Raw genomic sequence first — 144,179 nt, 5'->3', positions numbered from 1 at the left:
TTTAAGGTGTTGAAAAATCAAATTCTACTTTTAATGGCATTTTCCTCATTCCTTTGGTGCTCTGCATTGGCGATCTCAGAGGATGTGCTGATGTTGCCTGTTGGGGAAGCCAGTGCTGGTGTTGGTACTCAGGCAAAGAGAAGATAGGAAAGAAGACAGGCTCAGAATGGGATGGTAGCCTGTCTGCACAGGCTCTGCCTTTGGCCCTGAGAACAGCTAAGGAAGGACGAATGAGAAAGATGAGGCGTGAGCTGCTCTCTCATGGAGAAAACAAGGACAAGAGACAGTACTTGTAGGCTCTCATCTCCAGCTGCTCTTCATTCAGGAACCCTCAGCAACTCTTTGGGAAAATACAGAGAGGTATCACATGATGAGTGACGAGTCATACATGTTCTAACACTCAGGTCCCTATTACTGACCAATGATGACGATGCCAAAAGAAGCAGTCATTTTTCTCAAAACAGAGGTGCCTGCATTCCTGCATTCTTGGGTGTAAAGCAACTTTTATGTGATTTTTCTGGCTTAGGTGTGTTTTATGACTTCTCCCCTCACTCTGAAAATACTAATAAACATTTAAAACACCGGACAGAGAAAGGCCTGTGAATGTGCAGGGATGTGCGGGGGGAAGGACTCCAGAATGCAGCCCTTGTCATTCCATTGGCTCTGCGGTGCTTTCAGCACATGGGCAGCACCACAGGGCACGAGATCCTTACAAGGGAAAGATCTAGAAAAGCATTTCTTACTTTTTTGTTGTTAATCCTCATCCAAGGATATTTTTCCCATTGATTTTTAGAGAGAATAGAAGGGAGGGGGAGAGACAGAGAAAGAAACATTGATGTGAAAGAGACACATTGATGGGTTGCCTCCAGCACACGCCTCGACCAGGGCCAGCACATGGGCAGGACCACGGGATATGAGAGTGTAGGCAGGTACCTAGGATCGAGCCTGCAACCTAGGTACATACTCTTGACTGGAATCAAACCCGGGACCCTTCAGTCCACAGGCCAACACTTTATCCACTGAGCCAAACTGGCTAGGGCTATTTTTATCTATTAAACAGTTTTTATCAGGGTGCTAATAAATGCTTTGGAAAAGGGAAATTCTGCTGATAATCTAGGAAAGTACTGGGTAAAACAAATGTGTTTCTTTTTAAATTGGAGAATACTTTTATTTCTAATTTCTATTATTTTAATATTTAATATGCCCTTTATTAATTTCTCTCATCCCCCACCCACACCTCTGGCAACCTCCAATCTGTTCTCTGTGGGTTTTTTTGTTGTTGTTTGAAAATTTCACACGTAAGAGAGATCATATGGTATTTGTTTTATTCTGACTGACTTATTTCACTTAGTATAACATCCATGTTGTTGAAAATGATAAAATTTTATTCTTTTTATGACTGAATAATATTCCATTGTGTGTGTGAATATATATATATTTATATTAGAGGCCTGGTGCATGAAATTCATGCATGGGTTGGGTGGTCCTTCAGCCCAGTCTGCACCCTTTTGCAATCAGGGACCCCTCAGGGAATATCCGTCTGCCAGTTTAGGGATCGGACCTAAACCAGCAGTTGGACATCCCTCTCGCAATCTGGGACTGCTGGCTCCTAACCACTCGCCTGCTTGCCTTCCTCATCGCCCCTAACTACTCTGCCTGCCTTCCTCATCACCCCTAACCACTCTACCTGCCTGCCTGATTGCCCCTAACCACTCTGCCTGACTGCTTCATTGCCCTTAACCACTCTGCCTGCCTGCCTGATTGCCCCTAACCACTCTGCCTGCCTGCTTCATTGCCCTTAACCACTCTGCCTGCCTGCCTCATCACCTTTACCCCTCTGCCTGCCTGCCTGACTGCCCCTATCTGCTTGCCTGCCTGCCTCATCGCTCCTAACCACTCTGCCTGCCTGCCTGATTGCCCCTAACCACTCTGCCTGCCTGCTTCATTGCCCTTAACCACTCTGCCTGCCTGCCTCATCACCCTAACCCCTCTGCCTGCCTGCCTGATTGTCCCTAACCACTTGCCTGTCTGCCTGATCACCCCTAACTGCTTGCTTGCCTGCCTGATCACTCCTTATTGCCTCTGCCTTGGCCCCCGCTACCACAGCTTTGTCTGGAAGGACGTCCGGAAGGTTGTTTGGCTGTCTGGTCTAATTAGCATATTACACTTTTATTATTATAGACTAGTGGCCTGGTGCATGAAATTTGTGCATTGGTGGGGGGTGTTCCTCAGCCTGGCCTGCACCCTCTCCAATCTGAGACCCCCTTGAAGGATGTCCTACTGCCGGTTTACAGGGATTGGGCCTAAACCGGCAGTTGGACATCCCTCTCGCAATCCGGGACTGCTGGCTCCTAACCGCTCAGCTGCCTGCCTGCCTGCCTGCCTGCCTGATTGCCCATAACCACTCTGTCTGCCTGCCTGCTCACCACCAACTTCCCCCCACCAACAGCCTGCTTGCCCCCAAATCCCCTCCACCAGCCTAATCACCCCCAACTGCCCCCTGTGCCAGTGTGCTCGCCTCCAACTGCCCCCCCTGTCAACCTGCTCACCCCAACTGCCCTCCCTGCTGGCCTGCTCGCCCCCTCCCCTTCCCACTGGCCTGTTCGCCCCCAACTGCCCCCTTGCTGGCCTGCTCACTCCAAACTGCCCCCCTCCCCCGCTGTCCTGATCACCTCCAACTGATCCCCACTGACGGCCTGCTCGTCCCCAACTGGCCCCCCTGCTGGTCTGCTTACCCCCAACGGCCCTGCCCCCACCAGCCTGATCACCCACAACTACCATCCCATCCTGGCCTGATCACCCACAACTGCCCTCCCCTCTTGGCCTCTAACCATCTCTACCTCGGCCCCACCACCAGGGCTTTGTCCAGAAGAATGTCCAGAAGGTCTCCTGGAAGGTCTCCCAGTCTAATTAGCATATTATCCTTTTATTAGTATAGATAGATGCCTGGTGCACAGGTGGGGGCTGGCTGGTTTGCCCTGAAGGTTGTCCCAGATCAGGATGGGGGCCCTGCTGGGGTGCCTGGCCAGCCTGGTGAGGGGCTGAGGGCCGTTTTCAGACTGGCCACACCCCCTTCAGGGTGGGGGGTCCTATTGGGGTGCCTGGCCAGCCTGGGTGAGGGGTGGATGGCTGTTTGCAGGCTGGCCACAGCCCCTTCAGGGTGGGGGTCTCCAATGGGTGCCAGGCCAGCCTGGGTGAGGGGCTGATGGCTGTTTGCAGGCTGGCCACGGCCCCTGGCAACCCAAGCTACCAGCCCCTCTTTTTTTTCTTTTTTTTTCAGCGCCTCCTTGAGCAGAGGCCAGGGCCAGCTGGAAGCAGGTATCTAGGATTTATTTATCTTCTATAATTGAAACTTTGTAGCCTTGAGTGGAGGCCAGGGCCCACCAGGGCAGGAGGGAAACTTGGCTTCCTCCATTGCCGAGGGCAACCCAAGCCTCCTGCTTGCTCTAGCTCCATGGCTGCCACCATCTTGGTTGGGTTAATTTGCATACTCGCTCTGATTGGCTGGTGGGCGTAGCAGAGGTATGGTCAATTTTCATGTTTCTCTTTTATTAGATAGGACTAGAGTCCCAATGCATGAAATTCATGCAAGAGTAGGCCTTTGCAGCTGTGGCAGCTGCCGGCTGCCTCAATCCCTCGCAGCCACGGTGGCTGCAGCCTCAGCTTCATCTGAAAGGTTGTCTGGAAGGACTTCCAGAAGAAAATGGGAATGCATCTAACTTTTTACCTTAATGTTTTTATTTTCTTCAGATGAATACCCAGAATTAAAATTGCTGTATCATATGGTAGTTCTATTCTTAATTTTTTTGAGGACTCTCCATAATGTATTTCATATTATATCAAATTACATTCCCACCAACAGTGCAAAGGGTTTGCTTTTTGCCACATCCTCACCAATGCTTGCTATTTCTTGTTTTGTTTTTTTCAGGCAGCCATTCCAACAGGTGTGAAATGATATTTTCATTGTGGTTTTCATTTACATCTCCCTGATGATTAATGACATTAAGCATCTTTTCATGTACCTGTTGGCCATCTGTATGTCTCCTTTAGAAAAATGTCTATTCAGATCTTCTGCCCATTTTTTAATAGAATTGTTTGGGATTTTTATTGTTATTGAGTTGTATGAGTTTCTTATATATTTTAGATTTATGATTTTCAAATATTTTCTCCTATTCAGTAGGTTGATTTTTTATTTTGTTGTTGATTTCCTTTACTGTGCAGAAACTTCCCTGTTTGATGTAGTCCCATTGGTTTATTTTTGCCTTTGTTGCTTTTGCTTTAGGTGTCTGATTTAAAAAAAAAGTCATTGCCAAGGTCAATGTCAATGAGCTTACTACCATATATTCTTCTAGCAGTTGTATGGCTTAAGGACTTATGTTTAAGTCTTTAATCTACTTTGAGTTAATTTTGGGGTATGGCGGTTCATTTTTATGTAAGATAGTTGTTCAGTTTCATTCTTTTGTATGTGGCTGACCATTTTTCCTAATACCATTTATTGAAGAGACTGTCCTTTCCCCATTGTCTATTCTTAGCTCCTTGACCCTAAATTAATTGACCATGTATGTGTGGTCCTATTTTTCCTGGGTGTTCACATTGAACATGTAAATACTCCTGATTAGATCCACAAATTGAAAGAGAATAAGGGTTTTGATTGGGAAAAAGATTGTGAACTTTGACTGTTTTAGATGAGTCTGGTTAGAGAGAGCCAGCCTGTAGAACCGAGGGATGGGGAGGTTTGGAGAGAATAAGGCCAATCAAGTAGAGAAAAATAAAAAAGAGGAGGCAGGTGGGTTCCATTTTAGAATTATATTGTAATTTTAAAAAAAAATGCATGAGCAATTAGTCCAAGAGGATAGTTTCCTCAGACCAATGAAATAAAAATCTAAGGTGGGATCTAGGTAACAGTTTTTCTCAAAAGCTCTCGAGGTGATTCTATGGTGCAGCCAACATTAGATGCAACATATGGTGCAAGCCCTCTGGGGCTTGTTTGGAATATGCTTGCAATTCAGGTAGCTTCCACAAGGTGCTGGCTGATTTTAGTTTTATACGAAAATGATTAGTTTCACTTCAGGCAACTGAGAGAAAGCAAGATGAAAAACTATGCAAACATGTACTTCCCATTAAAGTCTATTTCTTCATAAAAGTGAAGGCATAAATATTAATTAAACTATAATTCCTACTTTAAAATAGCAAACTTAATAATTTAGAGGATTTTAAATAACTGCCAACAGCTAAATTCAAGTTGAATACTCACCCAATTTTTAATTATGATTATTCACTGCTTACCTTTTCTCTGGTTTCCTGGGAAGACTACCTTGCTCACCTGAACCCTGGGATTAAAGTTCAACTCCTAGTGAGGACTGTGGCTCTTAACCTGAGCCTTAAAGATCTTCTAGACTTTTCGTCTAAGGCTGACATGATGGAGGAAGCAACAGCACAGACTCACCCAGACTCAATCCCTAAAGAAACAAGCTGAAACTGCTTTGTTAAGACCTGTCAAAAGCTCACCCAAACCAACCAAACAGTGAGAGGGAATCCTTCTTGTGACATAAACTCGACAGTTTCTGTGGTGGCCAAGGCAAGAAAAAGAGATGGTCTCTGAAAAGCAATGAGTGTCATGCCAGGGCTCTCCAGACCTCCTGGCCAGGGCTGCATTTTGCTGCCACCAGGCTCTGTCTTTCTCCATCTCTGCATTATTGAGCCACAAAGAAGTAATGGGTAAGCAATGCTCTGCCCTCAGAATGTAGCTCTCAGGGAAGACAGAAAAGACTAGAAGGGTTCTAAAAGATTGTCCCAAACTACATATAATAAATAAAGGATTTATACAAACATGTTCAGGTTAACCATGAGAAAGGTAAAAAGAAATGGCATATGAATCTCAGGGGGTGGGATGGGTAAGAAGAGATTATCCAAAGAACTTATATGCATACTAGAGACCCAGTGCACGAATTCGTGCACAGATGGGGTCCCTCAGCCTGGCCAGTGATCAGGGCCGATCCAGACAATCTCACCCAATCCCAATCGGGGCCGATCGATACCAGCCGGCTGGGGTCGGGACCATGGGAGGTTGGCTAGCTGCAGGAGGTTGGCTGTGGGACCACACTGACTACCAGGGGGCAGCTCCTGTGTTGAGCATCTGGCCCCTGGTGATCAGTGTATGTCATAGCAACTGGTCAACCAGTCGTTCAGTCGACAGTCTTAACGGTCGCTTAACGGTTATGCATATATGCATAACCCATAGACACAGACATTAATGCAGTCAAAGACTAGGGTAGTGTTCCAGGTGGGGGTGGGGGTCCATGGGGTAAAAGGGGACATCTGTAATACTTTCAACAATAAAGATAAATTTAAAAAAAGAAATAGCACAACTACTTAAACACACTACACCAGAAACACTGCTACTACTAATTCATAGTGAAACAGTAAAAGGATTAGTGTCTGCAAAGAAGCAGATGAAGCCCTAACTGGTTTGGCCCAGTGGATAGACCATTGGCCTGTGGACTGAAGGTTCCCAGGTTCGATCCCAGTCAAGGGTATGTACCTTGGTTGTGGGCACATCCCTAGTAGGAGGTGTGCAGGAGGCAGCTGATTGATGTTTCTCTCTCATTGATGTTTCTAACTCTTTATCCCTCTCCCTTCCTCTCTGTTAGAAAAAAATCAATAAAATATATTTTTAAAAAAAGAAGCAGATGAAGAACCCAGGCTGGAAGAAGATACAACTGAAGGAACAGTGGCAGATTTCCTACAGGTGCTTTGTGCCATGAAACAGTTTAAAAAGAATACTAAGTTTTAATAAGAGTACTAAAGCAAAAATCATAAAAGCCTTTACATTTTGTGTTGTTGCTCATAATAATGATCCTACAATATAAGTAATATTTTGTTACATTTTGCCCATCTTAAGGGTCTAAAAAATTGGTGACATCTTTTCTAGGAGAGAACTTTCTTTCACGTGACCTTCCCTCTTCAAATTCAAACATACTCTCTTAGAATCAATAATAGTTTACAGACTGACTCCTAGAGTATATATCAAAGCCCACTAATACCTTTTGAAAATTAGAAGTTGCCTTCTGTATCCAACACATTATCTCACCGTCATTTATTTTAATCAAACATTATATAAGCTATTCATTAAACCATGATGGTTTCTGAAGTTATTTTGTTTTTGTCTCTTCTCTCTAAACTTTTCAAAGCACAGAAGAGAGACATAATAATTATTAACCATAATGCCTCAGTGGTTTAAAAGAAGTGCAGGTTGGGCCACTTTAGAGATTGCTGGATTATGTTTTCAGTCTAAAATACAAGTGAACTAAGAAGAGATAGAGAAAGATAACACTTTGTCAATATAGAGAAAATTTCTGTTCTTATCTCTGGACTTGGAGGCCTTTGAAGGAAGGGCAGTTACTCAATCTAGAAAATATCACAGTCAACTCTTGCTCACCAGCACAATAGAGGAAAGAAGACAGTCCAAAAATAATTCCCTTATGCTCTGAGTTACACATCACGATCTGGTGGCCACAACCAATCAGTCAACAGACATTTATTTAGTGCCTGTGGTGTGAGAGCCACGCCAAACCCGGGAGCCAGTTTGACATTGTAGTCTGCTCGGGTAACAGCGGTAGGTGTCTGTGTGCCATTCAGGCCATGGGGAAGAAGACCGAGGAGGGCACGGAACAGTGGAACAAACCAGACTGGAATTAAAAGTCAGCCACACGTAAACAGGAGAATTCTCTCCTGCAGAACTGAGAGTTGACTAAATAGATGCAGACCAGGCCAAGCTAGTCAAGACCTGCCCTCACTGTGGGATCTCAGGCTATGCGCATAGACAACTCCGCTCCTCAGCGCTGCAGCCATGTCGCTACTTCTGCTCACCTCACGAGCAGGATCAGATCCTACTGCACTGGCATGACAAGCCAACTGAGGGACAGTCCGAGTTTTCTCCCTCGTTTCTGCCCCTCTCTGCGTTGGACATATGACAGCGGTTCTAAGTGAAATGTTTCCCTGCTTGTGCCTGGCCCGAAGGACCAGGCCCGCATTGCCCCCTCCTGTGGAGGCTGAGGAAGACTAGCTGAGCCTGGAGGAGCCGGCTGGGAGCTCTCCTGGCTCTGCAAGTGCCGTTGCTGTGCCTACAAGCTGCCTGGTAATAGGCCTGCACTTGGGGGAGTCACCCCTGGAGCTCAAGCTCATGCCTGGAGGGGCCTGCACAGCTGGCCTTCATTCTCGGCCTAAATTTGTGGTTTCAGTTCTGGCGACATATTCAAATTTGCTGAGGAGATTTTAAAATATAGCCGTGCCCGGGCCCACTCGAGAGCAAGGAATCCCATTCTCTGGGGCGCAGCCTGGAATGACTATGTTCAGGAGCTCCCTGGGCAGTTCTCGCATGCAGCCAGGGTGCAGAGCTGACTGTTAAGGGCGCTCTTTAAACTCATTAATGTCTTTCCGTCTGTCTTTAAAAAGTGTCCCCCAAATGCCTGTAGAAATTCCTGTTGGAGGCCCACCCCTTGCCAGGAGCCCCAGTCACAGCCCCACCGTGGCGGGGGGAGGAGGGTGGGTGTGGCAGGATGGGGTCTCCTGCCAGTGCAGGTTCTCACTGCAGGTCTTGGTAGCTCTTGGTTGCCTGAAGCCCCTCCCCAAGACGGGAACTAACAGTAGCTGAGTCCCCAGCCTGTCACTGTACCGGTTAATCAATGTGGTCACTCGTCCTCATCACAGTCCGGTGAAGAGTTACCCCGCTGGACATGTGGGAAAACTGGGGCCAGGGAGAGAAGGAACTTGAACTTGCCTTCTCCTATCTTTCACCTCAGTGCCCTGAGCCTGGGTCCCCAAATATTTTCTCAGCTGGAGAGTTTCTTGTACCCCCAGATCTCACAGATCTTGCTCACCATAATCCAGAGAGCCCCACCCTATTTAACTCCCTCATGTCCCCTCTGTCCCTGTCACTCAAATGCACAGACCGATCAGCATCAGCGAGCTGCTGGCCCAGAGGGCACTGTCCCTGGTGCCGGAGACCCGGCCTTCTCCTGGTCAGGGAGAATGAACACTCACCTCAGAGGAGTAGCCACGTCCTACGGTAGTTAACGGGACATAACCGTGGCTGCTCCAAAGCCCAGTGGGTTTCCAGTTAGCCCCCCCACCAGGCAGCAGCCCTGTCTGGGGGTCCGGTACTTCCCACCTGAGACCTGGACTGAAACGCTGCGGAGTTGGGAATCATCACTCATTTCACTGACAAGGGAAATTAAGGGGGACTGTTCCGGGACTCAGAGCTACCTCGTTCTTGCTCTTTGACCCTGATATGTAACCAGAGCCTCAGTTTCTTCCTCTGTAATATGCGAGTTATAATGGCATTTTCCTCACTGAGCTTCTGAGGACTTAATGAGGTAACAGAGGTAGATATTTTGTGCAGTACCTGGCACGCAATGGGCACATAAGAAATGTCGCTGTTGTTCTCTTCACCTGTACCTTTCACCTGTAACCCTTCCCCTCCTGCCCTTCACCTTCACCCAGCCAGTAATATAGCTGTTATTTAAAACCAAACTCAAACACTTCTCCCCTTCCCAGAAGGCATCCTCAGACCAGCTGTGGAGTTGGTTATGCCTCTGTACAATTTCACCCCGAGCCCACCTTCCCCTGCCTTTCCTCGGACCTCGCAGCCCCTGCCTGGATCCTGCCATGGCTTCTCTCTCTCCAGATTCTCAGCCACCCTCTCTTCCATACTCCAGGCTGCTGCAGACACAGTCCTGCAATGCTAATCCGATTGGTGACTCCCCTACTAAAAATCCTTCACCAGCATCTGGCTCTGCGGTGCCTTCAGCATGAAGTCCAAGCTGCCAGCCCACCAGGTTAGTCTCCAGGGAACTGGGTCTTCGCCGAACTACTCAGTTCCCTCCATCCCAGCAGTGGCTGACAAGCTTCTCATCCTTTATGGGCAGCTCTCCCTCTTCTCTGAGTAGCACCTAACTGTCTTCTATGACAGAAGGTCTGCCATGGACCTTCCCAACAACCCAGCTTATTCACTCTGTGAGCCATCTCCAAAGGTCTCCTTTTGAAATTCTTCCCTTACCCGCCCCACCCCAGGCAAACTGACCGCATCCTACTTTGTGCCTTTCAATAGACTTTGAGCACTGTGTCTGAATAATTGTATTACTCACTACACATCTGCAGAGAAACTGCATCTGAATAGTAATAGTAATAATTACGGCTTAGATTTATGGAGTGCTCACCATTCAAGGCACTTAACACTTATTATTAACTCACTTAGTCCTCACTACCCAGGGAAAGAGGTTCTATTACTATCCCATTTTACAGATAAGGAAACCAAGGCACAAAGACATTAAATAATGGTTCCAATATCAAACGATTAGTAAACAGTTTATTCTCAGAGTGCTGGTATATAGAGGTGCTTGGTAAATTTTGTGGAACTGAAATATTTTGGTTGTAGTTGAACTACCCCAAATTCAGTTGGTTTAAGGGCCGAGCTCTCCTGCATTGGTTAAATCCCCTCACCTGAGGGTCATTAGCTTGTATTTGAAGCTGAGGCCACATGGTGTGGGACTCAAGTGAGCGCCGACTGGCAAACATTCCCCTCCAGGTTTGCAGCTAGTTGTTCTGTGAATTCATAGCACACAAATATTTTATGACTGCACTTATTCATCATAACAATATGAATGAGCAACTGAATAAAAGCCGAATCCCTTGTGAAGCCAGAGGAAGAGTGATTAAATTATAATCATCCTGGATTAATTAATCTATAATATTTGCTCTTTATATGAAAGAAGAAAATCAGCCTTCAACATAAAGGTTATGTACTCCTGAGGTCTGTGTCTTAATAAAGGAAAGGCTTGGGGAAAAAACTTGACAAGCCCCCAAGATACGACATGTTGTAAATGTAGACAGAAGGTTATTACTGATATAAAATATATTCAATGTAATTATCAGCCACAACAAATAATCAGAGCAATGATAATGAATAATTAACATTTTTATACTCCTATAGTAATGTGTCTAATAGATAAGTGCACAACACTGAATTAATTTATTGTGCTACAGTGTTTTTAGTAATGAAAATAGCCTAATCAAAACATCTCTCCCACGGTATTACTTAATATTGGCAGAAATTGCCGATAAGGTGTACAGTATTTCTTTGTTTCTGATGTAATTATGGTAGAGATGCTGTGACATATTTAGAAAAAGTTAAGTAGATAAATTGTGGGAAGAATAAATTCCAGGCACATTATTGATCTCAGTTCAGGAGGAAACAAACTTAAGGACATCCCTTTTGGTCCCTGGAACTAAGGGTTAATAAAGATGTTGAGTAATTGTACTGACCTGAGAAGAAAGGTTGTACACAGAGGAGAGGGGATCTTGTGAATCAGATTCGCAAAGGACTTTCATGGGTATCTTTTTATTTCAACTGCTGCTTCCTCAGGTCTAATTTTCCACAAAGCAGGAAAAAGAAAGCTGGCCTTCGTCAGCAATTTCACTGTAGAGCTTAAAGCCACTTCCTCCTCTTTGCCCACATCACTTTGTTCACATATTGGACTGGAATGATCTGTTTCTTACACCTGCCTTTCTTGTCAAGCATAGCAAGGGCCATCTTCTGTTCACCTTTTTATCTTCAGGACATCTCCCAATGCCTGGATACTCAGTGAAATCATTGATGAACAAATGAACTGAAAGTCTACTTCTACTACACTGAAAGTCTACTTCTACTTCTACTACATTGGGCTATATAAATGGTAATGGATCGCACATGGTCCTAATATCAGCTCATAATCTATTACCTAAAGCAAGCATGGTGGCCAAAGATGGCAAGGAGCAGGGATGTGTGAACAATGACTGATTCCACTTTTGTTAAGGATGCCCGTGAAGCACAGGTCAAGATATACAGGAAGCCCTTTTCTGAGTGTGGAGGGAAGTGCTACCAAGTAGGGCATGACAACAGTTAGCTTATGAAAGAGGCCCAACGGTATGTCAGACTTATTCTTGCCATTGTTTCTAAAAGGTTCTCTATAGCAACTTCTTTTCAAACGCTAATGTGCACACCTGCAGGGTTTGTTCAAATGCAGATTCAAACCAGTAGTTCTCAGGTGGATGCTGCATTGCGGATAAGCTCCCAGCTGATGCCAGTTCTGCTGGTCTCAGAGTCACACTTGATGTTACGAAGATCTGTGGGACCTCTTCATGCTCCACTGTCTGTTTAGCAGTTTTAGATATGTTTATATTTGCATAGTATTGGCATAACTGATCTCCTTTTGACATGCTTATCTCAATTTACCATGGATATTGTTGTCTTTCTAAAGAAGCTGTAAAGGTCTCCCTCTACGTTGTTCCTGGTATCAGAATAGTCAAATTGTCTGTATGGTAGCTAAAGAGAAACAAATAGCTTCTTAAGATCTAAGGATGTATGTCAATGCATACCCATGCTGTGACGGTGTCTCATTTTCAAATGTAATGGCATTGCATGGAGTGTGGTCTGTGCCGGCTGCACCATGCCTGCCTCGGTAGGTTGCACATCACCTTCACATTACTATCTCTGCATTCTTTTCACAGCAACAACTGGATTTTTTTTTCAAAGAGGGAGGAGATAAAAAGGATGAAAAGAAAAAGAAATAACTAACTCTAGGTCCTGGCCAGGTAGCTCAGTTGGTTAGAGCGCTGTCCTAATATACCAAAGTTGCAGATTCTTCCCCAGAGCACATATGAGAATCAACCAATGAATGCATAAATAAGTGGAACAACAAATTGATGTTTCTCTCTCTCTCCCTCTCTCTCATTTCAATAAATAAAAACAATTTAAAAAAAAGCAATAGCCAACTCTATCAATACAATAACTACTACTTAGTCAACAATTATTAAAAGCCTGGTCTGTGCTAAGCTTTTCATTCTGAAACTGTGGCAACTGAGGCCCAGGGGACTTAGGAATCTGACCCCACAGTTTGGATAACTTCAGAGACTGTGCCAGACTCAGTGCTTGAGTCATACCTGGTCTGAGGAACTGTAAGACCAGAAAGTACATGACAGATGTGCAGCCTATAAGGGCTCACTCTTTGATAAATGAGATAAACATATTCATGACACGAGAAATCTCTGTGGTTGGTGGAATCACCCCAAATGAGGAGAGGGCCCAAAAAAAAACATAACAGAGAAGGAGGACTTATTGCAAACCACAGTTGCCACCCGGGGCTTTGTGAACATGGTTAGGACCAGATTTGGCTCTAGGAATGGAAGAGATAGTTGTATTTAAGTTAGGCTAGAGGAGGACCTGACAAAGATGGGCTTTAGAAAGCAGAGACTGGAGTGATGTGGCCAGACCAGGAGATTCTGTGTCCCCTAGAAATGTGGTTCCCAGATCTAGATCTGCATCAGACTCACCTTCAGATTGGAGTCAAAATGCCAACCTTCCCTACCTCCAGATTGACAGCATCAGTGTCAGAGTCTCCCCATAAGTCTTTGCAAATATGATTCCAAGCAGCTGCCTGTGTGGGGCTGGGATTGGCCTCTGGGGGCACTCCACCTGCTCAGGAGCCTGTGAAGAAAGGGCAGGAATCCCTCCTCTCAGTGTTCCCAGCCTTAGCAGAGTGGCCCGCATGGAATAAGGGTTCAGTTGCTGGCAAGAGAAATGAACTGACGTGGCCTCCACTTGGCAAGAGAGAGGAGGAGGAGGCTCTGCTTACAGAATCAGCAGGGATAGGCTTTAAAGCACGAAGTCTTTGCTAATTTGGAGGAAATTTGGAAACAGCTTTCCTCAGAATAGACCCCATCTCAAGTTGTGCAGATTGTGGGACTTTTGACCAGTAATGGAAGTGGGCTGCACGAAACCTGGCTGGACCCAAGACCTTCCTCCTGCCATGCCTGGGACTGAGCCGGGGCCTGCAGATGAATTGGAGAGGCAGGCAGGGCCAGGCTTAATGAAGAAAATGCTTTTCTCAGCTCCCATGCCCAAGGCAGCTCCAATCCTCCTCTCAGCACCCATAAGGATTCCTCATAGAATCTCTTTAATTCTTGTTTTCAAATTTCTTGAGGAGTCCAAAGAAATTTGAAGAGACGAACCTCCAGGTTTAGCCACTATTGATTTATTTTGGTTCCAGTTGGCAGATTTTTATATGAAAACAATGAACAAAGGGACTCTCCAGGGCCTGAACTGATTACAGCAGATCCTGTCTCACCTGTGGAACTGGGGAGGGCCCGATTTCCATTGAGCAGCATACCAACAGAGGCAAAAGAAAACTTAAAGCAAATACCTGGATGTTTGGTAGGTAAAATTCTGTCAATTACAGGAGTGAGGCAAGCAAATGATTTTCACTGCTATCATTCAGAATGAAAAACAGTTGGTTGACCTACACTGATTGAAGGAATTATTCACTGATGCTCTGGATTTTACTAGTGTAGACACACAACTTCAGTTATGTCAGTTAAGCGCTGTGTCTGACTATAAGTGACTGGAATCTGAAAAGCAATGACTTAAACAATTTAGGCATACATGCAGCATCTGGAGGTAGGCCATCCCAGGATGCTCAAAAGACCCCCTGATGCCATCAGTGACCAAGACTCCTGTTTTCTGCTCTGCCATCAATTTCCATGTGCTTGTTGCCTCCTGGTGATAAGACGGCTGCTCTACCTTCACCACTGCGTTCATTATCCAGGCAGAAATAATTTGAAAAGGTAAGACGCATAGGGATATGCTCTAGCTAAGTCTAACTCTCTTTTCAAGGAAATTGCCTTGGAGTTCTACCCAACAACTTCAGCTTATATCTCACTGACCTGAACTGTTCCCAGCATCACAGTCAATATACAAATGATTTCCATCAACCTGGAACTTTCCCCTATGCTCATGCCAGTCTATTCCCACCTCTAGCCCTGCCCCAAGTAACCACTCTTTCCTGCATTTTTTGAAGGAGTCAACTTGTCATTCAATTTTGAGAAATGCCAAGTCAGACTTCGGAAGTGGAGGACAGTGACTCTGGAAACTACAGTAAAAGACACATATGGTCCCGGGGATTATGAGTGTTAGCTGCTGGCAGGTGGAGGTTATGAGACCTAATTTGATAAGACACAAGAAAAGGGAGTGGGGGTGGGGAGGAAAAAGGATAAGGACCTTAGAGGCAGGAGAAGGAAAGAGAAGGAAGGAATGCCAATCTCTGATGAGAAGAGATTCTGACAAAGCTACACTGAGGAGATGCTATAGTGAGATTCCTTACAATGGCAATAGCAGTTCCAGATGCATGGGAGAGGAAAGGCTTGCTGAGAAAAGGAACCTCAGTGCAAGCACATGGAAGCTTGAGAGAGTATGAATTCTGCAGGAGTGAGCATAAGAAAGACAGGCAGGGGCCAGTGAGTAAGGATCTGACACACCATGGCAAGCACTGTGGGGGGGGTGTAATGATGGGGAAATCAAATAATCAGATTTGCATGTTATAAAGGAGACCATGGTCGAAAGATGTCAGGGGAGCAAGAATAAGGCAGTTTGAAACTGGTGCAATGATCCAGGTGAGAAGTCACATAGATTGTGATAAGAGATAGAGTGAGCAGGGGAAGGAAAACACTGTGGTAAAGGTAGTAAGGAGGTGGAATAGGCAGGTGATACACACATTAAGCAAGGTCCTATAGCAAAGAAGAAGTGAAGTGGAAACTCAAGCCTGACCATGTGGCCTTGAGCAAGTTACATAATCGTGGGCCTCAATCTTCTCATCTGTAAAATAATAGCACCTGTTGTCAGTAGATGTTTCTCTGTGGGTCTCTTGAGTTTCTGCACATCTTGTGAGCCAGACACTAACTACTCTTTGTTTTGGACTATCTTTTCCAAGATGTTTATATAGCCTTGGATGATAGAGAGCAAAGGGTAGGCATATTTACTGTCCATTATAAAGGATTCCAGTGTCCTAAGCTCAGGGTTTATCTCCTATAACTCACCTCACTGTGTATACAGGTGTCATCTAGTCTTCTGTGTGCTGCTCTGGGAACTGGCACAAATATGCTGATATTCTGGCTACTTCTATTGCTGTGAATAATACATTGTTCTTTGTCACTAAGTCAGGAATCTAGCATCTTCTACCAACATTAAAAAAAATTGGTTGTAGGTTAACATGTTAGCTCACAAGCAGGGTTAAATTTCAGGCCATTCCTACTTCTTAACACTTATATCATAATGGCTGTAGTGATATTAACTGGGTTAGCATTTGTAAAGCCCTTGACCAGTGAGTTATGGTAAGCACTCAGTAAATAACGTCTCTTAACTGAGGCAGCAAGTATAGTGTGACTTCTGAAGCCTGACAGCCCAGGTTCAAACCTGGCTCTGCCACTACTAACAGTAAAAACCTGGGACAGTTTATTAACCTCTGTGTCTGTTTGCTTATCTTTAAACTAAGTGTGATAATAGTAATCATGATAACAGAGTTGTAATGAGGTTTTAATGAGATAATGTACAAACAAGGCTTAGAACAGTGTCTAGCACATAGTGAGCTTTTAATAAAGTGTATCCATTCTTAATTGTTAAGATGATAAACCATCATCCATAAAAATGGAACCATAAATTGACCACATTTCAAGAAACTGCTTATGAATATAAGTTTAAATTCAGCCTTAGGATGATGCTAATGATGGTGATGATAACAGTGAGGGTGATAATGATGATAACTAGGATGATACTGGGAATTTTTATGGGCTTAACCTTATTTGCTATTACCTTTATTTGCTTTATTTCAATCTTCAATGCAATTCTATGTGATGTTATTAATGTTATTGTTGATATTATTATTAATTATTTTACTAACCAAAAAATTTAAGCCACTTGCCTAAAAAAATGGAGTAAATTTAAACCCAAGTATATCTGATTCTGAAATTCTATGAGGAGATAAAATATTATTTCCAAGTACAGCTTACCCCATGTGATCAATGTGGTGGCTTGTTGTCTCATATAAATGGTATTCTAATTTCACCAAAAGAAACTCATAGATAGACCTCTGGGTTAGTCACATGTGAACCACTTACTTTACATTTCACATCACCAACCCCCTCACCTTCCCAGCAACTACAGGCCAGGAGCAGAGATTTCTTAGGAGCTCAAAAGTGAACCATCTCATCTCCATTCCTACAGGAGACAGCTAAAGAGGGTGACTAGACACAAGCCCTCTGTATAAACTAGGGTGCACGTGGCTGCATATAACTGAGAACACTAACTCAAGTGGCTTAAACAGTAAAGAACATGTGTTATCCCATAAGATTAGTTGATTAAGTAACATAGTGATAGCTTCATGGACCTAAGTTTTTACATCAGTCCGTTCTATCATCTTTACCATGTTTATTCCAGTCTTTATCTTCTAATTATCATGAGAAGCCCCCAGTAGATATGTCCCCATAAGCCATCGGCCTGAATTCTTTCTCTTGTTCATACCCACACCCATCAGTAGTGAAGAATATGATCTACATATATAAAAGCCTAATATGCAAAGTGTCCCCTCCAGAGTTCGACTGATGGTGAGTTCGATCACTTGCTATGATATATGCAGACCACCAGGGGGCAGCATGGAATGAAGGATGGCCCCAGCCGGCAGCCGGCAGCCACTAGGGACTCTACCCATGCACGAATTTCATGCACTAAGCCTCTAGTGTTGAATAACTGGCTGAGACCAACCAGCATTCACTTTAGCAGATAGAGTTTACCTCCCCTGAACCACATGACCACATAGACAAACATAAAACAGGGTAGTATTTGGAAGGGATGGATGTTGGTTAAACAGCCAATAATGTTTGCTACAGCTAACTGAAAAAGTGTGCCAGTTCATTAAATTTCTCCAGTTCATATGACAGTGCCTATCTCTCTGCTCAGCATTTTATTGGCACAGCTATCACTTTTCCAGGTAAAGTGATAGAGGAAGAAATGTACCCCCTGTGCTACTTGCCAAGCTGCCCTCCAGAGGTCTGTCAGGTGGAAGCCTACTGAATGCAGAATCGTCCCCTTTCACTAGTGAATCCTTCCAGATACATCCTAATTGTTTTTGGCTTCTAGAGTGAGAATGGATTAGGCTCAAGCAAGGAACACTGCTTTTATACACTTCTGGGGGAACTGAGACTCAGGTACATAGTTATGTAGCTTGCACAATGATAAAAAGTGGTAAATTTGAGATTCAAACCTAAGTATTGGATTGTGTATTCCAATCTCATTCACTACTTGGGGAAAGAAAAAAGAAGTACCAGCAGATCGGGAAAGGGCTTAACATTTTGTTTTCCAACATTGGCTTAATGAGATAGTGTATATAAAGTACCTGGTGCATAGTAGGCAAACAGAAAAAGAAAGTAAAGCCTAGAAGGTTCACTGAGAGGGGAAAAGGCACACAGTAGGCAAAGCTAGAATGAGAGCTTGCCTGGACTGGAGGCCATGAGAGAAAATGATGAATATTTGCTGCTAAGCAACATTGTGCTGTAAACTTTTTTCCTTTGTTAAAATTATGTGCTTGTATATTTAAAAGGGAAATATTTTTAAAAACACTCTAAATAATACATTTTATTTATTTTTTATTTAATTTACTGAGGTGACATTGGTTAATAAAAGTATATAGGTTTCAGGGGTACAATTCTATAATACATCATCTGTAAATTGTATTGTGTATTTACCACCCCAAGTCAAGTTTTCTTCCATCACCATTTATCCTCTCCCTTTGAATATTTTTTTGAAAAGCATTTAGAACTCTGTCTGAAGCAATTAAATATTCCATGTACCCAAGTTTTTCTCCTGTTTACTTCATGGAATAAGTGGAGACCCAGGTTAGCAAAATCTGCATCTTCTTATTAAGCCACCTCATCAGCAGCTGCCTAAGGTGATTTGAACAAAGTGGTTTGGTGTCTTTCCATCAGATTTTCCCCATTTTCCCATGCTGATATCTGTCTGGAAGTATTCCCCAAAGCCTAGAAAAGGAGAAAAGCAAATAATGGACAAAATATTAGACCACTAGGGATTTATTATTTGTTCCAAATGGTTTACATTGTACAAAGTCAATAATAGTTTGAAATCCATAATGAATTCAAAACCATCATTCTGCTTTTGGCCAAGATACACAGTAGTTTGACCTAAGATTTTAATTCTGCATATCCTGCAGAAATGCCTCTATTTGATTTCCATCTTTGAGTAAAATCTGAAGTTATACTAGTGGCTATTAAAGATTTCTCTTTTGTCTGAGACAATAACATTCACTATAATAAAAAGGATTTTTATTATGCTTTACATTTGGGAAGCACTGTTTATCTTCATCCAATGGGAAGAGTCCAGTGATCACTGACATAAATATTATATGCTAGAGGACTGGTGCACGACATTCATGCACTGTGCCCTCTCACAGTCTGGGACCCCGAAGGGGATGTCCACCAGCCAGCTTAGGCCCACTCCTTGGGAGTGGGCCTAAGCTGGCTGGTGGACATCCCCCGAGGGGTCCTAAGCACTGCCGCAGAGGCGAGAGAGGCTCCTGCTACTGCTGCTGCACTTGCCAGCCATGAGCCTGGCTTTTGGCTAGGTGGCATTCCCCCTGTGGGAGTGCACTGACCACCAGGGGGCAGCCCCTGCATTGAGCGTCTGCCCCCTGGTGGTCAGTACGTGTCATAGCTACTGGTTGTTCTGCCATTCGGTTGATTTGCATATTAGCCTTTTATTATATAGGATTGTGTACCTGATGGAAGGCCTGGAGCAGACTTCAAATTCCTGGGATATCAGGAGATCCAAGATGGCTGCCGACAGGATGGCAGGCTGCAAGATAGAGTGTAAATGAGAGAACAAAATGAGTGCATGGACGTGCAAGGAGTGTCTATATTTGTGAGAGAGAAACAGCTATATTCCAAGGGACTGTTGGGGACTGATGGATTGGGCTCTGCTGGCCAGGCAGCATCTACTGCTGCTGAAATCTCTCCTGGAGCAACCAGCTCTGCTGCAGAGACCACGCCATCTTGAAGGGGAGGGTGGCTGTGATCTGAAGCTCAGCCTTACCTTCAACCAGGGCAACCTCAGATACCTCCTGGGGCACTACAACCACAATGCCCAGGGACCAGCTGCCTCAGTTGCGAGCCCGGAAACACCAGGACTCCAGCCTCCCCGACTGGGGCACCTAAAATGTCTGTTCAGGGGAAGACAAAGCAGCACAAATACACGGATGAGCCCAATGCCTTCTCACAGAGCAGATAGAAGGAACAGCTGAATCAAAAAACATCCACCCAGAACTGGTGAATTAAACACAGCTGGTGAGGCAATCCATGGATGGAAAGGTCAGATATTGCCTAGAGAAAGTCAACACAGGAGAGAGAGCTACATAACCAGACACCCAGAGAAGCGTGATCATGGGGAGACAAAGAAACAGCCTGCATACGAAAGAAAAGGAGCAATCACCAGAAAAAAGAAATAAACAAAACAGAGGCAAGAAATATGTCAGAGAAAGAATTCAGAGTAATGGTCATCAGGTCTCTGAAAAGGATGGAAGACAAATTCAACAATATGTGCAAGAACCAAGAGGAAATGAAGAAGAACCAAGAAGAAATGAAAAATGACATGACTGCAATAAAGAACTCAATAGAAAGCAGCAACAGTAGACTAGAAGAAGCAGAGGACTGCATCAGTGAGCTAGAAGACAAGGTAGAAAGAAATACCCAAGCAGAGCAGCATCTAGGAAAAAAAAAAAAAAAACTTAAAAAATAGGAGGAGAGCCTAAGGAAACTTTGGGACAACATGAAATGAAACAACATCTGCATAATAGGGGTGACAGAAGGAGAGGAAACTGAGCAAGGAATAGAAAACCTGTTTGAAGAAATAATGACAGAAAACTTACCTGATATTGGGAAGAAAAACTCACACAAGTCCAAGAAGCTTACAGAGTCCTAAACAAGATGAACCCCAAAAGACTGACACCAAGACACTATAATTAAATTGGCAAACACAATGACAAAGTAAGAATCTTAAAGGCTTCCAGAGAGAGACAGAAAGTTACCTACAAAGGATCCCCCATCAGACTAGTGACTAATTTCTCAACAGAAGCACATCAGGCCAGAAGGGAATGGAATGAAATATACAAAGTCATGCAAAGGAAGGATCTGAAGCCAAGGATACTGTATCCAGCAAGGCTATCAATCAAAATTGAGGGTGAAATCAGGAGCTTCACAGACAAAAAAGGACCATGGGAGTTTAATACCACCTAACCAGCAATGCAATAAATGCTAAATGGTCTGCTGTAAAAAGAAGAAATAGGAAGGGAAGACGGAACACAGGCATAAAGAATAAAAATGACGACAAACAAGTACTTATCAATAATAACTTTAAATGTAAATTGATTAAATACCCCAATCAAAAGACATAGGGCAGCTGAGTGGATAAGAAAACATGACTCATATATCTGCTGTCTATAGGAAACCCACCTCAGAACAAAGGACTCACACAGACTGATGGTGAAGGGTTGGAAAACTGTTTTTCAGGTGAATGGAAATGAAAGAAAAAAAAAGCTGGGGTAGCAATACTTATATCTGACAAATTAGACCTCAAAGTGAAGGCCATAACAAGAGAAAAGGAAGGCCACTTCATAATACTAAAAGGAGCAATTCAACAAGAAGATGTAACTCTGGTAAACATATATGCACCCAATACAGGAGCACCCAAATACATAAAAAATCTTCTGGAGTATATCAAGGGAGAGATTAACAGCAATACAGTCATAGTAGGGGAATTTAATACCCCACTAACACCACTGGACAAAACCTCTAAACAAAAACAAATCAGCAAAGAAACATCAATCCTAAATGACTCACTAGATCAGATGGAATTAATTGACATCTTCAGAACATTTCATTCCTAATTCACAGAATATACATTCTTCTCAAGTGCACATGGGTCATTTTCAAAGATAGACCACATATTGGGACACAGGCAAAGTCTCTTCAAATTCAAGAAGATAGAAATCATATCAAGCATCTTCTCAGATCACAATGGCGTAAAACTAGAAATCAACTACAATAAAAACAATTAAAAAATCAAACACCTAGAGGCTAAATAGCAGGCTATTAAACAATGATTGGGTGACCAAGGAGATCAAAGAAAAAATAAAAAGCATCATGGCAACAAATGACAATGAAAACACAACAATCCAAAATTTATGCGACACAGTGAAACCAGTCCTGAGAGGGAAGTTCATAGCTGCATAGGCCTGTCTCAAAAAACAAGAAAAAATGGTAATAAATTATCTAACTCTATAACTCAAAGAGTTAGAAAGAGAGCAAAAAGAAAAGCCCAGTGTAAGCAGAAGGAAGGAAATAATAAAGATCAGAACAGAGATAAATGACATAGAGACCAAAAAAAAAAAAATCAACAAAACCAAGAGCTGATTCCTTGAAAAGATAAATAAGATTTATGAATGTCTAGCCAGGCTCACCAAGAAGCAAAGAGGGAGGACCCAAATAAAGAAAATCAGAAATGAAAGAGGTGAAGTAACAACTGATCCATCAGACATATAAATAATTATGAAAAAATACTATAAATAACTATATTCCAACAAAATGGACAACCTAGATGAAATAGAAATATTCTTAGAAAAATACAAGCTTCCAAAACTCAACCAAGAAGAATAAAAAAAGCTGAATAGGCCAATAACTACTGAAGAAATTGAAACAGCGATAAAAAAACTTCCAGGAAACAAAAGCCCTCATCCATACGGCTTCACAGGGGAGTTCTACCGAACATTCAAAGAAAAACTAAAACCTATCCTCCTCAGACTATTCCAAAAATCTCAAGAGGAAGGCACACTTCCAAGTTCTTTCCATGAAGCCAGCATTACCCTAATCTCAAAACCAGATAAAGACACCACAAAGAAAGAGAACTACAGGCCAATATTCTTGATGAACATAGATGCTAAAATCCTCAACAAAATTCTAGCAAATCAGATTCAGCAATACATTAGAAAGATCATACACTATGACCAAGTGGGATTTATTCAGGGGATGCAAGGATGGTACAATATCCACAAATCAATAAATGTGATACATCACATAAACAAACTGAGAGACAAAAATCACATAATCATATCAATTGATGCAGAAAAAGCATTTGACAAAATCCAACACCCTTTCTTGATAAAAACTCTCAGCAAAGTGGGAATAGAGGGATCATACCTCAACATAATAAAAGCCCTATATGACAAACCTACAGTCAACATCATACTCAATGGGCAAAAACTAAACTCATTTCCCCTAAGAACAGGAACAGGAACAAAACAAGGATTCCCACTTTCATCACTCCTGTTTGACATAGTACTAGAAGTACTAGCCATAGTGATCAAACAAGAAGAAGAAATAAAAGGCATCCAAATTGGAAAGAAGAAGTAAAACTGTCCTTATTTGCAGATGACATGATATTATACATAGAAAACCCCAAAGACTCCATCAAAAAACTACTATACCTAATAAATGAATTTGACAATATAGCAGGATACAAAATTAACACCCAGAAATCTATGGCCTTTTTATACACCAATAATGAACTCACAGAAAGAGAAATGAAAACAACAATCCCATTTACCATTGCACCAAAAAATTAAGATACCTAGGAATAAACTTAACTAAGGACATAAAAAACCTGTAGTCGGAAAACTATAGGACATTGAAAAAAGAGATAGAGGAAGACATAAACAAATGAAAGAACATACCATGTTCATAGTTTGGTAGAATCAACATCATCAAAATGTCCATAATACCCAAAGCAATCTACAGATTCAATACAATCCCCATTAAAATACCAATGGTATATTTCAAAGATCTAGAACAAACTCTCCAAAAATTCATCTGGAATAAAAAAAGACTCCGAATAGCCACAGCAATTCTGAGAAAGAAGAACAAAGTTGGAGGGATCACATTACCAGATATCAAGTTATATTACCAAGTCACTGTTCTCAAAACTGCCTGATACTGGCACAAGAACAGACATATAGACCAATGGAACAGAACAGAGAACCCAGAAATCGACCCAAGCTATTATGCTCAATTAATATTTGACAAAGAAGGCAAGAGCATACAATGGAGTCAAAACAGTCTCTTTAATAAATGCTGCTGGGAAATTTGGACAGATACATGAAAAAAAAAAAATGAAACTAGATCACCAACTTACACCATACACAAAAACAAACTCAAAATGGTTGAAGGACTTGAATATAAGACTGGAAATCTTTACAGACACAGCTCCTAGGGCAATGGACTACATCAAAATAAAAAGCTTCTGCACAGCAAAAGAAACCATCAACAAAACAACAAAAAGCCCACTGCATGGGAAAACATATTTTCCAATGATATTTCTTATAAGGGTTTAATCTCCAAAATTTACAGAGAACTCACACAACTTAACAAAAATAATATAAACAATCCAATCAAGAAAATGGGCAAAGGATCAAATAGACACTTTTCGAAAAAGTGCATACAGAAGGCCGAGAGACATATGAAAACATGCTCAAAGTCACTAATCGTCCAAGAGATGCAAATCAAAATAGTGAGATACTATCTCACACCTGTCAGAATGGCTCTCCTCAACAAATCAATAAATAACAAGTGCTGGGGAGGATGTGGAGAGAAAGGAGCCCTAGTGCACTGCTGGTGGGAAGGCAGATTGGTGCAGTCACTGTGGAAGACAGTATGGAATTTCCTCAAAAAGTTAAAAATGGAACTCCCATTTGACCCAGTAATTCCACTTCTCAGATTATTTCCCAAGAAACCAGAAACACCAATCAGAAAAGATATATGCACCCCTATGTTCATAGCAGCACAATTTACCATAGCTAAGATTTGGATGAGTGATCAGCAGATGAGTGTATTAGAAAACTGTGCTACATCTACACAATGGAATACTATGCTGCTATAAAAAAGAAGGAACGTTTACCATTTGCAGCAGCATGGATGGAACTGGAGAGCATTATGCTAAGCGAAATAAGGCAGTTGGAGAAAGATAAATATCACATGATCTCACTCATATGTGGGATAATAATGATCAATATAATTTGATGAACAAGAATAGATCCACAGACAAATGGTAGGGGAGGGGAGGGGGCTGGAGAGAAACCAAAGGACTTGTATGCATGCATATTAGCATAACCAATGGACACAGACACAGGGGTGGTGGGGGCTTGCCAGGGGTGGGAATGGCTGGTGGGGTGTGTGTGGAAAGGAGACATATGTAAAACTTTAGGCAATAATAAAAAAATTCCTGGGATATCAGATAGTGACCTTGGTCTCTGCCGTGGGAGTGGAGGTATTCCCAATTAGTAAGTTCTCTCTCAATGCCAAAGTGAATGACACATGAATTTCCTGAGCCACTTAAATTGAATGGCAAAGGTGAGCCCTCCCCAGAAAGTAGTGAATACTAGGAAATCATTCAGGACAAAGAGAAGAATCAATAACATGTAGGTTAGGAATAGAACAGGGAGGGGTGAGGAGGGCAAAGGAAGAGCTTTTCTCTAAGCCCCTCCGTGTGTTGAGAGGCAGCTGGAGTGGAAGGCTTCTTTCCAGCACTTTCCTTCACTCTGGTGTTAGGCTGGACTGAGGCTCAGAGATGAGAATTGACTTTCCTTTGGTAGTTGGGCTGAGTCAGGTTTCCTGAACCCCAGGTAGTTGTTCTCAGCTCTTATCAAAAGTACCTTAATAACTCCTTCTGCTCAGGAAGTCCACACAGATTGCGTGGGTTTTTTTAATAAAGATTCATCACGAAACAGAGAATTTCCAAGTTGTGAGAAACCTCAGTGATATCCAGCCTCTTCATTGAAAAATGGAGATGGAGGGCTATGAAGGATATATGAATTGTTCAGCGTCACCTATTTTCCAGCTTTCTCCCTGTAAGAGTGATATAGAAAGAAAAGAGAGTGTGAGAGAGGGAGGGATGTTATGAGGGAGATAAGGAGTGAAGGAGGTAGGAAGGGAGATGGCATCTTTGCCCCAGTTGTCACCTCTGCTTCCTTCCCAGCTGTGTCTCATCTCCTCACTCAACTCCATCTCTCCTCTCATGATGAAAATCAAAATAGGTGCAGAAAACCTGGGCGCCTTCTCCTTCTTCCACTCCCTCTTATCCCATCCATCCCAGATACCAAGTGACAAATACCTCCCTACTCTCTTAACTAGCACCCCTTCTTCCACATTCCTCACTTCTCACCTGCATTTCTGTAGCGACCCCCTCGCCATCGACAGTCTTGCCCATCTCCAATCCATTTACCACACTTTTAGAGGGCATATCTAACAACAACACTTTCCAAATAAAAATTATTTATGGCTTAGTTATCTTCAGCATAAAATCCAAACTTGCTGTGTGGTTATGCAAGATACTTCCTGATCTGACTCATGCCTTCTCCAGAGCCACCTCCATCACCCATTCATTTACTCAACACACGTTTATGGAGTGGGTAGTACATGCCAGGCACCAAGTATGTGCATCACTCACACATGTCCTGCCCTCCATCCCTCTGCTTCAGCCATGCAGGATGCCTTCAAGTTCCTCAGAATGCACGTCTTCTCAAACTCTGCTTACCTGCTGCTACTGTTACCTTATTTCTCCCTTTTCACTCCTACTTATACTTCTTTTTGTTTTATTTTATACTTCTAAACTCAGCTTAGTTACATTCTCTCCCAAGAATCATTCTCTGACACCCTATGCTGGATGAGTGACTGATATTTTCTTATAGCTCCCAGAGCTTGTTTGCATCCGGCACTGTGCTGTAAGATTGATAGCCATTCAATAAATAATTGCTTAATGAATGAATATATGAATTAAGTCTTATTCTCCCTTGGTTGATAGTCTTTCTCAGCCTTGTCCAGTGAATTCAACTGCTTGACTATACATTTCCCTATGAAATTTTTCTTAAATTCTGAGATGGTATAGTCTCCATGTCCAGCAAAAGAAAAAGGCTACAGATTTTACTCCAAACCAAAACATGATCTAAATGATCAGAACAGTTATTCTGTGATGATTTTCTAAGTAACCTTGGATAACCATGTTCTCTCCTTGGTTCTTTTTCATCTGCATATGATGGTAAGGAGAACTGAGATTTCCTGTAAAGTCATGCATATGACAATACAGTTAAGTAGTAGCCCTGGCCAATTTGGCTCAGTGGATAGAGAGTCAGCCTGTGGACTCAGAGTTTCCGGGTTCGATTCTGATCAAGGTCACATGCCTGGGTTGCAGGCTTGGTCCCCAGTAGGAGGCATTCAGGAGGCAGCCAATCAATGATTCCCTCTCATCATTGGTGTTTCTATCTCTCTCTTCTTCCTTCCTCTCTGAAATCAATAAAAATGATATAAATTAAAAAAAAATAAGAAGTATATCAGTACTAACTTTTGGAAGTTAACCAGAGAAAACCATCCCAGTAGAACAGATCATGACAAAAACATAAAGCTCAGTGTGTGTATTGGTGTGTGCACATATACACATAAGCCTAGGAATTAAAGTGATATAAAGAAAGTGGTAAACCTTCATCTCTCACATGCCCCAGAAAAAATAAATATTTGTCTTATGGAAATTACTTAACTTTTTTAAAGATTAGTTTCCTCATCTATAAATTAAAAGAATATTCATTTAGCAAACTTTAGGAAAATCAAGAACTTGAACAGAACAATTATACCATATGTATGAATTGCTGTGGTTTTTAAAAAAATTAAATTTGTTCTAAATCTTGCAACAAGAAGACCAAGGTCAAGTTCAGCAAGGGTAAGGATGGATACAAGATCAATATACAAAAATTACCTTTAATTTTATACAATAGCAATTAGCAAACAGAAAAGTAAATTAAGAAAATTCCTTTTTATAATAACATTAAAAAGAAGAAAATACTTAAATTAAGTTTAACAAAGAAGTGTAACACTTATACTCTGAAAACTATAAAACATGGGTGAAAGAGATTGAAAAATACCTAAGTAAATGGAAAGACATCCCATGTTCATGAATCAGAGGACTCAATATGGTTAAAGTGGTCATACTTCCTAAAGTGATCTATAGATTCAAGGCAATATCTATCAAAATTCCAACAGACTCCTAAACATATGTTGGCAAGCTGAACCTAAAATTCATATAAAAATCCAAGGGATCCAGAAGAGCCAAACAGTACTGAAAAGGATATGCATATGAACATATAACTCTCACAGACATGAACACACATACATTTCCACTTATACAGATTCACACAAATATACAAACACATGCTCACATACATACAGTCACATGGACTCACACAGACTCCCACCAGCTCCATGGCCACAGCAACTACCCTGCTTTCTGGTTGAGGCCATAGCCAAGGACTAATATAAATCAGTACAAAAACCATTGTTTTCATTTATTTTACCTTGAGCAGCAGGTAGGGAGTGGAGGAGAAGGGAAGAATGTAAGGTGTGACTTTGAACTTCCTACTCACTGCACATGTGGCACTCTGACCGCACTTCACAGCCTCCAAGCACAGGTCCCAGGAGTGAAAGAAATAATGAAGTCTAGTCAGACATTTCCTGTGTCTATGAAAGGCAACTGCCTCAATGGTGTGATTTCAGGAGCATCAGAGAGGGCTATGCCCACAAATCTCTACCCTGCATCCTAACCACCTATTGCCAAGCATGAAGCTACTACTGGGGCCTCACTTATTGGGCTCAGATAGCTTGAAGACTTTGTGATTCTGATGCTTGACTTCCCAGCATCTGTCCTCAGGAAACAGACCTACTTACACAAGTACAATTCCATCTCCTTGTTTCAGGGAAGGGTGCTGCCATGACTGATGGTCTTTGATATGCAGGAAGAAGTTTTTGTTGGCTTTTGGAAAATTCTTGCTGACTTTTCCTAAGAAAGCTTATGGAATCTTGCTTTCTCTTCTTGAGTATGAACTAGAAACTGTGTATCCCTGATTGCTCCTGGTAGCCACTCTGCATCCACAAGGGAACCAGCTCAGGGTGAAGATGACCTGCAAATGGCAGAGAGGGTGACAGGATGAAGTTCAGCCCTTGCTGAAAGCTTAGACCAATCAGCCCTGGAACCCTCTCTGTTTCTGGACTTCCTCTTATGTGCAGCAATAAACCAGAGGTTAAGGCAGGTTGGATTGAGACTTTTATTCTTGAGGTTGAAAGCATCCTGTTGCAGAGACTTCCAGAAGGTACATATTGCATCCTGGCATGTTCATAGAGAGGTTGGGGGCGATATTCTCCCACTTGCCTATGTATCTGTGAGTGGACATTAATATGTGCATGTGGTTGAGTATGAGGACATATGGGACATTTGAGTTTACTAACTCATTCACACATTCATGAAACAAGCCTGAATTAAGCCCTCACTATACTCAACAAATCTAATGGGAGGGAAAGGTGTAAGTATATGAATATGTGTGTAATCTTTTAGAACACGTGTGCTAATGTGCACACATGCCAGTGGTTTTTGCCAGAGGATTATTGGATTTGTCTGCAATCTGCTCTCTTGGCTGAAGTCGGTGTCTCCATAAAGAGGAGTCCTTATCTCCACATCCTCTCCATGTCTCATCATTAATTCTGCACTAGACGGAGATGACTAAGGGAGAAAGGTCAGTGCCAAGAGAAGTGAAAATGACAGGCTCTGGCATTCATGATCTTTGCAGCAGGAAGCAAGGCCTTGGACCTCAGAGGGGGCGATGGCACGAAACACATCCAACCAAGGTTCATTTCCTATAATTGATTTCTTCTGGCAGGTCTGACCTCCTAATGGTGCCCTGTCTAGGCTGGTATTATTATAATTAGTCTCTAGTCCCTGAGACATCAGCCACGTCCTGGCTTATAGAGACTGGTTGCCTTGGTTTAGAAATTTGTCATAGGTAATTCACAAAGCAAATAATTTACTTTAAAAAACAGTGCTACATTTTGACCTTCCTTTTATAGTTATAAATTCTAGGTCATTTAATATTCATATATTTAATATTGCATGTTGCTAATATGTTATGATATGATCTTACCTATGGATGCAAAAAAAGCATTGGCTTAAATTCTGCTTCCATTTCTACTTTTTAAATGTCCTAGTAAACTTGAGATAGATATTTATTTCTGTAAAATGATAAGTAAAAAGTTGTTCAAATCAACTGGCAATGTTATATTTAATGATTAATCCTAGAGACATTTCTACCAAAATTAGGGAAAGATGAAGGTAACTTATATTAAACACTGTCATTTAACATTGTTCTGAAAATTCTAACCAATGAAATAAAATAAGAAAAAATCAAAAAGAAGCTATATGAGAAATAAAATAAAAGCCAAATTATCATCTTACAGAATCTTGACACATTTTATTTTGACAGTGACCTCAATAATTACATCTGACTTCTGAATAAACTAGATATTTACCAACAAATCTAGAAAGATAAATATTTTTTCCTCTACAATGATTATTTGATCTTATGTATTGCTCCAGGGATGACTTCAACTACATAATGTTGTCCAAAGGTAATGGTACTATTTAAAAATTCAAAGCATCATATTCAGCAAATGTTCTCCAACACTGTATTATTTATAACCCAAAATTCAATATATACCTTAGGGTATAAATTTGCAGATACTATATTTTCTTTGATTTTTAAGATGCAATTTTAAAAATTGCAAGTATTTGAGAAATTCGGGCATGTCTTATAGTCAGTGTATTAGTGTATGCCTTTACCTGAATGACTATTATTTTATAGTCTTAGAATGGAGTCAATATTGCTCAAAATTGGATGTATGCTTGGTGTTTTATTGTGGTTTTCATGGGGCCAGGGTGGGTGTGTGACAACGTCCACAGGAAACATTTTCCAGGTGAGACTCACTGTGGTCCTCTGAGGCAGGAATATGAAAGCCTCGCCCAAGTGTGAGTCTGGGGTGTTGCAGTCAGCACCAAAGGGTTTTGGAGGATGGTGCTGACCCGGCCCATAGGTTCTCCTTCAGCTCTCAGGTAGAGAGAGGGTGCCTGTCCTTTTGAATGCTGGTATTAGTTAAGCTTTGTAATTTTTATAAGAGAGCTTTAATTCAAACTGCCTACTTGATTATCAAGGTGTGTTTCCTCTCATTATATCTGGAAAAGGTTCACTCCAGGTTCTTGCCGGGGAGAACAACCTTGAACTTTCTTTCATCTGAAACTCACCGAGAGCATGGTGATGAGAAATAACTGCCTGCAGTGCACACAGACTCCAATCTTCCAGATCAGTTGTATTTAAATCTGTTTTAACCGTGGCAATGTTTATTCGAGCATAAGAGATGGATACAGTGGATGAAGGAGTAAGAACCTTATCTACACCCTTATTTTCTCTCCCACCCTCCCCAGCTCCCAGGAGAGTCTGAGAAGATGCCAAGAGCAGAGCTTGAAATAGAGCATTCTGGATGTCTGTCATTTGTACTTGGGTCATTCAAAATCACCAGAGATGATTCTCTAGAAAATTGTTTTTATATCTGGGGCTTTGTGTGTAAGCCATGAATTTAAAGAGATATTACCGAAATGTATGTATGCATACACCTATTTACACTCATGCATACACAAACCAGCTGCATAAAAACTTGCAATGGTATATATTATTGGGATGTTGTTGAGAACATTGTTTGCCACCATTAAAGAGGATACTTTAAAAAAATTAACAAGTACTTGTGTATCACTGTGTGCTAGGTACTATTCTAAGGGCTTTTCAAACATGAATTCATTTAAGTCTCATAACAACGCTATGAAATTTGTTCTACAATTATCCACATTTTGTAGATGAGAAAACTGAAGCACAAAGAAGTTATGAAAATTTCCCAAAGTCACAGCTCAAAAGTGGTGGAGCTGGGATTTGAACCCACAGTCCAGTTCTAGCGTCTACTTTCTGACCCAAAAGCTGTCTTCTTTTTATAAACTCAGGGGAGGAATGCTTTTGAATTTCAGTAATAAAAAAAGCCATTGTTCTGAATAGATGGTTTTCTTATGAGTTCCAGACACTGATTGTTCTAACTAGAAGTCATGCCCTCTCTACTGAGCCTGTAGAGAAGCTCAGCAGCATCCAGCCAGCTTTCAAGAGACCCAGCCATCCTTCCTACAAAATGTGAGGCTTCTGCAGGCCTATACTTTTGTTCACTGGAACCAATTTACAACATCCCATTTCTTTCCAAGCTATGGTCATGGTAGGAGGAGCGCCCCTCCACTGCCCAACCCAGAAGCCCCATTTCCCCTTCTTCACCTCTGCAAATCCCTGCCCAGACCAGGCATCAGTAATCTATCCCTCTGCTGACCTGTTACATCCACCCTCTGGTGCTCAGAGGTTAAAGCACTCGTCAGACCCAGAGAGGTCCACACAGGCTCACAGGAGGGACGGAGGAGAGGGAGGTTGGCAGGGCACAGGTGCGGGCACAGGTGCAGGCACAGGGCAGGAGTCGGGCAGGCAGATGTTCTGGCCAGTGGGGAGAATCTGTTAGCAGGCAAGAGCCTGAATCCACCTAGACAGTGACATCGTGGTAGGATCCGGCAGCTGACCCTTGAATTCAGGAGCAAAATGCACAGGTTTACTCCAGGAGGATAAACCAAGGAGGAACTAAGTTTTTCTTACTGAAGTGAGTGCCTTGCCCTGCCCTGTTTTTATCAAAGCATATAAATTGTTCCTCAGTCTAGAAAAGAAAATACTCCCAATGTTTTCTGGGGACTAAAATAGCCTTTAAACCTAAGTGAGATCTGAGGCAGGAACTCAGGCACAGCAACTGTGATATACACAAGTGAAATGAATGGGCCCTGGGCCCATCTGAGAAGACAAGTAGACCCGTCTAAGCAGGGGGTGGGGTTCTTGGAAGACAGGGAAGAGGGAGGGGTCATGATTTTCCTAGGAGTGGGAAAGCTTACCAGGGCATAGAAGACTGGTGCTTTGCCCAGTCACATGGTCCTTATAGCCCTGAGTACTGTCTTGGAAGGTTCTAAAAGCTCAGGGCCACTATGACATTGGGCTTATGTCCTACACTAGTCAAATGCTATCCATATAGGGTGGAGTATAGGCAGGGTTCAAGGAGTGGCCGTGTCTCCCCCTCACCCCCACCCCCAGAGAATGCCTTGATCCCACTTCTCACATGCTGGACCCCTCCTACTGCCCTCTTTCTTTATGTCAGTCTGGGTGGAAATAAAGAAGTTAGTTTAGCCGCTCATATCCTAGCAGAGGGACATGACTGTTGGTCAGAGCTGCATGACCCCTCAGGGGCCCTGAGTCTTGATCAGCTACTGGAACTTCATGTTTCCAAGGTGTGAACATATGAGCCAGGGCCCTAGATGCTGGGCTTAAGATCAGTGTTCTGCGTGCAAACAAGGTGAACAAAATAAGAGGCCCATTAGTGAAAACAAGAGACCAGGCAAAAATCAGAAGGGAAGATAAGTCAAAGAGGTGATAAACCATGAAGCTGAGACATTTGGGACCTTTATTATTTCCCCAGAGCAGTAATTCTCTACTCAGTGGGCATTATAATCCCTGAGGATATTTGTTTTTCAAAATACTATGGTGCCAGAGCCCATTCCAAAAAGAGTCTAATTTTTCAGACTGGGGTGGGGTCTTGGATTTTTTTAAGCACCCCATGTGATTCTAATATACTACTGGAATTGAGAACCACCATGCCAAGTGTTTTAGTGCTATGCCTGGAATTTAAGAAATCCTGATTGGACTGAAAGAGGACTTTGGGGTTTATCTTAAATGTACACAGAATACCATGTTCCTCTCCTTCCTCCCACTTATCCAAGTTGCATTTTTATATTTCTGGGCTTATTTGGCTAGTGTATTTCTTTTCAGCTGGACCACGAGTTCCATAAAGTGGGACATAATCTGTGTATGTGTTGTTGTTTTTTTAATGTTAATATCTCCCCAAAGCCTGAGAACTCAATCAATTGTTGTTAAATGAATAGATGACTGACCAAAGAACATTCAGCAAGTTACACACAATGGGAGAACCCAATGAAGTTGATTATTTTGTGACACTTAAACTCACCTGAATTTCTGGTTCACAAGAACGTTATGAAGAAGAAAGAGATCAACTCAAATAAATAATGATATTTATTGATTTCTCCAGAGCTAATGGGCATGAGGTTTAGATGCCTCGATTCTGTGAGTTAATCTAGGAGCTGCTTGTGGACTTGAGGTGAGCCAAGGGGGGTGGGCAGGCGATGATTCAGAGGGTCACAGTAATCAGGAGTGTGGGGTAGCCACAGGTTGGATGTTCACTTGGGTCTCCAATTGCAGTGTAGCTGCAGATAGAATCTATGCCATATTCAAAAGGATGAAAAAGCACAGGTAGAACCTCAAATCATGAGCCTGCAGATTAAAGGAATTGAGGTCAAGACATTTGAGGGAATTGTTACAATGAGGCATGGGGTCCAAAGCTAGATGGATGACAGATTGCGATGTTGAGTTCAGAATGACAGAAACCAAGCATGAGAAGAAGGGGAGGGTGACAAAGGCCCAGATTTTATAGCAAGCTGGAGCAGGTAGGCAGCTTAATGATCAGGGGATAGGTCTAAAGTATTGGGCAGTAAATCTGGGTAACTGACTGCTAATCATAAGAAGCTCATCAGTTCTCCTAAGGACCCACACAGCCAAGGGTTAAATCAATTCCCAGCAAAATGATGATAAAACTACAGAGTGATTTCATCCTGCATAGACTCCCAAAACATGTGGGCTACCTCAGGATTTGTGTGTAGATTATTTTCTGAATTCCCTTGCCTTGTCTCAATAGCTCTTTCTCCTAACCAGGAAATCCCCAGCTGTCTCCTTGACAATCACTATATATCACATGCCTGATATGGCCATTGTATTATTCTCCTTCAGTTTTCAAATGAAGAACGAGATACCATGTTAAATATTGCATTAGTCAGACTTGCTTCCAATCATGCTGGAGTAGCTAGTACTAGATTAATTCTCTTGCTAAAATCAATTATAAAAACAATATAATTTGGAAAAAAATGCCTAAAGACATGTGAGAGCAATGGGGAAGCCAGGGTTTGAGGGACAAAGATACAGAAGGAAATGGAAGTGCTTTGAGCAGAGTGTTATGGGTTGAATCATGCCCAGCCCCCCAATTCATATGTTGCAGTTCAAACCCACAGTATCTCAGAATGTTGACCTTATTTGGAGATAGGGTCTTTGCAGATATAATTAGCTAAGTTGAGTTCATACTGGAGTAGATTGTATGTCTAATCCAATATGACTGTGTACTTATAAAAAGGGAGAAATTTAGTCACAGGGAGAACACCATGTAAAGATTGAAAATGTGCTCCCACAGCCAAAAAACTACCAGAAGCTGGGAGAGAAACTGAGAACATAGTCTTCCCCAACACCTTCAGGGTGTGCACAGCCCCACCAATATGTTAAGTTCAGACTTCTGGTCTCCAGATCTGTGAGATAATAAGTTTCTCTTTGTTAAGCAACCCAGCTTGTGGAACTTTGTTATAGTAGCCTGAGCAAACTAACACATTGAACTTGACATTTTGTTTACAATTTCCTCTCAAGTCATTTATCAACATATAACTTACATGTTGATAAGCCAAACAGATACTGAAAAACTGAGAACTAAACAGAGATTTTCATAAAGTTATGGCACCAGGGAGACAAAATTCAGAACCAACTGAAGAGGAGGGGCCTTATTAAACAAGCCAGAGTTTCAATTAAGATTCAAGCGTTAGGAGAAAATGGAAATACACTAACATTGACTAGATTGAAGTAATTTGCCTCTAGTCTAACTGAATGCAGGAGAAAATTAAATGTTCACTAGAGAAAGAAAACTTGTCAAGAACCTGTATAGTTTATTGTATACAAACCAACCCAGACACAGACCTACAGGTACTCTGGATAATGTAGATATTAGACAAAGATTTAATAATACCTAAGATTAATATCTTCAAGAAAATAGATGAGGATACTGTAAGTTTCATTGCAGAATTGAAATCTATCTATAAAATATCAAATGACAAACAAAATAATTGAAAAAAAGAATTCAATAGGGTTAACCTTTTGCACTCGGATATAAAGGAATCGAGAAAAAAGCAAGTGAGTGCAAAGGGTTAATATATGAGGGCATGCAAGAGACATAATTAATAAACTGAAAGAACAGATCAAGAGGAAACATCCATACTGAAGCCTATAGAGATTTAAAAAAAACAACCCAGAAAATACATACATTTCTATTAAAGACATACAGAACATGATAAAGAAATCTACCATATATGCAACTGGACTCCCAAAACATGAGTAGTGAGGGATAGAAGTAGTAATTGAAGAGATTCTGAGTAAACATTTTCTAAAATCATTGAAAGACATTAAGCCACACATTCAATGAGCTTTAAGAATACCATTAGGCACATGATGTCAAATTGTTGGAAACCAAAGAAAAAGAGAAAACCTTGAAGGGATCCAGATGAAGATACCAGCATGCTGATACCATATAAATAGGTATACATGCATGGATATACATAGAAATATTTATAGATGTGTGTATATATACATGGATTAGTATGCACACATATATTTTCTTGCTCTGTCAGCTGAGAAAATCTAGAAGCAAAGATACTCTCTTAGCAATGAGCACAACTAGCATCCAAAAATTAGGTTTCTGATAAAATTCTCTAATAAAAGAAGCCAGATGTCATTGGAGAAATGGCTAATTCTAAGGGCTGGGGCAGGGAATATACAAGATGAGACTGGAGCATCTTGGAGGCCAGAAAGTGCTAAAAACAAAAACAAAATAAAACAAAACAACAACAATACCACAACACTCCACTAATTAGAATATGGCAAAGGAACTTAACAGAAGCACAAGAGCCAACTGAAATAGCAGAAGAGCCACCAATGGCCGAAGCTGGAACAATTTAGAAAAAACAACAACAAACACAAACAAACAAAAACCCCAAATATCCAAGATATAAATAAAGAATTGAATAAATAAATAAGGTAGAATAGACAAATCTTTTGTGCACAGGTGTTTCATATAATTTGTGTAAATGCTCCAAGTTCAAAGAGGTGGAGCATCACTCCTCACACCTTCAGTGTGGGCTGCCATTGCCAACTTCCTTCCAAAGAGCAGCATGTAGAAAAGGAGCCACTTTACAGTGGAGAAATCAGACAAACATGACCTCAGCCAGGTGATGAACAATGATTTTATGTTGTTAAAATGCACCCTTAATACGATAGGATAAGAATGGCACTTTACCTTTGGGGTCTTCCTTTTAAGAAACTATAACTCATGTCTAGTCATGACAAAAATGTAGGACAAATCCCAACTAAGAGACATTCTACAAAATATCTGACCAGTACTCCTCCAAACTGAAGGCCATCAAAAAACAAGAAATGCCTGAGAAACTGCCACAGCCAAGAGACATACTTAACGAAATGTAATGTGGCCTCCTGAATGAGATCCTGGAACAGAAAGAGGACATTAGGTAAAAAACAAGGAGATCTGAGTAGCGTATAGAGTTTAGTTAATTAGCAGACTATAGTGTACCGTGCTAAAGCAAAATGTGACCAACAGGGGAAACAAGGCATGGCTATGGAGAAGATTCTATGCTATCAGGGTAACTTTTCTGCATATCGAAGAATATTTTAAAATGAAAAGTTTGTTGTTTTACAGTAATAAAACTTAAAAATGACTTTTGTGTATGAAAGATGAAAGACAGCAGGCAATGAAATCACATTTTTTAAAGTGCTGAAAGAAAGTAACTGCTAACCTAGAATTCTATGTCCAGTAAAAATGTCTTTCAAAAATCAGAAAAAGAGATATTTTATTTGCCCTAACTGGTTTGGCTCAGTGGAGAGAGCATCAGCCTGCAGACTGAAGGGTCCCAGGTTCGATTCTGGTCAAGGGCATGTACCTTGGTTGCGGGCACATCCCCAGTAGGGGGTGTGCAGGAGGCAGCTGACCGATGTTCCTCTCATTGATGTTTCTAACTCTCTCTCCCTCTCCCTTCCTCTCTGTAAAAAAATCAATAAAATATATTAAAAAAAAGAGAGATTTTAGACAAAAAATTTATCACCATTAAAATAAATACTAAAGAAAATTATTTTAAGCAGAAGAAAAATTATCCCAAATGACAGCATGGTAACTTAGAAAAGAATAATGAGCCCAGGAAAGAATAAATATGTAGGTAAATCTAACTTAATATTAACTTTTAAAAACACTCAATAATAATAAATACTGGGTTTTAAATGCACACTGCTGTAGGACATTTGAAGGGAGAGAATAAATGAATTATTTTTAGGTTCTTATACAAGTAGAATGGAGACCTAATTTAAGGTAGATTCTAAAGTCAAGAATTAATGTTTTAAAATCTAGAATAACTTTAAGAAAAAAAATATATATCCAAATTCTAAATTATACAGAGGTGGGCAAAAGTAGGTTTATAGTTATTATACAAATAAATAATATAAAAATTAATAATAATTACACAAGAATTTTAAAATAATAATTATACAAGAATAAACTGTTTTGCATATTCACAACTGTAAACCTACTTTCGCCAACCCTATATACCTATATTTAAAAATATGTATAATATATGTATAAAATATGAGAAAAATAATTAATAAAATATAAAAATATGTCATTAATCTTTAGAAGACAAGAAATGAGGCATAGATGAACAAAGATTAAATGGGATAAATAGAAAACTAGTAGAAGGATGTTATGTTTAAATCTTAATATATTAGTAGTTGTATTAAATGAAAATGGACCAAGCACTCCAATTAAGACAAAGATTATTGTGTCAAATTGAAAAACACAACTATATACTTCATGTAAGATATAAGATTTAAATATAAATTAAAAACATGAAAAGGGTAGATTATAGACCATTAAAGTATATACAATAAAAGCATATACAATTTTCAAAAATAAATAACTGATGGAGCCATATTCATATTGAACAAAGTAGACTTTAATGTAAGAAATATTTGTAGAGACACAGAGGGATATTTCACAATGATTAAAAGGTAAGATCAACTAGGAGAAATACAATTCTAAATCTGGATGCACCTAATTCCATTTCTTCAAAATATATAAAGCTAAAAAATTGTTAGGCTAACAGGAGCAATAGATAAATCCACAATCACAGCTAGGGCTATTAACAGGGCTCCTAAAACTCTCAAAACAAAAGAAGCAAAACATCAATAAGGGTATACTGACTTTAAAATGTAGAATCAACAAATATATCTAAAAAAATATGTTGACTTTCAATTTCTGGCTCCTCATATAAGCAGCTTGGAAGTCAGTCATACTCCATCCTAACTGCAAGTAAAAAGCTGAACAGACTGAAAAATCAGCAATTCTCTCAGATCTGTAAGAGTGGAGATAAAACTGGACAAATAGGTTGCCTCAAGATCGGACAGACAGACATATGAAAACAGGAAGTCAAGACTCACCAGGCAGATACTCACAAGCATAAACCATCACGGGAACCAGTGCCAGGCAGAAAAACCTGAACTGTAATTCACAAATAGCTGGGGGTCAGTGTGGACAACGCCGAGTTAACAACTCCAGGGGAACCATCAGGGAATGGGCACAGTTTTACCTGCTGGAGCTTGACCAGGTTTTCACAGTAAACATCAAAGGAAAGCCCCTGCACCTCTGGCAGGGGTGCGGAGGGGGCGGGGGGCGGGGGGTGGGGAAGGGAGAAAAAGCATAATTTTTTAAATATTCCAGAGCACTCCATTTTTCTTAACTTGACCAGCCTTAGGAGAAACCAGTTAACCAGAGCTTACTCTACAGGGGTATCATCGGAGTTTAACTTGTGGGGGAAGGAAACATTCAGCTCTAGCCTTATAACTGGGAAGAAGGGAAATACCCAATGCCAGCCCAGTCTACCATCCTGTGTAACTACAGGGGAGGAAATACTGAGAAACACTGATTTTGTGGAGAGGCCTGGCTCACCAGGAGAACAAGACTTAATCACAGGACTAGAGTAATGCTTTTCCTTCCGACACACACCACATGTTACTAAAGGCCGGTTTATAGCAGTTCCTTTTACTTAACACGTCATGTCCAGCTATCAAGAAAAAAATGACAAGGCATTCTCAAAAGCAACAAATGCAAATGAAGATACAGAGCAAGCATTTGAACCAATCAAGGCAGGAATGTTGGAATGATCAGACTGGTACTTTAAAACAACTACGACGAAGGGTTCAAATGGATAAAGTAGACAACCGCCAAGAACAGATGGGTAATGTCAGCAGAGATATGGACATCCTAGGAAAAGGAAATGCTAGATAAAACAAAAACAAACAAACAAAAATACCCACAACTGTACTAGAAATGAAGAATGCCTCTGATGGGCTTACTAGTAGACTAGACACGGCTAAGGCAAGAATCTCTGAGCTTGAGGATATATCAATAGAAACTCCAAAACCTGAAAAACAAAAAGAACCAAGTTTGGAAAAATACAAATCAGAATATCTAAAGACTGTGGGACAAATACACAAGGTGTGATATATACGTAATTAGAATAGCAGAAAGAGAAAAAAGAAAGAAAAGGACAGAAGAATTATAAATTGAAACAACAATAACAAAGAATTTATCCAAATTCTTGTCAGACACTAAAACACAGATCCAGGAAGCTTAGAACACCAAGCAGTACAGATACCAACATGTAGAACACTGTACCTACAACTGATGGATAAATATGTTTTTTAAGTATATGTGAAATATTTACCCAAATTCACCGTATGTGGGGCCATAAAGAAAACAGCAACAAATATTGGAGGATTGAAGTCAAACAGAGTATGTTTTCTGACAATATATCTAAACAATAAATGAGGTAAAGGATAACTCAAAACTCCTCCAGATGTTTTTAAATGAAGTAATGTGCTTCTAAGCAAACTGTGGATCAAAAACCAAATCACAATAGTTACTAGAAAACATTTTGAAGTGAGTTAATCAAAATATGACATCAACATTGTGGTATAAAGCTGAATCAGTGTTCAGAGGGAAATTTATAGCCTTGAATACATATATTAACAAAAGAGGATAAAAAGCAATGATCTAAATACACATAACCTTAAGAAACTGTTATATTCCTTAGGTTTAAATAAATAAATAAAGCAAACGAATACACAGAAACTGGAACACAGAAATGAATGAAGAGCAGAAATCAATAAAGTCAAAAGCCAGCATATAATGAGGAACATCAACAAAGCCAAGTTGAAGAGATTAATTTATAAACCCCTAACAAGAGGACCAAAATAAGAGAGAGAAAACCCAACATCAGAAATAAAAAGGAGGAATATCATTAGATTCCACAGATATTAAAAATTATAAGAGGATATTATAAACAACTTTATGCCAATACAATTGAAAATTTAGAGGATAAAATGGACATGTTTTCTGGTAACAATTTTTAAATGGGCACAAGAAAATAAAACCAGGATAATTTAAATAATCCTATACTTATTAAAGAAATTGAATTTGTATATAAAACTTCAGCTAAAAAATTCCAGGCTGAGCTAATTATATGATTAAATTACTCCAAACATTAAAATAATACCAATTTTACACTTCTCTAGACTCATTTTATAAGTCCAACTTAACTCTAATACTAAACCTGAAAAGGATATAAAGTGCATAGAGCCGTAGCCAGTTTAGCTCAGTGGGTAGAGCGTTGGCCTTTGGACTGAAGGGTCCCCGGTTCGATTCCGGCCAAGGGCACATGCTCGGGTTGCGGGCTCGATCCCCAGTGTGGGGCGTGCAGGAGGCAGCCCATCAATGATTTATCTCATCATTGATGTTTCTATCTCTCTTTCCCTCTCCCTACCTCTCTGAAATCAATAAAAATATATTTAAAAATAAAAAAATAAAGTGCATAGAAAGAAATTTACAGACCAGTATCCCTCATGAAAATAGATACAAAAATCCCAAGCCAATTAAACCTAGCTGTATGCCAAAAGGTAATTCATCAAGAATGCAAACTTGATATAAAAATTTAAAAATGAATGTAATTCACTTTACTACAAAAAATAAAGTAAAAATAAAAAAAGGAAAGCACTGGCCGGCTCAGTTGGTTGGAGCATTGTCCTGTGCTGAAAAGTCTCAGTTCCATTCCTGGTCAGGACACATGCCTAGGTTTCACATTCTGTCCCCGAGTTGGGGCACATGCAAAAGACAACCAATCTCAGTCTCTCTCTTTCTCTCTCACTCTCTCTCTCTTCTCTCTTTTTCTCCCTCTTTCTTTCTCTCCCTTCCTCTCTCTAAAAATATCAGTAAATATATCCTCAGTTGAGTATTTAAAAAGAAGAAAAAAGAGTGGTGTCACATCTTAAAAAATTTAAAAAGGAGAAAAATTAAATGATCACCTCAATTGAGGCAGAAAGAGAATTTAATAACATCTAACATCCATTCTTGATTTAAAAAAAGAACTTTCAGCAAAGTAAGAATAGAAGGAAACTTATTAATATACCTAAAAAAAAGCTTATAAACATCTTACATATTATTAAAATAATGAGTTTCCTCTCTGAGAAAAGAAATAATTTAAGGATGTCTGCTATCATCACTTATATTTAGAATTGTACTTGAAGTCCTTATTAGTTCAATAAGTAAGAAAAATAAAATAAACATTAGAAAGGAAGAAATAAAGCTGACCATATTTGCAAATGACATATAAAGCCCAAAAGCATCTACAAATAAATTATTAGAATTCATAAGTGGAATATTTTTGAATACAGAGCCAATAAAAATAAGTTATATTCCTCTATACTAGCAAAAATTATTAGAAAATAAAAATTTAAAAATAAAACCATCTATGTATATAATAAAAGCCTAAGCAACCATTACTACAGAACCAGAACGACCAGTCGCTATGATGCACACTGACCACTGGGGGCAGACGCTCAATGCCAGAGCTGCCTCCTGGTGGTCAGTGTTCTCCCACAGCCAACCTCCCGTGGTCCCTCCCCCGGCCAGCCAACCCCGATCAGCCATGATCAGGACTGGGCCAGACGGCCTTAATTGACCCTGATCGCCAGGCTGAGGGACCCCACCCATGCATGAATTTGTGCAATAGGTCTCTAATTTATAATAACATCAAAACATCAAATACCTAAGAATACATTTAACCAAAATTTTGTAAGACTTCTAGGCAAAAATTACATGACTGAGAGAAATTAAAGACAACGTCGATATATGGAGGAATGTACCATGCTTATGGATTGAAAAACAAGTCGTGGAAATCTGAATAAAATTTCCAGCAAGTTTTTTGTGGACATTGACAACCATTTTTGAAATGTGTAAGGTAAATCAAAAGGTCATGAATAGCAAGACAGAGTAAAACAAAATACAACAGAGTTGAATGACTTATATTGACAGATATCAAAACTTTTAGATAGGAGCAGCAATTAAAATAATGCACAACTGATACAAATACTGACAAGTAAACCAATGGAAGAGAATAGAAAATCCAATATCAGACTCATGCTTATGGTATCATGCATGTCACTTAAATGTTGTAGGGAATAAATAGCCTTTTCAATGTGTGATGCCTAATTAATTGGCTATTCATATGAAAGAAACTGAACTTCACCTCTACAGCACACCACCCACCAGATCAATTCCAGATGGATTGTAGACCTAAATGTTAAAAGCAAAACAATGGCATTTCCAGAAGATCACATAGAAAACTATCTTTATAACTTTGTTTGGGATAGGCAAAGATATCCTAAACTGTACATATAAAGGAAAACAATAAAAGGAAATAGTGATAAATTGGATTTTGTTAAAATTAAAAATACTTTGTTTATCAAAAGATACCATTGCCCTAGCCAGTTTGTCTTAGTGGATAGAGCGTCAGCCCACGGACTGAAGGGTCCTGGTTTCAATTCCAGTCAAGAGCATGTACCTTGGTTGTAGACTCGATCCCAGGGCCTGGTTGGAGTGTATGGAAGGCAACCAATTGGTGTGTCTCTCTCACATCAATGTTTCTTTCTCTCTGTCTCTCCCTTCTACTCTCTCTAAAAATCAATGGAAAAATATTCTTGGGTGAGGATTAACAAAAGCAAACAAAAACAAACAAACAAAAAAGATACATTAAGACAGTGAAAAGGAAACTGTAAAGAAGAAATTTGCAAAACACGTATCTGATAAAGAACTGATAACAAGAACATACACAGAACTATGAATCAGTTATAAAATACAGACAACCCCATTAAAAATGGGTAAAACACTTGAATTGGCACTCTTTTGCAATAACTACTAAAAGCTAATTTTGCATACTCTTGCACCTAGCCATTTCACTTTCTTGCCTAAATTCAGCTGCCAAAATCTTAACCTGGGTCACACACACAAAAAAATAATTTATTAGCTAGTTTCAAATAAGACTAGATACATCAAGTTTATAGTTAGAAGTGACATGGAAGGTATGTTAGAACTCATTAAATAAGAATCAAAATGCTTATGTAAGAAAAAATAGTATTTGTCATATACAACAGGAAAATATCTAAAGGCAAAAATAATTTTGAGATAATGTTTGATCCCAGAACTGAAATTATGTCATGAGTGATGTCATGAGTACTCAGTTACTCTCTCTTGTCTCTGATCACCATATTGGTTTTATTTTCAGGCTCCACATAGTGGCAAATGGTGCCAATAGCTCTAGTTCTAATTCTTCCCAGGGGCAAATCCAGTTAAAAACTGAGCATTTTCTCCCAGGTGCTACATCATAAGCTGAAATATGCACTCGAATTGGAATAATTTGAGTAGTATTTTCAAAAACTAAAATAATAACTGTGATCAGGTTAATAGAATTACACTGGGTCACATACTCATCCCTGAACCATCCTTATGGCTGGAAGAATTGCCAAGTGCTGGTTCCCTCCCTGAAGTTAGGATCCTCACCAGATCTTTATAGACTGAGCTAGTAATGGACAAGGAATTTTGGGGTGTTTTTCTCAGAAGAAAGGGGTACTGGTTGTTGAACAGATTAAAACCACAAACATGTCCCCCAGAGAGCTATGAGACTGACTTTCAGAGAGCAAGGCAACAGACCCAAGGTCTACAGAGTTTATGTCAGAAGCTGGACTTAGAACAGAAAGCTTTACCTAAAACTCAAGAAAATGGCATTCTCCTGAAGGCTGTGAAGATGCAGACAGGCCTTTAGACCTTAATTCTGTCAGGCATTCTTTCCTTCGGTTCTGGCTGGCTCCAAGGCCAAGAAAGGGAGTCACCTCATGCTGGGGGAACAGGTTGCCAGACAGTCTCCTAAGGTATCTGGATGCAATCCCACATGGACTTCATGGGGGAAGGCTGGGGTCTTGTCTAGGATCCAGGAGTCTGGTGGCCTGGCAGGGCCTAGGCGTCCAGGATTGGCAGGAGGTGCCTTTCGCACACTGTCTCTCCATAGCACCATCTGCAGCTGCCTTCTGCATTTGGCCTAAAGACAACATTGCCAATCATGTCAGGGGATTGTTGGGCCTTCTGTAAGCAAGACTTGGGAAAGGCCAAATCTGACACTTGGCTGCTCTCACTGAAGTTAAAAGACTCAGCTTAAGTCAAGAAACATAACAACAACAACAACACAACAACAACAAAGAATACATGATGTGTGAGAGAACATAGACATGAAAGACAGTGACCACAAGGTACATGCCAAGGAAATGGATGAAGGAGGCCCAGAAAGGCTATGTGACCATCAAGTTACCCAGACCTGAAACAGAATCCACTTCCATTACTTTCTAACCGAATGATTTGGGACAAATTTGATAACCTCTCTGAGCCTCTCTCGGATACATGTCAGATAACACTGAACTTATGAGCTGTTAGAAGTGTTGTAGGCAAGAAAAGAATTCAAAGTCCAGACCCAAACTGTAAGAGAACATTTATGTGGTAAATCATAGAGGTAGAGTAATTCCTAGAAGAAACGGGCGTAGGAAACAAGTTATAGAAGTAAAGGAAGGGCCTTGGAGTTTGGGAGTGAGGAAGATAAAGGTAACATGCCTGGGGGCAGAGGGAGAGGAAGGGAAAGGGAAAGGGAAAGGCACTGGTGTGCTCCCTGGAGGGAGAGTGCACACTGGGTCCTTCACCCTAAGGGTTTTAAGGGTGGAAATTTTAGGGGAGGTCCCAGGGAAAGATCTTAATAGAACATTCAGCAGTTTTCCAGGTGTGTCATTTCATGGTTGTGGTTTCTACTGACTGATTGGCGGGCACCAGGGCAGGGGGTCATTATTCCATGCAGCTGGTCCTGTTTCTTATCTGGGCCTAGAGCTGAAATAAAACTGAGGCCTAGATGTTATCTCTAGGGAAGAGAGGTAGGGGGTCCAAACCGCATGACTGGCTATATGCTAGGGGAGGAAAAGTCACCCTGGGGGCAAGGTCCCACCCTACAATTGATTGCCCATTGCTAGGCACTTGGGGCTTTTCCGTGCTGATGACCTTCTGTACCTGACCTATCGTCCTTGCTCTGCTCACATCTATCTAACTGCCTGCAATAGAATGGTGGTAATACTGTCAACAATAAAAATTCAAAATTAAAAAAGAAAAAGAAGGTTGAGCAGAGCAAATAGCACAACGTCTAGAGTATCACTGTAATGATGATCTTCACTGTCATAGCAACTGATGAGCCCCTTATTCAAATGTACTTGGAAGATTGTCTTGGGGTCTTTCTTCATCAAGCAGGTCTATCTATCTTCTCCTCTGTATTATTCCTTTCCCATGTGGTCCAGGCTGAAACTGGTTGCTTCCTTGAATCAAATAACAAATAATTAAATGTAAAAAGCTATTCAAACTTTTAAACAAAAATAGCATTTGCTAATTTTAAGAAAGTTTTTTTTTTCTTTCAATAGTTTCTGGGAGCCCTTGCCTCTAATCATTTAAAATAAAGAAAGGTCTTCTATATTTATAGTCCTCTCTCTAAGTATTCTCTGCCTGATGTTTTTTACGTTCTTATAATAATAGCTTACACTTCTACATATATATTAGCTTATTTAATTTTTACAACAACCCTATGGGGTACATACATGTAATAATTCCCACTTTGCAGATGAAGAAATATGCACAGAGAGTTTAAGTAACTTAGTCACTGTCACATGGCTAGACAATGGCAGATCCAGGCTTTGAATCCCAGCAATGTGGCTCCATAGTCTGTTCCCTTTACCATTATACCACACAACCTTTGATTACTTAGCTTGCTCCATCTGCCAAGAAGAGTAATTAGGTCTGAAAGAACAATGGTTCTGTGACCAAACAGAAGCCGGGGTGACAGGACAAGTTTTGCAGGCACACCAGCAGATGGTGTTAAAAGATGGTGACTTTTGCCCTGGCAGGTTTGGCTCAGTGGTTGGAGCACCGTCCCCATGGACCAAAGGGTCGCAGGTTCAATTCCCAGTTAAGGGCACATGCCTCAGTTGGGGGTTTCCCAGGTCTGGTAGGAACGATGTGGGAGGCAACCAATTGATGTCTTTCTTTCTTTCTGTCTCTCTCTCCCCCGTCACTTCCTTCCCTCTCTTCCATCTCTCTCTCATCCCTCCTTTTCTCTCTCTCTAGAAATCAATGGAAAAAATATCCTCTGTGAGGATTAAAGAAAAGATGGTGCCTTTCCTGGGTGACCTGGGCTGGGAGATAATCATCCACTCCCTGCTGCTGCTTGACTTCTTTCTGTCAAGGTAGGAGATGAGCTCAAATAGAGAGCATCCTTATGCTTTCCTGAGAAAACAATGAAATTTGCTAAAAACATGACTGAAAAAGTTACCACAGCCCTTAGTTATTAAAATGCCAGCCACCAAGCTTCTGAATATCTGAGGTCCACCAGGACCAGCCCCTGCAGGGCCTGCACCATGAGGTTGAGGGATCCCTGAGAAAGGCTGTGTGCTCTGTCCATGGTATCTGCGGGGTGCTGTGACTTTGGGGATAAAAGAGGGAGTGAAGGAGAACCGTCCCACATCCCAAAACACTGGCCCATGGCCTGCAGCAAGGTTAGGAGGCTCTTCACATCCTCTACACAACTGCTTGATCTTGTAGCAAGCCAGTGGCCTAAGCTTGCTTCATATTTTTATGAAAAGTGATCTCCATAAATGTCAATAGGGTACCCAGTATAAGTAACCTCCCTCCCTTTTACAAGTTGATTTGCAGCCTAATTCTGGCACGGTGGCGTAATAGACGGTGGCTCTAGATGACAGCATTTTAAAAGCCCAGGGACAAATCAAGAACAGTTTGTGGGGCAGAAAGTCCTTTCCTGTGCTCTCCCTTGCTCTACACTTGTGCAACCAAGTCACAGCCAAACCATCGTTCTCAACTTTGGCTGTCATGGAATCACGAGGACTTTAAAACATCTCCATGCCTGTGATGCACCCCAGATACTTAAGTTGGAATCTCAGGGGTAGGACCAAGGTATCTGTATTTTTCAAACTTCCCAGGTGATTCCTATGAAATTTGCTAAAAACTCTCCTAGCAAAGGTTGAAACCACTGAGCCAAGCCCTCGCGGGCAATTTGGGGATTTGTGTCTTCTACCTCTGGGAGTCCTGAGTCACTCAGGAAAGTTTTAACATCATGACCAGTTCCTGTGGACTGACAGGCCCTCTCTGTGCTGTGAGAGTGCTCCCCTCTGGGGAGGAGCAGGGGTCCTCTGAGCAGAACCGGAGCAGGATGTGTCTGAGTGTGTCCATGCATGCGCACGTGCTCCTGAGGGATAAGGGTGCAGAGTTCCATGTCAGGGAGGCTTTAGAGTAACCAGGGACCACTAAGCTCTGAGGAATAGTTGGCCTCAAAAGGATTGGTTTTACATGGCTTCCAGGAGGGCTGTGGGCTTGCTGTGAATGTGACAGAGATTATCCCAACCAGGGGAAACACTGCATCTCTCTCTCTCTCTTTCTCTTTCTCTCTTCTCTCTCTCTCTCTCTCTCTCTTTTTCTCTCTCTCTCTCTCTCTCTCTCTCTCTCTCCTTCTCAGCATCCTCATGTCTGAGAGCGCCTTGTCACCAGCAAAGCCAGGGAACCAGGTCATGAGGGTCACCATGGGAACAGGATGAAATCAGGAGGCTCTGGCCCGATGAGGACACACTGAGATCCGTGGTAGGGCTGATATTTTATAGGAGCAATGCCCCACCCACTGGGAACTGAAACCGTGACCAGAGTGTTCACAAGTATTTAAAATGGCACAGGTGCACAGGACAGATGCCTGTGGGGACAGGAAGACACACTCCCCAGGGCTCCAGCTCCATTGCAGCCAGGCTCCATTCCCAGAAGACAAAGCCTTTAAGAACCAACTACAGGGCAATTTTGCCTATTTTTACAAGTCTTAATGTATAGGAGAGGAAACTAATTAACATATGTGTTGGACGCTCCACATGCAGTAAATTATTTAATCCTCAAAATAGCCCAGACACAGGTGGGTATTTTTACTCCAGTTACAAATGATACAACTGGAGATGTTGGAAATTAGGTGAATTTTCCAAAGGGGAGAAAATTTTAGGATTCCTGTTCACCCTTCTTCTTTCTGGCTCCAGAATCTGGTCTTTGCTCCACACCAGGCTGCCCTGGGGTCCATGTTGAGGCTTCTGGTGTAACCAGTGATAGTGTCCACATCACGAACTCCCATTTCTCAAGCACTCTGTGTGGGGGTATTTTGCCTGAATTATCTCAGTTAGTTCTCACCACCACCCCGGTAGTGAGGAGTATTCTACCCATTTCACAGATGGGAACCAGGCTCCGAGAAGTCAGGCAACTCCTTGAGGACACAGCAGATGCAGAGCCAGATTCAGGGCCAGGTCTGTACTCCATTCTCCCTGAGGGACTCAGGAAACTTAAAAACCCAAAGTGCTCAGGGGCTCAGGATAGAATTCCGGACTCCAGTAGGGTGTCAAAGGAGATGCCTTAGGGTGTAAAGGCAGGGCAGTTCCACTGACTCAGACCACAGCACCAGTGGGTGCTTTCTCACTCCATCCCTGATGAAGGGCTGCGGGAACTTCTAAAGTGACTTCGGACCCCAGAGCCTGCTTGGCAAGGCGATGGGCAGTTAAAATGTGAGCAGCGTGACTACATTCCCTTTCTCTGAAACATGTTCATAGCATTGCAGCAGAGTCATTTTGCACTTTTCCTGCAACCCAAATTCATATCGAATTCTTTGTCCTCATCAGGCAAATGCAGACAATCAGTACCTTCCTTCTCTGATAATGACCCCAGAGAGACACCTACTCAAAGGCACTCAAAGATCATAAACACACGGGCAGCCAGGTTGCTGAGATCTGCGGGCAAATGGTGAACAATATTTATTATATATTTCACAAGTTTCTAAATAAAAAAAGACTCTCTTCCTTTAAGGCTCATACACTTTCCCTTTCAGTACCCCTCCCATTTTGTCCTTTCTATTGGGGCATTTCATTTGCAAGAAGTCTCCATCTCCCTTATTTACATGTGAAAAAACGTGGAGCATCATGTGGTGAGGGTTTGGGCAGACACTGAATTTCATTCAATTCTCATTTCCTCTCTGACAGTCACCATTGAATCAATCATGTTCTCCCTGCCCTCTCTCTGACCACCTCAGAGATCCCAAATCGCTTTTCATCTCATGTGTCAATCACCCTCAGACCATGTCCACTTTTCATTACTAACACGCCATCACATGACCTGCTAATCTGTCACTTTCTGACAGCGGTTAGTGTGCCAATTGATTTAATTAGCAATCAATTAGCTTGTTACTATTGGAAGTAATTACCTTTTATAGAGAAAAGAGGCAGCTGGTGAGGGCAATAAAATTGCACTCATAAAACTGCATCTACTTCCCTCTGCACCGCAGAACCACCGCACTCAAGGGCTGGCCAAATTACGGGTGACATGCACATCTTGTGACTAGTCCCTGGGGAGGTATGCCCCCTCCTTATTACGTGTCATTGATATTACCCAGAATTGGTATTTTCAGGGAAAGATTGGGTTAATGTTTTGTGTTCTTGCTCTTATACATACACTTTTCAAAAGGCTTATGTTTGGAGCCAGGAAAAGAACTTGGAAGTACACCTAGAACCTCCCTTTTCCAAAAATGGATTTAGTAATGTCCAGAGAGGCCAAGTGACTGGCCCAAGGTTGCACAGCTAACCATGCTGGAGGCCTAAGGAGAGAGTGTCCTCCTTACTTCCAGCCCCTACCGGGAAAGGGCCTCTTTGCACCATCCCTGTGCCTCTGAAAGTTTGCCTCTGTCTGCCTGGAGGACCCTCCGTGTGGGCAATGGGGAGGTGAGGGAAGAGTGGACACGTACGGAGGGAGCCCCTCACGGTTGTGAAGATAAAAGACACTGATTTTAGAGTCACATTTTGAAAATGTGGAGAGAGAAAACTCTGCCACCCAATGAGATGCATGCAGCATCGGGTGGCACAGAAGAGTCGCAATTTTCAGCACGATTGCCTCTTCTTGTACACACAGACTTCAAATGTACCCGGCCCGCTCCTGACCCAGGGCTGCAGTACATTTCCCCCGTTACACTGTTAGATCAGCCTCCAAACTGCTCCCCAGGCACGCGATGACTCGCTACATTAGCTCGGTAGTGAAGGAGAGGCAGTAATGAGATGACTAAGGAGACCCGGATTCCATTCATCATCCTGTTTGCTCCAATATAAGTGTTCTTTTATCAGCACTATTGGTACTGATGTCATCGCAGGAGGCATAAATCACCTCACCAGTGACAGGGTCCTATTAAGGGTCATGGCCTAAAATCATTATTGACAAATTAAGGATCACACTTGGCCATTTTGTCGACGTGCCCTCAATTGGGGGTACGGCCTGGTTCCTGTATCTGGTCGGAAATTAAATAGTCATTTAGAGTCGTGAACAACCGCTCCGCGAATTCAAAGAGCAGCCACCCCGTCCTCTCCTCAAATGTGAGAAACTCGCAGTTGACTTCAGCAGAAGCAAGGAACTCCTCTGCAGAGTCCTGCATCCTTGTCATCAACCCTGCTCATCCCAGCAGCTGCCGGGACACATCACATGACATTATCAAGCACAGAATGGCACACCCTGGCTCGGAGCAAAGGCAGGGACCGGAGACATGCCAGAGAATCACTGAGGGGCCTCATTTGGAATACTGTCGCCTCTGTCCTTCTCCATCACTGCCTAATGTGACTGCAGAGGACTTTTTTGGAGGGTGGATGACATGTGGGTGAGAGGGAAAGGGGGAAGGGTTCATGCCATCATTTTTCTATAAGTTTGATACCCCTAATTAAAAGACAAGAAAAGTGGCTTTTCCTGCAATATTTGGCAAGATCAACTCCCTTATCTCTTTTAGGGTGAACAACAAAATTGGCTTCCTACTTCAGTACTCCCAACTTCTGAACCATAACTACCATTTGAAGAAGGTTATCTGGGCACAGAAGTAAATGCGACTGCGTGGATCCCTGGGTCATTGGCAGGTTTTTGCACTCCGTGGGTCATTTTGAACAATATGAGACAAAATGATGCTGAGAAATGTTTTCAAATCACATGAATAAACACCTCATCAGGTTGTTGGTTGGAAAGAGTCAATATTGTCAAGATGACAGTTTACACAAAATTAATCTACAAATTCAATGCAATTCTACACCAGTTTTGAATGGTACATGTCTGTGTGTATGTGAACGTCAAAAAAATGGTTCTATAGTTCAGATGGAAGAATAAACAAGTAAAACTATGCAGAAAAATTCTGTAAATAAGTGTAACAGAGGACTCCTTGTTCCAGCAGGTTCTAAAATACATTACCAACCTATAGTAACTAAAACAGTGTGGCAGGAGCACCAGACAGATGAGCAAAACAATGGAAAAGAAATCCAGAAACAAGCACAGATACAAGAATTTCGTACTGAAGATAGTGTTTCAAATAACAGGGAAGAAATTAATTATTTGATAATTAATACTATTAAAAATGACTAATATTTTGGAGACATGATTAAATTCTTAATGCATACATTATAAAAACTTAACTTCCTTAAAAATATGAATGTAAAATATGAAGCCACAAAAGTAATAAAGGAACTTGCAGGGAAAAAATTATAATTTTTGGAGAGGGAAAGCCTTCCTAAATATGAGATAAAAAATGAATCTTTAAAGCAATAAAAGTGAAAGATTTAATTATGTACTAATTATGTGAATATGGTAAAAAATTAATAATAAGCCACAAACTAAGAACACATACAGGGTGGGGCAAAAGTAGGTTTATGATTGGAGTATGTGAAATATGGAGTTTATTCTTGTTATTATTTATTAATTATTATATCATTTTTTATACAAACAATGGTAAACCTACTTTTGCCCACCCTTTACATAAGGCATTTACTTAGTGGAAAGATGCTCCCAGTGTCTTTTTTTTTTTTTAATAAAAAGCTGGTTGCAAGGCATGAAAATACACAGATTTGCATAAAGGGAAAATGTACATATACATAGAATTTAAAACTTTGGTAGACTTTGATCTGAATGTCCAATTTAATTTACTTTAATTTGGATATGGTTATGAGTTTGAGTGTCATATTAAATTTTTTCTCTTTTGGAAAGCAGTGCAAATGATAATTTTATTTATGTAGGCAGATTGTACATGGAAAGAAAATATTAACTAACAATGTAATAAAGAAATGATTTCTTTTGGGGCCTTAAACTACAATTTGTACTGTTTCCTTGTGGAATCATTTGATCAAACTGAAATAAATTCAAAAGATTTAACTGGGCTTGGTCAGCCTGCCCTGCCATCCTAGGTAATCACAGGAACTTTCGATCTTCTGCAAAAGCATAAGCAATACTTATGACTGAAACCTTAGATGGAGTTCATCCATTCCTCCAAGCAATACCTTCACTTATTCCAGTCAACTTCCTGGCCAGGATAGGTTTTTTTTTTTTTATAAGTTTTCTGAACCGAACACATGGAAATAGTAGAGATAAAACCTGCTACTGGGTGCCAGGAGAGGAACGGTGGGGTATCAGGACTCAAGCTTACAGCAAAAATGAACCCAAGGCATGCATGGTCCAAGTGAAAATGCAAGAACTCTGACCATGAGCATCAGCAACTGCTGAATATTTGAGATTGATTCTTCTCACATTCATCCAAGAATCTTCACAAAACATGTACAGAATATTTTGATATAATTTCTTGGATGAATCTTCTGACTCCCTATGATCTCTAATTGAAGAACCCTAGCTCTGTTGGTTAGATGGGTCTGCCATATACATTGGGAAGTAACTCTTCTTTTCAGAGAGGTGGTCTGCCTTGGTGAAGAAATTGCAGGAGTGGGGATTATAGGGGCATTCCAAGGGGCTGAATCTGGTGGTATGGGAGTCTTTTCCAGTAGCTTTCCTTCATAGCTGATTCTAGGGCCCTACATGAAGAAGTACCTCTTGAAGAAGGTAGATGGGATTAGTCAACCAGAGACCACCCAAGCAGGGCAAGAACCCAACACAAATATTGATGACTGGGAAATGAAGTTAGGAAAATAGGAAGCAGGGGAGAAGGAATGGGGGCCAAGATCAAATGGGTACCTGGAGGGCTATGGGTAGGGATTATTGACTTTGGCTAGTTCCCACCCTCCCATGTTGGGTTTTCCCCAACTCCAGCCTCACCCAAGCCCCACCTGAAAAAATCTTTACCTAAATCAACTTCCTTTTTTACCTTGTGTAAGTTCACTTAAAAGTTTTAAACTTTGTATGTTGCTATTAAATGGAAACCAGTCTCATTTACTATAAAGAGATGGTAACTGTAAAAGTTTATACAATAAAAACCAAACATTAGTATTACATTTCCTGCTGGAGGCTCTGAGTTCATTGTCTCTGTTAAAAGGAACATTAGCTTGAGTTTGGGAAGTGAAACCGACCAGCAGAGACTTTGTCCTGGAGCTCATCCAAGGAGAACTGTTGTGGTTTTTGTTTTTTTTTTCATTTTAGAAAATTAATTAATTTACTTTTTAATTGAGGTATCATTAGCATACAACGTATATTAGTTTCAGGTGTACAATATATTGATTTGATATTTGTATATTGAAAAATAATCACCACAATAAGTCTAGTTAACATCTGTCGCCATACATAATTAACATTTTTTTCTTGTGATGAGAACTTTTAAGATCTATGCTCTTAGCAAGTTTCAGGTATACAATAGAGTATTGCTAACTGTAGCCACCACACTGTGCATGACATCCCAGGACTGACTTAGTTTATAACTGGAAGTTTGTACTTTTGACCTCCTTCACCCATTTCATCCACTCCCTGGCCCCTCACCTCTGATAACCACCAATCTGTTCTCTATCTAAAAACTAGGGTTTTTGTCTGCTTGTGTGTATTTTTTTTTCTTAAGATTTAACATATAAGTGAGATCATATGGTATTTGTCTTTCTCTGATATATTTGACTTAGCATAACATTCTTTATCCAAGTCCCTTATCCATTCATCTGCTGATGGACACTTAGATTGTTTCAAAGGGAAATGCTCTTGTTCTCTATGAGTTTCAATGGCTTTTAACTTCTTTCTTGTTCAGCACTTAAAAATAATTAGCCACCCTGACCTCATCAAAATTACCTGTAAACCTCTCATTGCATGTCTTCCTTTCTCAGGACACACTGCCCGGAGGTACAAGGACTGGCGGGCTGCAAAGGCTGGGAGAAGAGTGGCCTGAAACAGAGGGGACAGTGGCACCTGAAGCCTTGATGCTTGACAGCTACAGGGACGACCACTGGTCTGTTCTCCCAGGAAGCAAAGGCATTCAAGGGCAGATGCCAGAGCCAGGCTGTGAGCAAGTATGCTCCTGTTACCCTGTGCAGAGACCTAGCTTCGAGCCTACAGGACAGAGGGTGCCCTTGAGCAGCATGAGCGAACCCCCAGCAAAGGCTTTGAGAAAGGGAGACAGAAGTGTGGGTCCATGGGGAAGATTCGGGAGAGCATGGAAGGGTGGGCTCAGGGCTGTCAAGGTAGCCACTGGTATGGTGAGCTTTCAGGTAGAGCCCTGGCTCAGTGTGGTGGGAGCAGGTGTGCCTGGGGACTCCCATCTCACCTCCTTCTGCTGCACCCCATGTCTCACCTGTCAGGCGCATGGATTACAGGGCAGCAGGGCTTGGAATCACCCCGTCCAAGTCCATCATCTTACAACTGGAAGACTGCAGTCCAGAGCAGACTGTGACCGATTCAACTGCAGAGTGGTCGGCACGTCCCACCTTGCCCCTGGGGACCAGCTCTTGTCTGCCAGCTGTGGGCCCAGCACCTTGTCTATGCTACACAGGCTGCTGGGTGCACACTCATCTCTGACTGCCCCTGGGAACAGTTCTGCCTGGCAACCTCCAGGCGAGAAGACACATGGCGGCATTGACACCCCAGATGGCCACAACCTTGGTTTGGGGGAGCTCTCCTGACAACCCAAAACTTCAGAGAATATTTTCTTTCTTTCTTTCTTTCTTTCTTTCTTTCTTTCTTTCTTTCTTTCTTTCTTTCTTTCTTTATTTCTTTCTTTCTCTTTCTTTATTTATTTCTTTCTTTATTTATTTATTTCTTTTTTTTTTTTTTTAAAGAAATCAAACCTGTTCTTAGAGATATTGAAGACTCACCATGCCCTTCTGAACTTTTTTTTTTTTTCAGTTATATAGTTCCAGTCTCAAACTCTTAGAACTTCCTTCTGGAACAACTGCTGCCTCCAACTCACTGCCTCCTGGGCAGTCATGCTCCCTCACTCATCTGCTCTGAGTGGAGGCAGAGAGCATGGCACAGGCCTCCTCACTCCAGCTGCACCTCAGGTCCCTGTGTCCGCCCATGTCCAGGATGAACTGTGAGGGCTTGACCAGGCCATGGCCACATCCCACCTCCATAAATGGAGAGTATTAGTCTATTGCAATTCCCAAGCCAAGTTCCTTCAGCTCTCAAATCCTGAAAACAGCTGCAGAGCGGAGGAGAAGGAGGAGGAGGGGGGAAGTGGGAGAGAAGAACTTTTCTGGGAAGAACTAAGTGAGAGAGCTCAAATATGAAATGCCCACCATATGGCATGGTGGGGACAATGGGATCTGGGAAAACATGAAGGGGGCATATGGCATGGTGCTCATCTCCCACCACATGCTGCCATATAGCGGCCTCCTCACCTGGCTGCCTAGCTCTGTGTTAGCAGGTACTAGAGGACAAAGAAACAGAAAGAGTCCTTGCCTTGGAGGCTGTCACAGTGCAGCTGGTGTGCCCAATGAGTGACTCTCCCTTTCCTTCTCTGTATCACCCACACCAAGCACCCTGCCTGGGTCATCACGGGCTGAGCCAATAACGAGTGAACGGATGAAGGAACGGATGGGTGGAGAGAGAATGTGTTCAGGAAGTGGAGAAGTCTCTGGGAGCCTTGGTAGCTTCAGAAGGAGCAGGGGTTGGTTGCACTTGTGGGATGAGGTACTCTGCGTGCACCACAATGGCCGTCAGCACAGTCACATGTGTCCTTAGCTGGCAGTTTGCTATGTATCTTTCTCAGCTGTTTCCTGGGCTTCTGCAGGTGTATTTACATACATACTTTCATTTAAGTCATGGATGGTGCCATACACATCACTCTAGAAATTGCTTTCAGATTTAACCGTCTATCATAGGTTTGTTCTGTATTTTTCTTGTTCATGGCTGTGTTGTTCCCAATTGAATCAATACTATACAATGTATTTATTCCCCTATTAATGGGCATTTACAACAGGTCCAGCTTTGTGTCTTTCTTCATTACTTCAAATTTTGCTGTAGGAAACATCTTACAGATGCCAGAGCAGTATCATTTGCACTGCTTTCCATAAAATATTCTCATTATTTTATTTTTATTTCTGTAGAACACATTCTTGTATGAAATACTGCTTTTTCTTAAGGTATGTATATTTAAAATTGTTATAGAGCAAATTTATATGAAAAAATTTATACTTTCAGCAGTAAAATGTGAGAATGCCCATTTCCCCACACTTTCACTAGTATTATGTTGTCAATTAAAATTACATTTTTGACAATTTGGTACATACAAAATGCACCATCATTATTGCCTTAAATTGCATTAAAATGTTATTTCAAATGAGTTAATATTCCTATGCATATTATAGGTTACTATTTTTTTTTCATTAATTCCCTGGTTATTTTCACTTCTACTGAATTATTTGCTGTTGTTTTTTCTTATAGAAGACTAGTGACCTGGTGCACGAAATTCGTGCACATTAAAAGGGGATTAATTAGAGGAAATAATTTAATATTGCTATTTGCCCTTTCTCTATAATAGAAGTGTCAGAGATTAAAGAAAATTAGTAAAATGTATATGAAAACCTTCCTCCTGTCAGAGTCTGGGGCACACCACGGGATCCAGAGTCAAGTCCCCGCCCACCCACATGCACCTCAAAATCACGTGAGACCCAGACCTGGCCACCACCCCTCCAATGGGCTAGATCCAGACCCGGCCAGTCCCACCCTCATCAAGCCCTGCCGGACAGGGGGCATAGCATCAGGTCCCCTGGCCCGGCGTCAGGATGGGGGGCATGGCCTGAGGTCCCCCAGCCCAGACCAGGGCGGGGGGCATGCCTTGAGGTCCTCCATCAAGCCCCGCCAGGTGGTAAACACAGCCTGAGATCCCCTGTCAAGCCCCGCTGGGGGGGGAGGGGCGCAGCCTCAGGTCCCCCATCAAGCCCCGCTGGGTGGGGGGCATGGCCTGAGGTCCCCTGTCAAGCCCCACCAGGTGGGGGACACGGCCTGAGATCCCCTGTCAAGCCCAGCCAGGCAGGGGGGCGCAGCCTCAGGTCCCCTGGCCCAGTGCTGGAGTGGGGGGCGTGGCCTGAAGCCCCCTATCAAGCCCCACTGGGATGGGAGAGGGCGTAGCCTCAGGTCCCTACTGATTACTCATTAAGGCTCCTTATGGGAACTTGGTTTCAGCTGTGGGTGCAGCCATCTTTGTGATGGAGTGATGGTCAATTAGCATATTCCCTCTTTATTAGATAGGATCATTATATATTAGAGAAATTAACATTTGCATATTAGATATATTGTAAATATTTAGTAACATCTACCACTCACAAACATAACTTTTCTTCTAGCCAAATTATCACTTATTTTCCTTTTATAATTTTGGGGTTCATGTCTTACTTAAAAAGGCCTTACTCATCCCAAAACTGCAGAATATAGTCATCTCTATAGCAATCTAAATCAACTAATCACAAACTTTCATAGTTTTATGTTTATATCTATAACTTCCATGGATTTTTATTTAAATAAATTAAATTTCATTGTTTCCCAAAAGGAAAGCCAGTTGTCCTTACATCATTTATTAAATAATCTATTATTTCCTTATACATTTGAAATGCTTTTTTAAATGAGGTTTTCTCTAAATCTATGAGAAAGATAAATCAAGGACAGTGGTTTTCAAAGTGCAGTCTAGGGAGTTCTGGGGTTCCCTAAGACCCACTAAGGTCAAAACTATTTTTATAAAAATATTAATATGCTGTCGTAACAATACTCTAACTCTCATGAATGTACACTCGAGTTTTCCAGGGCTATGTGAAATGTCCTGAGGCCATTGCTGTGATGGATACTGGAGTGTGTGCTGGTATTTTCCTGCATTTCCATTTTCCTGTTTTAATTTCTAGTAGGGTAAATATTGATAGCTATAACTCACACACAAAAGCTCTATGGGATCCTCAATAATTCTTTTAAATAATGTAAAAGAATTCTAAGACCAAAAAGCATGGGAACTCTTGGTCTAGGCAGATTTGGCACATTTTACTCTGTGACTTTGCATTTCTCCTGGCACTTTTACCTAACCCGAGAGTACATGTACCCCAGACTGAGAAAGGAGCAGTGTAAGTAGAGAGAGAAAGCACAGCTCTCAAAGGGTTATGCCTTGACTTTTGTCACCTCCACTTATTATTTCTGTCAGTTTGGCCAAGGTGTCCAGCCCAATACAGCCCCTAGAATGTGTTTTACCATGTTCTCCTCTTTATTTACCACTCATCCATTTCAAATTGAGACACATTCATTTCTGGTTCCCGAGATTTCTGGTTTGCAAATGGGATCTACCAGTGGTCGAAATTTATGGTCGTTACTCATCCCAGTGCTCTTTAAGAAAGAAGACCAGTTTGTGTTTTACTGGTCAAGAGATAGAGTAGAATTCCTGGCCTGAGGGTATTTGGTCATTTACATTCTGGCTAGTGCCACATTCTATACCATGGGGGACCTGGGCCCTTGAGCTCAGCCTGATGTCCTCAAATCACTGCGACTTATAATCCTCTATATGGGATGGACAGCCAGCCCTGCCAGCATATGGGGATATAATAAGACTAGAGGCCCGGTGCACGAAATTCGTGCATGGGGGGAGGGGGTGTCCCTCAGCCCAGCCTGAACCCTCTCCAATTTGGGACACCTTGAGGGATGTCCGACTGCCCATTTAGGCCAATCCTGGTAGGATTGGGCCTAAATGGGCAGTCGGACATCCCTCTCAGAATCCAGGACTGTTGGCTCCCAACTACTCGCCTGCCTGCTTTCCTGATTGCCCCTAACTGCTTCTGCCTGTCAACCTGATCACACTCTAACCACTCCCCTGCCAGCTTGATTGATGCCTAAATGCTCCCCTGATAGCCAGATTGCCCCCAACTGCTCTCCCCTGCAGGCCTGGGTTCCCCCCCCAACTTCCCTTCCCTGCAGGCCCAGTTGCCCCCAACTCCCCTCCTCTGCCAGCCTGGTCACCCCTAACTGCCCTCCCCTGCAGGCTTGATTGCCCCCAACTGCCCTCCCTTGCAGGCTTGATCACCCCAACTGCCCTCCCTTGCAGGCCTGGTCCCCCCACAACTGCCCTCCCCTCAGGTCTAGGTTCCCCCCAACTGCCCTCCCCTGCAGCCTGCAGGCTTGATCGCCCACAACTGCCCTCCCTTTCAGGCCTTATCCCTCCCAACTGCCCTCCCCTGCTGGCCATCTTGTGGTGGCCATCTTGTGTCCACATGAGGGCAGCCATCTTTGACCACATGGGGCAGCCATCTTGTGTGTTGGAGTGACGGTCAATTTGCATATTACTCTTTTATTCGATAGGATGGGAAAAGACCAGGGTCATTCAAATCTCAAGTTTAGAAGGCGTTTCAAATAGTAGTGAGAGTAATGTTTATCATGTGAAATTCACGAAGTTGTAGAATGTATACAAAAAACTTGCTTGTTAGGAAGCTCACTACTGTTGACTAGTTCATATTACCATCCCCAGCTAGAATGTGCTTAACTTTCCCTTCCATTCCACCCCACCAAATACACACTAGACTTGCATAGCAATTGCTACTTCACTCAGGCATCAGTCCTTTCAGAAGTCTTTCTCTGACTCCTTCTCCCCAGTCTCTGCCCACAGGGTTAGAGACTCCACCCTATGCTCCTGGGGCACTTTCAATTAAGTTGAATTTGCATTTATGAGCATTGTTTTCCTAGGGCTGCCCTAACAAATAATCACAAATCAGGTGGCTGGATGGCTTGCAAGAGAAACCCATTCTCCCACAGTTCTGGAGGCCAGAAGTCAGAAATCATGGTGCTGGCCAGGCTGTGCTCTCTTGAAAGTCTCTAAGGGGGAATCATTCCTTGCCTCTTCCCACTTCTATGGCTGTCAGTATTTCTTCTCTTCCTTGGCTATGTCACTCCAATCTCTGCCTCTGTCTTCACTCTGCCTTTCCTCTACTGTTTCTAATAAAGACACTGGTTATTGGATTTAGGGCCCACCAGGGTAATCCAGGGTGATCTCATTTTGAGATCTTTAACTTATTTACAATGCAAAGATTCTTTCTCCAAATAAGGTAACCTTCCCAGGTTCTAAGGGTTAGGACATTGACACACTTAGGTCATCCTTTTTCTGCATAATGTTTTATGCACTTGGACTATTCACCTAAATATCTGGATTTGGAGCTTATTTGGAAAAATCAGAAGATCTAGCAACACTGGACTGCTTTCCTAATAGCACCAGTCAGGAGATGTAGGTGTTCTCCAGTTCACCCAGTCCTCAGCACCTCCTAGCACTTCACTCATTTGTGCCTGACTTGCCCTCTCAGGTCCACATAGGCAACTGGCTTTGTTACCCTTACCTTAGACTCTGCTAATCTTTCCTGAGCAGACTAAGTTGTCTTATTTGACTTTGCATTCCTAATATTTAGAATAGTGTCTGATACAGAGTAGTTGCTCAAAAATATTTGTTGAATTAAAGAATGTAGAACTTAAGGACAGCAAATGACAGACACTTTTCAATCTCAGTGGAAGAGACCTTAACAGGTGCCTAACCACAAATGGACATCTACCCCTCTCTATAAACATTAAAGAATCCTCAAGGATGAGAAGCTGCTGATATCATAGGTAGACAGCTATCCCAAGACATTGACAAGGCCTGTATACATATGGATTGATATTGAACTTAGAATCAGTTTGTTTGATTATTTTTACCTATCTACTAATGATATTAGTAATAATAATAGTTATACTTGTTCTTTGGGTTTTTCTATATAGTCCAACTGTTCATGATTACTGTTAATACTCTTCATGGTTTATGCAAATGTTATACTAGATTACAAATACAGATATATGAGACAAAGGTAAAACTCGGATCATGATAGTTCATAAGATGAAAATGATCCATCATGTTTTTTCACAATAAAGGTCGTAAGATTTTATTGCCTTCCATTTACCTGCCTGCCCTTTTAGGGAAGAATCTGTTCTCTACTTGGATCCCATTCTTACAATGTTGTCCATCCCCAGTGGCCAGCGAGATGACATGGATACAGAAACTTCCTAGAAGAGCCTTTCTAACAGTGTGAGACCACACTACCTGATCAAAAGGATGGTCATCAATTTATCTCTTGGATTGCTTTATTACCAAAAGGGAAAAAAAAAAGTTTCTATGGAAAGTAAACTTACAGAGTAATCTGATCATAAATTCCTACCTGAGCAGGCCATGGTGGGCAGTCATGCCCTAGCCTTATATCTTCTTTAGTGAAAGGTTTTAAGCCAGCACTGTCCATTGTTCTTGTGCATATAAGTTAACACATTGAAATGCCAGAAGCCGTAGGGGTTATTAACACTCAAGAGAGCACATAATCTTGTTAACTATCATGTAATCCAATCCCCACCTTGCTTTTTCCCGCTTTCATGTAATCTTCCTTAAATTGCCTTCTTAATTTCAAATGCATAAAATAAGCTATGAAACAGTTTGTTCTCTAGAACATTTGAGATCTTGCATATGTCATCAGTTTGGCTCAAATAAACCCATAAAATTTCAGGAAGAAGGAAAGAAAGAAAGAAAGAAAGAAAGAAAGAAAGAAAGAAAGAAAGAAAGAAAGGAAGGAAGGAAGAAAAGAAAGAAAAGAAAAGAAAAGAAAAGAAAAGAAAAGAAAAGAAAAGAAAAGAAAAGAAAAGAAAAGAAAAGAAAAGAAAAGAAAAGAAAAGAAAAAAGGAAGGAAGGAAGAAAGAAAAGAATAAAGAAAGAAAGAAAAGAAGAAGAAAAGAAAGAGAGAAGAAAGAAGTACAACTTACATTGAACAGAAATGTTTCCCCCTAACTCCTACTTATAAACTCCTTCTTGCATTCAGAGTCATACAGGATAAGAGTTGTCCTTCTTCCTTATGAAAATCCTTTACATTTAAAAATGAGGAGAATACATTTACACTAGCATTAACACTGATATATGCCTACTAACAAAGAAGGCTGTTTCAATTAAGAATTGATTTATGAGAAGAGCTTGGAAAAATAGTGGCTAAAACAGAAAGGGGATATTTTCTGATTATGAAAAAGAAAACTGGAGCTCTGCAGGCCAGAAGTGCCAGGATGGTGTCATAATATCATCAAAGACTCTGGCAGTCTTTCTTCCTTTTCTCTGTCCTCAGTATGTTGCTTCCACTCTTGGATGTTACTAGTATCTTTTCAGACAGTTCTTCTGTTTCATTCTCTCTGATCTTTCTGGGACAGACATTACATGTATGTTAGATAAATTTTCATTATTCCCCATGTGTTTCTTTTTTTTAAAAAAATATTTCTTTACTGATTTCAGAGATGAAGGGAGAGAGAGAGAGAGAGAGAGAGAGAGAGAGAGAGAGAGAGAGAGAAACATCAATGATGAGAGAGAATCATTGATTTGCTGCCTCCTACTGAGGATCGAGCCCACAACCTGGGCATGTGCCCCAACTGGGAATTGAACCATGACCTCCTGGTTCATAGGTCAATGATCAACCACTGAGTCATGCCATCCAGGCTCCCCATGTGTTTCTCATGTTCTTTTCTATACTCTCCTTACTGTTTATTCTCAGTAACATCAGACTGAATATTTTCTCTTGACCTATAGTCTGGTTCACCATTTTTCTTACATTTATGTCTAATCTCTGCTGAGTTCTTAATTTGAGTTATCTTATTTTAGTTTCAGAATTTTCATTTAAAACTTCTTTATATTTTCCAGTTCTCTGCTGAAATTCCCCATCTTATGATCTAACTAGTGGCCCAGTGCATGAAAATCGTGCACCAGGGGGGGGTGTCCCTCAGCCCGACCTGCACCCTCTCCATCTGGACCCCTCGGGGGATGTCCGACTTCTGGACATCCTTCTTGCAATCTGGGACTGCTGGCTCCTAACCACTCACCTGCCTGCCTGCCTGATTGCCCCTAACCACTTTGCCTGCCGACCTGCTTGCCCCCCACTGCCCCACCCCCCCCCCGCTGGCCTGATTGCCTCCAGCTGACTCCCACTGACAGCCTGATCACCCACAACTTCCCTCCCCTCTTGGGCTCAACTGCCTCTACCTCGGCCCCACCACCGTGGCTTTGTCCAGAAGAACGTCCCAAAGGTCTCCTGGAAGGTCTCCCCATCTAATTAGCATATTTCCCTTTTATTAGTATAGATAGATGCCTGGTACACAGGTGGGGACTGGCTGGTTTGCCCTGAAGGGTGTCCTGGATCAGGGTGGGGATTCCCTTGGGGGGCAGGGCAGCCTGGGCGAGGGGCCTGTGGTGGTTTGCAGGCCAGCCATGCCCCTATGGGGTGAGGGTCCCTGCTTGGGGGCATGGCCAGCCTGGGTAAGGGGCTGAGGGTTGTTTGCAGGCTGGTCACTCCCCCCAGAGGGACCCTCACCCCGATGGTGGCATGGCCAGCCTAGGTGAGGGGCTGAGGGCTGTTTGCCGGCCTCTTCCTTGGCAGCTGGCCCGGGCAACCCAAGCCTCCCATGCACTCAGGCCGGCTCTGTGGCTGCCGCCCACAGGCCCCTCCTTCAGTGCTGGCCCAGGCGGGTGGGAAGCTTGGCTTTCTCTGTCACTGAGGAGACCCAAGCCTCTCGCCAGCTCTGACTGGCTCTGTGGCCACAGCCATCTTTGTCCCACTAATTTGCATATTCCCTCCTGATTGGCTGTGGATGTCATGTAGTGATGGTTAATTACCATATTACTCATTTATTAGATAGGATTATTTTAGCATATGAATCCCATTTACTTAAAAAAATGTTTGTCTAATTCAAATATCAGTTTAATTTGTGGGTCCATTTCTATCGACTGAATTTTCTCTTGGTTTTTAGTCATATGACCCTTGTCTTCTAGTGTGCCTGGTAAATTTTTATTGACTGTTATATTATAGATGAAAATTTTAGGTCCAAAAATGATAATATCTAATATCTTTCCTTCAAATAGGATTTGCTTTTATTTCTGGAAGGCAATAGTGTAGGGGCAATTTATCTTATTCCAATTAGGATGAGTGGTTTGAAAATGTACTTCCATTTTATAAACAGTAAACTATTTCACTACCACTTCTAGGGTAGGGCACTATGGGGGTCCCAAGGGAAGTTTCCTTTATAGGCTTGAACTCCAGTGTTTGGCCATGTTTCTCTGTCTTGGATGACTGTTAGAAGCCCTCTTCAGTTCTTAGTATCTCAGCCAATGCTTTCTGCTGTTTTCTAGCCTCTAATCCACAACATTGGAATTGACAAATGCTTAGTGAGGAAAGAGGAGTGAATTTGGGGCTCACTTGACTTCCTTGTCTAAGAATCTCCTGATTGTGTGCTTGCCAGGATGCAGTGGGCAGGCCTTAAGAAGACAGAAGAGAGGATTCCTCAATGAGCATCAGGACCTGATTGTGGAGGGTGGTGATTACTGAGCATATAGCTGGCCTTCCTCAGTGCAAGCAGATCACCCTGCTTAAGGATGGCACCTTTCTGCTCCCCACCCTTAACCAGAAAAGAATCCAGCAGCAAGACCAGAGACACCTAGGGATGGTAGAGGCTCTGAAAGGCTTTAGAACCCTCGTATATTTGTCCTTAGGCCAAACTGATGGAGGAAGGCACAGCATCCTTCCCACTCCTGCTCTTTGCCATCTTAAATATTTACCATCTCAATAACTCCAAGATCTTTAAATAGACATTTTATTTGTTCATTTTTTAAAGAAAACACCCAAGCTTCTTTAAGTTGTTCTCAGTAGGAATATAGGTCTGCTAAAATTAGGTGCCCGCACCGAAAATGGAAGCAATTTAAATTTAAAAATCACTTCATGGTCTTAAATGGATGCAAGTACTCCAGCCAACAGATGCTCCTGTTGACCCCTCCCAATAGGAAGAGGAGTCAAATAAAGACCTCCCCTGTCTCTAGGAGGACATCAAAAATAGTGCCACCCAATACCAGTTCCATCTGATCGCCCAAAACTTAATAATGTGGCTACATTGAGCTTCCAGCGAGACTGAGAAATGTAGTCTTTTGACTTAGTTTAAAAAAATCAGGATTTTATGAGTAAGGAAAAGGGGAGAATGTATACTGAGAGTGAGCAACTAGCACTCACTGCCCACAGGGATGTTCCAAAAATACCCTTTGTGAGAAGTTTTGTACGTTGAGAAATAGCATAAGCGCTACAGGGATGAGTTTTAGGAGTGGGGCCGGCTTGCAGTGAAAAAATGTGCACTCTTTAAATTGTTAAAGAGTGATATAAATAATGTCTGATTAGCATAAAACACAAAAATATATTTCAGGGCAGAGGAAGGAAAGAGGCCACGTGTGTTGGGACTGCAGATCCAAATGCCTAGAATCAGCAGGCAGGTTATGGGGCAGGGTGGCAGGGGCCATGTTCTTTGTGGCAGGAACTGAGTGGATCTAAGCGGGGCCTCTGTGGGCAGTTTGCCATATTGTCGCATGTCTCAGACCCTTGAGGTGGATCTTGGCTTGGCAATGGACATGACTAATAAGAGGCAGAACCAACCTCGAATATCGGCATACTTTCTTGAAGAGTTGTCTCTGGAGTGAAAGGGTGAGCAACTAGATCCTGGCTCGTGCCATGTAACCCCTTTGCACCAGAAAACAGAAATGCTCATCATTGCAAAAACCTCAGAGGATTGCTGTGAGGATGGACTTAGAGAGCAGGGCCCTCCCCGGCGCAGGAGGCAGTCAGGAAATGTGTCCTCCCAGGTCCCCTTCCATGGGTGGACAGACAGATCTTGCTGATACCTGCATCGGAGGGCATTAATTGTTTGGCCAAGTGATAGTCACCTGTCAGGTGTTGTCAATCATACGTGTCCAGGCACAAACCTAGGCATGCAAACCTGGTGGTCTGGGCCCCGATAAGTCCTCTTTGTTTTGCCCTCCTGTTTATGACTTCTCTTGGCTGGTTCCCAAATCTTCAGTATTAGATTGGCTAATCCCACTTTTAATAATGCTCGGATATTTGCCTCCCTCGGGGACTACAACCACAGCAGTGGAGAGTATTAAAGAGCAGCTGAATGCCATGCCGAACACTTACCCTTTAAGCTCTGTGTATGTGGGCACAGCATTTTGCATGTGTGCACGCAAGGGATGTGTATGTTTATGTGGGTCTACACATGTGCATTCTATTGGCCTTCTGAGATTTTTTTCCAAACAAAGTATTACATAGAACACCCAGTTTATTTGCAGCGTTAAAGCAAAGCACTGTAGAATCCATCCAAAATTCTGGGTTCCTAAATCAATGAGATTATTAATTTCCAAATTCCATGTGTTTATTTCTCCTAAATAACATTAGCTCAGCATTAGCCTTCAGGGCATAGTAACACTTCACAAGACCTCAGAAACACTAAGTTAATGCATAGCTGAATTTATTCAGTTATTTGAATTATGCTTAGTATTTTAAACTTAGTGTAAACTGAGTAGCAATCAGGGACACAATTTGCTCCCATTTATAATAATATTTGGGAGGGGCATGTTTCCCCCCTTAACCTGACTATTCTGGTAATCAAGAACCACACTAAAAAATAATTGGTGGAGAATGGAGAAAGAAATATACAGAGTTACTAATATACACCAGGGTTTAAGCTGACACGAAATTTTATCTTAATTATCGGACAAATTTGTACTCCCACTATCTAATTCAATTTGCATGCATCGGTAGACACTTATTAAAGGTAATATTACATCTGTCATTTTAAGACTGGTGAGAATTTTATCATATGAGCTGCATGAATCAGCCACTCTATTATGTACAGAACTCTTTTGTATGGCTTAAAATAACCAGCATTGCATCCTAATTAAGTATTTTCTGTAATTGTCTTTGGGGCAGTCATAGTCTTGTCCATTTTGTGTCCATCTTGTAAGTTATTTGGACACAGAATTGAAGTTGCAGGAATGTACATCTCCTCCCCTCTGCTTCCTCATTCTGGGTTAAAAAATGAGAGCTTCACTAACAAAATGCAAACTGGAATCAAATGTTCAAAGAAGGCTTTATGAGACGCATGCAATGTATAAACCATCTTAGAATTCTCGGCTGGATTTAGAATTCCGCTGTATACAAATATATCAGGCTGCTGAGGCATTAGCAACTGAATATACTAAGGTTATTTTTGAGATGAGTTTATTAGATTTCGACTTTGTATAAAATGAGTTTGTGGAGTTGCTAATATAGCATCATCAGTTCAGGATAACAATGGCAGTTTCTGACTATAAAGCCCTAAAATGTTATGAGATGTTGATATGATACTGTCCAAACAGACCCCAAAATAAGCCCACAGATTTCTGCTTTGAGCTTCAGGACTCGGTGAGGTTTGAGATTAAATTCCCGTTTCACAAAGCACTCATTTAATTGTACATCTGTTCCCCCTGCTACAGCCATCTTGGTTTCAGAGCTCTTTGTTCCATCCACCAAAGGGAATGAAAGAAATGAATTAAGGAATGAAAATAACAGTCCACACACAAGGAAAAAAGAGTGAGAAAAGTCCCAAAGGGCAAGTATGCCTAGACGGGAACGGTCCATGGGGGTCTGGGGAAAGCATGGAAAGTTGGGGGTGGGACACCGCCGGGCGGCGGGTCCCTCACTCCCTGCTGCCCTGGGGAACCAGGTGCTCCTGGAAATGGAAGAATCAAGCATTGCAGCTTTTGACCAGCTCATTCCTGGCCCCGCAGGTGCATTTGATATGCTCACAGACCCCTTTCCTACTTGGTAACAAGATGCAGTTTTTCTTGTCCTACCTTTGAAAAAAATGCAACCTTTGTCTGTGTCTGGGTGAGAGTTCCCAGAGTTCAGACCAGGTGTCATCTACTCACGAAACTGTTGGAGCATTCACTTGGTCTCAATGTTGCCTTCTTAAACAGAAACTAAAAATATTTAACTAAGACATTTTATCATAAAATTTGATTTATTTATTTATTTATTCTGTTAAGCCTCACCTGAGGATATTTTTCCATTGATTTTTAGAAAGAGTGGAAGGGAAAGAAGGAGGGGGAGAGAGAGAGAGAAAGAGAGAGAGAGAGAGAGAGAGAGAGAGAGAGAGAGAGAGAGAGAGAGAGAAACAGTGGTGTGAGAGAGACAGATCGATTGGTTGCCTCCTGCACATGCCCCGACCTGGCCGGGGATTGAACCTGCAACACAGGTACATGCTCTTGACTGGGAATTGAACCTGTGACTCTTTGGTGCTGGGGCCAATACTCTAACCATTGAGCACACTGGCCGGGGGCTAGAATTTTATTTTATGATTTACTGAGACAAAAATCCAATCTTCAGCTGCTTACTGGGGATGAACACTTTAACTTGGGTTAAAACAGTACAGTGGTTTTCTAATCACTGTTTTATAGTTACTCGGGACTGTGACAGGATGCACTCGGTCTTTGAGAAGGGTGCTCCTGTTGTAAATGATCTCAGAATCCAAATATTCTCATCTCTCTTCAGTGTTTGTTTTCCTCCAGCAGCCATCTCCTTGCTGTCACTCCAAAAATGTGTGGCAGTGTGCCTTCCAGGTCTTGAAGGGGGTGGTGGGGGGTGCCTCCATCCCTCTCCCCTCCAGCAGAAGCAGATGCATAATTCATGGTGTCACCCTGAGGTCTTCTCTGAGACTTCTCAGGAGCACGTCGGAACTGGTGCCGGACCAGGGAACTTACCAGCAGTCAGTGTGCTCTGTCAAAGAACAGTCAATCAATCTCCAAAGAAATGTGAAGAGAACAGGTTTTTCATGCCTGTGCGTTGGGAGGGAGCCAAGTGCATGTTGTCATTTGATGGTAGAATTGGTGTACACCTGTTCCGACCAGCTGTCAACATAACCTGTGTCAGAGGCACGCGTCGCACCCGCTGCATCCTCACAGCAGGCCGTGTCTGTGTGACAGTCAGGACAGACAGCGCCAGCAACGTGGGGACCAGGAGAGGAGGAGCCTGCAGAGCCACTGCGGGTCACAGATGTATGAGGAGTGTGATAAAAGAAGGAAACATCTGAGGGAATTAAGCTCAAACAAAACAGCAAATGTCATTTGCATTATTATAATTATGGCCAACCATTGAGTCCTTTGTAATAACACTCCGTAGGCCAATGTTAAACCTACAGTGAGTGATAAAAAGGCCTCCACTTAAAAAAAGGTCAGCGTGAATTAATATCTATTTGCTGATTAATTCAGAGTGTGCCTTCGTCAATTTAATGTCCAGGGCCCAGCCTGGTCTGAGACGGCTCCTATGAAATTCAAATGTGCTTCCCTCAGCGCAGATCAGATCTTCCAAGCCGGCATTGTGCTTGTGGAAAATGAGGGCCAAGGATGGATGACTCGACACATGAATGTCTGATGCTGAAGAACTAGGGCCACACAGGCTCCAGACTGAAGAGACCCTCCATGTGATCCTCTGCCATGCTCATCAAACAAGATGTGCCCTGTGGCCAGCACACACCACCTGCCTTGGTCGCCCGGCTTTGGCAGGAACGCTGGAAACCTCTTCACCCACACCTCCGCTGATGCCTGCTGATTACAACAGTAGTCTCTTATGAGATTGTTTAGTAGACATTCCAAGGAAAAAGTAACTGTGTGGGATGTGGCTAAATATACATGCAAGGAAAATATTTAGCCTGGGAGAGTGTTGGTTTAAGACTAATATTATAAGTACACATCTGCTTTTAGATGAAACTCACATCGATGAGCATCTACTATGGGAAAATTGATTTATCAACTTTAATTCTCACGAGATACCAATTATTACCTCCAGGAAACTACTCTCAGGGTGGCCCAGTTATCAAATGGTGCGACTGGGGTTTGACCACAAGTTTGACTGCCTTCAAAGGTCTTAGTTCCTGATTCCCTTCATTGTCTGTCTTTGCAATCGCTTTGTTACATATTTTTTCTGTACCAATGTGCTAAGTCCCTTGCCAGATGCTCTGAATTGGGGGCCCACGTGTAGAACATAGACACCTGGCAGATTTCAAACACTTACTTACCTGATTCATTCCAGCCCGCCCCTTTCTCCAGTAAACCAGGAGCTGCAGCCAGCAAACCCATGTAGCCAGTTTGCTCCAGTTCAAGGATCTTTCCTCTTACTTCCAAGCCCATGTTTCCTCTCTGCTTCTGCACAGGATGGAGATCTTACCCTGGGACTCTGGCTGAGCTCTTCTGCCTCTATCAACAGAGTCATTAAAAGATCAAAGTGGCAATGAACAACATTTCTTAAAAAGTAGTGACTCTGTCATTTTCATAGACCAACAGAGCCCCTCTCCACAATGAAAGAGGTTTGCTGATGCTTCCGGAGAGTGCCGGCTCATGTGGGAACGGAGGACCAGGCCTGCCCTGGAAATCAGTCAGATTACAGCTCATGATTTTAATGTTAAATGAAGGAGTAGCTGTCTGCTTCATATTTTCCACAGATTGGGAGTGGAGGTCCTGGGAGTGATCAGGCAGGTTCCCAGAGGAGCGGTGTGAAGGAAGGACACAGCTTGGAAGTCAGCAGAGCTGCCCCTGCGGCCAGGTGCTGCTTTATCGTATTAATAATAACACTCTGTATTGGCAGACGTTCATGGTTCACAAAGTGCTCACGTATTACTCCACAAAAATAAATAGAATTCGGAGAGGTGATATGACTTGTTCAAAGGCGAGAGGGGAGGAAAACCAGAAAGCTGGTCCCATGATGGGCAGCAGGAGCTCCATCTTGCTGAGGATCTTGGAGAAATTGTGTAGTCTTAGCAGCACCCTAAGGGAGGATGGAGCCAGGGTGGGAGTGTGCCCACTGGCTTCAACACCTCCTTAGCTGAGGTTGCTCCCTCACAATGTTAACTCCCTCACCTTGGGGACTACTCCTGAACTCAGCTGTCACCATGCTGGGAACTCCTAGGCCAGCTGCCGGTGACTTCAGGTGGGCCAGGCAGGTATGGAGTGGAGCATCCACAGCACAGGCAACACCCTGGGAGACTAGAAATAGATGGGTCTGAGGGGTGAACTTGAGTTATGGTCAAAGAAGAGGGTCAAGGGTCAGAGAGGTGAAATCCAGTATAGACTCAAAGGTACAGAATAAAATCAAGTGATTTGGGACATAGATCTTGACCAAGGGGAATGCTGGCCATATGTATCTATCGGGATTCAATGCAAGAAACAGAGATCTCTCCCAAGTATTTGGGGTAGAAGAAATTTAATACATGAAGTAGTGTTTGCAAACTACATGGAAGGGCTGGAGGAGCAGATGTCAGGAACCATCACTAAACTACTGATTTCAAGGTCACACCACGCTGATGGTGGCCCAGGGTTCAGGAAACTGGTGCTCTATTGCTACCACTGCATCTGACTCTCACTGCCCTGGCACCTCTGCCCAGCCTGCCCTGTCAGTGGCCAGGATGCCCACTGCCTGTGTATCCCAAATATCCCCTAAAGGCATTAGATTAACAGAACCTAATGTAATCTGCATCCATAATCTTAGTATCCAGGGTTTTGGACAATGTAGATTGTAATTTTCCAACTTTTCCAAACAAAATGGGGGAAGACATGGAAGTTGAGAGCCGATCCCAGCATTTACCTGAGTTGCTGTCTTGAAGTAATTATACTTCTGTGGAGCTGACAGAGATTCCCAAGGGAAACAGAATAAGACCACGACTGTGTTCATCTTCCTCCTCTATCTTGTGTTCTCTTATCATCTATACTGACTATCCAGATGAATGATGCTTGGGGACTGAACCGGTCACATTTAAAAAGGAACTAAATCCTCACTGCCTCCAAGCTAAGATTGACTTTTAGCTGCTTCTAAAAATGCAATAGGTGCCTCCTCTGTGCTTCTATAAGGCTCTGAGCTCACTTCATTTGTTGTTGGTTTCTAATCTGGCTGTACCCATTAGATGGCAATCTACTTAAAGTCAGGGACTGTTCTTACATTTCCTTTGAATTCCCAAGCACTGGGCACCTGGAACTGGCAAAATGTGTGGAATAAATGCCCTTTCTGCCTCCCTAGGTGTGTGGCAGCTTTGTGGAAGTTCCATCACTCACTCAGTTCATCAATCCTGGTGTCACAAGGACTGACACATAGGTAAGAGGCAAGGCCTCAGGCTGGGCTGTGAAGCAGAGCTAAGGTGACCATGTAGAAATGAATCTGTGGCCTCCTTTGCAGGTTCCTTTCCACTGAGTTCACATACCTACAGGCCTATGACCAGGCAGGTTTCCAGGGAAGCTTGCTGTAAAGCATCTGTCCCTGCTAGAAGTACCCTGATACTCAGCATAGCAACGTGGTTTTTCTTGGTACAGATCCACTGTGTTTGGGAGCCAGGGCTATCTATCAGCTCTGGGGAAACACTCAAATTCAAGCCAGTTTCTCCCTTCCCCATCCCAACACACTGTGACGTCTACCCACGGGACCTATGGAAGGATCCCCTCACCAACCGCATCCCTCATCCTGTCTTTAGGAAACTGACATAACTGGGAAAGGAGAATCAGGCCACAAATCCTCCCGGTGTTGTCTAATTTCTCTCCAAATTATTGATACAGTTTTTTCCCCCATCAGGTTTATTCAGAGAATATAGAGCTACTAGTTTTAAAAATATAAAAAATAAAACTTTCCATCTGATTCTAAGCCATCATGACCACTAACATGGGCAAAACCTCTTTCAACTTTACTTTTTTCTTCTGCTTCTTTTTTCTTTTTTTTTTCCCCTCAGGAAAAAAGGAAAAGGAAAAGGAGAGTATTAAAGAAGAATGAATGCTAGGTTATGTTTACACTGTGTGGAGAGTTGAGCTACTGTCAAGTGAGACTGACAAACCCAGATAATATTTTATCATGAAGGCCCTTGCTACTCATTTTGGCTTTGCTGGGTCTAATTGTTTGTGTAAAGGGCCTCTTTACTCCCCTTATTCTCTGCAGAAGCAAAAAGCAGCCCATATAAAGTTCTAACTAGACCACTCACAGCCCAGACCCCAGTGATTTTCATGTCTGACCCCACTCCTTGGTCTGGCTTCTGCCATCTTGAGAATGGTCATAACACCCAAAAGTGAAGGTGGGCCAATGGGTCACAAGAATCCAGGGGAAAGGAATTTTACCTATTCTGCTGATCCTTCCCAAGTAGCCAACAGAAGACTAATCAGTAAGACATCAGAAAGCCTCCATTGCCTTTTGGGGTACCTGAAATTGTACCTTTAAAATTAATTCACTTACTTCTCAAAATGTCCTTGTTCTTTAAGGAACTCCTATTAGAATAGGATTGCAAGGTCCCCTGAAAAGAGATCACCTTGAGTCCTTCTTGGCAACTGATTGAAGAATGAGTTCTAACACAGGTAAGTAGGCTAGGAGAGGAAGGAACAGAAAGGCAAAGATGGAAAGCTGTAGAGATGTATTTTGCCCACTTCACATCTTTGTTGAGAGCCAGTTCTGCCAAAAGAATTCATCCTGAGTCTGCTGTGTATGATTGTTCATGTGCCTGGGCAAGGGGACAAGTAGCACTGAAATCCAACTCAGTGGGAGGCTGCAAAGGCATAGAGAAAGAGGGCCTTTTTCCAATTTATACAGATGCCATACAGCCAATGGTCACTATGCACCAAGCCCATGGGAAGCATCTATATGTCTCTCTTCCCTCTCCAAGAATAGCTCATATTCCAAGGGGCATGGTTCCTGAAATTTTTATGTAACAAAAAGACATAAAAACACCTCTCTTTGCATACTGAGCTTGGTCTACAACAGTTGTCTTTGCTCAATGGCACCTGTGGAATTGGGAGCAAAGACGTGGAGACAGTCACCACAAATAGGTTCAAATAGGTTTTTGCATAAGCTTGTGTGAGAGAGCAATATTTATTTGGCTTTGTTTTGTGGATGATGAATTATGGAATGAAATATGAAGCCAGGTTTCTGCAAGAGGCAAAAAGAGATGAAGATGGGGAAGATGATGAAGGCTAGACAGGGACAGCCACCTGTTGGCACAAAAGGATGGATAGCATGAGCTCTGCAGTGCCTTTCAGACATGGGTGCTGGTGTCCCCATGGTGGTTCACTTTTCATTTGTTCTTTAAGCCAGATGTGAACTTTGTATCTTCTAGACTGGAAGATCTAAAAAAGAAGCCGGGGGGGAGGGGCGGCAGGAGGTTAGATGCAAACTCAACTGTGTAAGAAACCAAGTTCAGACACATTAGTGGGTTTCCTTAGAAGCAGTAGAAGTTTAAAAAAAAAAAAAAAAAACATGAGGAAGAACACAGTTTTTATGATGAAACTAGAGGTCCAGTGCATGAATTAGTGCACCAGTGCAGTCTGGCATGCCGGGCCCCAATCAACTTGGGTCAGGGCCCAGCCTGTTGGGAGGAGGAAACGGTGGGAGGTTGGCTGACTGGCCTGCCCTGATCAGGGCCCGATCAGGGCTGGGCCGGCTAGGGGGAGGGGCTGCGGGTGATTGGCCAGCAGGCTCCACACCTGATTGGGGTGCAGGGGTGGTTGGGGGCGGGGCTGGCTGTGGGGAAGGGCTGTGGGTGGTGGGTTGGCTGACCCCGCCCCCAAATGGGGTGGGGGGGTGATCAAGGGTCAGTGTCCAGGGGAGGGTCTATGGGAGGTTGGCTGGCCAGCCCCACCCTCAATTGGTGTGTGAGGGGCCCATTGGGGGTGGGGGTGGCTGTGGGGAGGTGCTGTGGGCTGTGGGCTGTGGGCTGGCTGGCCCTGCCCCTGAATGGGGTGGGGGGGCTGATCAGGGGCCAGCAGCCTGGGGGAAGGGCCAAGAGTGGTTGGCCGGCTGGCCCTGCCCCCTATTGGGTTAGGGGTAAGCGATAAGGGGTGTGGCTGGCCAGGGGGAGGGGCTGCAGGAGGTTAGTTGGCTGGCCCCACCCCTAGATCAGGCTGGTTCTCTGGCTGAAATGGGCATCATAGCAACTGGCCGTTCAGGTCGTTACAGCATTCTGGTTGCTGGCTTTTTATATCTATAGATGGCTTCTTTAGCCAGAATGAGGCAGAGATCCAGACAATAAAATAATGATTTAATAGCCTTGAAGTCAATCGGCTGAATACAATAACATTAATTAGCCTTTTATGCCCAACTCACTCCTAATTCTGTTGTCTACTTATTTTTGTTCCAAAAGGATTACTAATGAAATATTTAATGTTTCACCAGGTTCCAAATCCATCTCCACTCTGGTTGGTAATTTTCTCTTGCATAGCTTGAAATTGTGCTCTCGATAATTTCGCCCTACGAGTGTATCTACATCACAGGATTGCTGACTGCGGGAGGAAAGTCTCCTCCGTCTTTGACAATCTCGGGTAATAGCTTCACTTTTAGCCAGTAGAGGAAGTCAAGAGCAAGAGACTACAGATAATGTGAGTGTAATTCATTATTCAAATCTGCAAGTGAAGCACTGAAAACAAAGAGAGAAGAGGAATAATGGTGTCATTATTTTTATTACTCTTGTTGGGCAAACCTAGCGTGAAACATTAAAGGAGACTGGGGTGAGCTTCCTGACTGTACAGTGACAAATTGACTTTCAGAGCAATATTGATACAGGGAAAGTAAAGCAGACAGATTTTCTCTACAAGGTTTGCTTTCTTATTAGTGGTCCCATTAACTATTTTCTTGTTGCTGAGTGCTTCTTAAAATTCCCATAATTCCTTCGGACATTGTACCAGGGCCTGGGAGGAATGAAAGTGGTTCCTGAGCTCCTCTGAGTCAAGAGCCCCGTTGCCTGGAGCATGAGCAACAAAGGCCAGGTGAGCCAGTTGGGGGCATTTTCCTTCAGAGATAAAGGGACTGCAAGTCAAAGAGTGTCTGAGTGAGAACAAGGCTTTTTGCAGACACTGTTGGAAACAGGAGTGTCATAGATTTGTTTTATCTCAGACCTTCAAAGTTCCCTCACCTTTAACCTTTTTAATGAATATTCTCTTTAATCATTTCTCTTCATGGGTTCTTTGTCACACATCCAGAAACACATCCATCAGCACTCCAGCTAGGGCAGTCTCGTAGGCTGTGTAAGAAAGCTGGAGGCCTATCTGGGTCCATTTGGGATCATCTTGGTGGGGAGGCGATGGAACCAGGTGGGGCAGGAAAGGTGTTGGCCTCAGTTGGAGCTGTTAGCAGGACTGGGCTTTTGTAAACAGAGTGAGAGATTGCTGTGATCCCAGGGTCACTGGGAAGGGTCTATATAGCTCTCTTCCCCTCCAAGAATAGCTCATATTCCAAGGGGCATGGTTCCTGAAATTCAATTATTACAGACTTATTCCTTGGGCTTATCTCTACAGCGAATGCTTTGAAAAAGCTAATGGCTCTGAGAGAAGCAGTGAGCTAACCTATTGCTCATTAAAATGTTAGTGGTCGCCAAAACCGGTTTGGCTCGGTGGATAGAGGGTCGGTCTGCGGACTGAAAGGTCCCAGGTTCGATTCCGGTCAAGGGCATGTACATTGGTTGCGGGCACATCCCCAGTGGGGGGTGTGCAGGAGGCAGCTGGTCGATGTTTCTCTCTCATCGATGTTTCTAGCTCTCTGTCCCTCTCACTTCCTCTCTGTAAAAAATCAATAAAATATATATTTAAAAAAAAAATGTTAGTGGTCAATCAAAACAGATTTTGCCCCACCTGAAGAGGCAGAGAGCCAGAGAGTGGCTGTATGCAAGAACTTCCAGAGAGCTGGGAGGGATGAAAATGCACAGGAGAGAAGTGAGAAACGGGAACAAGGGTATGAAAAGCCATGTTCTTATTACCTCGACAGGCATTCTACGGTTCACCCAGCCCTCCACATTTGACTATCCAGATGATGAAGGGAAATAATAGTAGCAGAAGCACAAATTAGCCTGTTCAAAATCTGATGAGCTCACTAACTACCACATGAGATGACCCAATTCATTAAACCATTGAGTAAGCCAGTAGATTCTTATTAGGGGAACTGGGTTTAACATGGCTCAGCAGTTTATGTGAGCTTAGAAAACTACTTTATCTGCCTGAATATGACAATGTTTTTGAAAGGACTTTTTGAAAGCAGTTAGGCACTGTGAAATGTAAAATATTATAATTTTGTGGAACCAGAACTCTTCCATCTTTACATTCTGGTTTGTGTTTTGGGACAACACAGAGCAAGTACCAGCCTCTCGGACAGAATTGTTCTCTTCTGGTATTTGAAGACAGCTCTCTTAGCTGCTCTGGCCTTTGCCTCTTCATACTGAACATCCTGGCTTTCTTCAGCTTTGTACATCCAACCCTTTCTGATTACACTTGCCGTGTCCCTTTAAGGGCCCCAGGGCCCCACAATAGACAGATGGAGAATGTGCTGTACCTGTACCTGCCTGAAATGCAGACCCCAGAGCAGACTCAACATGCTCATTTAGCAGCCATTGTTTTTCCTCAGCACCAATGCCCATGTACACACAGAACATACAGGTCAGTTTCTGAGGCATCAAGTTTGAAAATGAGACTCCAAGCATCACTGTGGGGAGAGAGAAACAGAGCTGGCACCTCAGTGTGGCATGCATAATCCAGTGGCCTCTTCCATAATTTAATAGAGAAATAACATTTCTTACTCTCATCATCAGAAAACAATCAGCATATGAATGCACTTTAGGTATTAATACTTATTCCTTGATGCAGAAACAATCTCATTTAAAAATCCTCACTCCCAAAGATGCTTATCTATTGCAGGGTGGGGGACACATGCGTGAGGGGAAGGCTGGGTAAGCATGATACACCACGTACAACTGAATCCCCAGCAAACTCACAGCCCTGAGGAAAAAAGAAAGTTAATGAGTATGATCATAGTCAGAGCCCCAAAAACTGAGATACAGAATCCCATTCACTCTATCATGGCCATGACTGACATTTAATTATTCTCTATTTTTTTGGTGCTTATGATTCCATTCTTATCATTCATTGTAAATTCTTTGGAACCCCTAGAAAAAGCAAGATCGGGTGACAAAACAGAGATAATGAAATCAGAGGCAGTAGAATAAAATTGTATCTTGTAGGTAAAGCAATGATTCAGTAGAGCAAGTTATTTCATAAGGTTGCAGAAGCTGGGGGAGGGGATCAGAATTAATGGACCAGGATCTCAGGAGAGTTGAGAAAGAATCCATGGGTGGGGGCACACAATAGACAGGAGAGTAGCCTGCGGTGGAAAGAACATTCGACTAAGCATTAACCCCACAGTGCTTCCGTCTAGTCTGTTTGTGTGACTTTAGGCATATCACTTAACCTTCTCTGGGTGTTTCACTTTCTCACCTATAAACTGCCATCACCATCATATACTTCTTAGCATTATTATAAAACCAAAAAGGATGCACACTTGCTATACAAATGTAAAAATTGAAATTTTTTTTCTAATATTAGAGGGATAACTGGAAGACTGTGGGCAGTGTGAAAAGATGAAGAATATAGTCAACTTAAACCAGGAGGCATAGGATTATGGATTCCCCTACTCTCTTCCAGGATGGCCTGTGGAAATCATGTGCCCTGACCAGCACCCTGTCCTCACTCTCCCTGACTTGCCAGTTACACTGGGGAGTGAAGGTCAATGGCCTGGCTTGGCCAGTGGGCCCTGCTGAAAAGAGTTGGAAGAGAAAAGAGTTGGAAGAGTGGCAGCTGTGAGGCCCACTGAGCCCAAGGACGCATGCCAAGTTGAAAGCCCACTGGTGTGGAGGTGCCAAGATTGCTAAACCCAAGAAAGGAATGTGAATGTGTTGCCAACCAAGAAGGAGGGCCCCAAGCAATTATGGGGAGTTAAAGTCTGAATGAAATCAGGGGATCAAAGATCCAAGAATCAAGTGTAAGAAGTGCTTGGTGCAGTGGGACTGTGGAAGGCTAGCCTCGCTTTGCAAGTGGCTGGTTTTCAATGTTCCAGTCAGAGGGATACATGAGTAGGCTTCTCCACTTAGTCTAAATATGCGAAGCCAATTGCATTGGACACCCAGTAAGAGGGTTTATCTTTCTTCCTTTTTGTTAACCTTTCCTTCCTTTCCTCTGTGTCTCTGTTCATGGAGGCAAGTTGTCTCTCTCTGATCACTGATCTCTCTGCTTGGTAACAAAAGATGATTGGGTCTTGCCCTTCAAGAACGGGATCCTGCCTTGCCCCTCTGCTCCTCTTACATCACTGACTTCAGGGAGCATAATTAACCCCTAGCCTAGCTGCCCTGCTCTGAAATCCATCATTATGCTCATGCTGAGACCACGCTCCTCATGGTTTCCCCAGCCAATAACTGAGCATGGCAGGGATACTGAGGCAGCGCTCCCTCCTCGCCTCCCCTCCCCTCCGCCCCCCGGGTGACAGGAGACTGCTCTAATGTGAGGCTGTGGCCCGGCACTCCCTGAAAGCCTTGTCAAACTTGTCTTAGACCCACACTACTGTCTGAAGTGCTTGCACCCGCCCTTCCTCCCTTCCCTCTCCTTTGCTCGAGGGCAGGTCTCCCAGCCTCTCCTTTTCCAGTTCCTCTGGAAGCCGCTTCCCATAATACATATCTTACATGTCTATTCCCATCTGATGCCCACTTGTCACATTTCCTAAAAAAAAAAATAGTTCTAAGAATATGTTTGGGCCCCCCTCACTGCCTCAGAAACCTGCCCTCACATACAATCTTACTCATGTCTAGAACCCAATATCATACATCTCTTCTTTTCAGGAAAACAGTTCTAGGTCCCTTAAACCAGTAATGTCCTCATGACAGTGGATTATCAAGTTCAATGGTAGGAAAGAATGAAGGGTCATTTTCCTCAAAGGAGTTCACTGAACTATTAAAATGCCAGTTGTTCTCTTCCTCTTCCTCCGTTCTTTTCCTTTCCTTCCTGGGCATTTCAGTCCTAAAGCTTTTAGGTGGGAGCAGAACAAGGAGGTGTCTGTGCTGAGGTCCAGGTTGGGGAGAGCCCAGTGCTCAGAGTAGGAGTCAGAGCCTGGCAGGATGAGGGCATCCATGTCGGGGGGTGTATCCCTGCATGAGGGAGCCGGGGAGAAGGGGGGCAGCACCGAGGCTGAGCTGAGTGAGCGAGGGAGGGATTTCACCATGGTGGGTAGGGGTGGGTGGTGGAGGGCAAGGCTTCAACGCCTGAATGGATTTGAAAGACATCTATCTGTGTGAGGGAAGGGCGGTGGTCAAGATAGGAGACTGGTTATATACAAAAGATTTGGACAAATAAATATATTTAGGATAATAGGATCTAAGGTTCTTATTGTTAGAAATGAAAGTTAAAACCATAGAAAGATTAAAAAAAATCAGACTGTCTCCTGTGGTGTTGGATTGGAATTGGAAGGACCATTTTGAATTCATAATTTTCAATAAGTATAGATAGATATAGAAATAAACATAAAGGGAAGTGTGTGTGTGTGTGTGTGTGTGTGTGTGTGTGTGTGTGTATGAATGTCACTCTCCAAGGGCTCCTTGGAAAAGTGACTGAATCCAGAACTGAAACAGGAAAAGTACAAGATGGGATGGGAATGTCTCCTGGTGCCAGGAACCAAGGAAGCACAGAGTGGGGCATTCGTGTGCGAGCACAGTTTAAAACAGAAGCCAGTTTAAAAGGGCACCATTAGCAAGATCAGGGCAATCGGAGCACTAACATTAGTAATGATTGTAATGGGATATAACATTGAGCAAAATAGAGAAACATTCTAAGAAATATCAATAAGTGAATATGTTGAAAGTCTATTTATGCACTTTCAAACTTCCTCCTGACAAATTACCAATTAACTATAAAGAGAAAAATATTCACTTTATTTTTTTTTTTTAAATTATTAATTCTCACCCAAGGACATGCTTTTATTGACTTGAGAGAGAGACGAAGTGAGAGGGAGAGAGATAAACATCTATGTGAAAGTGAAACATCGATTTGTTGTCTTCTGCATATGCCAGGCCAGGGATTGAGCCTGACACCTGGGTATGTGCCCTAACCCGGAACTGAATCTATAACCTTTCAGTGCATGGGACAAGGCTCCAACCACCTGAGCCACACTGGCCAGGGCAGAAGATTCCCTTTAAAGCGAAGGCGCCAAACATCCATCACCTTAGTGAACATCAGCAGGAAATGGTGTGCCACCTGCTAGGATGCAATGAAAAGAACCAGCACCACTCATGTGATATTCCTGCCAAAGATACATAGTCTGAAACTCATCATAAGGAAAGATCAGAGAAACCCAGATTGGGGAACATTCCATGAAATAACTGGTCTGTAATCCACAGTAAAGGAATCATTGAAGGACTCTTCCAAACAGGAGACTAAAGAGACGTGACACTAGAAGCAACAGTTGATTCCAGGCTGAATCTGTCTGCTAAGAACATTACGGGGACACCCGGTGCGAGTGGAAAGGTCTGGGGATTAGATAATTAATGTGTCAGTGTTAGTCACCTGATTTGAAAGTTGCATTGTGCTTACATAGGCACATGTGCTTGATTCCAAGAATTGAACACCAAAGCTTTCAATGGCTATGGGGTGCTGGGTCTGACACTTATTCTCAAATGGTTCAAGAAAAAGAGGGTGGGTAGAGGTAGAAGAGGACATAGGGGAGGATATATGATGATGGGAAAAAATAAAATGAAATAAAAAAGAAAAAAGTTTTTTGTACAATAACATACTTGCAACTTTCCTGTAATTGTGTGATTATTTCAAAATGAAAATATGTTCTTTAACATGCTAGTTGGCAGTGAAAATTGACACAATCCTTTAGGAAGATAGTTGGGCCTTAATCACCCACATTTAAAATGCATATTCCCTTGGACTATTAATTCCACTGAAATTCTCACATGTGAGAACAAATACATATAAAGGGAGAATCTCTGCAGTATAATGTGTAGTGGTAAGGAGATCAGAAACAACCAAAATGTCCATTAATGGAGGTCTAGCTAGATAAATTATGGTGCAACCAAATAATGGAATATTATGTGACCTTGGAAAATAATGATTAGAGTGAGGCAAACTCCAAACAAATTGTTAAGTGAAGTGTAAGTGAGTGTGTGTGTGTGTGTGTGTGTGTGTGTGTGTGTGTGTATACATTAAAATATTTTGGGAGGACACTCCAGAAATGATTGAGAGTAATTGCCAAGAAAGTAGGGTCGGTACCCTTTGTGTACTGTTTGCATTTTTTAAACATATTCATTTTTTTCTTTTCAAAAGTTATATTTGCCTATGTAACCACAATGCAACCTTCAAAATCAGGCAGTCAGGATTTAACAAAGACGATAGGAGAATTTGTCTATAAACTTTGCATAGAAAAATGTATATCTGCAATTACAATGTTTGCCAAACTTCTTAATTGTCCTGATATGCTCAAAGTCTCCACCTCTTCCCCCTCTGCCCCCAGACATCAGTACACCATGTGCACCACCACTGCCCCATCCCTTGCTCATAACAGACATTGCTAATGGATCCCAGCACTCATTACCACTGAGCCTAGATACTGACAAAGAATCCTTCTCAGTGCAGACAGCCTAGCAGCCAGTATGTATTCATGGCTTTGATGAGGAAGAAGGAAAACCTTTACATCCCAGTCCTCTAGAAAATGCCATCTATTCCAAAGACCTACCAGGGGCTCTAGCCTCCAGAAGGCAAAGAATCAAAGCTCTGTGCCTGGCTTGACCATTCACAGTCTAGCCCAAGTCTGCTCACCCACCCCTATATGTTTGTTCCATTTGGGGTTGTGCCAGTCCATTCCTGGGACTTCAGGGGTACCTGGATACCGCTCAGCTCATGGACAAGGGTATGGATTCAGCAATAGTTTTAACCAACAGAGCCAGGTACCCCTCCCACATTGCTATGCCCTCAAATCTCTGGGAATCCTGCTGAAATATAGACCCAGATTTTGGGGTGCAGGAGAGGGCCAGAGATTCTTCATTGCTTAGGTCCATGATGATGCCTGGCTGCTAGTTCTGGGACTGCACTTTGAGTAGCAAGACCTTAGAGCAGTGGTTCTGAAACTTTAGCTGCAATCAGAAAGGCCTGGGAAGTTCATTAAACCACATATTGCTTGCCCTGGCTGGTGTGGCTCAGCTGTTTGGTTGTCGACCCATGCACTGAAAGGTTGCCAGTTCAATTCCTGGTCAGAGAACATGCCTGGGTTGTGGGTTTGATCCCTGGTAGGGGGAGTGCAGGAGGCAGATGATCAACATTTTGCTCTCACATCAAGGTTTCTTTCTCTGTCTATCATCTATCTATCTATCTCCCCCCTCCCCGTTCCTTTCTCTCTATAATTCAATAAAAACTATTAAAATAAAAAATAAAGAATATTTAAACACACACACACACACACACACACACACACACACACACACTATTGGACTTATCCCAGGGTTTCTGATTCAGTAGGTCTGAGATGGGTCCCAAGAATTCACAACTCTAGCACATTCTCAGATGACACCGAGGCTGCTGGTCCAGGCTGGGTTTTGTTCTCAAGCATCTTGGAGAGAAACCCTCTAGCAGCACGCCCTCTCCTCCAGGAGGCCTGTAAGGCAAAAGAAGAAGAGAAATTGGCAGCGCTGGGCACATCTGATTTGAAACCCTCACCTGTTGCTTCCTGAAAGCTGCTTAACCATTCCAAGGCTCAGTTCCACTGTCTGTGAAATGGGTCTAGCAATGCCTTACCTCAGAGCTCTGTCATCAAGTCTCAGAACCAATGCAGGTGAAGAGCTCAGCACAGCGCTTGGAACATTTTAGTTTCCTTCCCCTTTGCCTTGTGGCAGGCATCCCAAGCGTCGGGAGGAACATGGGATGGATCCTCCATATGAGTGTGGTGCCCCCGGCAGACCTCAGATTTAGAGCTTGTTCACACATGACGTTTACAGGCAACCTGAGTGCCAATGTGGCAACATCAGCAGAACTGGTCCCATAATAATCTTTCCATTGGCCCTGGCTGGATATCTCAGTTGTTGGAGCGTCGTCTTGATATGCATAGGTTGAGGGTTGGATCCCTGGTCAGGGCACATACAACCATTAACCAACGAATGTATAAATAAGTGGAACAACAAATATCTCTTTCTCTCTCTCTCTTTCAAATCAATTTAAAAAATAGTCTTTCCATTGCATACATATGGTGCATAGACATGTTGCTGCGCTGTGAAGAGGTCTCTGGCTTCCTCCTTGACGTGGTCTGGATGCCTTTCGACTGGCTGAGGAAAGTGTGCCAAAGGGAAGAGCCATCCAGCCCGAGGTTTCCTTGGCCTTTCACGTAGGCTCCCAGGCCCGGGGTCCTGTCCACCCCACCCCCACCAACCCACTGCCTTGGTCACCAAATCCACAGTCTTTGCCACAAATCACTGGCTGTGGTGCTGGATGGTGGGGAGGGGAGCAGAAGATGCTGTCTGGATCAAGGCTAATACTGAGGTCTCAGTAATGCTTTCTCTCTGCGTAGCTTCCCCAGGCAGCGCAACACAGAGAGGACCGGAGTCTGGCAGCGCTCAGCTCTCTCTCAGGTGGCTGGCTGTTCTGAGCACAGCGTCCATCAGGGCTCACTGGGAGCACCCCACCTCCAGAGACCCCTGGGGCTAGAGGCCCATGTACACTAGAGGAAGAATGGCCATGGGAGCGCTTGATATTTGGGGGGACTCAGAGAAGGAGGCTTCCAGATAACTGAGACTTAACATTTTAAGAACCAAAGCTTGGTTCCCCAAACTCCCTGCCCCAAATTCACTCTGTTCATTAGAAAGCTCCCCAGGTAAATTCTGCACCTCCATGCTTCCTTCAGTAGAGGCTATGCATCACAATATAGTTTTATCACAGTGACTCGGGGTCATTACTAGAGCATCAATTACTGTGCCTAATTGAACCACTTGAACAAATCTTATTATTGCACCCTTGGCTCTGTGTGTGCTTTTCACTTCCTGCTTTTCTTGAGTCGGTTTTCCCTCAGACTTCAGATCTGACAGACCGCTGTTTTATACCCCTTGCTCTGCTCCATTGCTAATTCATCTATGCTAACTTGGGAGCCAGTTCCTAAACTGTCTTGGATTCCCCTGGATTTCACATGAGCTTAGCTCTGGCCATGGAGAGCGATGGATAGAACTAGATTGTGTAAAACCATTCACCCCTATAGTCAATATTCCCTGTCTTCAAGTGCCTTTGAATTCTTGGGCCAGCTCCTTAATGTCTCACACCATCTTCATTTCTGGTAGCTTGGTGCCAGGCTCTGGCTTCCTGCCCTCCATAAGCACCTGTCTCTAGCTGTCCCTTTCCTGCTGTGGGGTTTTCTGCTGTAGGCTCTCATATCAGAGAGTCGGGCATGTTAAAACTGTGCATAAACTAAGAATTGATAAGCTATGAGGAAGGCTTAGGTGGCCTTACAGGTAAAGGGTATGCTTTTAAGTTTTGGGTTGTGCTTGTCTTGATGGCCCCAAGACCCGACCCCGTGTATCACAGTCTGCATAGCGACGTGGCACAGGGCCTTGCTAACTCAGTATCAGCTAAAGCACTGTCACATGCATTTTTTATATTCCTCTAATCCCTATGTAATAGAGAAATATAGCCTCATCACTGAAAGGGACACAGATCATTTATCCAAAACCACGCCTGTGACAGGTGAAGAGGCAGAGCTCAAGGTGAGGGTAGATGGCTTGCTCAAGGTCTCACAACCCTCCAGGTCACACCTGGAACCCCTTTTATATCTCCCTATTTCTGGTTGAATCTCTTTACACATCACCAGTGGCTTAAATAGTCATCAACTCATTCATTGCATGTTTGCAGAGAAGCCCAATATGAATTGATACAGTCAATAGAGGGATCTGTTCAGAACAGGGTGATTTGTGGGGAGTCCCTGAAACATCTCCAAAGAAATGTGGAGCTTTTAGGACCCAGTCTGAAAATGAATAGACCATGTCATCTGCAAGGTATTATCCCACCCAGCCTTAGATGAACCAACGACTCTGTTCTCTATGTTCGGGAGATGGCAAAAGTGAATACAGAGGTTTGTCCAAAATTGAACAGAAAGTTAGGGCCAGCACAGAGCCTGGAATCTGAGATTCCCAACTCCCAGCCCTACTGCCTCCCATATAGTCCATGCTTTCTCTCCCAAGCATCAGCCGCTTTGGGGAGAGAAACTCCATAGCCTTGAGAAGGGTGAGCCAGTGGAGGGGTTGGTCTGGAAACAATAGGACCCCTGGAAGAGCTTCTTGAAAAGCCAAGAGCGATGTTTCACTTTCCACACCCCCGTGGTCACCTGGACACCCTTCCATTGATGGACATTAAAACCTGTCTTTCCCCAACAACCACGCCAAAACATGTACAGAAGTCCCACAGTCTTCCAGGTCCAGACCCTCAGAAGCCGGATTATTGCAATGGGCTCCTATCCTGTTTCTCGGCCTCCTCTGTCTCTTCTTTAATTTGTCCTCCACACTGCCACAAAAAATAAGCTTTCTAAATCATGTTAAAACATCTCCAATAACTCTCTGTTGCTTACAGAAAAAAAGTCCTAACTGTGTATCAGGTATTAGAGGACATCCACACACTGAAACTATAAGCCTTTCCAAGTTCATGTCCCAGTACTCCCCAGAGGGTAGTTTATTCCAAACTCAGCTACATGAAGTTTCCCAAACGTACTCCAGGCTTTGTTGGCCACAGCCTCTGAACAGCCATTTTCTCTGCTGCAATTTCCTTTCCCTTTAGAGCCCCAGGTCCAAATCCGACTGGTGCCCTAGGTCCAATACGCATGCCCACACTACCCAGAAGCAATCGCTGCCTCCTCCCAATTCCTTCATATTTTATGGGTACCTCTCTCAAGGCATTTATCACACTCTATTTTGTATCACTATTATTTATAGATATGTCAGATCTCAGCTTTCAGACCATTTTTTTAAAATGAGGATCCTCTTCTGGTTTATTTTTACATCCTTTGCAGGATTTAGTGGTGCCCTGATCACAGTAGATTTATTGTGGCACAGTAAGAACTGCATGAAATTTCGGTCTCAGAGGTGCGAATTCAAATCCTGACCACTACCCACTAGTTGCACAATCTTCACCAAAATGTTTAACCATCCTGAGCCTTGGTGTCCTGATCTGAAGGGAGAGAACACTGATATCTCCTTTGAGGGCTGCCTGGACAGTTGATGATAAGGTGAGTATGATGTCTGGCATCATTTGGGGCATAAATAATTAGATAATAAATGGGCACTTTAATATATTTTATTGATTTTTTACAGAGAGGAAGGGAGAGGGATAGAGAGTTAGGAACATCGATGAGAGAGAAACATCGATCAGCTGCCTCCTGCACACCCCCTACTGGGGATGTGCCCACAACCAAGGTACATGCCCTTGACCGGAATTGAACCTGGGACCCTTCAGTCCACAGGCTGACGCTCTATCCACCGAACCAAACCAGTTAAGGCATAAATGGGCACTTTAATAAGTATTTTTGAAAAAAATAAATTAGGGGGAAATGTGTGAAACAAAGATCCGATTGAATTGGAACTGACCAGTGGGAGACCTCTTCTTATGAGATTCTCAAAGCCTGAGGAAAGGTCCCCCTACCCAGTCCCTCCCTCTGGACCCATCAGCTCCCCTGCCACTCCTTCCGCAGCTGAGTGTGCACTTCTGCCAGGCTGGGGCAGTGCCTTCCAGTTCCCCCAGGATCCTCTCCCTAAACCCCAGGCTGTGTATAGATATGGCCCCCAGATGGGGCTGAGAAGGAGGGGACAGCCTCCTCCTTGCCCCGCAGCCGCACGGGCCCTGCCTGCCTCACCCACCAGCCCAATGAGAACCAGGTGATTGTGGAGGATCCTGGCCCAGGCTTTGAAGTGCCGCCGCACAGAAGCCAGCTGAGCGAGGAGCGGTGCCAGATTTATTGCGGCCTAAGAAGCACAGATATTAGGTTGGCTGTAGCTCACTGACCTCTTCAGGCTTTCCATTTGGGTCTGAGATTTATTACCTCCTTGGCTTTTTTAATTCCCAGGGATCTGTGCCTTTAACATTTCTGCTCAAGCCCCCCAAGTCACAAGGACTTCCTGTTTGCCGAGACCACAGATAAAGAAGACACAAACCACAGAACACCAACACTATGTAATTTTTTTGTTCCTGACTCCTTAATTTCTCAGCCATCCTAGGTGTTCTGTCAAGATGCAGTCTGAAAGTCTAGACCGAGAGATATCTATGATAGAAAATGTACATCAGTATTTCAAGCCCTCTGAATTTATTCTGGCCATTTGACAGTTGCTTGGAGATACAATCTCAATTTTTGCAATGGCCCCTTCAGCAAGATATTTATGGCAGATACAACTGTAATTATTTACCTGTAACAAAGTCCAGGTCTGTCTGCTTCAGGTGATTCAGGCAGCGGGGGGACAGGGAGAAGAGATTCATCTTCCTCTTGTCCAAAAGTTGACCTTTTGCCCTCGGGCCCCTTCCCCACTCACTGTGAAAATGTGGGTTTGTGGGGCATGGGCCATTTCCTGTGCCTCTCTGGACACCAATATTAAAGTAGGTGGACCCCAAAACAAATACATGCGAGATGAGTTGGCAAAAAATAGATTTGGTGAGCTCCTTGAAGGCAGGCGCATGTTGTGCTTTCTTTCCCCCAGTTTCTGGTTTGAACTTTCAGGAGAGTAAACTGGCCATCAGTATTTAAGGGTTTAATTTTTTACCTGCAAACATATTCAAAATAATACATCATAATGAGGGTTGGCCCCGGAATAGCCCCCTGTGAAGACTGCACTGGCTCCAAAGCTGTGTCCCCGTGGGAGGTCTTGGTGCCTAGTTGGCTGCATCTTCCTAAGCTGGTGAGTTCATTTCAGTCTCTGGTCTTTCCACTCACATTTCACTTTTACCCCAAAATCTTGCCCAAAGTAATTGCCAGTTTAAGGACAGACAGAGTTTTCAAGCAGCTTTTGGAAAATCATAATCCATCAGAAAAGGCTAAGCGTTGGCAACCCTGACCATCCACGTGCCTGTGCTGTGGATCCCAGGACAATTCCAGAGAGGAGACGCAGATTTTCCTGAACTGTAACAGCAGCGTGGGAATAGAGGTGCCGCCTGTCTAAGGGACTTTTCTACAGGGTCAGTGTCCATTTGAAAGAATATTTTAAAAAATCTGTACATTTGTAAAAAACACACACAAATGAAGTCATGTAAATTTATTTTCCTAATGTGTGTGCTCTTTTGTCCTGGTGATTGTTATCTGTGCTCTCCACGGAAGTGCCACGAACAAAAGGCATTTGTGTGCCACTCGGGCTTCATGGTGGTGAGAGCTTTGCCTTTGGCGCTTCTCCTGCATTGCATGGTCCAGAGCCCCTTGCCATCACGTTGACACAATCAAGCTGCTGCAGTTCAGACTTGCAGATAAGGCACTCCAGCTTGCTGGTCTCAGTACCAGGGCAACAATTCTGCTTTAAAAAATGTGTTTGTCCCAGAAGTGGGATCGCTGGGTCAGATGGAAGTAGAGAAATGCATAAAAAAGCTGTGGGACATTTATACTATGGAATACTATGCAACTGTAAAAAAGAGGAATCACTTACCCTTTGAGACAGTTTGGATGAACCTGGAGACTATTATGCTAAGTGAAATAAGCCAAACTGAGAAAGACAAATATCACATGATCTCACTTATTTGTGGAATCTAATGAACAAAATGAATTGACCAACAAAATAAGACCCAAAGCAGGGAGGCATGGAACAGACTGACATACCTCAATGTGGGGATGGGAGGACCAGAAGAGATAAACCAAAGAACTTACATACTTATATACATAGCCCATGGACATGGGCAATGGGGTAGTGAAGACCTGGGGGATGAGTAGGGGCTAGAAAGGAGAGGATTAAGAGGGGAATGGGAGACAGCTATAATACTATCATCAATTATATATATACTAGAGGCCTGGTGCACAAATGGGGGGTTCCCTCAGCCCAGGAGGGTAAACTGGCCATCAGTATTTAAGGGCTTCCCTCTGCGGGAGGTGACTGGGCTGATCAGGGAAAGGCGCCAGCCCCATCACCCCGCTGCTGTCGCCACTGCCGCAGCCACCAAGGTGTTTTCATCAACATGAACTCCAGTCCCTTCACCATGAAAAAATGACAACTTTCTTTAGGCATTTTCAAGATGTGTCTTTCATAGGATATGAACTTTCTTTCTTTCTTTCTTCCTTCCTTCCTTCCTTCCTTCCTTCCTTCCTTCCTTCCTTCCTTTCTTTCTTTCTTTCTTTCTTTCTTTCTTTCTTTCTTTCTTTCTTTTTTTCCTCACCTGAGGATATGTTTCCATTGATTTTTAGAGAGCTTGGAAGAGAAAGGGAAAGACAGAGAGAAACATCAATGTGAGAGGGACACTTCAATTGCTTGCTTCCTACATGAGCCCTGACCTGGGCCAGTGGGGAGCCCGCAACCTAGGTAAATGCCCTTGATCAGAATTGAACCCAGACCCTATGTTCAGCAGGCCGAGGCTCTATCCACTGAGCCAAACCGGCTAGGGCAGGATATGACATTTCTTAGCCCCTCCAGCAGCAGACCTTAGTTTTTTCCTCTAGGAGTGTGGTGGAAAAACCCTAGATTACCTTCTTGGATTCTTATTACCCAAGTTACCAAGAACACTGTGAGTGGCGGTGTACAGGGAGCTTAGCCAATGAGCTGTCAGAAAAGGTGTTTCCTCTGCAGCTCATGTGCAGAGGACCCCCAGCTGCTGGGAGCATGCCCCCAGCCCAGCAGCCCTGTGTTGTGTCCGCAGCCCTCCCTCCCTTTGCATCCTGCCCTGCCCCTACGGGCGCTGCCATCTTTGTGTTGGAGTGATTTGCATATTACCCTTTTATTAGATTAGATATATATTTTTAATTTTTTAAGTGTGGTTTTCCATTTTAAAATACTACCTGGACCCTATATTGAGACCAGCAAGCTGGAGTGCCTTATCTGCAAGGTAGAAAGCCAACCAGGACCACCTGGAGTGAAACGATATTTCCTTCCAGGGTTGATTTTCCTAAGCTCACTTGCTTATTTGCAACCAGGGGCACATACCAGTTTTTACTCGACATTATAAGACTCATACCTTTAGACCGCATGGGAAACTCTTTACACACACCACTTTTAACAGCTGCCATGTGTCCCATTGAGTGAAGGTGCACCTGCATTGCTCTATCGTCAGTTACTGATATTGCTGTTTCTTCTGTTTAGCACGGTTTCTTTGGTAGGATTTCTAATGCAGGAGCAGCCCAGAGAGCACAGAGGAAGTGATCAGTGTCTACGTCTGACAGGACAGCCACTGTCCCCCTTATCGGCTCAGAACAAAGCACAGGTCTGGGCCAGGCACATGACTCATTGTGCCAGCTGCTCAGCTCATCTCAAAACAAGATCTGAGTGGTTGGACCCCTGTCCCGAGAGGGTTTACCCAGCTGATAGCCCCTGCACCAGGCCCCAGGGTCCCAGGGCCCCAGGGACTGCTCCTGCCTGGCTGCAGAAAATCATGGCAGATCTCAGTGGCCTGTTCTGGGGCCAGGCTTGGGGCTAGTGCTTAAGAGACCCCTGGCCCTTTTTGAGGGCAAAACTGACCATAAGCTCAGCATGATCATAAGACTTTTGTGACTTACAGCATACTGCCCTGATGCCATGCTTGTGTTGACACTGTTGTGGATGTACAGAGACAATGCTCTGCCTAAGTAAAGGGTGCTATGTTAATATTTATTATTGTGGAGAAGCTAACAATGCCAGGATCTGAACTAGAAGAGGAGCACCAGCTTCCCCAAGACCACATGGTGAGGCGACCACAGAGCCACTTTGTTCCCATCCACTGACTTCAAGGCCCAAGGTCTCTCCCTTTCACCAGCTGTCGATGCCAGAGATCTCCAGAAGTACCTGGTCTTGTTTTATTATGAGGAGACCAAGACCTTGAGAAGGAAAATTGAGTGCCCTGTGGTCACACAATATGTTGGTGACAGAATTGAGTCTCCAAAATCTGTCCAAAGCTGATGACTTAGTAGCAATTGATACTGGGAGACAGTTTCCCGCAGGGTACTGAGGAAGGAGTACTGAGGAAGGAGAGACCCTTTGTTGTTCAGGCACTGGGCGCTTCCCACTGTGCTCTCACTCCCGAGCCCATCTCCCCAGCCCCATGCCTGCTGTTCGTTCCTACACACTCCCCAAAGCAGAAAGCACTGCCAGTTCACCCCAAGCAGGCATTCCAAGCTGGCCTGGGGACCTGTCAATCAGTGATCAATTTGCCGGTTGCGTCACTGTCACGGAGCCTGGCAGAGATTAGCCAGCCAGGACAGGTGGATCTGCTTCTGAGCAGGATCTGTGGTGTCTCCCAGAGCCTTGCTGGAGAGTGAGCCCTGAGAGGGGAGAAGCTGCTGCTCAGCCTCCAAGCCCCAACAAATCCTTTCCCCAGCTGGGCGCCCCAGACAGTCCGACACCCTAGCTGAACCGATTCGGCACACCCGCAAGCAGCTGACATGGCTCCATTCTCCACGGTGGTGTGTTGAGAAGCTGTGGGCCTAAGCCCTCCTGGGTGGCAGGGTGGGCACTTGGAGCCCATAGGTTTGCTGTCCTTCCTAAGTCCGCCAGGAGAGAATAAGAGCATGGCTACATCCTGCACTTATAGGATATATTTTCCTCACTCTCTTTCATTGATGCTCTCCTTACAAAGTCACTGCAAGTACATTTGAGAATGGATTTGGCCAATGTGGCAGGAAAGACCTAGAAAAGAAACAGGTTTCTGTAAATGATGCAATTAATCGGCCAAGTGTGCGCAAAGTCCACCTTCTTTGGCTGCTGACCCAGGCCTCCTTCCACTCCCGCAGTGCTCCTCTCAGGAAAGCCTGCTCATTTCAAGGCACTCTTGTTATCTGTATGACCATGCAACACCCTGATCATAACCCTTTGGTGCCTCCCATCACCCACAGGCTTGAGTCCAGAATCTGGACCATGGCATATGAGTGTTTTGTGACCTGACCCCCACCTCCAGTTTCCTAAGCACCCCAGAAAACGTAGTGCCTCTGTACTTTTGCATAAGCTATTCCTTAATTTTGTCATATATTTCCTTCCCTTATCCGCCTGGAGAACTCCTATTCATCCTTGAAAACCCTACACAGGCGTTAGTTGCTCCTCTGCACATCCTTGAAACATGCTTACTCTAGATCACTTCAGAACTTTGTATACAAGTGAGTTCAAAGCCCATGTACAGATAGAGGTATCTTTCCCGTTCATTAGGCTGACATACTATTCTTATGGTAACATTTGGAGCCCAGAACATGGCACAGTGTCTGAAACATAATGCATCCTAAATAACAGCTGGCATCCTTGGCCTGTAAGGAGGATTTCATTGGCATGACTCTTCCGAAGAGGTTGGACCCAAGGACTAGGATGGAAGGGACTCCATCCTACATCTCTGCTTAGGCCCAAGAGGCTCACCATGCCTCCTAGCAGGAGGCCATACCTCATGGCAATGCAGGTGAGGTACAGGCTAGGTTCTGGTTGTGGAGGCAGGTGCTCAAGCCCATTCCCCAGCTGGGTCTGTTTGAGCCCACACAGCAGGATGCTGCTCCAGGCACACATAAAATGAGGCAGGAAGAGTAGATGACCAACCTGCGTGGTGTTCACTTGCAGACCGCCCTGCTTTATCCGGACTCTGGAGTAACTGCCCCTTTTCCAGATTCCTGCAGTTCTGACCCCTGATTTGTTCCACCCTTGAATTCACTCCCAGCTTCTCCCTATGATTTCCATTCAAAAGAGTCTCTCCCCAGACCACCTAATTACAGGTAGTTCGTGATATTCTTTAAAGGCACAGTCATAGGATAAACCTTTCCCAGTGGTACAGCACAGGCTAGCCCACTGTCTGTATTTCCTCAGCCCAGGGAAGCTTGTCCTGGGCATGCTCCAACCTAGCCATAGCCTTGTAAACCATGTCCTTGCTCTCTACATCGAGGGATTCCATGGTTGCACTAAGGGCCTTGGAGAATGAACCCCAGCTTTGTCTTCTCCATACTCTTTTGGCTCTAGTCCACCTTGATCTGGGGATTAGTAAAGCAAAACACCCCATTTGGGGGCTGGGTGTCTCAGATGTTTCCTGTGGCCCAGGGAAGATTTCCAGCCTGGGCGAAGGTCCACCAAGCCTAAGAAATTTGTCTGAATCCATCAAAGTCATATTGGGACATAAAACTCAAAACCACTCTCCCCAGTGGGAAGGTTCTACTCTGCCAAGATGCCAGCATGCCCTGCCATCAGCAATAATTGCCACCCAGAACGGAAGAGCCATGTAAGAGAAAAAAAGACTTTAAATGGTTCGTCTGTCCAAAATGGTCTATGGTCATTGCAGGTGTCAGTCAGAGGCGAGGAAGGAGACCACCTCTCTGAAATTCACCTGCCCCCACCCACCTACCCACAGTGCCTGGGTCCTAGAATTCTTGCATCTGTCACCCACTCTGTGCTGTGCCTGGCCTCTTCCTTTCACAGCCGAGATAAAATTAACCCCTTGGTGTCCTTGGTTGATCTGCAAGGTGGAGTCATTAAACAGGGCACCGAAGGAACTAAAGGAAGAAAACAATTATTTATATTTACCATTGTATTGCTTTTCACCTTCTGAGGGAAATATTCCTGGATGCTGTGGGATTAACCTGAGTCATTTTAAATGGCTTTAAGTGGTTGTTGTTGAAAGGCATCTTTGACAAAATGTGGACACTGAGGGCACACATATTAAAGAAGCAGAAGGCTCTCCCCTGGAGAGCAGTAGACCATCCTGAAGATGTTGGTCTGCCTTACGGACCTCTTGGGGCTGGATGCTGGGAGTCAGAGTGTAGAATGGGGGAGGTGAACAAAGAGAAGTAGAAGACGAGGTTCTATTGAGGAAGTCAGAGTCTATTTAGGAAGAAAAACAGGAATGTGCGAAAAAAAATTGCAAGGTCTGAAGAGGCATTTTGGAGTCCAATTGTCAGCACCCAAGCAAGCCCGGTAATATGGGGGCCGCCTGGGAGGGCTGGCTCTAAATGCTCAACAGGATTCAGCTGGGCGAGGGGAAAGCCAGGACACCAGTACGAGCTGTGGGATCGAGGCGACAGGTGGGCGAGGGTTGCCAGAGGAGGGAGGGCACCCAGTGTGATTCAGGCCCAGTTATTCTGGCCTCTGTAGCTGGCCCTGCTGAGGTGCCAGAGAAAAGTCCTGGACACCATTCTCCTACGGCTGGGCTAAGCCCAGAGCTTTAGTTCATCTATTTGTTTATGTTCAAGTTGAATTAATCAATGAATAGGTGAAGGAGTGGAGTCTTGAAGAGTGAGTAGGAATTGGTGGGACTAGGAGGAGAGATGCCCCTGACAGGGAGGCACCCAGTACAGGAGCCCAGGGGCTGAGAACAATGGGCCCATCTAGGAGACCACACGGTTAGTGCGGCAGGAATATTCCAGGTGGGAACTTGGAGGGAAGAGGTGGGGAGTGGGGCAGAGGCCCCATCCTGGAAGTCTTCACAGGCTTTGTTATGCATTTGAGCCAATTCCAGGAAATATGCTAGTAGAGATTTTGACTTTTATTTAGTTTACTAGAGTCCCGGTGCATGAAAATTTGTGCACTGGGCAGGGGAGGGGGGTCCCTCAGCCCTCTGCCCCCTCTCACAGTCCAGGAGCCCTCAGGGGATGTCCTACTGACAGCTTAGGCCTAAGCCACAGTCTGGCTTCCCTCTGTGGGAGGCTACCGGGCTGATCAGGGGAAGGTGCCGCCCCCATGACCCCGCTGCTGCTTTAGCTGCCGGCCCTCCTCAGCCCTTGCAGCCTCCGCAGCTTTGTCCAGAAGGACATCCAGAAGATGTCCGGTCTATCCGGTCTAATTAGCATATTATTAGTATAGATAATTTGCCTTTCCCAATCCCAGCTAGGTGGTGGGATTTTCAAGTTGGTTTTGGTGGTGAGAGTTGTTTGGTGGAGCAGGGAGCAGACAGGGACTCCCTCTCTGAGGATGAACCTCAAGCAGCTCCAGAGTTTTGGCGTTGATGTCTGTATCCCCCTTTACATGGTCTTCAGGGGTAGAGCTGATATGCTCAGGAGGGCAGACCATCAAGCTGAGAACTGGGCTTTCCTCCTCTTCTCTCCCCCAGAGTAACTCAGATTGGGCCTCGCTAGTCTGGGTTTGCATCCCCTGGCTCCCTCCATGTGGCCTTTCTCCATAGGAAGTGGGACACGGTGTCTGGGCCCAGAGCATCCCTTTAAACAGTTCTCTGCAGTTCTCTCTGCCTGTTTGGGCTCCAGTTCAGGCTCACACATTTGCTTTTGAGTTTGGCACTGATTTGCAATCTGCAAGTTGATGGCTCCTTAGGCTGCTGGCAGCTGGGTGAGTGAGAAGTGACTCTAAGATAAGAGAACCCCTCCCCAGTATTTACAACTGAGCCGGGAGAGTCCAGACAGCTTTGCCAGGCCTCAGCCAGGTCTGCAGGGCAGGAGCCAGCAGTGGGTGGGTGGCCCAGGGTCCTGGGATGAGCAAGGACACCCCAGGCAAAAGAGGAAGACACTTCAGGCTGGGAGTCTGGAGCCCTGGTCCTGCTCCTGGCTCCCACCCAAACAAGCAGCGGGATCCTAGGCAAAGTATTTCCTCTGCCTGAGCCTTTTCTTGCCATCAAGTAGAGCCAATAATGTCAGCCTTACTCTCAGCTGTGAATATTAGGAGGCCCGAGTGAGATGACATCTATGAAAGGACAATGTAAGAGCCGAGCTCCATGCAAGTGCACTGCACAGCAAGGCCATGAAAGAAGGGCAGGGAGGCGGACCTTGGAGGTGCTCACATGACAGCTGTCCCATGGCACGAGGAGCACTTAAGAGGATCTCCAGAATTCCATATTTTTATGATCACATAGTCATTCTAATGTACATTAAGATACGCACGAAATAAAATCTCTGGTTTTGTGGCCCTTGCTATTTGAATATGGCTAAAATATAAGTGTAAATGAAAATATTTCAAGTACTGGTATGGCAAATGCTATGAGGGCACTCATGAATGCTGGGAGCTAGGAAACAAGGGCTGGAACTGAGCTCAGCCTGGACATCACCATCCCATTCAACCTTCTTTCTTACGATGGAGGCATTGCTGGCCCCAATTCCCTGGCAGGTGGCCATCCATCCAGTCTTGTCAGCTCCAGGGTGACATGAGCAAATAGGCGTGGAATAGTAAGTACTTCAGCAGCTACTGTGCTGGGTCCCATCCAGACCCCCAAAGTCCAGAGTGTGTGCTCTTCCCACTACACCCATTGACCATTTTCTTCCTGGTGGGCATTTACCCAGGGATGTGTTCATGACTGATTCTTGTAGGTTCTCTCATCTGATCGTCACCTTGACCTGGGAGGTGGGCAGGGACGCTGCTGTTATGATTTTGTAGATATTGGAGATTCCGGAAAAGGAAAGAAAGGAGGGCGCAAAACAAGTCTCACAGACCGAGAGTGGCAAACCCAGACCTCGGAGGCAGATCGAATGACTGTCAGGTAATTTCCAATGAAGCAATTTGGGTTATTTGAAGCTTTACTCACATTGCTGTTTCCCCTCCTGGGAGAGAGGGGAGGACATTGAAATTAAGAGCAGAAGTGACACTTTTAAGTCACCCTTTCTGGACCAACAAATAAATAAAACCTTTTGAAAGAAAGTCAAGGTCTGAGGAAATTACTGAAGGTGGGAGATCGCTTTAAAACTGGAGATAGTTTAAGAGAATTGTCTCCCCATTTTGACACAACCTGGCCTAGAAAGGAGCCAAGTGCAGAGGGAGGCAGTGAGCCGCCCGTGCAGAGGGCTGACGACCAGGAGGGCGCCAGCAGGACCGCGATGGTCATGGGCATCCTGGGCCTTCACGTCCTCAGAATGTGGTTACTAATCTCACCAAAAGGAGATAAATGTGATCTTTGGATTTAAAATGTCTGAATCTCTAGTTTTATTTTTCTTCATCGTTCTCATCCACACCTGGCATGTTATATATAATCAGCCTCCAACATCTCTTTCCCAAAAGCAGCAATGTGATCTCTTTCCACTTTGCTCTCCTGAAAGCCCAGCACCTGGATCAAAGGCATTCACGATAGATACCCTGGAAGCATGTGTTGAATGCAGGAACCGATGATGAACAAATGAATGCTGTCACTGTATGCTTTATCAGGAAGGCTTGTTCAGGTATGTATCCCAGCACCTAGCACAGACCCTCCACATACTTGGCTCTCAAACGATCATTGAACAAATGAGTGCAAGAATGAGAAAGCATTTTGTAAACAGCAAGGGTCCACAGACACTAACACATAAGATGTACAAATACAAGAGCAACATGCCAGCAAAGAACAATCCCAAAAGGGAAAGGAAATTTGCAGCTGCACACTCAACCTGCTTGGCTGCACCTTCTGACTTCAGTCAACCCACTTGTTGTCTTGCAAACAACTGGCACATCATCACTCGGTAACAGTCACTTCTAAGGACAAATTCAGCTGATTGCTCCTGAAACAAAGTGCCTGTGGAGACACGGACTGACTCCAAGCCCAAGGGGAAATTATAAAAGCGAGCCCTGTGCTCATGGCCTGCCAAGAGTGGAACCAGCAAGAGCCCATTAGACCTTGAAAATGATCTTTGTGCTAATAATCTAAGCTACTATTAGTGACTTAAGGCAGAGAATGTTTTTAAATGCTAGAATGCATATGATTTTATCTTGACATTATCCCTATAATCATTGGTCCTGATTAAAGACTCCTGCCCTAAAAGATGGATGGGCTCAAACACTTAAATATATGGTAATCTTTCACCTCTTTAGATGCTGTTTCTCCCAAGAAAGTCTTCCATGCACTTCAATTTAAAGACCAGCAATTGTCTTGAACTATTTGAAAAACATGGGAGTTGGGTTAGAGGGGGATGGTAAAAAATAATAATAATTCTAACAATATTCATTCTTTTCTGACTTAACTAAGCAATGAAGAGGTCTATTACAATTTGTTTGCAATCAACAGTAAAATATTTGAAAAAAATTGCCAAAACATGTCAATGCTTGTTTCTCCATAAGTATGCAGGGCAAGATAGTGATCCAAAAGGGCATGGTAGGGTATCATTTGCTTTTTGCTCTTCTCACATCTGGCTAATGCCAAATGGGCTGGGACTCCCAGAGCATCTCTGTGGCATCTGATTCTGCAAGTTCTCTTTCCCACCCTGACCCATTGTCACCTCACTCAGCTGGCAGTCCTCAGTGGCCTGAGACACTTTTGGGACACTTCTCATCTTGGGCTCATGTTTGAAAGTGCAGTCACTGGGGCTGTCCATAACCAGGGAGTGAGTGAGTTGAAAGAGGGTTGGGATTTTTTTCTAGTAGCAAATCTTGAACAACAATCACCCTATCAGCCACATCTTAAAGAGCTGCAGTCGACTGTGAATATCTTTGTGTAAATCTAGATGTTTCTTTTTCAAGTTTACCTAAAACAAGACACCTCTTACTTGAGGAAGCTTGATGTTCAGGGCCCCCCAGAGTCCAACTTTAGGCTAGATTTTCAGGCTCATGGCTAGCATTTCTCCAAGAACCCACCTGCTAATCATGCCCAATCACTCACTCTTCCCAAATACCCGTTCCATGTCCTGCTTCAGCATCCTTGCTCCTGCCATCCCTGCTCTCTAGAATATCCTTCCTCCCTCTCCCTATTTGTCCAGAGCCTACTTATTCACAGAAGCCCAGTGTAAAGGACATATCTATCTTGAGTGCTCCCAGAAAGCCCAAGCCCAAGGAATGAGCCCCCCTACTCCTCATACCCCTTTGTCGGGCTTGTCTGACAAGCACTTGGCCACATGTCTGTCTTCTCCCAAGAGCCAAAGATGGTGTTTTTGTTCCTGATAGCCCAGAGCCTAGGGTTGAGCCCGGCACACAGCAGTATTGTGTTTGGGAACTGAATTTGGTCTGCTCTTGGTCCCACTGCTGCCTGAGACTTAGGGAAGAGGTCTGTACCTCCTGTTACCTAAAAGCCTCACTTTCCTTCCAAGCTAAACTCTCTGTTCCTTCCATCTCTCCTGCCACATCATTTCCAGTGGGGTAGGGATCAGATGGGCCTGGATTCAAATCCCACCTTCCAAGGCACTTATTCATTGTATCTTTAATAAGACTCTAGCTGGTCTGTGCTGGAGCTTCCTTAACTGTGACATGATGACACCTGAGATGACGCCTAGGTGAGCAGAGAAAAACATGTGTGAGCCTCTGTTCCCTACCTGCCTTGCTTACACCTGGGGCCTCCAGGTTGTCCCATGTCCTCCTGAAGCAGCCCTGCCCTGAACATTGGTAGGGCGGCAGTGCTTTCATCCCCTTAGCAGTTACATTTCACTGTTAGCAAGGCCTATTCGCTCAGAGAGAATTCAGGTTTTAACTGAATGATGCTCATAGAGAGTCACAAATAAAGCTCACCAATGCTCAGCTGCCATTAAATGTTAGCACTAGAGGATGCTTTCTGAGTCAAAGCACTGACAGCTCTAATGACATGCAGATATGAGGGCAAAACACATAGACAAGTCACCATGGCAGAGTGGTTCCAGCCACTCACTCTGGAGGGCAGCGGATGTGGGTTCAAACCCAGGCTCTGTAAGTAATGAGCTATGTAGCCCCAATCAAGTTACTTAGCTTCTCTGAGCCTTGATATAGTAGGAGCACCTGCCTCACCTGATTATTATGTGGATTCAAACAGTTAGTACAGCACTAGACAGATAGCAGGCTCTCAATAGATGGGAGATAACAGATAAGGCTGCTGTGAGAATTAAATGAGATAACATTGTAGGATGAGTTTTTGGGAGAGATGACCAGCCCAGTCATTGCTCACTTCTTTGTTTGAGGTCCCAGAGATGGTACCACTCTCACAGAGCACCCAAGCTCGGCACCTGGACCATTCCTGACTTGCTTTCTTCCCCTCCCCCTATCTCCCTTGTCCCCAAGTCTAAATGTCTTTAGTCCTATTGGTTTTACCCCTCTAAGATCTATGTAGCCTGCCTCCCATCTGCAACCCCTCTGCTACTACCTTTATTTGAAGGGGACTTTCACTGAGAGAGTGAGCAGGGCCAGTGAATACCTCATTGTCTGTAGGTGGAACAACCGATCGCTATGATGCACACTGACAACCAGGGGGCAAATGTTCAACGCAGGAGCTGCCCCCAGCCCACAGGCCCTGGCACCAGGCCAACCAAGGTGGGTGCCACCAGGCCAACCAAGGTGGGTGCAAGCAGGGGCCCTGATCACCCCGCCGGTCGCCCCACAGATTGGCCCTGATCGTCAGCCAGGCCTAGGGACCCCATCCATGCACAAATTTTGTGCACCAGGCCTCTAGTCACTTTATAAATGCTTGCATCTGTTCATTTATGTCTAACGTTCCTAAAGTCCCAGGTATCCTTAATTACAGGATCCAGAGAATTCTGATGGGAAGCACCCCACTCCACTGTTTTCTCAACTTTCATCTACACAGTAAAGAATGTGCTTTTCCTCATCCAAACCACCAACAGAATAATCTCATTCTGCATTTTGCTGATTGGTCTGCAAATATAATCTTCAGTGGCAAAAATCTTGAAGGGTTGCCTTGAGATTTGAGCATTCAATCAGTCTTAGGAATTTCTTTTGGCAAAAATACTTGGGCTTGATTAGAACTCATGGGGCTGCGGTTGGCTTTGTGTCTCTGAGGTTGGGTATACCCAGTGGTGAGGTTAAGTATCATCGGCGCTGAAGTTGGCCATGGGGTTTGTTTGGAGAAATTATGCTGTTGTGATTTTGAAGGAAGGTTAAAGGAAATGGTACTATTCTGCCTGCAGAATAGAAGACTGAGGAGCAATTAGATTTGTTTCCAAGTTTCACCGTGTCTGTAACCTCAAGCATAGCACAGAATTACCACAGGATCCTGTAATTGTCTTTCAACCACTGGAATGGGAGCTGTGGAAAGCTCAACAATGCCCTTTCCCCACTACACCCCTATCACACCTACATAGTGGATGTTCAGAGGATGTGTGCCAACTTTTTAATCCGTGAATGAAGAGAAGAGCTTATACTCTGCTTTCATCAATAACTAAATAAGAGGATATGTTCTCAAGCTAAAAAGTTTATTGGATAAAATCCTTGATCAGCCAAGGGACAGCAGAGTGAAGATGGAAAACATAAATAGGTTATCTGTAAGAGGTGAAGAAACTCTGTTCTTGAAAATATTTTAGATTCTCAGTTATTAATGCTGAATGCATATTTACTTTCATGTAGGTCAGGGTCTGGATATGTCAAGTTCTCTCAAAGCTTTAGTCTTCAATTTGCATAATTTTAAATGAACACCGTAATTATATGAATCTAAACTTATAGAATAATTTAGCCTTTAATTCTTCCTGGAGCACTACTAAAGAGTGAATAAAGGACAAGCTCTTGGCATATCAGTAGGTGCATGCACACTGTTTCCCTACAAGCAACATGCATCCAGCACATGGGCCTGTCCTCTCCCATACAGTGCCAGTGGCAGACATTGCTAATCAATCACGGCAATCCCCATGAGCCCAGGACCTCAAAATCCTTCTCAACTGCTTCCAAGTAAGTAATCAGTGAGGCTACTCAGGGAAGGACTTGTTTGCCACTTCAGATCTAGCAATTCTCTACTCCAAACTTTTTTAATGGGATTTGTTTAGTTCCCAGGAATATGCAGTCCACACCAGGGGGTAAGTAAATTTATAGGAGGAAAAATGGATCATAGTAATTAACTCTACTAAAAGGTTGAGGAGAACCAAGATGGTGGAGTAGGTAAATGCTGGTACTCCATACCTCCCACAACCACATCAAAATTACAGAAGAACCTTCATTCAAAACTGCCTGAAATCTGGCTGAATGGAAATTCAAGTAGAGAAGTAAAGAAATACATAGAGATTTGTAGGAGGGGTGAAGGAACAGGCTGGTCTGACACCCACATGTGGTGTGTTTTTAATTGGGAGGGATAGCTAGGCTGCAGAGGCCTCTCATGAGAAGCAAGGAGTCCCTGCCCCACACCAGACCCCCAAACCAGGGTTCCAGAGCTTGGAAGAAAAGTCCCCATAACTTTGAGCTATAAAAACCAGCGGGCATTGTGGCTGAGTGACATGAAGGCTGCTGGAGCCCCAGGCAGTTTTTAGTTGGTCCAGCTTCCTCTGAGCTCCAGGGCCAGGCAGCAGCTTTGAGGGACGTACAGAGAAGTACTGGATTTTCTGGCATTGGGACAGGAACTCAAGGGTTGTTTTGATCCAGATGTGGGTGCTGGCGGGGCCATTGTTCCTGTGCTGGGATCTCCCCATCACAGAGCTGACTGACAGCCATATCTGAGGTTCCATCTGCATAGCCTACACTCTTTACTCTGCCCTGGTGATTCCCCAAGACCCCACCCCATCCAATTTAGAGCCCCACCCAAGCTGTTTGCAGCTGCTTTTCCATATAAATGGCCTGTCCCAGCTCATTCTTCAGACTTTTCTAAAATCTCTCAAACAAGCAGCAGCTGTCATCTGTGTGCCCCAAAGATATCAATAAGAGGCCCAAGACCCAGCATTAGCACCAACTTGCCTTGCTTCACAGCTGGGCCTCACTTGGGCACTTCTCAGCCCAATACAAGAAGCAACCATCTGCCGATCACTTGGTAGCTCCTGCCAGGTGGCCCCATGCAGTGGCTGACTTTGCACCTCCTGAGAGGCCCTAAAGCCAGTGCACCTGGTAGACAGTTTCAGAACATAGCAGATCACAACTCTACACACCCACAAGTGACACACTCAAGAGGCAGACTCAGTGAGCAACAAAGCCCCAGTGAAGCAAGTACTGCTCCAGAAGGGGTGTCTCCTGCATAGCAGCTCTTCCATTGTAGACACAGCTGGTCCTCACAGCCAATTGGCCTAGAGGTCAATTCTTCCCAGTGATGCCAACAGCAATCAAGGCTCAACTACAAGACTGTGTACACAGCCCACACAGGGGTGTATCTAGAGGGCCCAGCACAGGTGACTGGGGAGGCTGAGCAACTGGGCCCTACAGTACATTTACTACACTTACTACTCTACCAAGTCCAGGAAACATAGCAGATCTACCTAATACAGAGAAATAAAACAGGGAAGCAACCAAAATGTGGAGATAAAGAAACATGTCACAAATGAAAGAAATGGAAGCAAGCAAACTATTGGCTACAGAGTTCAAAACAATGGTTATAAGGTTGCTCAAGGATCTTAATGAGAGCTTCAAGGGAGTTGGTGAGACTTACAAAAATCTTAGTGAGAACTTTAAAGACATGAAAAAGGACTAGTCAGAAATTAAGCATACACCCACAGAAATAAAGAATATTTTACAGGGATTCAATAGTAGAGTAGAGGATTCCAGGAACCAAATCAACAATTTGGAATATGAGGAAGCAAAAACCTCCAATCTGAAGAGCAAAAAAAAAAAAAAAGAATCCAAAAATATGAAGATAGTGTAAAGAGCCTTTAGGGCAACATCAAGTGTACCAACATTCGCATCATGGGGGTGCCAGAAGGAAAAGAGAGAAAGCAAGATATTGAAAACCTATTTGAAGAAATAAAGACAGAAAACTTCCTCTACCTGGTGAAAAAAATAGACTTACAAGTTCAGGAAGCACAGAGTCTCAAACAAGAGGAATGCAAAGAGGCCTACACCAAGACACATCATAATTAAATTGCCAGGGCTAAAGACAAAGAGAGACTTTTAAAAGAAGCAAAAAAAAAAAAGTAGTTAGTTAACCTACAAGGGATTGCCCATATGACTGTCAGCTGAATTCTCAACATAAATTTTTCAGGCCAGAAAGAGTGGCAAGAAATATTCAAAGTAATGGACAGCAAGGACCTACAACTCAGATTACTCAACCCAGCAAAGCTATCATTTAGAATTGAAGGTCAGATAAAGAGCTTCACAGACAAGAAAAAACTAAAGGAGTTCATAACCACCAAACCAGTATGACGTGAAATGTTGAAGGGTATTCTTTAAGAAGAGGAAGAGGAAGAGGAAGATGAGGAAGAAGAAGAAGAAGAAGAAGAAGAAGAAGAAGAAGAAGAAGAAGAAGAAGAAGAAGAAGAAGAAAAGTTAAAAAATATGGACAATAAAATAGCAATAATCTATCAACAATTGAATCTAAAAATCAAAATTAATGAAAAATCTAATGAATAAAATAGAATCAGAGGCATGGAAACATGGAACAGACTAATGAATCTTAGAGGGAAAGAGGTTTGGGGGAGCAGGAAGAGATTAACCAAAGATCTTATATACATACAAGTGGCCTGGTGCACAAAATTCATGCACATTAAAAGGGAATTCATTAGAGGAAATATTTTAACATTGCTATTTGCCCTTTCTCTATAATAGAAGTGTCAGAGATGAAAGAAAATTAGTAAAATGTATATGAAAATCTTCCTCCTATCAGAGTCTGGGGTGCGCACAGGACCTAGAGTCAAGTCCCCGCCCACCACCCACACACGCTTCGAAAATGCAGGAGACCCAGACCTGGCTGGCCCCACACCCATTGGGTGAGACCCAGACCCGGCTGGCCCCACTCCAATCAAGCCCCTCTTGGATGGGGGGGTGCAGCCTCATGTCCCCAGGCCTGGCACTGGGGTGGGGGGCATGGCATGAGGTCTCCCAGCCTGGTACCAGGACAGGAGGCACTGCCTGAGGTCCCCGTCAAGCCCCTCTGGACAGAGGGTGCAGTGTGAGGTCCCCCGGCCCGGCACTGAGCCAGGGGGCATGGCCTGAGGTCTCCTGGCCCAATGCTTATGCAGGAGGCACAGCCTGAGGTCTCCCGTCAAGCCCCACCAGGCAGGGGGTGTGGCCTGAGGTCCCTCACCCCGGCCAGGCACTATGCAGCCTCAGGTCCCTGCTGTCCGGTCATGATGTTACCGTGTCCCGGCTAATTTGCATATTCTTCTATAGATAGATAATGCATTACCTATGGGCACAGACAATAAGGTAGTAAAGGATTGGGGCAGGATGGTAACCAGGTGGAGGGGGGCAATGGGGGAACAAAGGGGAACTTCCATAATATTCTCAAAAATAAATATTTAATATAAAAAATAGAAAACTAGAAAAACAGTATCTAATTATTTTGCCTTGCTTTCTTCCAGTAAAATGGAAACCCTTTTCAGAAGGAGAGGAAAAAAAAAGAGGTGGAGAAAGATTTTTAAGTCTCTGTACTCTCGAAATCAGTGAGTAGCCAACATTTCCTGGGCATCTCCCGTGGCCAGCACCGTATCACGGGTGAGGATACAGCAGTTTCTGAGACAAGCAGCGTTCCTGTTCCTGAGGCACTTTCATTCTAGAGTCAGATTCAGGCAATAAACATGTAATAAATAAATAAATACATATTATATTTTTAGACTCTTAGAAATAATGGGAATAAAACAAAGGAGGATTTTGTGACAGGATATGGTGGTAGCAGGGGTATTTTTTTTAATTTCTTTATTGATTAAGGTGTTACATATGTGTCCTTATTCGCCCATTACCCCCCCCCCACTCATGCCCTCAGCGCCCTGTTGTCTGTGTCCATTGGTTAGACATATATGCATACATACAAGTCCTTTGGTTGATCTTTCCCCCTTCCCCCCACCCTCCCTTACCTTCCCTCTGAGGTTTGATTGTCTGATCTATGTTTCTCTGTCTCTGGATCTATTTTGAACAACATAAACTGATGAGCAGGTGTATTTTTGCTTTACCTTGAGCTAGAGTATAAGGAAAGATCCACTGAGGAGAAGAAACAAACAGAAAAAGCAGCCTTGCAAGATTGAAAGAACTTTATAAGCAGAAAATACAGCATAGCCAAAATCCATGAGAATAAACTGGGACTGTTTGAAGAGACAACAGAGGGCCAGGGTAACTGATGTAGGGTGAATGCAGGTGGGAGGTAAGGTCAGAGAGATGGGTAGACTGAGATCAAATAGGGCCTGTGAACCTTCTTGTGAATTTTGTTCTGGTTGTTATTGTAGTGTTCTCAGCACAGGAATTAAGTGATATAGTTTGTATTTCAGAAAAATCACTCTGACTGCTTTGTGGATAATAGATTTGGGGGTTGTTGGGGAATGAGGCTTAAAGAAAAGAAAGGAGGCTGTTACTGTGGTCAGAGTAGGAAAAGATGGTAGCTATTATGGACTGGGTTGTGTTCCACCAAAATCCATATGTTGAAGCTCTAACCCCAGTACCTCAGAATGTCACTGTATTTGTTGATAGGGTCTTTAAAGAGGCAGTTAAGGTTAACTGGGGTCATTAGGGCAGATCCTAATCCAATGTGACTTGGTGTCCTTAAGAGAAAAGGAGATTAGGACATAGATATGTACAGAAAGAAGACTATGTAAGGACAAGAGGGAAAGATGCCCATCTACAAAGCAAGGAGAGAGGCCTCAGAAGAAACCAACCCTGCCAAAACCTTGGTCTCTAACTTCTAGCTTCCAGAACTGTGAGACAAAACATTCCTGTTGTTTAAGCCACCCAGTCTGTGGTGCTTTGTTATGGCATCCCCTAGTAAACTAATATGGTTGCTTAAGTTAGGGTTCTGGTCCTAAACACAGGGAGAAGTGAAATGGTCAGGTCCAGAATATATTTTGGGGGAGAACTGACTATTCTTACTAATAGATTAGGAGTGAAGTGTGATAATGGAAAAGGGAGTAATGAAAGCTACTCCTAAGTTTAAGGCCTGAGCATTTGGGTGGGTAGGAGTGCCATCACAGAGATGAAAGAGAAATCTAGATTTCCATTTGGGCTAGGCTGGATTGAGATTCCTCTTAGGTTCAGGAGGCTCCAAAGAAATGTCATGTGCCCTACACCTGCATACTCCCAAGAAATACAGGCTCCATTTTCTCTGGCACTAAATTCTCCAGAAGAAATGTTGGCAAAGCATCATTCTAACTAAGACATAACAGAGAGCTCTCAGTTTTATGGTCAGCCCATTTCACTATTGTTAGGATTATTGCAAGGAATTCATTCCTTTGGTTTAGTAGAATTTGTTCTCTTTGGAAATTCCTTCCTTGAGACTTCATCCAACCACTGGACAAAACACAACAGATCTAGTCTCTCATTTAATGACTTCTAGTAATTCTACACTTGGTAATTAGGACCAACCCTCCTACTGAAAATTAGAACAGATGAACAAAAATGCTTTTAAAAGCTATTGAAGTTATGAAGACGTTCCATGCCAAGATCTAGGGAAAAAAATCTAAAAAGGTAATTTTGGTAGGGGTGGCTTTTTCTCTAAGAGCAGATGCTGCCTCTGGATGAGGGGTAATGGGTCTAATTACTGGCAATACATCACTCCCCTGGTTTTAAGCTTCTTTTGGATAAACAAACAAAAGTTGGAGTCCAGAGCCAAGCTAAGGCGAGTGATGGGGAGCTAGTAAACAACCATATTTTAGGATATAACCCTAAAGGACTATACCCTAGAAATAAAAGTGAATCAGAAATAAACCAGCCTCCCTGGTCAGGTACTCAGTTAGAGCATCATCCCAATAGATGCACCAGGGTTTCAGGTTTGATTCCTGGTTAGGGCACATACAGGGGTCAACCAATGAATGTATAAATAAGCGAAACAACAATCTCTTTCTCTCTCTCTCTCTCTCTCTCTCTCTCTCTCTCTCTGTCTCTCTCTCTATCGTCAATCAATAAATAAAATTTTCAGGGGGGGTCAATTGGGGAAAAGGAGACATATGTAAAACTTAAGACACTAAAACAAACAGAGCAAAAAATTTTTTATAATAACAAATAAATAAATTTTTCAAAAGAAACAAATAAACCAGCCCTGACATGGGCAGCTACAAGTCATCTAAATGAACCTTAAAATATCAAGTGATAAGGCTAAATTAAGGTGATCCCTAATTGCTAGTTACCCTGGTTTCTGGCAGAACTAACAAAAACCCTTTCTAGGTAAAGATAACATCATCTTTGGGCTTCATTTTTTCACAAACAATTTTTAGGTACATTGCTGAGAACACAATCAAAAGAAAATTAGGTTTAAGAAATTCTAAGAAAAAATGCTAGATAACAAATATAAAGAACCAAAGATAGAATCAGATGAATAGGGTGTCCAGTTATTGGACTTACTAGATAAGGACTTCTAAATAGCAATGCTTTTTATGTTCAAGAAGCTAAAACATGGGATTGAAAATTTTATCATAAAATTGAAAATGTAAAAAATAACGTAAAATAAAATGCAAGTTCTACAAATGAAAAAACATAATACAAGCTCAAATAGATAGGGTTAATAGCCCTCCAAAAGTTAGTTAATTGGAGTCCTAGAAGAAGAAAAGAGACAAAGGAGCAGAGGAATATTTAAAGACACAAATGGCTGAAAATTTTTTCAAAATTGATGAAAAACATCGATTGCTCGATTAAAGAAGTCTAAAAATGCAAAGAATGGCATCATCCTTGCTGTGAGTTTTCTTCATGCACAGTAACTCTATTACATTCCATATATGCATTGAATCCAGATTCTTTATCTCCATGCACTCTACATCTGGTCTGCATTCCTCCTCAAATGTGGTGTCATCAATAAAATTCATCACTTCAGATGCAGCTTGACCACGATCAAGCACAAATGATCAACTCACCCCCAACAGGAACTATAAACATCTATTAAGACAACCTACGTTTGCCACTATTTCATTTTCATAGTCTCATCTCTATCTTCTATACTTCCACTTCACCTTTAACATTTTAGCTCTTCTATACAAAAATGTTTACCAATGCTTTGCTGAAATTAAATCTTCTAACTTTGCTGAAGATGTGCCTTCCATGTAACCCTGATAAAAAGGAAATAAGATTAGTTTGGTATGACATGTTCTTAATGAGCCTATGCTGATGACTAGAAAACACCACAGGATTTTCAAGATGCCAACAAATCACCTATTTAACAATATATTCTGGCATTAACCAAGGGTCAACACAACTCAACTAATATATAAAGTTTATTGAAGCAAATCTTGCCCCACTTAACAAAAATAAGTGTATAATCTGACCACCTCAAATATGCTTGAAACTTTTCAAGCATTGTTGATCATGAGATAAATCATGTGCAGGTCCTTTCACACACTGGGATGTAATTCACCTGGGCCCAGACACCCAAAATCACCTCCATGGGCTGAGAACTCTCTTATTAACTCATCACAGACCCTGTGCCCAAGTCATGTTTTCTCTCCATGCTTGACCTATGCGTCCTAAGCTAGCACAATGAGTAAGACTTGACTCCACAAAGTGGATCATCCTTACAGTTCCTTGAAGCACATGGAAACTTCGTCCTCTGCCTGAAATGTTCCCTCCTCCCCAGCCAGCCCCCTCCACGGCCTGGCTAATTCAGTCTTCACTCCAGATGCAGCACACGTGCCCCGTCATTGTCTGGGCAGCTTCCTTGACTCTTCAGTCTGGGTTAGGGGCTCCTCTCTGGAATCATACGGCAGCACCTGTGTCTGCCCCACATTCGAACATGCACAAATCGTACTGTAATTACCCTTCTCTTCTTTGTAGTCTTAGCCGAACTGCATGCAATTTGAGGGCAAGGGCCAGTTCTTAGGCACTGAGTCGTATGCACTAATGTGTAACATAATGCCTGGAATATGTGACAATTAGAAAACTGGTTTTTGGATTAATGTTGAAAATGTTATAAGCTGGGTGGCAGCTAAAATTCAATAACGAGAAAGAACAATGGTGGGAGCAAAGAAAGACAGTTTACAATTCCAGGAAGAGGACAGAAATATCTGAGGTCCATTTTTATTGGCTGTGGGCTCTGGGACACCCGCATCAGTGCAAAATCAACGTGATTTAAAAGGCCCTGGGAATAATCACGGCTGAGCCTGATGACTCAGCCACAAGAATGCTAATCTCATTATCATTTTAATATTAAGTGTTTATTTAATGTAATATTATTTTACTAACTGTATAATTATTATATGGTTAGACATAATATAATGATGACTGATTTGATTTATTAATACTTAAAATAATTTTAATAATTATTTTCAGAAATATCCAACCCTAGAGCATTACTTAAATTAATCAAAATGCATCAGTACAATAGAAGAGTGTATATATGCAGAAATTTTTAAAGGTTATGTAATTGTGTATATATTTACATCTATATATATAAAAGGCTAAGTGGCCATCTGACTGGCCAGTAGGTATGATGTGCACTGACCCCTTGGGGGATGTTGGAGAGCCAGTTTCGGCCCGATCCCGGCAGGCCAGTCCAAAGGACCCCACCTCCTGGAGGGACCCCACTCACTCCGAAGATGACCTTCGAGCTTCGGTGCCGCCCTACCCCAGGTGTGGGCACGGTGGGACCCTGGGAGGTTGGCTCCAGGGTGTGTCCAGTCCATCTCGCCCAGTCCCATCCCACTGGCCACCTTCTAATTAATTTCCTTTCAATATGCACGAATCCGTGCACAGGGCCACTAGTGTATTTTATAGTTAATTATTAAAATAAAAAGTAATATGTTGCAAGTTGCAAATCAGTACATATAAATGGAATGTAAAATTTTATATAAAATGAAAGTATTCATAACTTTATTTACAGGTAATTGAATTTTTTTCTTAACACTCAACTGTGTTTTCTGAAGTTTGTTCAATGAACATGTGATATATTTCAGAATGAAAATAAAAGTACAATTTAGGAAAGTTTTAGGGTCAGTGCCTACCCTATCTTCCCACCTATTTACTGGGTTATTGTGAGGTTCAAATGAGATAATTACACATGAAGCACCTGGCGACTTAAACAAATGTTTTGAAACATTGTTATTAACTATATCAATATGACCAATGATATTTTTGGTGATTTGGCCCTGAACAGAACAAACCGCATCACATAGAGGGTGTAGTATCCGAGGTGGCGAGGAGTTCCTGGGTTCCCGGGTTCCCTCCCTGTGCAGCTCTAGGAATGAACCTGCAACCCAAGAGGCTGGTTCCCTGACCCTCCCCCCCGCCCAGTCTCTGGGCACAGCCTCCCCGCCTCCCAGCCAGTCTGCAGACAGAGCCTTTGTGATTCTGTGGACTCCCTTCTTTGTCAACACTGACTTCATCTTCAAAGGCCAATCCTTTGGATTTCTTCAGAGATGTATGGGTTTTAAAACCTGAGCCAGCTCTCCAGAAAACACTTCCCTTCCCTTTGGCCCACCGCTCATTTAGGCCAGAGGAAATTTACGCATCTCTTCTCACCACCTTGCCTCCGTCCTTGCTAATTCCCTAATCATATTGAATTATTTGGAGTTTACTGTGTCATCCCTGGTCACCTACAGATTCCCTCACTTCATTACTCCTTGGCCAAATTGTCTTTGGAGGGCTCCTGTGACAGATTTATATTCTGAGCAACAGACAGGAATGCGTTTCTCTGCTTTTCCTTTGCTTGTACCACATAAACATGTCCCGGGACACCCCTGGGCAGGAGCCCGGTCAGACCTGTTCACAGAGGGGTTCCCAGAGAGGACTCCTCTGACAGGGAGTGGTCAGCAAGGTAGTGGGGGTTCCCACCAAGGCCCAGTTCCTGAGAGGTGTGTTTAAATTTCAACATGCCTCCTGATAACCAAACTTTTTAATTGTTTGTAGTAACATCTATTATAAAATTCATCTTTGGGAGTTTCTGATGTCTGAGAGAAGCTATTTCAACTTTGGATTTCAAACAGTACCTGCATACATGTGCACCACATGTCAGCTAACTTTATCACACAGAGCATGCCCATCACCAATTAGCAGTTTAGCAGAAATAGATCCATGTTGAAAGTTTTCTAGCACATTCTTTTATAATTACTAAGTCTCCCAAAGTCAAATGCAGCTGCTGTTTTGTAGTTTTTCCATCAAAACTACTGCTCTTTAATGATAAAGAGTATTATTGATATTGATGTTATTGTTGTTCTCTTGCATGGAAGTTTGAAGTTTGGCATGAGATAAGATTCTCACAAGGAGGCGTTATAGTCTAGTAGAAAATATGGGTATACAAATAAACATGTTATTCCATGACAAATACATCATGGAATTATATAGAGAGCATTAGAGAATCACAGAAAAAACAATAACTAAACTTGATGACACTAGGAAGACTTTTGCTGGGAAAGGAAACGTGTAATGGATCTTGAGGTACTAGTGGAGTTAGCCCAGGAAAGAAGAGGCAGGGGGAATCCCAGAGGAGGAAACTTCACCAGGAAAGGCGAGGTGGCTTAAAGGGACAGGCCTTCCTGGAGAAATGTTCCACTTACCAAGGACGCAGATAATCAGTAGCAGTTTTTCCAAAGTAAAGTAATGTGACCAGATTCCTTTTCTACATTTAAGGATGTATGGTAGGTCAAATAGAGGCTGGTGGATGAAAGAACAGCTAGGAAGTAGGTGTAGGAGAGTGACAATAAGGACTTAGACTAAGGCCAAACACATATCCTTTGGACCATTGTTTAATTCCCAGTCTCATTACCTCATATTACCTCATATTAGGCTTTAAAATTCAAATATCAGCTCTACCACTTATTAACTGCATAATTCTAGACAAATTATTGAATATCACTCATCCATAAAATGGAATAATAACATCTATTTAATGGGGTTAAGGTGAGGATTTGGTTAAATTATGTAAAAAAAAAGTCTCAATTATTGTTTTGTATTATCTTGGAAGACAAACAACCAAAAAGTGTCACATCTCTTCCAATCAATAAGAATGAAAAGCAAGAGATTTGAGCCCAGCTTTCATTGCAAAAGTGGGTACAATACACCTACATGAAAGTATGACTGGAACATGAATGGTTGTCATGCCATTGAAGTTGAAACACCTTGCACACTTCCAGACGGTTTCAATAAAACATCATCACAATAGATTCCATGACAAAACTGGTATAACCATCTTGTTCATGCCTGTTCCTCCTTGCTTCAGAAAGAGAGTGTTCAATCAAGTTCATTTCTTCCCATCAGGACCCAAAGGGTTTCCTCATCAAGCTGCTCTCCAGGGTTGACAGGGCAGCACCACCCACTGGAGCAACAATGCCCCAAATCTGCTCAGAGACCCTCCAGGGCTACAGCCCAACCGTATTCTGTCCTCATCTTAATCAAATGATGCATTTGTTCATGCCTCATCATCTTCCCCCCTGCTCATACCCCTAGAGATGAACTTTTGCAAGCAGGGATGTTGTGGTGCTCCATGAAGTACCCAGTGGACACCATAGTGTATGTAGGTGGAATAAATGAGGGGATGAGAAACTCTGTAAAGTACACAGAACTCTGCAAAGGAACTGAAATGACATTTCGTCAGAGAAGACATACAAATGGCCAACATGTACATGGATAGGTGCTCACCATCAATAATTGTCAGGGCAGCACAAAACAAAACCACAATGAGATGTTACCTCACATCTGTTAGGATGGCTATTAGCAAAAAACCAAAAGATAACGAGTGTTGGTAAGAAAAGAGAATCCTGGTTCACTGTTGGTGAGAATGTAAATTGGTGCAGCCACTATGGAAAACAGGATAGGGGCTCCCCCCAAAAGTTAAAGTACAACTACCATATGATCCAGCTATCCCACTGGATTACTGTATATTAAAAAAATGAAATTAAAATCTCTAAGAGATATCTGAACTCTCATGTTCATTGTAGTATTATTCATATTAGCCAATACATGGAAGCAATGTAAATGTCCATCAATGGATGAATGGATAAGAAAATGTGGTATGTACATACAATGGAATATTTATTATTCAGAGCTTAAAAAAGAAAGAAATCTTAATTGTGCACCTGAAACCTGTATAATTTTGTTAACCAGTGTCACCCTATAAATTCAATAAAAAGAAAAAAATGAAATTTATTCTGAAATAAAGAAAAAATAAAAACAAAGTAAAAGTTGAATTATTTTTAAATATATTTTATGTGTTGGTTTTTTATTGATTTTTAGAGAGAGGAAGGGAGAGGCATAGAGATAGAGAAACATCGATGAGAGAGGAACATCATCAATAGGATGCCTCCTGCATGCACCCCTGCTAGAGATCGAGCCTGCAACCTGGGCATGTACTCTGACTGGGAATCAAACTGGTGACCTCTTGGTTCCTGGGTTGACGCTCAACCGCGGAGCCACACCAGAAGGGCAGAATTATTTTTTAAAACTAAATTAATCAAAAAATGCAGTAAAGAGGGAAGGTGGAACAAAAATATATGAGACAAATGGAAATCAAAGATCAATTGGGTAAATTTAAAGCCAATGATATTGATACACTAAATGTTTAAGTGACAAATGGTCTGAGGACTCCGACTGGAAAACAGTTGTCAGACTGAACAGTAGATGCACCATGCAACTATGTGCTGTCCACACAAAGCCCACTCTAAATAAAAAGACAAGTAGATTAAAAGTAAACAGGTGGGGACCTTAGCTGGTTTGGCTTAGTGGATAAAGCATCGGCCTATGGACAGAAGGGTCCTGGGTTTGATTCTGGTCAAGGGCATGTACCTTGGTTGCAGGCTCCTACCCTGCCCATGCCCTTGTGGGGGCACTGGTCAGGGCATGTGCAGGAGGCAACCCATTGATGTGTTTCTCTCACATTGATATTTCTGTCTTTCCCTCTCTCTTCCATTCTCTCTAAAAATCAATGGAAAAATATCCTAGAGTGAGGATTAAAAAAAAAAAAAAAAAGTAGACAGGTGGAGAAAGGCATAACATGTTAATACTAACCACCAAAAAAAAAAAATGAAGTAACTAAAAAAGGAAAAAATCCTGCCATTTACAATAACATGAATGAATTAAGGAACATTATATTAAATGAAATAAGCCAAATACAGGAGGACAAATACTACTTTGATACCACTTACCTGAGGAATCTGAAACAGTCAACTCAGAAGCAGAACAGTGCCAGGGGCTGGGAAAGAGGAAGCAGGGAGGTCTCAGTCAAAACTTTCAGTTATGCAGACGAGTGAGTCCTAGAGATCCAGTACATAGTGCATATCCTATATAATAAAAGGGTAATATGCAAATTGACCCTAAGGGCGGAACAACCAGGAATGACCAGTCACTATGACACACACTGACCACCAGGGGGCAGACGCTCAATGCAGGGCTGCTCCCTGGTGGTCAGTGTGCTTCCACAGGGGGAGCACCAGTCAGCCAGAAGCCGGCTCCCCGTGGGCCTAAGCCATTAGTCAGACATCCCACAAGGGCTCCCAGTCTGCCAGAGGAATATCTGACTGCCAGCTTAGGCCCAATCCCCCAGGAAGCAGGCCTAAGCCGTCAGTCAGACATCCCCCAAGGGCTCCTGGACTGCAAGAGAACACAGGCTGGGCAGAGGGACCCCCCCCCCCCCAGGTGCACACATTTTTGTGCACCGGGCCTCTAGTCTATAATAATCTATAATAATAAAAGCATAATATGCTAATTAGACTGGACGTCTTTCCAGATGTCCTTCCTTCCAGACAAAGCCGCAGTGGGCGGGGGCCAAGACAGAGGTGGTAGAGGCCCCCAACAGTGGCAATGGCGGGCGAGGGCCGCAGCCAAGGCCCTTGCATGAATTTTGTACATCGAGCCTCTAGTAGTTAATAACAGTCTACTCTACTGATGCTCAAAACTCATGTTCATGTCACAAAATAATAATAATAGGACAAATAAAGGAGGAGGAAAGAATGTGACGGATATGTTTATGTAATGGATTGTGATGATGGTTTCACAACTCATCTCCAAATTCATCAAGTTGTACAGGTTCAAAATGTATAGTTTCCTGTATGTTACACCAAAAAGAACACAGAACGCATATTAATGTCCTCCCCATTGAAGAAATCAGGAAAACAACACAGAGAGAATCACTGAGTTGCCTAAAGCCTAGACTCAAACCAACAGACTCCTGTTCTAGCTCCTTCCAGAGCCCCACATTCTCTTCTCCTGACGGGGCGTGCAGCAGGGCGACAGAGCCAACATCTACAGCCCTGCAAGGCCTCCAGATGGAATGGACGCGGGTTTCTCTGTGGAAGCTGAAGACAGTGCCATGGAAACCCTGAGAGCTCCTGCTACCCCTGGTGATTACTCCCATAATGCACTGGGATCTGCAGGGGGCGGTTCCCTGCCACGGAGAGGAAGGCCAAAGGCTCAGGATGAAGCTTGGAGAGACTGAATTTCCAGAGGCATAACAGAGGCCTTCTATCGCCGCCCCCCACCATGAAGTATTGCAATTGGCCCTGTCAGCTTGGTATTTGAAAGAAATGGGTCAGGCAATGGGGCTGGATAAATCACAGCAATTTGAAATGTCGCTTTGTTCTATCGCATTTGAATGTCTTCCATGTTACAATAGATCTCTCCTTGCCCAAGCTAAATTGAATCCCTCTTTTTCTATTGTTGGAGGGTAAGGTTTCTGGTACACTAATATTTGGATCTTTCCCAAAATCCTCCTCTCTCCACCCCTCTCAGCAGGCTCCCCCCTCTCTCTTGCCAATCACAAGAGAGACTTCTGAGTTGTTACCAGTGTGCAAAACATCTGCTTTTACTATTTGGCATAGTGTGGGGTTGGGGTGACAGGGGATTTGATTGGCCTCGCAGGACTTATTATATTTGATACATGGTGTGTCAGACTTGGTTGGGACCCCTCCCCTCACTTGTTCCCATGCTCTGCATTCAACCCTGTTGTCAGCTTTCTGTTTCCAAGGCCTAGGGTTCTAGGGTTAACTGTCCTTTCTCTGCCGGTGCCTCCTGGTCCCTCCTCCTCGCACTCTCTGCCTCAGTAAACACGAGAAGCTGCCAGCTTCTTTGTTCTTGGTCATCTTCTGGGGCTTCAGGGAAGACGGTGTCTATGAAAGCAGCTTCTGATTTACAGGCCACCTCCTCACGCTCAGTCAGAGCCAACATTCCTCGGCGCTGTGTCCACATGTGTGCTGGGCTGGCCCAGTGTCCATGCAGACAAAAGGGATGTGGCTCTGGGATGCAGCAAAATCAGCCTCCTGGAGCCTGAAATGCCCTCCTCCTCCCCTCTTCTGTGTCTTTTCTGAATTTCCCTACCCATCTCAATGCTCACCTCGCTCAGGAGGCCTTTCCTGACCTCCCTGCCCACCACTCCCTCCTATCACCTTTAATCACTGTGCATATCACTCATTTGGCTCCTGCCTGGCTGCCTCTCACATCACTGGCTGATCTTTTCCATGGTACCGAGAAAGGGCCAGCCAGGGCTTAGGCATACCTGGGGATGAATCTCCACTATACCTTTCATTTGTTTGCTTGGCTGTCATAACAAAGCACCACAGACTAGGAGGCTTAAACAGTGGAAATTTATTTCCTCATAGTTCTGAAGGCTGGAAGTCTAAGAGCAAGTTGTTGGTGGGGCTGGTTTCTTCTGAGGCCTCTCTCCTTGGCTTGTAGATGACCTGTGCTTTCACGTGGTCTTCCCTCTACATGTATCTGTATCCAAATTTCTTCCTCTTATAAGGACACAAGTTGTTTTAAATTAGGGTCCACTCTAATGGCTTCATGTAACCTTACTTGGGTCTTTAAGATCCTGTCTCCAAGTACAGTCACATTCTAAGGTCCTGGAGGTTAGGCCTTCAGCAAATGAATTTTAGGGGACACAAGGCTGCCTTCAGTTAGAGCAGGGCTTTATAAACTGAAGTTAATGTTGCTTCATCTGTAAAATAGAGCTAATAACCCTTTGTAAGGTTATAAAGATCAAGCAAAATCCTGCATTTCAAGATCCTAGCACCAAATAAGTTTTCAAAAGACCAGTTTCTTTCCCACTGTCCCCACCCTAGCTTGGCCTCCATCTTCTTGGGGGTAGGGACTATGCTTTCTCATGTCAATCAATTAATAAATATTTGTTTTCTGCATTTTAATGCAGATAGATTAGGTACCTTATTCACACCTGGGGGTCTCTCTCTGCTCTAGTTAACTGTTACCTCTCCAACTAAAACACAGTAGACAAGGGAGCACAATGTAATGAAGGGGAGAGGCAGAGTGGCTATGGGTCCAGCTCTGGGAATCGGTCTTTGAGCCAAGTTACTAAAGCTCCCTCTGACTCCATTTCTCATCTATGAAAGAAGGCTGAGTGAGGCACCCAGCAGGACTGTAGCATGGATTAGGCGAGGGAACCCTGAGTGCAGCAACCAGCACACAGCCATTCCTCTTCTGCCATTTTACTGCCGGGCATGTTTAGCATTGTCTGCAAGAATCTGAGCAGGCCAACTTGCCTATTTGATGTGCAAACCAAATGAAACCAGAAACTTGGATAATGTTTTGTCTTATAAACAGGGTACTTGGGTCCAGCCTGCCTTTTTGAAATTGGCAACTGCCCACCTGTCATCAAATAAATCCCTACTATGCTGTGTCTTTCATGGCCAAGTGTAGGCAAATCACCAAACATAGCCAAATTACCCACCCTTCAATCTCTCTTTTAGGCTGAAGTCACCAAAGCTTTTGTGAAATTTCAGCAATGTCAGCCGTTAGGCTAGCCCTGGCTGAGAACAGTCTGAGCAATGGCATTCAGAATAGGTTGGTCTTGAGGGAGGGAGAGAGGTTGGCATGTGCCTGCAAGTTAAGGAGTCCCCAAGACGACCCTCACATTTTACACCAGTTGCACATCTGGGGTCTCCAAGACTACCTTGGGTTTCAGTAATTCACTAGGACCCACAGAAATCACTAAGAGCTGATGTGCTCACAGTTATGGTTTATCACAGTGCAAGCGTCCAAATTAGAATCAGCCAAAGGAAGAGCACATGGGCAGAGTCCAGAAGTGCTCTCCCAGTGGACCCATGGACACCCATAACTTCTCCTGATGATATGTGACAGTTCACACTGAGTATTGCCAACCAAGGGAGCTCACCTGAGCCTCCGTGTTCAGAGTTTGTGTTGGGGCTTCATCAAGTATATGTGGTTGATGATGTGACCAACTGCATGCTGACTTTAGTCTCCAGCCCCTCCAGAGGTCAAGCTGATACCACTAACCCAAAACCCCATTATAAATCCCATTACATTAGGACATGCCAAGGGTTTAGAGAACACCTCCCAGAAGCTGAGGGTAAAAGACATATCTCTTTTGGGTGAAAATAATTTTTTACTACACAGGCCTCTCTTGGCCTTGACCAAGGGTCTCTTATAGCAAAATAATCATATTTGTTTGAGAATCTACATTCAGCATAGCATTTATATCACAGATACAGCAATAATATCAGTACAAATATGTCTAACATTTGGAGGAGCCAATGTGAGGGATGCATCTTAAATAACAACTAATCCATTCCATAAAGTCATTGCAAACTTTTTCATATTTTTGTGCTAATTTGATTGGTACTTGTTCTACCACTATTTGTTCCTTATAATAAACTTGTGCAGAACTATTTGGCATAGAAACTAGCTGATTATTAGCTAAATCCAGCTGTCCCTCAGGCCACTTATTTTCTATATTATATCCTGAGGCGGATTTAACTCAGTCTGCCAGTACATTTGATTATCAATCAATATCAGTATTATCATAAGATATGTTCACATAATGCAGTTGAATCTTATCAACAATGCCAGTGTTAACCCTATATCACAGTATGGTAATGAATGTAACTGGAAATATCAGTCAGAAGACATTGGTACATTATTAGTCTCACTTACTCATTAATAATTGGTCCATCAATTCATCATCATATCATAAGACCAAACTGTCTTCCAGAGCAATGCCACTCAGGTTTGTAGACTTCCATTCAACCTCATTAAATTCCAAAATTAAGAGTGATTTTAGGATTATATGGCTTAACCCTTTCAGGCATCTGAGGTGAGATAAAAGAAAACATCTTTTCTTCTTAGCTTCTATTGAGGCACTATTATAATATTGGATTTCCCTTATTGAATAACACATATTTATTCATTCATCTACTCTCAGCAACTATTCCTCCTTCTCTCCATTTACCATTTATTTTTACTCCAAATTTTCCACCTTTGAAAGGGTTTGACTACTGTGTTGGTCTAGATTGCCAGCTTCAACACCAGCCTAGCACGTGATTCCCCCTCAGCCCACTCTCCTGAAATAGGGTAGATTTACATAGACATAACTAGTAGACTATCTCAACCACTGAGCAATGGAGCTTCATTCAGAGTCAACACCAATTTTTCCAGATGGAGTGAATCACAATCCCCTCATAAGCTATAAAAGTTCAGTTATCCTAAGTTTATTGCTTAGGAATTATCCCCGCTGCTGGAACCCACAGTTGCAGCCCGGGCCCTGGCACCACTGAATCAGGTATAGAAAAGAAAGTAAAGATGATACAGGGAAAAACAAAGTTGCTTTGGGGAAGAATTGTTTAATTGTAACTGCATTCTCCCCCAAACCCTCTCCTGGATGGGGCCCCAAAAATGGTACTTATCAATGAGAGGCCTGAAGAGTTGCCTACAAAATGATCAATCTCTTCTCTTTCTCCCACATCACTGAGTACACAACTTGTGAGAAGAAATATATGCTGTTCACCATGCATGTATTTCTTACTGATCAGATGCTGGCCTCACCCCCTGAGGTATTTAGAGAGAAAATGGGGCCTGCATATGAGAGAGAGTAAGTCAGCTTCCCTTGTTCTGAATATTGAGGGGTCTGGAAAGAGTTCCTGGGAGGTGAGGCTTAGGATAGTGTGATAGATAATATAATGCCCCCCAAAGAAGTCCACATCTTTATCCCTGTGAATGTGTTATCTTACATGATAAAGGGGACTTTGCAGATGTGCTTTAATTAAGGCTCTTGAGATGGGAGATGATCCTGCCTTATCCCAGTGAGCCAAATGTGATCACAAGGGTCCTTTTAAAGGCAATAGAGAGGCTGGAGAGTCCATCTGAGAAGGAGATGTGACCAGGGAAGCAGAGATCAATATAGACATTTGAAGTGCTATACTTCTGTCTTTAAAGATGGAGGAGGGGCCATGGGCTCAGAAATGCAGGTGGCCTCTAGGCTCTGGCAAGGCAACAAACCCCAGAACTGTAAGGTAATAAATTGTTTTGTTTTAAGCCACCCAGTTTTTGGTACTTCATTAGAGAAGCAAAGGGAAATGGACAGCACCAGCTGGGGAAAGGTAGGAAGTAAGGAGCAGACAAAAAACTATTTTCTTCTGTGTTCTGACAGGGTCTGTACACAGAATGTGAAAAAAAAAATTAGGGGTGCTTAGTATGAACTCCATAGCCCCACAGATAAGATCTGATAAACCCTTATACCCCATAAAATTTTAAAATTTTATATGTGGGCAATTCTTATGAAAGAGATGGTCTAGGGATCTATGGCCCCTGAATGGTTGAGAGGTGCTATGTTAAGAGAAGCGAAAATCTGAGCTGAGGAAGAGCTCCGAAGTTGTTAGAGAGAGATGATGTCAGGAATCAAATGGAGAGAATATTGGACTGTTATACCCGAAGATCAAAATGGAGGGGAGACACTGGGTAGGCCTTGGGCTGGGTTTGGTGGGAGAATGGCCGGTCCCTCATTGGTGTTGAGGATATGATGCTAGTTTAACAGAGCTGCATAAAGAAGAGAACAGAAATTTAGCTTCAGACATCATGGAAAACAGAAATCGAATACCACCCACTATATGCAGAAAAACATAAAGAAGCAGCTATCATCTCAAGTTGCCTTTTACTCTTGTCCTGAAGCAAGTCTCATATATGGATCCAGGAAGGCAGGACATTTGTGCCAAGACATCTCTCCAAAAACCCCTATGAGCCATGGTTTCCCAGTCCCATCAGGTCCACGCCTGGGATGTAGGTCAGCTCAGAGTTAGTGTGGGAAACAGGCTCCCAAACGTCCTGGAGGCCAAGGGGAGAAGGTGTCTTGTTTGCTCACTGACTGCTAAGTTATCATTTCATGAGCTAAGTATCTATAAATCAAAACCACATGTTCTGTTTTAATCTAAATGGACAAGGTATTCCAAATTAAAGGAAGTCCTGTCTGAGAACAGAGTGGTCCAAAATGTGGCATTTGAAAACTCTCCAGGGATAACTGGTGGCTTCCAGAATGCAAGGGGAGGGGAGGGCGATGAAGTGAAAGCCACTTCACCAAGTGTCTCTAGCCGATGCCCAGGCAATCTTGGAAAGAGGAATCCTTAAGGAAGGTCACCAAGGGAGGTGACCACATTAGGCATCTTCTAGTTTAGAGACCTCAGGATACTCAGGAGGTGTGTTGGGGCGAGTGGACAGTGCCACTGGCATTATTCAACCTAGACCACATGAGCAATTAACCCATAACTGTGTTAAACACACTCACAAAAGGTTGCTTAGCATGACTTTAAAACAAAGATAACTGGAGTGTAGTGTGTGTGAATGTGTTGTGTGTGTTTGTAGTGTATGTGGGGTGGGATAGGAGTGGAGAGATGGAGTATGTGACAGAAGAGGGGCCCTTCTCAACTAGAAGAGAGAAAATGTGTTTTCTCCATACATAATAGTTTTTCCATAAAGTCACAAAAATATTAGCTTGGAAATCTGGTCTAATTGACTCACCTAATGGGCTGGCAAGGACTCCAAAGTGCAAAGAGGTGAAGGACTCTGTCAGGTCCCAGGGGAGTGGATTGAAACTATTCTAAATGTGGAAATCTAAGGAAGGCATCAATGGCCTGGCATTAGCTTTCTCACTTGGGGCATTTGTACTGGCTGTTTCTTCTGCTCTGACTGCTCTTTTACAGACATTTTCATGGTTCATTTTTTCATTTAACTCAGGTCTCTCTCACATGTTGACTTCTCAGAGAGGCCCTCCCTGACTACCCCATCTAATTCTGGTTCATTCTTCCATTTAATTCAGGTCTCTCTCACATGTTGACTTCTCAGAGAGGACCTCCCTGACTACCCCATCTAAAACACACACACACACACACACACACACACACACACACACACACATGCACACACAGTGCCTTGCAAGCAGTGGAAGCTTAATGCATATTTGTTGAGAGTTGGTGAATGACCAGCTAATGATGGCTCACTGTGGTCCCTTCCCAGATAACAGCTGTGTGGCACTGAGAACTCCAGCACCTTAATCTCATATGACTGTGCTATAGACACTCAGGACATAGGAGATGGGAAGACACTGGCCTCTACTCAAGGAGCTCATTATCTGGTTGATGATGCAAGGATTGTACACATGAAATGAATTCACTTAGCACAGCCTATCCCACTAAGCAATCAGGATCCCAAGGGAGAGACAGAAGACCATGCTCTTATGGGACAGCCAATACAGATGAAAAGTTCTGTGGCGAGCTCAGGAGGGAGAGGCCAATGTGGGCCAGGAACGTCTTCCACGTATGATCTAAGCCCTGGCAGATAAAACACACGCTAGTCACATGGGTACCTAGTCACATAGTCACATGGGTGTAGAGGGCCAGGCAGGTCCTGCACAGGACACATAATCACACAGAACTCTGAACCAAAGTTCTACAGGAAGCTGGAATTATGGTGCCAGTCAACTTGTAATTCCTTACACAAATGGCAAAATTGTATTGGTTTCCATTCCTTTTCTGTTACTAATAAAGTTCTGTTTTTTCATTTAAACATGCAATAGGAAAAAATATATATTTCTGGTCCCTCTCTACTTTCTAAGACACTTGGAGAACATTTTGTTTTCTCAGTTAGCCAGTTACTCAGTATTTATGAGGTGCCTTTTCTGTGCTGAACTTTTCTATAGGTCCTGACGGCCCAGCTGTGAACTGCTGGCTGGAGCCTCGCCTCTGGGCTCTGCTGCCTGTGACGATGGGCCTCGGGGACAAGAGCGATGGCCGGCTTTCATGGGCTCTCTGGAAACGTGCTTCCCAGGGATTTACTCTTGGCCTTTGGAGACTCAAGACTTTTGCATTTTCTTCATGTATGTTATACGCTAGTTAATTGTTTAGTTAAAAAATGGAACATAGAAACAATTAATGGTCCCTCTAAGAAGTGTATGGAGACCACTGAGAAGTGTACACTAAGCACATTGTATCCTAAGAATTTGTCTGCAAGTCTATCTTCCTACTTGTCATTAAGAAAAGAAATCTGCTTCTCATTGAGCCATGCACATAGTAGGTCCTCGACTATACTCATGGAGCATGGACTCCATACTCCTCCAGGCCACCTTTGTGCTTTGCAAGTGAAAGAAGTGCAGTTAACCTGGGGATCAAGTGCAGAAACAAACTCATTCCAGGTATGTGGAAAGCCTATCTCTGCCACTTATAATTGCATTCTGGTTTTTTTTTTCTTTTTAAAATATAAATTGTTGTGGTTTATATATGTTTTCTTTTTTGAGATGCCTCATTTTTTTTAGAGAAGGCAGAACATAAATCATAAATAGCTATAATAACAGTCTATGAAAAAAACAAACATGAGCTAAATAGCCTAAAAGGACAACTGCAATTGCAGAGGTTTGCTCAACCTACTTAGGAGAAGCGTAGCACTTTATAAGCAAGCAATTGCATCTGAACAATTAATGTTCTAATTATTGATTTTTATGTGAACGAAGCCCATTCCTGTGGCAATGATTTGTTATCCTAATGCATAACTGTTTTTGCTTGAACTGGAGGCAATGACAGGTCTTTACCCCAAACCTGATGGTGCAGACTGCTCTCCATCCCTCACCTGCAGGGCCCAGAGTGCTGCCTGCCCAGGGTGGTACTTCACAAATATTCTGAATGGTAGAATATGGGGCATGGACATGTCCTCATAGAAAACATATTCAAAACTTCCACTTTTTGTAAGTGAGGGAATTTGGACATAATAAAAAGAAGATGCCGCTTAAAGTCACCCAGTAAGCTAATGGCAAAGCTTGGATTAAAATGTGGCTTTTTAATGCCCTGTCTAGTGCTCTGTTAATATCAAAATCTCTTCCAATTGTTGATCTGGATTTAATATATTTTAGTCCTTTCAGTAATTCTCACTGTCCTTCATAACAATTAGCCCAAATTACTAAAGCTTTAGAGGGTTTATGATGATTTCATTTTTTCCCATTATTCTGGGCCATGGATTTCCTGTTTGTGGAGAGAAAGTGCCCATTTTCCACTTGTGCCCAGCTTCTGACAGCTCCCTGACATGTGGGATGAGGAGAACTGACAAAGGTCCTCCCTCCATGGTGGGGAACTCTGTGGCCAAATGATGTGAGGGACCGAACTAAGCATGGTCCTAGGAGCCAACCTCTTCATTCAATTGTCTGTGAAGAATAAACAACTATTGTTTTTCTGGGACCCAGCATCCTATTGTCGCCCCACAAGACACACTCCATAATGGGAAAGCCCAGGCGACAACTGGTAATAATACAACAATGGGCCGTCCCCTCTTCAAGGGCGACTCCAGGAAAAATAATTAGAGGCAGGGATGCTCTCCAAAACCCACAGATGGTTCCACCAGCTTTCCCCCCAGAGTTAGAGACGGACCTGACAAACACCATCAGCCTCAAGGATATCAAAAGTGGAGAGAACAGGAAAAAGGAGGAAGATGAAGACATCGCTAGCTGGACCAAAAGAGACTCCCAGGCAATGAGCAGCGGGAGGGGGGATTCTTGAGTGAAACAACATCACAGCTGACATCATTCAGGCAGGGCAACTCGAGAAACAGCTGAGCTGGCAAAACAAGCTCCCGGCAGGCTCTAGAGACAGTCCCGCAGCACAAGATAATCCTGCAATAATCGTTCTTCTGCAGCACAGAAAATTCAGCAAAGCAGAGGCGGGATCTTAGTCAAAAGATTTCTTCAAACAAAGCAAAGCAGTATCAAGACCTTTACTCTCATTCTTAGGTCTGCATGGATTCTGTCTTCATCCAGAATTATCTGGAAATGGGAGGTGATTGTCAGCCAAGATGGGGAGACCTGGTTCTGAGCCTACCTGGCTACTTACCTAAAGGAGGGAAGCTCACAGTTATTCTTATTTATTTTTTTTAAAGTTAGATTAGGTCCATGGTTTTTCAATCTTTGTTTTTGCCACAAATTTTATTATTACTACATAGTATTTTACATGGGAAATAAAAATTAAAACAGAACACAAGGGAGACTCCATGTTGAAATGTAAATGGCAAGTACAGAGCTTGGCTTATAGGACCCACTCATCATCCTGATGCAGCTGCGGCCCTCCTTAAACCCCAATACGTGGAGGGTTTGAAATGCTGGACTAGAAACTCAAAAAAGCTTCCTAGCTCTCAAGCTCGGTGACACCATGATCCTGAGAACTTATGGAATTGGGGAAGATGGTAAGCCTACTATTGGCTACATGAGTCGGGCTTTGAAGAGTAGGCCAAATGGGGCAAGGAAATGAGAAAGCAGGAAGTATTCTAAGCACGGAGCAGAAACAGCAAGAAGCAACAGAAGTGGCCCTTCAGGTGGAGTAAAGTATTTGAATCATTACTGCAGACTCTGCAGTGTATGTGAGGCTGGGATCAGTGCTCCCCAGGAATGTTTGCTGCATTTTTATTATATTCTACCCAACAATGGGAAATGCTTCCTAATGAAGTAACAAGGAAAGATAAGGGTAATAAAAACATAATTTTCAGCCCTGGCTGGTGTGGCTCAGTTAGAGCATTGTCCCGTACACCGGAAGGATGGCAGGTTCAATTGCCAGACAGGGCACATATTTAGGTTGTGGGATTGATCCCATGTCTGGCACATACAGGAGACAACTGATCAATATTCTTCTATCAATGGCAAGCATATCCTTGGGTGATAAAAAAACAAACAAACATATAATTCAGCTTGGCAGACAGCAAGATAGCTCATCCCACCTCAGGTGTCTATGGGAGCCAAAGCCTATCCACCTCATCTGTTGGGGACAGGGGTTGTCAGTGAAGGTCTGGTGCCTTTGCTGCATAATTGCTCCTCTTGTAACAGGTCACACAAATGGCTGTTCCCATTTAGAGCTATACCAGTTTCCTGAAATAGGAATTCTCTCCTTTCCTTGGGGAACTTCCAATTTGTCTGGAGAAAGCAGACATGTATTTCTGGGAAGAGAAAAATGCAACATACACCATAACATATGCAACATAACAGCGTTCAAAATAAGCCGTGTAGTTTGTGGATGGTGTGGGTGTGTCATTGTGACATTGGCAGAATAATTAGGCTGGAGGGAGAAAGCATAAGCTTTGAGGAACAGGGCACAGCTACCTTCTAATGGACTTCATGGTTACACAGGAGAAGAAACTCCTTGGAAAATAAATTTTTGCAAAGCAGGAAGCAATGCTCAGGTTCCACCCTCAGAGCTCACTGCTCTGGCTGGTACAATGGGGTTACCCTTAACCTGATTAGTCGTCTCACACTTTGCAAGAACCTGGAGTGGTAGATTGTCTCCAAAGATGGCCATTAGCAATCCTGCTATTCCTGTATGTGCACAGTGTCCTCCGATAAAGAGACAGAATCTTTTTCATCTCCCTTTGAACCTGGAATGGCTTTGTGACTTGCTTTGCTCAGTAGAATGTGGTGGAGGTGATGCTGCCAATTCTGGGCATAGTCTTTAAGGGGCAGTTTCTCTCTCGTGAAAGTCAGCCATCAGGCTTAACTACTGACTAATGAGAGACCACATGGAGAAAAAGACAGCCCTAATGGAAGAGAACTAAGGTGTCCCAACTGATAGTTAACACCAAGGGCTCACGCATGTGGCTGAGGTCATGTTGGACATTCCAGCCCCAGCAGGGCCCCCAGATGAGGGCCCAGGTCAGTGCAGCCATATGAGTGACCCTCAGTTACCCCACATGGAACAGAAGAACCACCCATTTGAGACCAACCAACACAAAGAATTGAGAGAAATGATAAATTGTTACTTTTGAAGTTAGTGAGTGTTGAGTTGCTTGTTATGCAGCAATTGATGCCTGATATAGTTGGACTAGATGATACAGGATGGTGTTTAAGGAAGAGTAAACATGGTCCCTACTCTCCAAGGCAGAGGTACTGATCCAGGGCTTTTAGGGGCTCTGGGGATGGACTTTAAGGAGTCTATTATTCTCCCTGAAACTATATACAAAATTGTAAATTCCTGGGCATATGTGCATTTTTCTAGGCAGAGATTACTAAATGAATGAGATCCCAAGCTAATTGGGCTGGATGAGAAGGGGAGAAGAATTATATCTCCTTGTTGTGACTCTAGATGTTGTTCCATCTGGCTTAACATAGTCAACTTTTTTTTTCAAGTATAGGACACTTTTTTTCTTTTATTTATATATATTTCACTGAGTTTGGAGAGGAAGGAAGAGAGAGAGAAAAAGAGAGAGATGGAAACATCCATGATGAGAGAGAATCATTGATGGCTGCCTCCTGCACACCCTGCACCAGGGATGAGCCCACAACCTCAGCATGTGCCCTGCCCAGGAATTGAACTGTGACTTCCTGGTTCCTAAGTCAACACTCAACCACTGAACCCCTCTGACTGGGCTAGGACAAGTTGTGTGTGTGTTTTTAAATAACACCAATTATAAAGTAGATAAAAGTGAAGCCTCTCCAAATGAAGCGTTAGCTAAAGTTCTCCCCAATGTTATTTCACTGGCATCCCCCATTGAGAGTGAGAGACACCCATGGGATTGAAAACTACTTGCAATGGGGGTCATCTTTCCCAATAGCTGCCTTTTCCAGGAGGTCATATAAGTGGGATCACGTAGTCTTTTGAGTCTGGATTCTTTCACTTCGTACAAATCATCCACATTGGTCCATCTATCAGCAGTTCCTTTCTTTTTCCATCACATGAATGCTACAGATCCCTTATCCATTCACCTGTTAATAAACATTTGAGTTATTTTAAACACCGATGGAAGTTTCCAGGAAATTTTAAGAGCCCCCTTTCTTGAGATTCAAAATTTACTTGGGTTTTTTGCGAGGGTGACAGAGGCAGAAGAATATCCCCAGTGACCAGGATCTGAGAGATGTTAGGCAACCACTTCACTGAAACCAACAGTCTAGCTTTGAACTGATCATTTCTGCCGGCATACCATTTGCTGGATGTGGGAATTCTGCAAAAGTCCGTCTGCCCACTTCCCCACTTTGGGGAAGGTTGGCACCATCATACACATGAGGATGCCGATGAATTCCCAGACAGCTGTGTGACAGCATCAGTGTAACAGATAGGCAGGTGTCACAAAGCATGGGCGCCTTGAACCAAACTGGCTTTATCCCATTTCACACTGTTTCAGGCCTCCCCTTCTCAGCAACAAATCTATGCAGGCCCCGAAATTGATACGTTTGCTGCAGAGCCCAGGAGGGCCCCCATCCAAAACTGTCTGGGCAGGACGTGCCTTAGTTCTGCTGCCTGACACAGGCCTCCCAGTCACCTAGGAATTCGGGTGGTAATTGCAGTCGTAGGGCATTCCTCTTTGCTTCTGGCGCCAGTGGTTTCACGGGCATCTTTTCCTGCTTGGCAGCCTCCAGGAAGCGGAGATAAAGTAGCCTGTGAACTCTGCCATGGGATTGTAAGATATGTTCAGTCACTTGTAATGGGGCAAGGAAAAGTTAGTCCCAAAACCTAAGCTGTGGGTTGGCACCAAAAGGAGAAGTTCTCAAGGAGAAGGGGAATGTGGAGCTGAGAATTCACCTTTCCCTGAAATCCCTTCTTTTCTGTCCTTGCTGCCACAGTTGCAATGGCCTCTGGCCTTGTCAGCCTGGCCCAACACTCCTGATGCCCTGCAGAGACTGGGCTGGGGTCCCCCAGTGAAGCATGGAGCTAAGAGGTCTGCGCTGTCCCTGATGGTTCCGGCTTCTCTTGGTCTCTCCCTAGGCCCTCCTTAACCACATCACCCGGGAGAACAAGCACAGATTCCTTGATTCTTGAAGCTGAGCTAGCTCTCTCCCAATCTGTTGGGACCTATAGCCTTCACTGTGTAAGTTCTTGTGTGAGAATTGACCTATTTCACAAGTAAGCTCAACAAGCAAAGCTTCATTAATTGTGAAATGCCCAACCTCTGACTCACAGGGTCGTGGATTAACTTAATAGTTCTTGAAGAAAACCAAAGCACAAATCATGCAGCATGCTCGCTAATGGCATGGTGTGGCGTGGGGAGAGCAACATAGCAAACAAGTTAAGGGCAGAGCTTCTGGATTCAGACTGCCTAGCCCCACCACCTCCCCACTGTGTGACATTGGCAAGGCACTGAGCCTCCTGGAATCTTAGTTTCCATACCTGTAAAATGGGGTAATAATAATGCCTAAGTCACCTGACTATAACTGAGTAACTGAGTAATAATATTTAAATAAAGCACATATCTTGGTACCTGGCATATAATAAATACTCAATAAAAAAGCATGTTGTTATTGTTGACATATTCTAACAAAGCTCTGTTAGTGGAAAGCTTCTGGCTAGGTACAAAGCTCCCACTGATGGGGCAGGCTTAGCTGATAGCACTCCCTCACCTTCAGGCTGGGCCTAAAGCTCTGAGCAGGAACTAGTCAGAGTAGCAAGGGATCAATTATGTGAGGCCAGCAGTGCTTGGCCTGGGCAGCACCATGCAGCACACAAGCAGAGGTGGACAGCCTTGCTGCTAGATCATCTCATTTGCCCCTGGGGCTGGGCAGCGAGGGCATCCAAGTACAACACCAAGAAACAGAGCACACCTTCCCTACAACCTTCTAGACTCCATTGAGTGTACAGCCTGCATCCCACCCCAACCCTTCACACATGCTCTTCCCTGCGCTGCAGGCTCACTCCCACTCACCACTAAGGTGCAGCCCAAATGGCGCTGCTTCCTTGCCGCCTTCCTTGGTTCCCTCCATTATTCTTTTGTCACCCCAAGTTTTTACCTTGATAATCCTCATCACAATTTTTAATTACATACTATTTGAAAGTTTGTTTATATTTGCTGTCTGTCTCTCACTCCATCTGAAAGTCAACATCTTCCTAGTTTACTACTGTATACCTGACAGAGCAGTCACCTGATTTACAGAATGACTGATGGTATTACTTAATTAGTTCCAGAGGACTTTATCAGATTGAATGCTATGAAACCACTGTTATTCAACCATCTTTGACCTAAAAAACAACACCACCAGTGATTTTCTATTTTGACCTATTATTTACCATATGGGGAGTCTACATTCTCTTACCTCTGATAGACACCCTATCTAATAAAAGAGAAACATGCAAATTGACCATACCTCCACGACACCCACAAGCCATGCCCACCAGCCAATCAGGAGCGAGTATGCAAATTAACCCAACAAAGATGGCAGCGGCCACAGAGCTAGAGCCAGCCGGAGGCTTGGGTTGCCCCCAACAATGGAGGAAGCCAAGCTTCCCACCTGCCCTGGCCGGCCCTGACCTCCACTCAAGGCTACAAAGTTTCAATTATAGAAGATAAATAAATCCCAACAAAGATGGCAGCGGCCATGGAGCTGGAGCCAGCTGGAGGCTTGGGTTGCCCCAGCGATGGAGGAAGCCAAGCTTCCCACCCGCGCTGGCCAGCCCTGACCTCCGCTCAAGGCTACAAAGTTTCAATTATAAAAGATAAATAAATCCCAGATACTAGGGCCTCCACTTGAGTTGCTAGGGGGCATGGCTGGCCTGCAAACCACCACAGGCCCCTCGCCCAGGCCGCCCCATGCCCCAAGGGAACTCCCACCCTGATCTGGGACACCTTTAGGGCAAACCAGCCAGTCCCCACCCATGCACCAGGCCTCTATCTTATCTAATAAAAGAGTAATATGCAAATTGACCATAAATCCAACACACAAGATGGCTGCCCCCATGTGGTCAAAGATGGCTGCCCCCATGTGGACATAAGATGGCCGCCACAAGATGGCCAACAGGGGAGGGCAGTTGGGAGGGACCTGGCCTGCAAGGGAGGGCAGTTGGGGGCGATCAAGCCTGCAGGGGAGGGCAGTTAGGGGTGACCAGGCCTTCAGGGGAGGGCACTTAGGGGTGACCAGGCTGGCAGGGGAGCAGTTATGCATCAATCAGGCTGGCAGGGGAGTGATTAGGGGGTGATCAGGCTGGCAGGCAGAAGAGGTTAGGGGCAATCAGGAAGGCAAGCAGGCAAGCAGTTGGAAGCCAGCAGTCCTGGATTGTGAGAGGGATATCCGACTGCCCATGGTAGGATTGGACCTAAATGGGCAGTCGGACATTCCTCGAGGGGTCCCAGATTGGAGAGGGTGCAGGCTGGGCTGAGGGACACACCCCCTGTGCACGAATTTCGTGTACTGGGCCTCTAGTAAACTATAAAGGGCAGGGGAGGCCATCGGTGAGTGCAGGCTCACCTCCCTGGTTGGGATGCATAGTGTGTCTCCAGAAATGTAACGTATGAAGTACATAGCGATCTCCTTGATTCGTATGTGAGGAAACTGAGCAGAGCAGTCCAATGGCATGCCCAAGGTCAGCTTTACTTGTGTAGACTATATACATGTGTGTTTACACATACCAGCAATTTGAGAGCCCATATTCAGGAGCAAAAAAAAAAAAAAAAAAAAAAAAAGCTTTGCAAATTGAGGGAGCATACATTGTTGAATTTAAAACAACACAGTTAATAAAATGCTTTCCCTGTTTTTTGAACTTAATGGCAAGTGAGGTTTTATTGATTTAATTCTTTCTACTCACCATTAACTCAATAAAATTGCTTTTTAATTTAACTCAAGTGCTTTTAGCTCACAATTTCTGAATTCCATAAAAGTCATTTTAAAATTTGCTTTACTGCTTTGCTTATTCTGAATTAAGCATTTCTCTGAACTTGAACAAGACCCATTTGCAAATAAACACTTTCTGTAAATATGCTTTCTCGTGTATCTATTGCCATCTTCCATCATTTAAACCTGAGCAGGAGTCAATGGGCTCAATCTCCAGGCAATTTCCTCATTAGTCAGGAAGCCGTGGCTGCTATCAATGCATGGGAAGAGGAGAAGGTGAGTGATTATTAAATTCTGATCGCTGTCCTAATTGTTGTGACCATAACTGCTGTAAATCTTGTAACTTTATTCAATGGTGTTGAAAATTTTAAGTGACATATATAACTTGGGCAGATGTAAAGGTTAGCTAGTTCTCGCCAGCATTAGTGCTCTTGGCATCATTGTGGACTCAGTTCAGAAAGTGGGCTTCTCAGTCCCACCACTTCACAGACTCCCAAGCCAGCAGTGACGGTCTGTAGTGGGTCCGTGCACTGCCCATGTTTGCTTAAGAACCTTCCATGGCATTCCGCAACAGCTATGTCCCCTGAAAAGCTTAGATGTGAAGTTACAGGACAACTTTTACAAGTGGCATTGTTACCACATAAAAACTTTATCAGCAACTTTACAATCTTAAGCCTTTTTTCACACTAAAATTTTGTCAATATTGACATTCCTATAAACGTAGGCGAAAGTAAATGAAGGTCACTCATGTAGCCTGCTATGCCAACATATTTTCCATGAGCTCCTCATCTCCCACACGTGTTCATGCCTAAAGAGTCAATGGCTTTGCCTCTGTTATGGCAAAAAGAGGCAAAATTTTTTTTGCAAAAAGGGGCAAAAATTTTAAAAGGGCAACATACCTTATTTTCCTGGCTCTGGTATAAGGGCCGGGATATATGGATTTTCTGAAATTGTCAATTATCAATGCACGTGTGGCCTCTCTCTATGGTGTGCTGGAGTGACAGTTGATGAGTCATTGTATGAGGTAACATGATTTTGCTATGGTGCTTTGTGAGGTAGAAGATTACTAGTAAGCTAATGATATTGTTTATACTCCAGCCATGGGCGCTCAGCCTCCTGCAAACCTGCTTCCATTGGCTGCAGGCCTGCAGCTCCACTGGGCTGGGTGGGAAATGACGCCGGAGGGTGGAGAGGAGTGTGCAGATGGTGAGGCGGGTGGCGGCTCTCTCACCCTTCCCTCTAAGAGAGAAGAAAATAAAAACATAGAAGAGTGTATTAACAAAAGCAAAAGACCAAAAGATAGGAAAAGCAGAAGACAGGAAAATAGATACGGAGTCCATATTTCTCAGGGCAGGGGGAGGGGAGCGCATCATTAAAGCAGTGGGAAAGCCAATGTGTCAGGACCATGATAAGCCTCCTCAGATGGGGCACAGGAAGTCCTCGTAGCAAAATGGGCAGAGCCAAGAAATCGCACACAGATGCCCACCACGGGCCTGAGAGCGGCTGGCCAGTACTGTGGGTAGCACCTGACAGCTCAGACCACAGGCATCAACATCAAAACTTCTTTTAAAAACACTCAGTTGCTCAATGTGTGAAAATGGAAAACAGCTTACTCTTTTTCCCAGACCACATTCTGATGATGGATATCTAAACCCAGACACTAGCTCTGCATATCCCAGCCCGGCGCTCACAAGGCAGAGCAGGCAGCCACGAGGGGGGACATCCAGAAACGGTCCACAGACCAGGAGCTGTTTCTTCTGCACTGAAGGACTAGAGGTTGAGGAGTTGAACTGTGGCTGCAGATCCTCCCATAGGCTTTTGTTTTTAATGGTTGATAGTATTACAGATGTCTCTCATTTCCCCCTCTTTAATCTCCTCCACTCAGATCCAACCCCCCACCCAGTGTCTGTGTCCATGGGCTATGTATATAAATTCTTTGGTTTATTTTCCCTCGTTCCCCCTAATTTCTACACCCTGGTATGTTAGTCAGTTCCATGCCTCCATGCTTCGGGTTTTATTTTGTTGGTAAATTCATTTTGTTCATTAGATTCCACAAATAAGTGAGATCATGTGATATTTGTCTCTCTGGTTGGCTTATTTCACTTAGCATAATAGTCTCCAAGTCTATCCATGCTGTCCCAAAGGATAAGAAATCCCCCTTTTTTACAGATGCATAATATTCCATTGTGTAAATGTACCACAGATTTTTTTATCCACTCATCTACTGATGGGCACTGGGCTGTTTCCAAATCTTAGCTATTATAAATAATGCTGCTGTGAACGTAGGGTGCATATTCTCTTTCTGTTTGGTGTTTCAGGGTTTTTAGGACATATTCCCAGAAGTGGGTTTGCTGAGTCAAATGGCAGTTCTATTTTTAATTTTTTAAGGACACTCCATACTGTTTTCCATAGTGACTGCACCTATCTGCATCGCCCACCAGCAGTGAACTAGTGTTCCCTTTTCTCCACATCCTCGCCAGCACCTGTTTGTTGACTTATTGATGACAGCCATTCTGACAGGTGTGAGGTGATACCTCATTTTCATTTTAATTTGCATCTGTTACATGATTAGTGACTTTGAGCATTTTTCCATATGTCTATTGGCCATCTGTATTGTCTTCTTTTTTAAAAAATATATTTTATTGATTTTTTACAGAGAGGAAGGGAGAGGGATAGAGAGTTAGAAACATCGTTGAGAGAGAAACATCCATCAGCTGCCTCTTGCACACTCCCTACTGGGGATGTGCCCACAACCAAGGTACATGCCCTTGACTGGAATCAAACCTGGGACCCTTGAGTCCGCAGGCCAATGCTCTATCCACTGAGCCAAACTGGTTAGGGCTGTATTGTCTTCTTTAGAGAAGTGTCTATGCAGGTCCTCTGCCCATTTTTAAATTTGATTGTCTTCCTTTTATTGACTTGTATGAGTGCTTTATATATTTTGGATATTAACCCCTTATCAGATGTATCATTGGCAAATATATTCTCCCATATAATGGGTTCCCTTTTCATTTTGATGGTGGTTTCCTTTGCTGTGCAAAAGCTTTTTATTTTGATATAGTCCCATTTGTTTATTTTTTCCTTTGTTTCTCTTGCTCTGGGAGATGTATCAGCAAAAATTCTGCTATGTGAGATGTCTGAGATTTTACTGCTTTTGTTTTCCTCTAGAATTTTTATGGTTTCATGCTTTAGATTTAAGTCTTCTATCATTTTGAGTTTATTATTATGTATGGTGTAAGTTGGTGGTCTAGTTTCATCTTTTTGCATGTACCTGTCCAGTTTTTCCAACACCATTTGTTGAAGAATATGCTTTTACTCCATTGTATGTTCTTGCCTCCTTTGTCAAATATTAATTAACTGTAATGGTGTGGGTCAGTTTCTGGGGTCTCTGTTCTGTTCCATTGGTCTATGTTCCTGTTCTTGTGCCAGTACCAGGCTGTTTTGATTACGGTAGCTTTGTAGTATAGTTTGTTAGCTGGTCTTGATCCCTCCAACTTTGTTCTTCTTTCTCAAGATTGCTGCAGCTATTTTGGGTCTTTTATGGTTCCATATAAATTTTTGGAGTATTTGTTCTAATTCTGAAACACCAATCAGAAAGAATATATGCATTCCTTTTGGTATTTTAATAGGGATTGCTTTGAATCTATATATTGCTTTAGGTAGTGTGGACATTTTAATGATGTTAATTCTACCAATCTATGAACATGGTATACATTTTCATTTGTATCTTCCTCTATTTCTTTTGTCAATGTCCTATAGTTTTCCAAGTATAGGTCATTATTTCCTTGGTTAAGTTTATTCCTAGGTATCTTTTTTTTTTTCTTGCTGTTGCAATGGTAAATGGGGTTGTTTTTTCAGTTTCTCTTTCTGAGAGCTCATTATTGGTGTAAAAAAAATGCCATCAAGCCTGGTTGGTGTGGCTCAGTGGTTGAGCATAAACCTATGAACCAGGAGGTCACAGTTTGATTACTGATCAGGGCACATGCCCAGGTTGTGGGCTCAATCCCCAGTATGGGACATGCAGGAGGCAGCTGATCAATGATTCTCTCTCATCATTGATGTTTCTATCTCTCTTTCCCTCTCTCTTCTTCTCTTAAGTCAATAAAAATATATTTTAAAAATAAATAAAATTTAAAAATTAAAATATCATCAATTTTAGATGTTGATTTTATATCCTGCTACCTTGCTGAATTCATTTATTAAGTCTAGTAGTTTCCTGGTGTAGTCTTTATGGTTTTCTATGTACAATATCATGTTATCTGTGAATGACAGTTTTACTTCCTTGTTTCCAATTTGGATGCCTTTTATCTCTTCTTCTTGTCTAATTGCTATGGCTAGGACTTCCAGTACTATGTTGAATAAGAGTGGTGAAAGATGACATCCTTGTCTTGTTCCTGTTCTTAAGGGAAATGCTTTTAGTTTTTGCTCATTACTAGTAAGTATGTTGTTGGCTGTAGGTTTGTCATACACGGCCATTATTACTTTCGCGGGCTTTTAACCTCAACACTTCAAGTCGAGTCTTCTTCATCCAGGAGTAAATACAATCTCTCCTTTTACTTTCTCCCTTGGATGTTGGTCAGCCCTGTGTACACAGAACTTATTTTCTCAAGTTCTCCAAAACTCTGTAGTTAAGACTCTGAGCTTATAGATAGAATCTTGACTCTGTCACTGTCTGTCCATATGATATTAAGCAAGTTATTTAAACCTCTCTGTGCCTCCACTTCTTTATATGCTTGTGAATAATAATAGAAACCCATTTCATGAGTTGTTACAAGGATTAGGTGAAGTCTGCATTTAAGATGCCTATAATACCAATAAATAGTAGCTCACATTATAACTATTATAATTATTCCTACTGTTCAGGACTGCTGAGAACCCAGCCTACTATATGCCTCCATTATGGTAGAAGGTAGAAAAAAATGTTCTAGTTCTTTTTTTATTCTAACTTTATGTTTTTATTTTCACCTCCAAGTCTATTAACTTTATCTCTGGCTAGGTTATAATTTTCCTGATCCCACATTTCCCTTTGCTGTTATTGCCTCAGTTATTGTTAATAGCCACCCCCACAACCTCTATCATCAATACCAATACCTATACCACCATCAGCACCAGGGTCACCTCCACCACCACCCCTACCACCATTACCACCACTATCAGCTTCATGACAACCATTTATTGAACTGAACATTTCCCATCCTTAAGTTCCATGTTCACCTTCTTATTCTATTCTTATTTTTGAAGGTATTATTGTAAGGCACACCTTGTTTTATTGTGCTTTGCATGTATTACCACTTTTACAAACTGAAGGCTTGCAGCAACCCTGTGTCCAGCAAGTCTACCGGTGCCATTTTTCCAATAGGCTCACATGATCGTTAGCATTTTTAGCAATAACGTATTTTAATTAAGGTTTGTACGTTTTTAAAACAGAATGCTGTTACACACTTACTAGACTACAGAATAGTGTAAACATTTATGTGCACTAGGAAACCAAAAAAATCATGTACCTCACTTTATTCTGATAATTGCTTTGCTGCAATGGTCTGGAGCTGAACCACCATCTCCCTGAGGTATGCCTCTATTTTATTTCTGAAGCCACTTCAAAACCTTTCTGGAACAAGGTAGGGTATATAGATACTTATATACAACTAGCCATTATTTAATGGAAAGGCATAAAGGCAATATGTGCCATCTACATTGGTCTATAAATCTAAATGATACGTTTTATCAATAGTAAATTAGCAAATCATGCTACATATTACTAGGAATTAAAATGCATGAGAATTACCTTCTTTCTATTCTTGTGTGTATCATTCCATGCAGGTTTCTGAAATTCTAGGAGCCTTCACCTCTTCTGTAAAATTAAGATGACAACCCTGGAAACAGCATGTTTTTCTGAATTGTTGTTAAGATAAAATCAAATGATGGGCATGAAAGTATATTGGCAAGGATATAGCCTGTGATGCAAATGTCCAGCTGAACTCATTCAAGCAAACGTCCTCAAGGGCCTTCACTCTGACCACATGTGCTTTCATGAGCCTTGCTCCATCGTATTTCCTGATAAACTGTGTTCCTAAGTGAACAGAGGGTTTCCATAGAAAGTATGGAGCTGTGAGGCTCTCGGAATCACAGGTTCCTGGCCCTCACCTGCTCCTTCTCTGGCTGAGACTGAAGCCTTAACTCCTTCCTCCTTCAAAGGGTTGTAGAGAAGCCTCCGGACCAGTGGTCAGGGATTTCTTGGTGTGTGACACACACAGATCCTCCTCTTTGCCCCATTTGGTAGGAAGTTTGTCACTTCCAGTTATCCAATCCTTTATATCTGCTTCTATAAGTTGAACTAAATATTCACCAGGAAATACTGCTCCAGAAACATTAACTGCCCCACATAGTAGACACAAGTAATAAAGACTATGTCAATAACCAATTAGTATTTCACTTCACTTGGAAAACAATGAGGTGTATTTCCTCACCAGTTACCCATAACGCTTGCCTTAGAAAGAGCTGGGAAAGCTTGCTGAGTCCCTTGCCATCCTCCACCCAGCATCCCTCTATAGGTACCCTTCACCAGACAGCACAGCAAACAATAACAGCAGCATATTCACAAACTTAGTTCTAACTGCTCATTTCTTTTCTATTCTCACATTGAACTCCATTCTTGTTATTGATCCTTAAAGCTACTGTCTTCACTATTAATTCACTATTTTCAGCCTTGGTCCCTCAAACCTGATACTTGACACTTTCTTCTTGAGCCCTACATTGCCTGACCAGCCTCATCCTCTGCTCTCCCCTTCCCCAAAGCCGGCCAGGCTCTGTCTTTCTTCTCTACACTGCCTTGGTCTGCCTGAGGCAGCTTCCCTGGTTCAGGCCAGCCCCAGATCCTATCCATTGTCACCTCTTTCTTTAGGTGGCACCTCTGCAGGGTTCCCTTTAGTCACCTCACATTTCTTCACCTACTCACTAATTCCTGAAACTTCTTGAACAGGGAACAAATTTGTGGTAGGCTTGGTCCTTATTACTCACCAGGAAGGCTAGAAAATGGAGCCTGAGGCCTAACCAGAAAGAGGATCAGGCTGCAGAGGGACATGGCGTTACCCATTTCTTTAGTCACTGTAAGTGACTTCATACTACCTTCCTATTGAAGTTTCTTTCACAATGGAAATGAACTTTCTTTTTTCCTGCTTAGTGATGTGGTCATGGGAATGTAGGTTTCCATCAGATTATGTTCTGCAGGAGGAATGTAAAGCAACCTAACATATTAGCCTTGGAAGCATAGTGTGAGAAGAAATAGGTGTGACAGAACAGATTCCTCCGTTAACAGGGTACCAGGCTTGGACACCTTGAGGGTGCAGGGCTGGAGCAAGGAGATTCTGGCTAAGGCAATAGGAGGTGTTAGGGGTGGAGGAATGGTTGAGCTTTATCTCAGCACCAAGGACCTCAGAGATGAATGGCATCAATGGCAAGGAGCAAAGTCAGAATCAGAGACAAAATTCTGGGACCTGGAATCGGGAAATATGATCTAGTGGAATCTAATTTGCCATTCAGATGGGAGAGAGAGGTTAGGTTGGGATGAGGTTCAGGGGGGGAGTCCTGAGCAATTGCCTGAAGTAACGCTAGGAGAGTTAGTCCTGCCCTGGATTCACAGGGTCTACTGGATAGGTCCACCTGGTTTATTATACATGTTTAAATTGACTCTTGTAGTTAGACACCACTTTCCTCCAGAGAGTCTTCTAGCAGGCTCCGTCTAGTATGGCACACGGCACCAAAGAGCATCATAGATTGATTTTATCTTCCCACTGCCAAATCACTAGTCACATCCCATCTCACTAATTCTGATACGTTCAGGAGAAAGATCAATCTGCACTAGAGGCTGGTCTAAATTAAAGAAAAAGTTTGATGAAACATCATTTGCTAGTAAGTTCTTAAGCTTTGCTTGAAGTCACAGACTAGATGAATATTGAACAGGATGTTAAAACAGCGATTTAGGCATTAGGCTGGAGTGAGAGAAGGGAAAGAGGGGCTGCAATGATAAACATCAAGGGCTTTTTTCTCCAGATTCTGAGGACCTGGATCCTAAGTGCAGATAAAAGCACACAAATATTTATGTCTACAAATACCTGCACTCATTTTGTGTGGCCCATGGATACAAGTAAAGAAAGAATCTCAGCTCTGCCCAGGAAGTACTTTCTGTCGGAGCTCGCCAAGCAGACCCTTGGACAGTAGTGACCTCTCAGCCCCGAAGTGTCCAGGACAGACTGGAGGGGCACTGGAGGGCACTGGAGAAGGGGGTGATGGGAGCAGCCCCACTTAATGGCCTGTGACTCCATGATTCCAGACAATGCATGTGACTATCACACTGCTTGAAGACCTTGAAGGCATCGGGCTCATCACACTTGTCAACTTGATCACACTAGACATTTGTTGCCAAATTCTTCCTTATGTATCCAGAGCTCATCCTTGCCCAAAATTACTATCACTTCAACATTAGTGGCATTTTAATTCATGAGGATTTTGTTGCATCGCCAAATAATCTAATTGTAATTCAACCTGCAGCCAGCACTTACTCCAGAAAAAAAAAAAAAAAAGTAGAGAAGCACTTTTCTCCTTTCTGGTACACGTGACCTAGCTCTAAAGTATCCACTGATGCATAGCTGTTCAAAAGATGGTGCTACCTAGGGAAGATCTGTACTTCAGAAGAGGCCTAAATGAACTGAGTAATTGCAGAAGTGTTGATTGACTTGTCTGTGGCGTGGACAAGGCCCCACGGCAGCGGGGCCAGCCACGCTCCCTTCCAGCCTGGAACGCAGGCCTCGTGGCCTAGCTGTTTATTTTCTGGCATCCCTGCCACGAATGCTGACTGCAACAGGATCAATATTTACTCAATAGCAAATGTGTGTTATATTAGGAAACAGAAAAACTAGCCCAGAACAAACATGCAACTCAATCCAAAGAGCAGTGAAGTCCCTCCTTGAGGTTGTTATTGTCTGCAATGAAGGCGATATGTGCCTCTCCGCCCTGTGAGGCCGGCTGCAGGGCAGTGGGGGCAGGGCTGTGGGCAGGTGCAGAGCCCACCCATTGTCACGGATTTGTGTCTCCTCAGCACCCAGGACCACAGGCCCAGAAGGAGTTCTGCGCTGAGACAGTCACTGTGGGTCTGAATACTGACCGTGTGCAGGGCCAGCTCGCTCCAGGGCAGCCCGGCTTTCCATTTTCTCTGTCCCCATGTGCCAAGACAGAGGCGGCAAGGGACAGTGCGTTTATTTCGCGGTCAGCCAGGTTGGGGTGAGGAGTCCCCTTGAACGCCTGGTTGTTGCTCTGTAGGTGGCAGGTCAGGCCGCCTCCCTTCTTGCCTTTGCACACAGAGCTGTGGAGGCTCGAAGCTCCTCCTCTCCCCACAGCCCTTCCCTCTCCCTGCACCTGGCTCAGGCCACACACCTCTCCTCAGGACCCCAGCGTGCCTCCCCTGCAC

Source organism: Eptesicus fuscus, chromosome 11 (genome assembly GCF_027574615.1).
Source record: "Eptesicus fuscus isolate TK198812 chromosome 11, DD_ASM_mEF_20220401, whole genome shotgun sequence".
NCBI lineage: Eukaryota > Metazoa > Chordata > Mammalia > Chiroptera > Vespertilionidae > Eptesicus > Eptesicus fuscus.
The sequence above is the reverse complement of the archived record's forward strand: the minus strand, read 5'-3'. Positions refer to the sequence as shown.